Consider the following 138,209-nt stretch of genomic DNA (forward strand, 5'->3'; position numbering starts at 1 on the left):
CGCTGGGTCTAGCGTTTGAAGATTTCAAGACCCCAAAACGCTTAGCAAATATCCCTCAGCAATACCTCAGCAATGGATCGTTAGTAGTATGTGCAGCTAGAGTAATGTTTTTTTGTGGTAGTGTTGGTATGGCAACCTTACTAATGGTGTGCAACTGGATGGTGATCACCAGCGCATGCCCAGTGCTGCCAAGAGGAAAAGGATAGGGATATGTGTATTGAAAGCATAATACCACCTACTCCACTGCTCCTTTGGTCATCGTTGTTTCGTGCACAATTTACGCTTCGAGCGTTTCTTCCAAATGTCATTGCACCATCCGAAACGTCTTTGCCCGGGTTAGGGTTGTTAGGGGAAGTTTTCGGTTACAGCTTTCGGGCGGTTTGGCACATACACACACCCACAGGGGCGCGCGGGCGCGCTGGGACACGCTAGGGGTAAATGTAGATTACGCAAAATAAAAGCGGTACGCAGATTATGAATATTAATATCCGGTCATGGGACGCGACGAGCCTTGCGGCGTGTGGCAGGTGGTGCGACACAAACGCGATTCGTTTAGCGTGATGACATCTTGATGGATGTAATACGAAACGGTTGTTGGTTGCTCTCGTGTACAACTGTAGAGGGGAGGGAAGGGAAACACGATTGACATACACTCACACGGTTTGGAAGCTAATGACGTTGGGGCGAACAAGTTTGGGGGCGCTTGAGATGTTCGGATGTTTGGAGGCGCTGTACACACACATGATCTTCAGTTGTAGCCACTTGAAATATTTTCAGTTTTATTTCAAATACGCTCACGTAAGTGAACTGCTGCTTAGTTTTTGTTTTGTTTTTTTTTTTTACAGACAGTGTTAATACACGGAATCGGAAGCCGCTTCTGCTAACTTCTACTACACAGCTACACACACACATGGGAAAGGCGGCAGACGGCAAACGGCTTTGAGCCGTGCCCTCGGGCGCCTCGACTCCCACTGCGCACGATTATCAAACGGTTATCTTCTGCTTAGTGTAGATTAGTATTTACATAAAATAAAACCGTGAGAGATAATAGGGTTTTAATCGTCGGCTTCACTTCCTTTTGCTTGGCCCACTATCGCTATTGCTTCACCCTCGCCCGAGTTTGTACGCTGTGCAATGCGTATGCTTTGCGCTGTGTGTTCGTTATTTGATTGTTTTTTTTTTTTGGAATTCACCCGTTTGCTTGGTTTGTGTTGGAATTAGTTCACTTTTGTGTTTTTTTTTCTTTTGCGCTTCTACCTATCGGAATCAGTTTGGTAATGGGTGAGTTGCTGGGAAAACACATCTAGCTGAGGATGATTGCGGCATCTAATTTAAACGACGATTTAAAGCTAATTATGTTGCAAATCGTTGTGTTTTTTATTTATTTTGAGTAGCAGCAGCTCGTATATAGCGACCATGCGAATGTGTGGTGATGCTTTGGAGGAGTGTGCATTCAGATGCATTATGGAATGTGAGTTTCAACCTTATTTAGAACATTTTACGATAAAAACTGTACTCAAATCTCAAGCCCCGCTTTACTGTAAGACCTTAAGACGCATCAGCTTTCTCGGAGCGCTATTTCAATGTGTGTGTCACAACTGCTGCGTGAGAAGAGTTGTCACACTTTTACAACCTCATCAAACAATCTGTCCTCTCGATTCTACTTTCGATGGCTTCCGATTTTATGACAACGGACAAATGACTTTGGGTTGGAAACGGTCTCAAGACACAATGCTGCCACATTAAGGGCAGTAGATCACACACGCACATAAATTGCCCAATCCCAGCGTATGCGCATTTCCAATAATTGGGTGATCGATCAATCGCTGTGCTTCGCTGTTTGCGTTACGGTGTATTCGGTGAACCTGGTTCCATTTCACAATGCCCGTTGGTTGTTCATCGTGGACCGCGCGATGCGCTCGAAATGGTTCGGTTGGAGTAGTTCACCGTTTTTCCAGCCATGCATGCATTCCCAATAAAAAAAAATATCGATCGTCAGTTTCCTGTTATCTTTAATTGATCTAATTGTTCGCCTCGCGTAGCGCCTTGCGAGCGGGAAGTGCTCGAGTTTTGCTCCAGTCGCAAGATTTCTGTGTCTTATCTCGATCTGGTTGTGCAAAATTGTTGTCCTACTAACTTTGCCTAGCCCGTGTGCCGACTAGATGCTGCTGGTTGCGGTGCATTGGTTGGTGCGTTTTATTTGGACTAATTGTACGCAAGCGCTTCGCTTGCTAAACCAACGCAAAGATGTCGAATAGTTTGATGGCTTTTGGCTGGAGATTGTTTTTTGTGTGTAACAAAAAAAAACTGTTCATTTACACGAAGAAGGTATCTCATATCTTTCACGATGTAAAAACGAGAAAAGAAAACACACACACACACACATCAACATGAGCCAGTGTAACGGCTACGATTTACAACGTTTGCCATAGATTAGATCACTACCCAAGTGCCGCTTGCCTGCTCGCAATCTCAGCTAATTTTATGCCTTTACTTTTTCGTCGATTGTTTCATTGGTTCAGTTTTTTGTTGCTGTTGCTGTTGTTGTTGGTGCTACACTACATTCTTCACCGCCGAACAGTATGTTGAAGATTAGCTGCAGACTGGGACAAATTAGGAAGAAAAAAGGTCTACGGGGCAACCGAGAGAAGCTCGGTAAGAGGAGAGTAGTGGAATAAAAAAACAACACATCACAAATTGCTACACAAGTGGCGCGAAACGCGATCGAACGATCGATTGCACCGTGTAACCTGCTGCTGATAGTGCCATGCAGCGAGCCAGTCCGGTCTGAAAGGGTACGCTGCCCGTCTAGGTTAGCGCGTGATGTAACGCGTCGGTCCCGAAGGAGCCAAACATGCGCGGCACGCATCTACCGCGATCGATTTGCGATCGAGTTAGGTGCAGACTTTGCGCTGGTGTTCTCTGGCCTGTTTCACTACCAGCCACATCACGCTTACTAATAGCAAAACGTCAAACACACGTAGGATGTGTGAGAGTATGTTAGAGGAGGCAAAAACAACAAAAAAAAAACAGTCTTTTCGTCACTACGCACAGGATGCATGTCCATCTAGTCCAACTCTCACACACAGAGCGTTTGGCTATACATCTTTTGGTTTTTTTTTTTCATTTCGTTGTGTGGTCTGCGGGCTGCGGGTCGGTTTTTGGGGGTGCAGAATAACGAAACTATTTCCATGGTGCGCTGGCACACTGCGGTAGAAATAGTTGATATTCCGTTCTGTGGGTTGTTTCGGGCCGAGTCCTCGGGATGAGATACGCCAGTGCTGGTGCCGGATGACGGTGACGATGATGTGCTGGAGTGTGTGTGTGTGCTGATCCGGGGCGGATGTCCCCTTGTCTTGCTCCCTTCCCTTCGCGCCTCCGCGTGTCCTCTCAAACAACCTGCACGGTTGCAAAAGCACTGAATGTGACTTTTTTCGGGAACTCGGTACTGTTGGAGCCGCGCGTCTTGATGACCGGTTTCAGCGGTGGCCGCGGTTTGGCAGTGAGCAAACCGGCCGAGGTCGCCAGGTCGCGCAGCTTCTGCGATATGCCGGTGCTGGTGGATTTGTTCGATGGTGCAATCACCTGCGGCAGCGTCGTCGGAGTGATGTATCTGCGTTGTGAAGGGAGGGGAAGAAAACAAAAGCAAACAGATTAGAAACCGGTGACATTGGGTTTGGGTGGGTTTGGGAAAGTAGTTTGGCCGTTGGCTGACGCGATTAGGCTAACAGGTAAATGCAGCCAGGATAACAAGAAAGGAAAACAATCGCTGATGTGTTACAAGGAAAACAACCAGGAAGGTCGATTAAAACAGGAATTAGTAGATAAACTTCAAAAAACAAAAATAAACATAAAACTTGTTCGCATAAGTCCCTTTTTTATATGCTTCAACTCCCTATTTCTATACTTCGAATCAGTTTTAAAATTGACATTTAAAAAAATCTTGATCATTTGATCGTTTTGTACGCCATTGATTCATGAGCCGGAGTTTCCCATTAACCGGAACACATGTGGATGTGTTTCTGGGCAGCCGATCGGTCCGCGAAGGGTTTGACCCCCGACAGTGTGAACTTTATTCATCGTGGCCCAACCATTTAATGTGGCTTGTGCACTCTGGCTGGCCCGCGGGATGTTAATCGAACGGTCACGCTAGATCGCTACCCCACCAGGCAAGAGCAGCAATGTGCGTCGATGAGCGTCTAAATATTTGATCATTAGACGAATGGCGTAGCTAGCGTGTAAATGCTAACTCTGTCGTCTTCATTACGGTGGGGCTGCTTTGTGTGTGTGTGTGTGTGTTGTTTGTTGTTGTGTCCCAATGGCGATGATCATGTCGAACGCGTAATCTTGCTGACGCGGATGCGCCGACACGCGGAGGGGAGTGTGGATTCAAGGAGCCGTTTTTTCTTCTACCACCGCTGCTCCGAAGGCAATTTAGTCGAGCACGATTCTCATGTTCATCTATTGACTGCGCTGATCGACATGAGCGTACACACAGTCAATTGCTAGACATATCCGCTCGAAGATATCATCCTTCATGTTCGCCCGGAGGGGAATGTTGAACGTGAGCATCCCATTGTTGTTTTAATTAAGAAATTATCCTTTCCCTCCTTACCGCAACCGCACGGATGGAAGATTTCGATTGGATTTTGCGTGCTCCCTGTGAAGGTTTCAAAACCATCACCCGGCACAGGTACACTCAAGCGCGGACCTTGGGAAGAATGTCAAAGCGTGATTTGTTTGTGGCGAGCAAGCACGGAAAAGGTTGATCGGTAATATTGCATTGACAAATTGCGCACAACCGACGCAACTGGAGGAGCAGCCGGAGCGGGTCCGCGTGCAAAGGATGCGTTTGGGGAGTGAAAAGTTTGCGGTTGCCAACGTTGTTTGCAGCTGAACGACATTGAACGGCGACGATGACCATCGCTGGTAACGATGACAAAAGCCTCCATCCATCTGACGGACGGGTGATTATTTTTCGTACTTTCTGACCGGTTGCTGAAAATATTCGGGTGTTCGCCCTGGGGCGGTACAGGTGTATGATTCATCGCAATCCCTTGAAACATAAGCTGATTGCATCTGAAGGTTTGTTTAAGAGACGAGAGAGAGAGAGAGAGAGAGAGAGAGAGAGAGAGAGAAAGAGAAAAAACACCTCCCAACAGTAAAATGATTGTTGCAAAAGCTGAAACCCGACACACGAAACCGATGTCATTGGGTAGGACCTTTTGTATGCAGGCGAGTTGTGTTTTTTTTTTAATATTATTTGCAAGCAAAGCCACAACACAACAACGAGCCCGAAACATTCGAAACAGAGAGATTTGCTCTTTGCGATTTGTGAGATTAGATTATTTTCTTACAAAGTCGTCGGCTGGTTGGGAATCAATTACACAGACACACACTGCGCAACGTAGCTGTCTACCGTCTTTGTTGGTTTGTACAAAAGAAAGAGTTATTTTAGCCACGTGAAGGGAAAACTGAATCACTGTCTGACTGGCCAGCTTGATCGGTTGTTAAAGATTTTAGCTCCAATGACACTGAACGCTGTCAAAAAAATGGTTGATAAATGGATGTGCCAAGTGAAGGACAGCAAAGTGCAAAAGGAAAGCATGCACGGCATGCGTTGTATTTTTATTTGCTCAAACTCTTCTTGTGCAGTGTTAAGAAATTGGCTCATGGTTAATTAAACCACGCCGTACAGAGCGGCCTAGGTAGAACCGAACAACAGCCACCTTCTGCTGATCAGTTATACAGTTTGCCGATTTTGTTTGTACCGCACAAAAATAAGTCATTATTAATTTCCGTAGCGCGTGAGCGTGAAAGTGAATTGTGACATCGAATGGCACCGCGTCCTACAGCCCCGGGCGTAAACCTTTTCGATCTGGATGCTGATCGCCAAGTGGCGTGTGACGGACTGGATCTCGAGCGACGGAACACGGACCCGTTTGGGGGGAGGGTTGAACAGCTACCACTTGTCGCGATGCGGTGGTAATACTACTGCCCCATACACCACACCACGAGTGGCTGCCGAAGGGTCACTTGGCGCTTCGGATAATGGCTAATTGACTGTCGCGCCTACTACGCCAAAGCTACCTCAGAGAGCATTTGGGTGGGTGGAACTGTGTAACATAGTGTACGGCCATCGATCGCAATTGGCTGCATTTATCGAGCGGTTATGGGCTTCTTCAAACCTGTGCTTCAAATCAAACCGTTCGCTCGCCCAACACTAGACTAGACGTCCAACGGTCTTCGGCAAACTTTTCATGGACGGACCATGAACCCCAGCAGCAGCAGCAGTCGGACCACGCGAAGGAAAGTGGTTCGAAACTGCTCATTGCGGACGGTTAATGAGTGCGGGCAGGGGGCCCCGTTGAGGTGTCGCGTAACCGTCTAATCGCGTGAGGAAAACTGCTCACGTGGTGGCGTCCGTCCAGCGCGAGACTACCTGTTCCGACCGGCCGACGTGACCTGCAGGGTAGGTGGCAGTGTGCGAAGAAGGTGGCTATTGCATGCTCAGCCTCACGCCAGGTATGCAAATTACCGATCACACTAGCCGAGTGAGCGGCACAGGACGGCGGCACCAGGGGGACGGACGGGCGTCACGAACTGAGCTGACTAATCCATCGACAGCTTTTTACAACATCGCGTTGCGTTTCGTGGCAGCGCCACTCTTACCGCCATCACTGCGTCCTCCGGCTCAAGGCAGCTAGACTAGACACGGGAGTCAGTGCTTTCCTTTCGCGCTGGGAGGCTGGCTGCTGATCGAACGATTTGGCATGTTGCAGCTGCTGCAGGCCGCATGATTGACGGTTTGCATAATCAGTGCAGTTTACCGACCGGGGGGGCGAGTCTCTTCTCCCCTCGCTCTTGCTCTCTACCTCCGCACATGCTGCTTTGTGCCACGCCACGGGCTGCAGTTACGGTGGCAGAGGTCGTTTGGTTAGCGAGTAACATCGGAAGTAGCATTAGCCAGTAGCCAATCCGTTGCGTCTGAGGTTGAGATCGGGTATGCTGTTGTTTATTTTCCAAACTTGCAAACTAATACATACACTACTTTAACCGGGATTGTAAAAGGCTTTAAGGCAGCGGAAAGAAAAACCCCTACCCCGAGCATGAGCAAACACGGCAATTGGAAACAAAATTGGAAACATTTTCGCTTTTCGTCCGCCTTTTGGCAGCCGGGGCGGGCGAGCGTGGTGTTGAAAAGTAAAGCTCATTAGCCTCAGACCGAAAAATGAAACCGATTCGCACAAAATGGCACCCCACACTACGAAGCGTCCCGTGCATAAGTCGGTGAGCCGGTGCGATTGACCCAGTGGCTTCGTTCTGGCCCAATTTCTTCGCCACGCGGGGAGCGACGATTAGCCGTCCCCACTGTTTCACACTTTCTCGGCACGGCTCCGCGCGTAAGCCGGCTTAACTACGGCAGTGGTGGAGCTGCGCGCCCTAAGGTTAGTGATGTGGCCGTCGCTAACGGTGTCGTTTTCGCCTTCCGCAGCATTCAGCCGTAACGGCCACGGCCACGGATGGCAGGTGACAAACTGCGTGACATTTTCGCTTACAGACGACGCCGCCGAGACGCCGACAGTGCCGCACTACGTCACAGTTCGCATCGAATGCAAATTAGGAGCATTGAACTTGCGGGGCGACGCGGGGGCTGGAGGGTGCAGGTCACCGTGACCAAACTGGTACCCCCGTTTTCGGGATGGTTTCGCGCCGTGACATCGGCGCAATTTAGTGAAGATGAAAAGTGAAAAGTGCTGCCGGGGACGTAATTGAATTTGAACACCATTCGGCCGGTCGGGCCAGATGGCAGATTAGTGACGTTTTGAATCACTTTTAACGTATCGGGGTGAATTTGAAACTAATTGGGCGGCAGAATTGAAGAGCTTTATCGTCGTGTTTTCGAGACTCGATTGACGATTGACCAATGTAAAAAAAGGTGAATAAAAGTTGTATGTTTTAAGCGTGCACACGGTTACTTAAGCGGCACTTTCAGCGTACATCGTTGCATCTGCGCCATCCAATTGCATAACCTGATGGTGAAAGGAAGCGGACAGGAAGCGTTTACCTTCTGCCAAGGTGATAGCTAACACCAATGGTCAGACCAATAGCACGGGACGTTAATTAGCTCTATGACGCACACTTTACGCTCGATAAGCGCCCACAGACAAACGTGGATTGATAAGTCGACTGGCCCGTCGGGATGTCGAGCCGCCCATCAATTGTCCGGTGCAATGGAAACCCCACACTTAACAGTACAACTACACGCCTGCGCCGTTTATCGAGCGATCAATCGAACGAGCGAAAAGATTTGAACAATCATCGCAAGTTACCTGGTCCAGCTGCACATCACCAGCCGTGTGTGTGTGTCTGTGTCTTCCCGGTGGCTGTAATAATCCAGCTCCGAGGTGCTTCTTCCTTCATGCGATAATTGCGGCGGCATAATAGGCCCGGCCACGGGGGAACGGTGGGACCCCCAAGTGGACCCATGATTTATTGCCCGACCAGTTGCTAATGAGCAGCTCTGGAGCGGGCGAGAGCGCGCGTTTCTGTTTGCGAAGATGCGTCCTCCGGCACACGTGGTGTACCAGCGTAACGGCGGCGGTGCGAATGATCGAGCGGCCGTCCCTCCGGCGGTCAACGGCTCATTGACTTGCGTGAGGTAATGCAAGTCCGTCCGCTTGGTCTGCCAACTTACCGCGGCGAGGTGCCACGATTAGCTGCTGGGAAGCTGGGCGTGCAGACCGGTGTCAGAAAGTAAAAGTCGTTTTCAAGGAGGACAACCGTACCGGGAGAAGAAGCGCCTGGTTATCGAGCCAGGCGGAGGCACAGCACTATCAGGCACTTGTGCCATGTGCCGTGAAGGTGACGTGCCGAGCACATAATGGCACGATGAAATCAGAAGCTCGCCGCATGAGGAGCCGCGCGGCCTGACAGCCGGACGGTACGTGAGCACGCTGGAGCTCAAACAATGGAGCTTTCGCGCTGAAGATCGCGGCAAGGTGTCAAAAAATGGGAGACCCCACCAGCGACCCGCAAACCAGGGACTGACCAGCGGGGCCAGAGTGATGAGTAATGTTGGAAATAAATGATGATGAATTAGTGTTTGACCGGTAGGTGCTAAAATGGTGTTTGTTTTGCTGTCGTACCAGTTTAGTATTAGCCGTGCGCCGTTTGACCACTTGGGAATGGAGGCTGCCATCACCAGGGTTGCAATTATATCACCAAAGAGGATGAGGCAGGCACAAAAAAGAAGGGGGCAAAAGCTAAAAACGAGGCTAAACTTATTTTTGTGTACGATGCATATTTATAGCTCCTGTTGCTTTATCCGCCAGCTTGTAAGCGAACCGAGAGGATTGCCCAATGCTACAAAATCTCACACAAAAAAAGGTGCCACATTGAGGAACCAAATGTTATACCCCTGTTTGGTGTGCGATAGTGACGCGCAGAAGAAATGACTTCTTTAAACCTATAAAAGGGATATTGGCATGCTGATCAGCATCGGTTGTATCTACACATTTACGATTGCTCCATCTACCAGCTACATTCCAGAGCACCGTCTTCTACAGGTGCCGTTTGCATTTACAACCACCCCAATCTTTTACACACATTCTGCCACACCAATCTCGCTAACTGTAGATTGTCAAAATGGTTCATTAAGTACCCATTCGTATCAGTTTTATAGGCATAACTGTACCGGGCAGCCCAAATGGAACTGGTCCGAGAATGGCTCTTGTGGATGTCTATAAATCCAGCGCCAGGGTTTGGGATGTGGCGACGATGATTCTGAAATGATATCGATATTGCCGTGCCGATGGTGTGTCTGCGCGAATAAGATTATGCAAATCGGCACCCTAGAGCACCCATTTATTAAACAATCAACGTGGCGTGTTGTGGTGTGTTGGTGCTGTGGAACAAGAAGCGCGCCGAATACGACAAACATTGATTGGTTCTGGCGCGTTGTCACACAACACGGGGACGGTTTGGATTGCAGTCCAAACACTTCAATTTATTGCAGCTTATAAAGCGATGGCACCAGCAACAAGCGAAACAAGTTTATGCTACGCGGATGGTTCTTTCCTTCCCGGCATCCAACGTTAGCATACCAGCACGGTGGATAAGTTGCTGAATACATTATGCCAGTTGTTAGCACACAAAGTATTTAGCGATTGAATAGAATCGGTCACCCGGCTGGGGGTAATATGATCCTTTTGGTTCCAAAGCTAAGCAACGGTGAGAGCGAGGGTAATTGTAAATTCTTGTTTAATCATTTTCGCCTGTTTACACAGCCTTCTCCCGCGTGACGCTTGTCGTAAGGCGTGCGATACTCTAAGCCACCAATCGTAGCCTTGGAACAGGTGTCGGTACTGGCGAGAAGGAACGCGGGCACACGCGTTGAAACCTTCCCTCGGCCTCTCTGGGACTGAATCTAGGCGAAGACGAAATAAAAACAGGAACAACCGTAATTTGCTTACGGTAAGTGCAGCTCGCATTACCTACTTTTCGGGCTGAGCTATTCGATTCGGGGCCACAGACGCTCCCCAATCAAGGTGTATCGGCCGTGCTAGACACGGCTGGGACAGACACGGGTTGGATAGTCGGTGGAGTGTGCCTAAACTGTTGATGACATACTGGCTCGTGCACTCGCTCTGTGCGAATTGTCCATCAAGCGAGCGAGGAAAATGAAAGTGTGCAAAACTGTTGTGCAAGTCTGAGAAAAGCAGCTCACACTGCCCGCTTGTACGGAAAACTTTAAAGAAGCCATTTCATCGATGGAAATTCAGCTTAAAAGCGAACACAAAGTGTGCGCACACATTTACATCTCCGTTTCCCATGGCCATTAATTGTGGCAGTTGAAAGAGAGAAATGGAAACTGACCGGAATGCAGCGGAATGGCAGCCACACCTTTAAATTACCACTTTTTTAATCGTTCTTTTCCCCCCGCACGCTGATTGCATTAGCCACCGAGCGGAGAGCAAATCGTGCAGCTAAGTGCATGGGTGTAATCGGCGGTGGAAAATCGATTTTTCAATCGCGATAGTAAATGGAGAAAGAAGAAAAAAAAAAGACTCACAAAACCATTCCTCCCCAATCTGCCCGGATCGGTAGCAATTAGGTTTAATGTCTTTTGCATTTTAATTCTGGTTTCTCGAAATGCTTCTTTGCGCAAGCTTTCGGCGCAAGCTGGCAGCGCGTTTAAAGGTGTCTAAGCTAGCACGCGTACGAATTGGAACTAGCTCTAGTCGGCGGGAAAGAGCACTTGAGCACACACGGCCCCAGAAAGCAGGTCAAAGCAACGCAAATGCTCCTACAGCCACTGTTACCGTCCGTACCGTACTGGTGTGGCGTCGATTGTACTAGCCAATCGTCAGATCGTCGACCTACCGCAACGGGGCTGGTACCGAGCAACACCAGCAGATGGTGTACACGCCGTGCGGAAGGGCCCCGGACACGGTCTTTCTCCGATGTGTGTGTAGCGCTTACTCCATCCACCGATGGGGTTTGGGAGGGAAAATCCGCCGAGCATACAGCATACCCCGGGGTCGGTGCGAAACAATCGACACGTGGTTGATAAATCATACACGCGCCTTACATGCTTCACTTTCGATCGAACCCTCGATCGATCGCTTTCGGCCCAGGCGTGCTAGCTGGTGTCGATCGACATCGACTTCCAATCGGTTGCGATGGTAACACACGTTTCGCACTCGCTGTCTGTCAGGGCATGCAATCGGGAGCTGGCACATGTTTTGTTGCTTTATCGCTTTAATACCCCGGGTTTGGTGCAAGAATGTGAGTGCAATCGCTCTCTTTCAAGTCCATCGCTGGTACGATGAACTGGTGGTAAAGGAAGGAAGAAAAGAAAAAAAAACAACAGCCACCACTTGTAAGGGCGCCTTTCACGCGAGTGAGAAGCCGAAACACATGATCGGTTTGGTTGAGGACTGCGCTACCGCTTGGCCGGCTGAACAATGCTTCGTTTCATAGCGCACTAGTTGGCAGGGGAGCTCGAAACATGGGTGTAACCCTCCTTGCGCCCTTGGTGGCTCATGCAGTACACGACCGACAGTGTGTCCGGCATTGTACGAGCGCAGGGCAGGAAATCCTTTCTCCCCGAAATGTTGAACATTTTATCGTCATCTCGTAATTGTAAATGAAGTTTTGCTATTTTTTTCCTCAGCTTATTTTTTATTTTGGCGCATTTTGGATAATTCAAGACAGTGAAAAAATCACGGCAATAGTGACAGAATTGAGCCAAATCATTGAACCAGCTCAAAAAAGTGTTTAATTCTGGTCGACAAATGGCGCACCCGAAACATTAAACACAAAACTAGCGCAAAAAGCGGTACACCTTGCCGGATAAACACCTTGGCTACGTGCCATGGATGGAAAGTGAACAAAAGCCAACTAGATCCCTGCCGGGCGGCAAACAAACCCGACAGAATGGGCTTTCACTTTCACAGATGCTGCTCGAGGGCGATTCGGCTGGCCGTCGTTAAGCCGTGGGGCTTAAACTCTTTCCGTCCGATGTTGCACCCGTTGCTTTGTTTAGTATGGTTGTTTTGTTTCCCGTGCCTTTAGCGTGTGCGCCGGTACCGTTTTGCTACCACCACGTTGGGATGGAAAAGATCGGCCATTCTTTGTACGGGTACGGTTGACTGCGTACTGCAGGTACGGGTGCAGTTGCACTTCTGTTGCACTATTATCACCGTTTTCGGGGAATGTTAAATGGTGCCGGGGAGGCCTGTTGCCTCTTGATTGTTTGCAATTTATTTAATACACACACACACACACACACACACACATGGGGAAGGGAGGTAGCTGGGAGAGATTTCGGCTAGCTCAAAGAGATTCTTCCCTTGCCCTTGGGGGATGGCGAAGAAGCTCGGGCGTAGCGTGCGAAAGCAAAACGTAATAACCTAAACGGTTCAGCCTCTCTTCCTGATTGGGAGGCCGTTCGATGGGCGGTTTGGTAAAGCGATAAATCAATCGCACCCATTCCGAGCGGTGCATGTTATCAGCGACAAGGGTGGAGGGGAGGGGACTGAGTTATCGGGGCTCTCGGACACCCGGTGGCAATCGATCGATCGTCCGCGAAATGCTGCGTGCGGCGCGCCTCCGATCGGTTGCAAAGGCTTAATTGAAGATTCGCATCGGTCGGATATCTTCGATCATGCGATCTAACGCGATACGTAATACACACCGTGCTTTTACCCTGTTCCCTGCGTGAGCCTCTTTCCTTCTCCGCGTGTCTTCATCTCGATGACGATCGCTTGCACCTAATTATAGCGTACGTACAATTGCGCGTTCGCGTCTACGCGTCTTACGCGCCTCGCGCTGCCCGTGGGGCAGTGGCCGCGGCAGCAGCAGGCCCAGGAAACGCGCCACAAGCGGGCTGCCGGGTATAGCTTCGGCGCCGCAATTGGTGCAATGTAAGCGGCCGTGTGCGGTCTTCCGCCACGGCCTAATGCCGCACCTTTCGTGCAGTGGTGGGAAGGGAGGGGGGGGGGAGGAGCAGGGGGACGCAACTCACCCGTGTAATCCAGTGCGCCAGCAGTACCGGTGGCGATTATGAAAGTGACAGTTTGTGCTGTGCTCCTTTCTTTTTCCCTTTTTTATCTGTTTTAGGTTGAATTATGTGCTTCCCGTTGCTTGCCTTTCAGCTCGCCTCTGTCATCTTGTATCGATCGGTAAGAAGAAATGCGTTGCGTAAGGTCTACCCCTCCCACCGAGCGTTTTTTGCGTCACACGCACTTCAATCATTTTTATCAACACCTGGGAAACGTTCCAGCGCTTATGTCCTCCCGGCGTTCTCCGAGCGTTTGGCTCGGGCTGGCCGGTGGTGTCTCCGGCATGCCCCCGGCACAAATTGCTCCAAACTTTCTTCGCACTTCGTGCTCGGCGCGCATTTTGTTTTTGTCTTAGGGTCGATCTTTTATATCCCGAAATAAAGACAAACTTTACTGGACTGGCAAGGGGGGTGGGGGGGGGGGACATCACGGTAATAGCAAAACGCTGAACCACCAAAATAAAAGTTAAATCCGTTCACTTTCTCACGGGCTGGCGTCTAAAGGGGAATTATGTCGCGCTGCTTTTTTTTTGTTGCTGTTGTTATTGTGTCGCTGACTATTCTTGTGTACGAAATATCATCCCCCTCGACAGTAGCCAAACAGGAGGAAAAGGAAAAGAAAAAGCAACCATTCGGCAGCACTAACACACACACACACACACACAAACACACACACACACACACACACACACACACACACACACACATACACACACACACACACACACACAACAAAGTACTGCCAGACAAATGCGATGTAATTTAGACGACAGCAAATGAAACCATTAGTCATGCAGAGCCGGTCAAACGCGGGCGCGTGTGGAGTCATTTTTCACCCTTCAATTTGGAGACATATTGTTTTGATGGTGGTGCTGAGGACTGTGGGGCTGCTTTTTGCTGTTGTAGTTGCTGTTCTGCCCCATCGGTAGCCAAATGGCGGTGAGGCAGTGCGATAACAGGCGATCATTGCCGGTGGGCATGATTTTTGGTGAAGTGATGTTTTAGGAGATTGAGCTAGATAACAGAAATTAGCCGGCGCTGTATCAATTGCAGTGGGGTATAGGCCGTTTTGGGTGGGATTTTTGCACAGGCTTTAGTTGAATAACGGTGCAACGGGAGTCCGGTTCGGAAGATTGTGAGTGCCCACTGGCGGGCATCGTAATAAACGATCGTAATGGAAAAATCAGCGCGAGACGGTTAGAAAAACCGATGCAATGCCGGCGATGGTGGCTACGGCCAGAAAAACTGTATAATCGGGTAACCATCGCACTGCTACTTAACATCAGGAGGTTCAAAAGAACTAATTGCTTTTAAAGTGCTTTTCATTGATATTTTGCTGTTTGAAAATGTCTTATCGTAAGCTAAGTGGTAAATTCCCTCAACTTAAGCTAGTAGCTTAATTACACATTTGTTTAAGCTTTCTCAGAGCTTTAACTAGATTTGTTCAAGTATTGAAGTGAATCTCAATTAGGATTTATGTATATCAAGTTTAAGATTGAAAACTTATCGAATGAAGAACTAATTAAAGAGAGACCTTATAAAAAACCTTATAAAAAAGTGAAAATAAATAGACTTTACACATTTTGCTCTTACTGCTTCTAAATGTATATCAAGTTTCCTTATTTCGCTTGTTATTATGAGGAATTATTTCTTCTAATATGTTACATTTTTTCCATATTTAATGTTTGCCACATGTAGTTGAGTTAAGAAGAACTTTTGAAAGATCGTATGGCATAGGCAAGAGCTCTCCTCATTCTTTAACGATGTACTTTGAAAGCTTATTTGATTTCCATAACAGATTCCAAAATGTCACATATATAATACGGGAGTCATGGGTTCAAGCCTCATATGGACCAACCCCAGGAGCGAGGACTCCGTGGTTTTTAATATAAGCCTTTATAGACCGGCATGACCACAATGGTCGTTATTCCAAATAGAAGAAAACGATTAAAGTGCATTGATTCTTGGAGCAAGGAGAGTTAAAAAACAACTTCAACCAAAAAACGTATTTGCTGGTGGTGCTTTATGCTTTAACTTTAAAAATCCCAATCTCATCCGTGATGTCCGAGCAGTGTCTGGAATGTTGTGTTAATTTTGTCCCATTTTGTCCCTGGAATTTTCTCACAAGTACCACGGGGTGCAACCCAAAAGCATACCACACAAAACGTCTACCATGACCATTTAGTTGCGAGGCAAACACTGCAAAACTGGGCTCCCAAACCGCTCCGGCACCACACGATCGCCATTCAGGGGCCGGGATGCCGGTTTGCGTTACGGGAAGAAGTAGGACAGTTCTGGCCCGTTGCCATCGGGCGTGAATCGTGCAGAAAGCTCAATCGTCAGCTAATCCACGCCGTTGAAGCGGGATGTGCAAGTGCAACCGGCACCGGTCGGTGGTCGGGAACCGTTACGAAACGGTCAGCTGAGTTACACCTGACACAGTTTCGTGTGGAAAGGATTCTCACCCGGCTCTCCCGCTCGCGTCACTCCTGTGATTCCACACTTCCCTTTCAGCACCAGCATATAACTCGTTTGCTAGCGAGCCCAGAATCGTACTGCGAGATCTCTTGCCCCTGATGGGCCGCAGGGGATCTGGGCTGTCTTCTCGCTCGTGTGTTTGGGGTCGGTCGTCGCCGCATGGAAGTGGGTTATGTAACCGTCTGCCCGAATCTGCAGCCTAGATGTAGCCTAGAACCGGACCGGTCAGTGTTAATGGTAGTTTGGGATTTGTTTGCCTGCTTCCCTTCCCCCTTTCCGATGCTTTTCTAGTGCCGGCGTAGCCAGGTTTTAGTTTTTGTTCAGAGAACGATCCAGATAAGCTTTCCGGAGCGGTAGGTGACGGAGCGTGTGCCAGGGGAATCGGATTGAAAATTGGCATAAATATTCAAACCTCGGAATGGGCTGATACCCATCGATTTCCCGTACATCTAGCGAGGCTCACGCGAAGCATTCGGGTAGGTGAGTGGGAGTGTCTGGCAACAGCCGAGGGGCGAAAGAAGAAAAAAAGCCCATGGAGATATTTCAAACCGCCCGCGTGAGACCGCCTAGGATGTCTGCATTCTGCGCGACCAAAGCGATGCCTTTCGGGGGATTGACAGAGCCCGTTACCGAATTGTACGGCGAGCCGCAGGGCTTACCGGGTGAGACGGGCAGCTTGCCGGACGAACATATTCGGCGGGTTGGCGGCGGTCGATGGATGCCGCTGGAACCAGAAGCTAACCGTCCGACGTCCGACTGACATAACGATTGCTTCGGAATAAATCATGCCAAGATGCAATGGGGAAGATAGCAGCACGGCTACCTCTTCTGACACCTGCGACGGACCTGTGGCGGTCCGACATACCAAACCAGGACCTGGTGGCTTTGGCCGTCCGATGACGTTGAGTCACTTCGCGAGTTGCCGTTGGGCCACTTTCTAGAAGTCGAGTGGAGTAGAATTTAGAGCACACGAGTTCCCGAGTGCTGAGAAGTGTATAGTAGCTGCGAGCACCGGCACTGGCGGAGCAGCAGCTCAATGGTGGATGAGCTCGATGCACCACGGCGCTTGCTGTAGGAATGGAAGTTTTAATGATGGCTATAAATCGTATCCATCGACAGCTCAACGGTCGATTTAGCCGGCACGCTCTCTAGCATCGAAGCGATGGTTAGGCGTAGCGAACCGTTCTAGCAAACATTCGGTTTGGCAAACGCTCTATCGCATCGCGTAAACTAGCGATCTAGTGACATGCGGAATGCTGATTGGGGTTGCGGTGCGGCCTTCCAAAACGCGAGCCTGCCCTGAGGGGGAGGCATCCTTCAAATGCGGGAGGCGGGGTTTATGACTTCCCTATTACCGCGCGAAGTGCGCTAAGTAATTCGCGGTCACGGTGGCTAATGTCGGCACGGTGCTGGGTGAATTTCGCGAACTGTCGACGTAGTCGCATATCATCAAGGCAGAATGGCGTTCGTTTGACGTAAAAGGCGCAATATGTTTTGGCAAAAATGTTCACCAAAAATGGTGGAACCGGTTTGATGTTGTATCCTGCATATATGCCAAGCGATAACACTTTTCTAGCTATCTCACCTTTTACCCTCAGGAATGAAATTGAGAGTTAGATCCGCTAAAGGTTAAAAGCACTCGCACGCTCGCTCCCTCATTGCGTGCTGCTGTGTTTGTGCATATTTATTTGATGTAAATTAGAAGCAGCCGCAGGAGATGAAATTCTCCGGCAGTAAGGAATGTCCAGCACGAGCATGGCGTAGACGACGACCATCCCAGCGCTGGCGTCGAGATGCGAAAGCCTAAACAAGCCTGTTAGTGAAAGTTTTTCGTTATTTTCAGTGTTTAGCGCATTAATATATCCGGCATGCGAATGTGTGAGGATATGAAACGAAAACGTAGCGTGTTGTGGCTCCATCCACCGCCGTCCCCATGCTTCCCTTCAACAGCTATAAAGCTGCGTGTTGGTATAGATGCAAAGCAGGGCTCGTAAATCGGAAGTATAAATCTGTCCGAAAAAAAAGAAATAGAAACCGGAAAGCAAGAATGGTGTAAAACTTTATGCAGCTGTCGGAAAAAATCTGTCTGTAGGTGCAGGTTCGTTAAAACCAAAATGCATTCATCTTGGTGTGTTGAACCGCTCGCGAACGAAACACGATACTGCAGTATCGCTCGAGGGCGTTGCGCAATGCGACACAAAATCACACATCTGGTTGACGCGTTTCTCAGCGGCAACTTTGAAGGCTTCGACCTTCGGGCGAGGCTAGCCTAAACTCGGACGACGGTGAGTCATGGCCAATGGAAGGGTCAAACAGTAACTTTCGCTAACCGGATACTTATCGCCGGTGGTAATGTGGTGCACGGTGGTTGTAAAGCGTTTTGATGGACTATCGGATGTGTGCTTAGGGTTGTATAAACGGGGCGGGCCTTGATGTGAAACGAGAGAAACATTGGTAGCGAAGAAAACAAAACCAAAAGGTTTCTTTTATTTACACTGAAAGGTCAGTTCATGGAGACTGCGTGAGACGACTGCGTTCAAAGTTACGTTGGGGACGGTATTGAGCTGATATTAGTAGCCCTTCAAATATAGAGCCTCTGTTGTTTAAGACCTTGGCGGGGGCTTTAATAAATGTTTTGTATGATCTACTTTTCCGGAATATTATTTTGTTCTCAAGAGAAAATAATGGCCGAATTGGAAATGGTGAAATAAAAATGTTCTTGTAAGCTATGATAATCTTTTTTAGCATTTTTTTTTGCAGCAAATTACCACATTATCTAAGGATGATAATTGCTGCATTGCAGTGTTATGTAGTCTGCTCTAGTATATATAACATGTTGATACTTTGAGCATCCTCCACAAGTACTGTACTGAACTATGCACATTCAAATCATTCTGCATAAACTTTGAAAGAGAGGACGTTATGTCCTTTTTTCCGAAAAGATTTTACAATTAAATGGAAATGAACCATGTTCACTGAGTCTATGATAACTCTTATTGGTTCTCATGTTCCAGAATCAGGTGTTAGATTCACCCTTCATACAGTTTTGATGTAATATACAACAATGTTCTACATTTTCTCATCAACCGAACTCTCTAACTACACACATTCATTACTCAGCGTGATGTTCGCAGAATTTACGATTAATTTAGATATTTTTTGGACTTTCCTTAAATACAACCTACTAGTAATGTTTTTGTACAAGTATGTAGGTATGCAAATGACATTCCTGTTGTGAAGCAATTTGACTGTTGATAAGACATGTTCCACAGCAAGTTTATGTAAACAGCATCAAGGACCATTATCAAACATGCACTGCCACTTAGCCAATCATCGAATTACTCAATGGTCCAGAATATGCTTCAATTTTGTTATTCCATGTCATCCAGTATAGATACATTTCAAACTTTGGAGCAAAATCGATAATCTAAACTGCATTTTCATCTTTCATCGCATAATTAAGCGGCTGGAAGCAAAAACTTCATCGCTTCCGTTTCCTTATCAATCGTGCAGCTTTTCACAGTTTGAGTACAACGGAAAGACAGTCGAACAATGGACAAGTTGCCTGCATTTCGCCCCCAATTTGTAGCTTTGCAAAACAGCTCCCGTTTGTTAACAGCTTCCCCAATCACATCCGAGCGCTTAATTGCAGGCGGCTAACGAGCTAGCGAACGGGTGAACTCGGGTGAGATGAGCTCGGTGAAATCGCATAGAAATTGAAACATCCTAAACCGGGCAGCTGGAAGCCATTCCAGCGCTAGACGAATTGCCGCACGTTTCAGCGTATGTGCAGGGTTCTCCTGCACAGCACGAGTGCATCCCCAAAAGTTGTGCGTGATTCCGCACGCTAGAGATTATCGCGCTCGGGGTCGGTACGTGTTGAGGGTGGCGTTGAAGAAGAAAAAAAAAGCAAGCACATAAATAGAGCGCTATGCATCGCTCCGTATCTATGCAGGTGAAACTGTATCAAAATCGTGGGAAATCACAAAGTTGCATTAATGCGCTTCCATACAATTCATCATTAGAGCATCTCGTTGGCGCGTTGGTGGTTTTCCTTTTTAAAACTATTATCATTTCCTACGCCGGGTGGGGTTCAGCGCAGCGGAGCGACAACCGAGCAGGGACAACAACCGTGAGCTATAGGGAGGGCGGGGAACAGTAGCAACGTTTTCTAACCGGTCGGAGTTTATAGCTAAGCGCGCATAAATCTTCTCCCCTTCGCCCTTTCGGGGTGAAATTGCGAATAAACCGCACCGCTGTCTGTGACCACGCTGTCAACGGTGTGTGTGTGTGTTTGAGCGAGTAGCGCATCGCGTCAATGTACTCCCGCGTCCACATTGTCAGCGTTGAAACGCATACGCGGGTTTTCGTCGTCTTCATTGTCACCATTGCCATCGTTGAGCATCGGCAGCAGGCCCTCAGTGGGGCCAGACAATAATGAGAATTTTATGAGAAGCCGACGGTACCACCAGCGAACACAATTGTTAGAATGCAGCCGAGAGTGGTGAGGCTAGCACCGTGCCCAGCTTTCCCGCTGTGTCGACGACTGGCTGATGATGGGTTGACGATTGCCATTGCTACTAATTTGGTGGCTATAACTTTCGACCATTTCGTGCTGAGGAGGATGGCTGGGCAAAGAAAGCTGCACCGGGTTTTATGTATATGTATCACCTTTATTTTTCATGCCGTAGCGCTGTACCGGCGAGCACGATCGTGCACCAGCGCACCCGGGAGAGAAAGAGCGAGAGAGAGAGATGTGGGAAAATGTTTCAAAAACTTTCACTGACACTGGGACGCCCGGTGTTGACGGGGTCATACCGTGTACTGTGGCCTACCCCTTAACGAGAACTGTGAGATCACGCACCCGGCGTATATTTTTGTTTTCGGGGCTGGACGAAAAGAATGGTGCGAATTGAAAATTATACGATCGTCACGGCACGTCGCAGGGAGGAGTCTCGAGTTTTAATGGTCCCAGACCATCGTCGAGCTGTTGTTACCGTGGAGGTATGTTTTTGGCGTATTGTTTTTGCACAACAGCGAAGGTGATCGTAATCAATTAACCGTTCGCTAAATGATGATCGAGGTTGTTAAAACGCAGCGTGAACATTGGTTGGCATTAAACACGGCGTTGTTCTTGGATCGTTTGCGAGTAAAAGTGGGTACCAGACGTGAAGCTATTTTAATTAAACACAGTGATTAACAAGTCAATCCACTGACCTGTTTGCGCTGTATTCGGAATTGGAAGGGTTCGAAGGGTCATTATTGGGGAAAGGTCACTACGTGATCTCAGTGAACTTGAGTCCCCAAGCTGTACAAAGTTATGCGAATAACGCTACCATCAATCATGTATAGCATGTAGCAAAAAAAAAAGCCTCGCAACCGGTGGACCATCATCCATTATAATATTGCACAGTTAAACATGGGTCAATTAGATTGAAGGTCACATTTTTTTTGGAGGTGTAAATTTGACATTGAAATAGCACGAAACACTTACCTGTTTATGGGACGAGTTGGGCAGAGCGTGCAAGTAAAAGTGGAAGAAAAAGAACAAAAAAGGCATTGCATTAGTTAATTAAAAGTGACAGCGGTTACAGCAAAAAAAAAAAAAAAAGATAGACATACACACGAGACAAGAGTGAGTAAAAAATAATCCCAACCACTACTGTATTGGCTGTTGTTTTGGGAGTTCGCTACATCATTTAGGCGCAACAAATCGTTAACCACGTACGTTAGCAGCGAAACCCCCAAAGCGTAGATCGATTGCATGTCGCTCGTTTTATGTTCGGTTAGCAGTTTCGGTAAACTAAAATAAAATTAAGAAAATGTTGTGCGCTGATGATCGGAGCACCGGTGGACACGGCGATGCAAGGTTGCCATTGCCCGGCTGCACCAACCGTTGAGCTTAATGTTGTACCGGGCTTTTGCAACACATTCGGCCAACACGGCTCTGAAGGTTTTGTCTGCGCTTCTGAACACACGTGGGAAAGTATGCTGCCCCCAGTGGGCATCGTAAAACTACCATTCTCCATCGACTCCTCTCCCTGGAACAGATCGAAACCTCGACAGCCGGATTTGTCTGTATGTGATCGGATCTTTCGGAGTTGCCGCTTGTAAAGGGATGTTGTCGTACGCATCGAGAAGGGTCGCACTGAGCACGGCGAGCGAAGATGTCCACTATGGGCGGGGTGGACGGTGTGTGGCGGCGCAGGGTTGCATCATACGTCCGCTGGCGCATGGGAAATCAAAACATATCTAATTACGTTTACAAAGCAAACGGGCGCCCTGGGTTTGGGGTCGCGGCTGTCCGTGCAACTAAATGCCCGCTTGGCGTGGATTGGATTCGTTGAGTAATCGAAGATGTACGAATGTGCGTGTGTATGGGATGCAATTTTGGCAACAGAACTAATTGTTAATGATGATTGTTGGCGTAGCGCAAACGCTGCAAACAGTGCGTGCTGTACCGGTACGAAAAGTTGAAGACTGGGTTGCGACACCTGCGCTGAGTGATCAGTGCTGGGCGGGAGTCGTTGCAATACAGTTCAGTTCCCATTCCGGCAGAGAGAAATGCGGATGGAATCTGGCAAACGTCAAAACTGTTTTGCCTTCATGTAGCCTTTGTAATTGATTTCTCTATTTGACCGGAAAACGGTCGACTTTGAACGGAGTCGAGCGGACCAGTAAGTACATTTGCTTTTGCAAGTGCCCAGGTGCCCAACCGCACAACGTGAATGTGAACGATCGCAAAACATCGGCCTGATCCGGATATTGAACTAGCGCTGGCGCCAAGAATGAGGAAGCGAGCAATTGGCGATGGCGTTGCAAATTGAAAGTGTTTTTGTTTGACCGTGCCCGTGTGCTTGTTTGGTGTTCGGGGCCTTGGGTTTGTTTTGCTGACAGGCCGTTTACGCTGAACTCCGATGGCATATCGTGGGACGCACCAGCCCCAAACCTACCGGAACAACAGTCGATCGAAATCGCCAGCTCAGGCAACTGCTGGAGAAGTCGGGTCGGAAGGCTTAGACCCTTTTAGCGTGCACGGAAGGGGAGTTTTTGGGCTTTGGCTTTTGGACGATGGTGGCCACTTGTTGGGTGTTCGCCATGGTGGATTGATTTTCGAGTGGACGGAGCGCCAATCGGAGCTACTTTGGGGCGTCGGGAATGGCGTCGCCATGGGATCGTGTTTCCAGCGCAGGCGCTCGCGTGGATCTTCTGGACGCTGCCAAACGGATCGCACACGTCAAACCGCGGGTTCAATGATCCGGCAAATCTGTCGATTCGATGACTGTTCGTTGAGCGCTGGCAAGAGCTTGGGCACAGGCACACCGCGGCTTAGGAACCGCGTGTTAAGCGTCGTGTGCGTAAGAACGGTTTCTTCGAATGATATTTGTCTCTTTGTCGTGTACAAAAGGAACAACCGTAACCATCTCCTTCCCGCGCACATTCCGTACGGGGAAATGCCCCGACCGGGAGGGAAATCAGCACGAGATATGTTGAACCACACCAGCACCAGAGTACGCTGACGCCGTGTTTACCCGATGCCCTTGAGAGGGCGAGGTCGTGCGTCTTAGCGAAAATGGCTGAAAATCAGATTAATTTCACAGTGGATTATTTTATCTTCTCTCTTTACGCTCTCTTTCTCTCTCTCTCTCTCCTTGGGTGCTGGTGAGCATCTTCGCAGCAGGTTCAGCGACTGCGGGCGCGTTCCAGAGTCACGGGAATCATGGGTGTTCCGCCGATGGTCTCTGCTGGATGAGATTCTAATGAGTGTGATACTGCGACGTAATTTGCTGTGGGTTCGGTCGGTTGGTGGGTCGGTCGAAAGGGAATGACTGTTTTCGTCGTTAGCTCCCCCACCATCCTTCAAACTGACTAAAGTTCATTAAATACCATCCGAGAGGAGTGGAAGAAACACTTCCTTCCAAGCTTGCGTTCAGATTCGATCGAAAAGACGCAGAGTAATCAGAACAACAAAGCATTAATTTCTAACCTAATATAAGGTTCACACTGCTAACATTAACATGAAGCCAGAGGAATGATGAAATGGTTTATAATGTTAGACAAACCGCGTCAACCAGCTTAATGAGCATTTCCCTTGCCCGATAGATTCGAGCCGTTCCTGCATCCGGATAGTGCGAACACTCTTCTCTCTTTTGTATTCATTAAGGATTGTGAGTTCTAGCAACACACAAAAAAGTGAGACAATCGTCTAGACTCACGACCATTGTAATTGATTTATAGCCAAGCTCAATTGGCTCGTTCTCGAGAGGTTGTTGCGTTTGGAGATGAAAATCGCTACGAAATGGTACGATTATTTTCATACCAAACACAGAAACAACCCCGTACCAGCTGGACACCACTTTCCTGGAACGCTTTGGGAAGATGACAAATATGCCCACTCAGCGACGAAACCGGGACTTTTGCCGGCTCATTGATTGGGAGGAAGCGTGCCGACGATCGAAAATACTGATGATGGAACTAAAGACAATGTCACAAGAACGTCTAATGTATAATCAAGCCGCGGGATAGTTTATGTGCGGAAATTGTATTGATTTTGTGAATGCTGCTCCCACACACGACCCAAGCGAAATGGCCCGGTTCGCTTTCCGAGAGAAGACACGATGTTAGGATAATTATCTTACCACCCTTTTGTCGCCGGCAACGTTCGCTTCAAAAATTGTACGGGTTTGGGGTCGTTAGCAAAATGGAACGGTACTGGCAGTTTTCTAATCCGCCAGCCGCCGAACACAACCACCGAACGTTCGAGCGAAATAGAATGATAAAATTATTGAATTATTTTAATGAACAGTGATTTATATGCAGCTGAGAGGTTGTATCGCTTTTCAGAGTGTGTTGGTTGACAGTGAAGAAGCGGCGAGTGGCTGTCGTGAGCTCTATTCTAGTATTTGTGTGAAGAAGAACTGCTTAGATGTCTAGATAGCTGTATCTCACCACTTTAAGAACATATTAAGAATTCGATTAATGAGAGGAGGGCTGGGTTGTCAGCATCAACTTGGTGGGCTTTCGCTGGAGCTGTGAACGCCAGCGACACAATGAAGGTTATGTTTGTTTGGCGAGCAGGAGAAATGAAATAAATGAGACTACTTTTCATTATCGAAGCAAATAAATCAACAGAAGCGGTTGTTTTTAAACCATAAATCCCTTCAAGGTGAAGATAAGATCTTTTTTAAATGATTAGCAGTACCTTTTATGGGTACACTCAATGGCTCCGAACATCGAATTTCAGTGCAGAGCGCTTCAATCTTACTTCTGGAGATAGTTTTATCTGCCTCTTTTTTAAGATCCAATGATTAGATATTGCATCCGACATGTGTGCAGGTAATCAATTTGTATTTTAGCAGCCAAAACAACCCCAACCCCCCTCTGGCGTGACTGTACAGAGTTCCGATCGTCCACTCTTTTAGGTTTGCCACAGGTAAATTAGTGCCATACCCCACGGTCATGTGACCTCCGGGGATATAACCGAGCCTCGGTAGCACGTTGGCGCACGGTAAAAGCTAACGGTATCTAGAATAAATTTATTGCCCATATACTACCACCTCCATGGGGTGGGCCTCTCGCCCAGCTTTGTTGTCCGCTTGCTAGCGAAAAAAAAACCCCAGCATGTTCTACACTTTCTTCACATGCATATCGGCACCGGTGCCGCATGTCGCACGAGTGGGAAATAAATTGTCGTGATTCCGTAACCGCTTGTAATTAAATTTTATCCTCGCAGCCCCGCTCCGCTGACTGCTTCCGATCGTTGACGAATATAATGAACAGCGGGATTCGCTACCTCCCCTCTTTAACATTATGATTATTATGCCTGTGGCCGGGATTGTCCCGTGGTTGTGCTAGTCGGTACGGTCAGCCACTTTCAGCGCCAGCTATCTGGTAACGCTGGCAGATAGTTGGTACCTTCTGTTACGCCAATGGTGGTGGCCCAGATTGCATCGTTTGCCTGTTTGCAGCCTGTTTTACCATTGGGCTAAGTGATCTCATTTTGTGTTCGTTATCCGCCACTTCTCGGTGTCATCGTCATCGAGGACCGCCAGGCAGATTCCCGGTTCGATTCGGTTCGATTCGATACGGTTCCCGATGCTGCAGCTCTGCCGCGAAGCAAGATCACAGCGCATGGCAACTGTTGCTTAACGAAATGGGTTCTCCTTACTACTGCTTCCCAGTCCCAATCCGCCTGATCCTCTCGAGTGCATTCCTGTTCCGTTAGCGTGCTCGGAACGGTTTCGGTACCACTTGATGACTTCGTGCGGTGCACCGGTATGGCGTGTCTCATCAGCTGTGGCCCAATTGTAGCTGCCACTAGAGTGGGGGAAAAGGTACAGCAGAGACGGCGAAAGCTCAGCGAGCCAGGCCTGGGCAGATCATTCTCGGGACCAATCCGCGCCGCCCCGCAGGTTCGTGTTTGTTCTACGTCCCCGAGATCCTCGATGGGACTGGGTCAATTGAAAACCGTTTGCCCGATAATTGCTCATTTGGACATCTCACTTAAGCGACGCAACATTGTTGTATGCTGTTTGTTTCGGTATAGCCGTCTCGTGAGCATACCCGCACCGTGCCGGGGACGTCAGCTCATTGGCCCATTGCCGGCAGCTTTGGCGGACAGCAATGCCCATTTTCGTCGTCGTCGCCGGGGTTGCCGTGTGCGAGCGAGCGCGAGATGCAGCACAGGATCATGGTTTCTCACGCCACGCTGCCAAGGCGCCCGCGCGGATAGGCTCATCTTGCTTCCGCCCGCCACACGGAAAGGTAGTAGCAGTAAGCAACAGTCTTGCGGGACGGGGCAAAGTGTACGGTTGAATTCTAGCGGTGTTTTAACGAGCCCGGTACACGAGAGATGAAGCATAGATTCGGGAGACATCTTAAAGGTAATTGGTAGAGTATGTTGTTTCGGGTTCGACACAGTGCCGGGACTGCGACTGCGGGAGGAAGATGGATGGCACACGCGAGCAGACGTTCGGGGTTGGGGTGGTTCAGTTGGGCTTTTTGGTTGGACGATTGCTCTTCCGCTGATTAAACGGGCGATTATCTCACCACCGGTGTCGGTGTACGGTCAGACCGAGTGGACATTTGGAACAATTTGATGAGCGGAATTTGAAGATCGTCCCGGAACCAAATAATTGGGGGTTTCTAACAGTAGAGCAACTTTTAAATATTGCATTACGAGTACGTAACGGGAATTCTAAACGGGAATTCTTCCTTGCAGATAAAAGTGATCGTATCGTAAATTTTGCAATGTTGAATTGTAGGAAGTTTATATTGCAAGAATTATAAAAGAAAATAACACATAAGCTGAGCGGGGTTATCTTAATAAGCAAGAAATATCATACACATCTTCAGCCTTTATTTATTCCCTAAAGTTCCTCAAGGATTATTATCCTAATATGGAACAGGATAAAATTAAGTAATGCTAATTTAAACCAGGGGCGTTTTTCAGTATGTATGACTTTAGACCTTCAGATACATCGAGAGATAGTAAGTATCGACGACCCAGGCCGTACAGTCTTTTTAGGCCGTCCGCAAGGACAGAGGAGACGTGGTAGGCTCAAATTGAGGTTGCAAGATGGCGTGGAGGCGTCGTCATTAAGGCCGGGATAACGGACTAGCAGACGAAGGCGCGAGACGGCGAGCGGTTTCGGACACTCTTGAGGCAGGCCAAGACCGCAAAGCGGTTGTAGCGCCGGATAAGTAAAGTAAGTAAAGTAAGTAATTTCAACCAATTGTTGAACTTGATTACTTATTTCCTATTCAATGTACCATTCTCTGACGATCAAGCCACTATTTATGATATCTCGAGGGAGTAGTTTGTTTCGATACAGAGCTGCAAAGAAACAGCCCCACGCTGAGGTGTAAATTTCGACTACAATCCAACACACAGCTAGGTTACGCTTCAAAGCCCACAATAGCAGCGCTCGATGTATACACACATCGTGATCACAAAACGTGCCAAAATCAACCAACTATGCCAACCATCTCTTTCGTCACCGCGTAAGAATATTTAACGCGCACAGTTTCAACTGGAGCATACGCACCGGAGCACACTGACGCCCCGTCAAGAATTGCTGTGAATTGAAGAAGGTCCAATCCGCACAAACACACACACACACACACACACACACACACACACATACACACACACCACCAGAAGAGCACATTATTAGCGCAATAAACGAGGAAGAAGCAGTATGCACAAATTATGATTGCACGCTGTTATAAAAGGCATAAAACAAGCGAAAGCCACGACATTTCGTTTTTTGTCGATGTTGTTGTTGGTGCGGTGGGTATGTGTATATAGTTTCGTGCATCCAGTTAATGCGGACGCCTTTCTCTTCGTTACATCATCCGAAGCATCGTCCGGGCGATGGGTACGGGAAGAGTGCAAAATAATCATCTTCGTCACCTTTCCTGTTCTGTAATCGGCCGGTTTGGTGATGGTGGTGGTCGTGGTGAATGTCCATTTGGCGCGGATATGCTTCGCTGTGCTTGGAGAGCGCTTTTGATGAAAGGTTTCATCGTTCCGTGTATCCATGTCGGCGCTAACCGATCTCTACCCCCAACAAGCAGCACGCACTCCCTTGCATCCCCACAGCATCGAGATGCGATGTAGTGTACCCTGGATAAGATGGGCTAGCCTCAAAATTGGATCATCACAAAACATTGTCCACAAAACTGCTTGTATGCTGGCGCAGAGTACGTCCGATCGTTTGCTTTTGGGTAATTGTTGCCCCGGTGCCTTTCTCCCATCGCTGGCGGCTTTTATGTTTCCTCCAATCTGAAGAGACACTTTTGCAGAGCTTGCAAAAACCCCCAGCCGGGAACCGAATTTGCGAGATTAAGACGACGCGCAAGATTGCATGAGCCCGACCCGAGCTGAAAGATGATCGCGATACTAATTAACATTTCGTTGTAGCAAAAACTCTCCCGGAAGGCGAACAAAAAAAAAAAAAAAAACCACAACCCACAGACGACTGAATGCGGCCCAAAACAAAACTGCAACGGAAAGCCACAACAAAAAAGGGGAAGTGAGTCCGCGCAGACAGGTGGTGGGTAAAACGCGATCGCAAATTGTAACGAAACCGCCCTGTGTTTGGGGTGATGCGTTCGCGAGCAGGCCCCCGATGGTTCGGATTCGATAAACAATGCGGAACAGGGCGAACCATTAGTAGGTAGATTGAATCAAGCCTTTTATACTTTTACTCTATTCCTGTAGCTTGTGTGTGTATGTGTGTGAGTGCGCGCGTTTGTGGGTGTGTAAGAAAGTGCCAACAAGCGTTGCCGGTGCTGTAGGGTGCACGCTGAGAGCGTTTACATCATCAATAGTAAGTAGGATAAGGGTCGCGTCGTAACTGTGGCTGTGGCTGGTTATGCATTTAATGTAGTGCTGCACCGGATTTGCACAGCACTTGATGCGGGCCAGGAGGGCGATGAGGGCAGCTGAAGCACATGACTGGCAATTTAAACAATGTCGCGGCAGTCGCTGCCCGATCTGTTTGTACTTTCAGCCTTTCCACTTATACAAATGAGCTAAAACAAGCATTGTTGAGTATTGTCATTGCGTTTGGTTTTTTGTATTTTTAGGCAAATCTAAGAACGGATACTTCTAGTTCTTTTGTACCCAGGATGATTCTCGACTAACAACCTCACACATTTGTATCAGCCTAAGTTAACAATTGTCAATGGTCAATGTCTCAAGGTATCGGACTTGAGCCGGTTCTCTTGTTTGTTTCAATGTTTCAACCCAATTTCGTACGTAAAAGTTATAATTGTCCCAAACTTTACAATACATACCACATTAAACTGACAACGGCGAAAAAAAAACTAAACAAAATCGGTTTTCGCTGCCCTACTTCTTTCCTTCCCAAGCCGCAGTTCCTTGAAGTCGTAGCAGTGGAAAAGATTAGCCGCTCTTAAGCTGTTGTCCCACAGAGCAGGCACCATTTAAAGTGCAAGGGCATTAAAAAACGCACACAGAAACATACAGAGAGAGCGAAAGAGAGAGAGAGAGCAACAGAGCGCACGAGGGCAGCCAATAAAATTGTTTCATTGAATGCTACGGTCGAACGATTCCAAACGCGCACACTAGATGACACCAGGACCTGGTGGGAGAGAATGGTGAATGGAATGCTAATTAAAATAGCTAAGATCGCGTGTCTAGAATGGGCGAATGGGCGCACGGTTCTGAAAGTGCATCACGGTGAGGCAGAAGGATGATCCTCACCACAGCTCGAACCAGCGGGTTCGTAGAGTCAGCGCTCCCCAAAAGAAAAACTCATCCTCCCGCTCATCCTCGGTTTGCCCTCAGCAGTTTTGTTGTTGGCTTTCGTTTCTGTGTCGCTCCCTTGCATTGCAAGAAATCGACCATCGGGTGAAAGAATTCCAAATCACGCACACACACACACCTCTTGACTTCGCTGAGTCGTTGGTGCAACCAAACGCAGGCAATTAATTAGCCGGTACGATATCACTTTATCTGCAGCTAAAGCGTAATGATGCGTAATTTTCGTATAGGTTTTGCGAGTTTATGTAAAGCCCGGGTGAAAAATCTTCCCCCACGCACCCTTCCCCCACTGCTGTCGTTGCGTTCGGAATAAGATTATAATTAACGGAACGTTGCGACTCACCAGCCCGAGCGGCCCGTGGGAACCGACGGAAGGTGGCAGAGGTCGGTCGGTCCGTGTTTAATTACGTGAAATGCAACGGGGCTTTTTTATATGGTTTTATTGTCGTTCAGTGCGCTAGCGGCCAGGGGCGGACACGTAACACGAATCATTTACATGGCCGTCATTGCGTGTTGTGTCGTCCGGGCAGCAGCAAACAACAATTAGCCACGATAACCATCGCGGGGTTAGATCGGTTAGATTAGAACGAAATGCAAATAATAATTATGTTGCGGTCGACGGCTAACGATGGGTAACGTTGGCGTTGGTAACGAAAGCGCTAATAGAATTAGGAAAAATTAACATTTACAGTGCAGTGATTTAAATGTCAATGGTGCATGGTAGCAAAAGCACAGCGCAACCAACGCGAAGCGGCATCATTTTCGCTAACGCTTTGGCCAACACTAGAGGGCGATCTTCCCAAATCGGCCGGCGTTCCATAATGCAACAAACCGTTACCGGTGGAGCGGCCGTGAACCGGTTTCGGGGCAAAAGTTGCTTCCGATTTCAGCTCGCAAACAAAAACATCCTAAAAACTTCCGTCCAAAACCTTCGGCTCCGCACACTTTCGCTGCACGAAACCTGCTTGCGCGAGTCCAAAAATTCCTTACTTCCTTGCGCTGGCACACCGCAGCATATAAAACAAAAAACCGGAATCCTATCCACCCAGCAGCCACGGATGGTGGTGTTTGGCCCGTCGTCCGTAGTGCAGTGGTAACTCGCCCGAACGGGACGTTATGCAACAGGGAAGACAGTTCTATTCCTGCCCGGACGGTAGCGCAAATTTGAAGAAAGCTCCAGAGAAAAATGAACATTTCCACTCACGATTGTAACACTTTTCTTGCGTGTTGAAAGTTTGATGGAAAATCCACACATTCACATCTTTACGGCGTGCAGCCTCAACGCACCAATGTGTGTGTGTGTCTGAGTGGTGCATGTCGTGATGCTGGTGGTGGTGGCACGTTGAGAAACTTTTACTTTCAGGTTTCCTTTGGGACTTGGGGATGTGTTGTTTTTTTGTTTGGTTCAGCTGGTTTGGTTATTTTTTGCTTTAAACACATTTATTATACCATGTTTTCGGGACGAATCTTTGGCTCGCTGCAAGGATGGGTGAAGGCAGTGAAGCTTCAACCTGTTTGCGATCTCCTTCTTCCGCACCGTCTTGGTCGCCCCGAAGTGGCTGAGGCTAGCGTATAGCCTAAACAGTGCAATTATTTGACGTACACCAGCCGGTAATGCTGGTTGAGGAAGCACGTTTGCATACCGGTTGCTCTTCCGAGGAAACGATATTGTACTGGTCGTTTGTTGTGCTTTCCTGCACTCTGTACATGTGCATCGCTGGGAGTGATGGTGCTAGTGTTTGAACTGAACGAACCTGCAAAAACAACGTGCATCGTTGGACGGGACAAACGATTGCCAAAGACACCCCGACTCCGGCTGGTGAGCGGCGCGTATGCATATGCCGTCGTGACTTACATGACGGCGGCTGACGCGGCTGCACGTCTTATCCAACCGGTTAATAAGCGCGGAAAGAGGAAACTGCTCAATGCACATCGGGCTCTCCCTGCCGCGCGCGCGTTGCGCCGAGACCGGAAATCAGCCAGCGGCATGCATGCGGGGAGGGAAGCGATTGTGTCTGCGACCACCCCGGCGCGCCGTAAGTGGCCAAGCCGTATCGCGGAAGGATCAAACGCTACACCCAGAATCAGGTTGGTTTACTTTTACTTTACCGCCCGGGGGTGAACTGTTGTGTATGTTTTTGTTTTGTTTGGTGTGTGTGCGGAATTTAGTGTCTGCAAATGAAGCGCTGAATGCGTGGCCGATGCGTTGTGCGCACCCGATTTTATGATCACGTTTTTCTAATTGCACTCTTGTTGGGCGGAAGCAGTGGGCAACAACAATCTGCAATAAAAGCACAGCATCTTCACAGGTTCAACGGAGCTACAAACACCACCTCCGTACGCTGAAGGTGAAAAGCCTAGTTTAATCGTCATTTTTACCATGTTTTACGGCCACAGTAATGGTGGCCGTGTGATGGGGCGCATAAAATGGGAATCTTATTTTTAAAACCCCCTCCCCGAAATTGGATTTTGGCGGAAACGGGTGGAGAAGTTTCCGCGTGTTCGTTTTCTTGTTTTCGGTTGCCTGCCCTTAAACGAAATCGAAAGCAAGGCGGCAATCAACTTCCGTCGGCGCTGCCCGCCTGCGGGAGGAGGACGGTTCAGCTGGTGGTGGCTAATTTCACTTTTTTTCCTCATTAATTTATACAAAATTTCCCCCCGTGCACATTTTCGCACCCGAATCGAGCGGTGCCATCGCGAACTGTTCGAAAAACTGTCTGTAATGGGGTGTTTTTTTCAAAGGAGAGTTTGCCCGATTGGTTGGCCGCAAAGATGGTTGGCGCAGCATCGGCAGCGGGCGGCGTGTCGGCCCGGCAGTGTCGATTGTGTGTAAATTTTTCCAAGCGCATCTTTCGGTTCGTCATCGTTCCGGCCACATCCACCCCAACCCCCCCCCCCCCTTACTCCGGTCTAATTATCACTCGATTGCGCTTGTTCATTGCGCTCGGTCTCGTGTTTGGTGCAATTTGAGCGCAGCGGTAGGGAGGATGAAAGGGAAATGAAGTAAAAAAAAAAAACGAGCGAAAAGCGAAAATGGCCCGCCCGGCCGTGCTAACCCAGAGAGTGTAGCGTGCGTAGGCAAAATCGAATAATTCGTACACTTGATCGAGTTTTGGTCCGGTGCGTCTGTATTTTTTGTTTTCGGAATGGAAATGCGTGTTTTATACCTCCCTCCCTTCGCTCCCCTCGCTGGTGATGTTTTGGTTGACTGAATGATGGGTGTTGGCCATTTTAACCACCTTGGCCGATCTCACTTCTTTTCCACTCCCAGCCATCCCTTTGGCCGATGGTGAGCCACACGCGTGCGAGCCGGTGAAATTCAGGTTATGGTTGTAAATTAAACAATTGGGCAGCAACTATCTCCGATGGGCGCGCGAAACGGCAGCAAAAACAAAACAAAACAACAAAAGTACTAACCCTTACCGAGCGTGGTACATTATAAGAAATGATCAGCGCGAATCGGTGCGATCGCAGGTCGGCTTTTGATGCAAGCATGACTGGCGGCCGAGCAAACATTTCACCTGTCCCACTGCAGATGGAGCGGTGGGGGAAGGGGAAGCAGCCCACCAGAGCCATTAGCATGTTGTTGCTGGTCAGTGAGCCATTGCAGAACCGTATGACTGATGTGATGTGATGTTGGAGTTGCTGTACAGTTTTCACTCCCATCTGTTTCTTCGATCGTATGTATATATGTGTTTGTGTGCGTGTGTGTATGTTTATGCGCGCAAAACGCTTCCATAAAGGGAAAGAGAAGGCCTGAAGAGATCGATTGGATCGGATGCTTTGGGCCGTGAAAGTAAAAGTTGTTTGCTTTTGGGCACATTCGTCTGCCTTGCCCTGAGTGCACTGAGCGCTGGGCAAGCTCGCGGAGGGTTCGTCGCTTGCTGTACGGTGTCCCCCCTCCCCCCGAGAGCGAGATTCCGATCCGATTGGGGAGTGAATTGTTTTCCGATTGGATGGGATGGTGTTTCTTCTGCCGCTTTGTTGCTGCCTGTCGTACATTATTGAGTGTGCCCGCAAGGGATGAACGATGGTAATTATCGGTCCGACTCTCGACACCGGGTAGAAGCTGCCCTTGACAGAACGTTCGCAGGGGCAGGAGTGTAGGAAGGGTGAGATTAACGATGGCAGGACAGGAACACAACCATTACAGGGTGGTCCGCGTGGTGGTCAAATAAGCATATCGTTTGGGGCTCCGATTTTCACACCAAATCGCCCGATCGGAAGTGGCCGCCAAAATTCGTGGGAATTTGTGCTAGCCGGTGGATACGTGTGTGAGTGTGCTAAGGGCAAGCAAAGGGCTTTGCGTGCGTGGGATGTTCAGAATGGAGCTAGCAAACTTAAAGAGGCAATTCGAATGGGACGATTATTTATTTTGAAGATTGATGGTTGAAATTTGGAAAGAACCAGTTTAACGATTGTTGTTCATCCCTCAATTACCCACAAAAAAGTGGTAAATCGTTTAATAACGTGTAATAAAATGTTTACTATTATGTACTGTGCCGTACTTTATCCGTAAGATAATGTAAACATTGATAAAGTGTGTAACAAGCACAAATACATAAAAATTACACTGCACGGTACGGTTCATAATTTAACCTTTACAGAAAGCAAATCAACATATTTGCTACCACTTCATCAGACTTCGATTGGCATTTTCATGAGCAAAACCGAAAGCAAAACAACAACAACAAAAGCACTAAACATGAGAAGCCTCATCGCAACTTACGACTCTTCCCAAAATGTCATCAGCAAATAGACACACACACGCACACACGCACGCAAGCACTCAGGGAATAGTCACGATGGCCTAATGTTGATTCCCGCATATACGGACTTCAGATGACAGGTTCGTCGCTTGATGTCACCGTGGAATCTTTCGTACCGTATCGATTTGCGTACAACGCTTTGCGGACGCACTACGACGGTTTCAGCGATGGCGGACGGCAGCGCACAAGTGGTCACGTTTGCATAGATCAAAGGCAAAGAGAGCCATGCGCGCGGCTATAGCAAAAACGCAAACCATGCCTGTTACGCCGGTTTGTGAACATAATTTACGGTTTTATTGACCAACGACGTGCCATAAGCATTTGGTAAAAAAAAAACTAGAGAGAACGATGTGAGGGAGCAATCGCTTTCGCAGCGCTTCATGTAGCCTGGTGGATTGCTTAAGAGCAGTGTGACTTAGAACGAGTAGTGTGGTTTCTAGCGATAGCATTCAAAGATGAGTATCTCCGAATTATCGACCTTCCCCCGGGTTGGAATGCAAGTTGCGCGAATGACGGCTAATGAACAGATAATGGGTATTTTTATGGCTTAGGTCGCTATTTGGCTTAAAATTTGCCATCCGTCCGGTAGTTTCGTGCCTGTTTGCTATCTTTCCACCGGTGCTGTGCTCATTGCCACCATTGGAGGATGAGCCTATTGACAACCGCTTGACAATTGCGCGCACTCCCAAAGTGGCAACAGGACGGCACATCGAGCTGCCGCGTTCAGTTGTGAACAGGAACACAATAGAACGGATCATTCGTTTTATGAACGCGAGTTGCTAAGTGAACGATAAGTGTTTAGCTGTTTTCTGTGAAGATGCTATTTACGGCGACCGAGAAACATCCGTTTGACGTAGCGCACTCAGTGGACAACGACTACCAAGAACATCAATAATGCAAGCCTTATTGTTCAGCTTGTGTGTGTGTGTGTGTGTGCAGTAAAGTCTAGAGTCAATCCAGGACACTTATACATCATTAAACAAGCACTGAAAATGGGGTTATAATTCGATTCGTCCGATAAAGTGAAAGAGATTGAAAGCAGTTTGCCCTTGCGCGCCGTGCTAATCACACACTCACGACTGCACCGGGGGATGGGGCCCAGCAAACAAACAAAAATCCCTCGCTGCCAGCAAACGGCTCCTGTTTCACATGTTAGATACTGTACGCCAGCGCTTTATCAACGCGCTTTATCGTGGCTCACTTAGCTGGCGGCTCACGAAATTTGGGTTAGGTGGTGTACGCGCACGGCATAAGCAGAGGCCACAGGCATACAGGTTGGAACTTTTCCGGCTATCGGTGGCCACTCTTTAGCGGGTAATTTGTGTGTGTGTGTGGTCGACAGTGCACTACAAATAGGGTTAAAAAGCAACCGAATCGGCTACACTCGCGGCGGACTAGCCCTAGTTCGGTACGTGGTTCCTGAAATCAGATCGCAAACGAGCGCGCGAGCGAGTTCGTTTGTATGCATCCCATGCATGCCGTGCTCGAAACGAAATGGAATGAAACCGGCAATGTCAAGTGCGTGTGCGACTTAGTGGCGCAATGTGTACGCTCCCTCTTCCCCTCCCCCAGTCGTGCGAGCGCGGACCCAGAGCGGTATGAGAACTTTGTGCGGAACTTTCCGCCGTGCGCTTACCTTCGCGTTTGTCTGGGTATGGATTGAGTCCAGCAAACTGGAACATGATTGAAATGTTGATAATTCCGGACCGCCGAGCCGGCCGCAGGACCGACGCCCGACATCGCGACGGATCCGGTTGCGCCCGGCTGCGGATGGGACGGCGCGATCGGTGACGGTGCGATCGAGGAGGCCGCCGCAGCAGCAGCAGCAGCGGTGGACTGATTCAGCCCAGAACCCATCCCGGCCGCGCCTAATCCGTACTGGGGTGGTAATGAGTATAAATTGTTGCGATTGCTGCCACCGCTGCCGACCGCGCCGCCGCCCGATGCAACCGAGGTCGGTATGTAGCTGAGATGGTGGTGCCCATGGTGCATGCTGGTGTGTTGCTGCAGCTGCTGCTGCTGCTGGTGCTGCGTCTGGTGATGGTGATGATGCAAGGGATGATGATGGTGATGATGGGACAGCGGATGCAGCGGATGATGCGGGAGGGGTTGCTGCTGTTGCTGCTGCTGGTGCAGATGATGGTAGTGGCCGGTCATTGGCGCCGGTGCGTGACAATATTTGTAGATGTTGTTCGTCGAAAGCGATGCCAGCCGGTACTGGTTCAGCGAGGCGGGTGGCTGATGGTGGCGCGCATCGACGGTGACGCGCACGAACCGGCCGGCCAGGACGTCGTGCCCCGTCTGGGTGCCGGGTGGCCCTACGCTCACCGGGCCCGACGCCAGATCGAGGTGCAGGTTCGCCGTGCTGCCCGGTTCGAGACTAAGATTGTACAGGCTGCTGGGGCCGTGGTGGGCACCGCCCGCCCGGTTCACACTGTCAACCGATGCCGAACGCTTCTGGTAGTAGTAGGAACCGATTGGGGGCGGTGGCGCGCGCGTCTTTATTCGCCGGTACCGCAGCTGCTGTCCACCGGTGGCGGTGTTCGGCTTCGGCAGTCCGGTCGGCGGCCGGCCGAGGGTCGTTTTCTCGAGCTTGGTGCGAAGTTCCTTTTCGATTTCACCCTCCAGGCAGAGGATACTTTCTGGGCCACTGTCCTTCGAGCCCTGCGAGTCCTGCGTGGTGGTGGGCGAGGTGCGCCGTGCGATCTGCGTGTGCTGCACCCCATCGCGATCGGTACGCTGCAGCACATCGAAGGCCGGCGTCGTTTGGGCCGTCGCCAGTTCCGAGTCGGTCGAGATGCGGTCCGGGTCGCTCTCGAAGCCTTCGTCCAGCGAGCGCGTCGGACTCAGGATCGGCTTCGAGCGGACCTCGGCCTTGGAGTCCATGGTGATGCCGCTGCGATCCCGGGGATGCGCTGAACGTACAAGCTATGAAACTTTTCGAACGTCGAGCTAGAAATCGATCACTCGCGGCTGCCCGTGTCACCACCGGTACTTGACATGATCATCGTTAAATTTAGGTTTACACTAGCACGCACACACACAAGACAAATAGCAGGACGACACTGCAGACGCTCACACCGTTCACACCGTTCACAATATCGTCACTCTGTGTGGCGAAAAATGAGATTTCACTGTTTGCTGCTAAACTTTTGAAAGCTTCCGCGATCAATCCACTATCATGAAAGCACTAGGGCGCACTTCTGCACAAAACGACACAGTTTCGAAACGTTAGCCAAATCTGAACTGAACTTTGCGCAAACAGCACGCAACACACTCACTCCCCTGCACTAGCATGCATTCTTCAGCGCTCGTTTGCGTGATACGCACGGGCCAACACCATGGGAGCCCAATTTGCACATATTTGATTGCGCCGTCACTTTCCTAAACGCATCACTTTCACACAGCGTCTGGTGCGAGAGAAGAGTGAACAGAAAAAAACAAAACTACAACAAACACACAAACCGAACGCGAATCAGCCGCGGAAGGCGAAGGTAAGTTCGTTCCCGCGTGGAGAGCACGAGATTCGTTTGCGAAACGTCGAAACGACGGCGAAAAATCACGTACAGGCGTAGTGCCGACTGTAGCCACGACCGCCGAGGCACACCTGAAGGCTGCTGGAAGAAAACTAGCTGGCGCGTGAATCCACTTGACGCAGTGCTGCGATCCGTTGCATGCGCTCCGAGGCTTTCCTCCCCCTGCCGAGAGAGCGTCTACGCCAAACGGGTTGACCGGGTTGCTCCGAGAGCGTCGAGAGCGTTTGGGTTTTCGGAGAGACCTCCGCCGAGCGTGTATCGCGAGGTTTTGGAATTTTTCAATTGGAGAAAGGGCAGTACTCAATCCAGCTTGGATGGTTGTCAATAGAGAGATACTGAGAGAGAGAGAGAGAGAGAGAGAGAGAGAGAGACAGAGAGAGAGAGAGACAGAGAGAGAGAGAGAGAGTAAGGTAAGCGGGAGAGAAGAGAAAAGGTTACATTATAGGCGGAAAAGAATGTTTATCACGTAGGGCAAAACCAATGGAGAGTTACGCAGGGGGAAGCGAAGTGGGGTGTGATCGCGATGTTAGGCACAGATAGAAAGCAGTCGGTTGAAAACCAGAAAGCTAAAGTGTAAAAAAACCCGGGAGATAAGTATGAATGGGCATCCCTGGCTCGCACGGGACCTATCGCGGCGATCGTTCGGGCCTGAAAGGGCATGAATGGGTCGTACGAAGAATAGGTGATCCTGGTGGAATGTTGCCGATCAGTCGGAGTATTATGAAATACATTTTCTTTTAGACAACAGTCGAGAGTAAAAAAAAGTTCTGATTGACTATAATGAAACCTTTTTAAGTATTATTTTGACTCAATTGAGAATGGTCGACTTTGAGCTGGTTAGCACATTTTACCTGTTAAATTGCATTTTCTATTTTTACAGACCAATCTCCATTTTTGGTTTTATATTTACTTTGGCTTAGTTTTGTACAAAATTTGATCTGTTTGTTATGTATGTCTTGCATATTCTTTTGTTCTTGGTAGTTTTCGATTTTAGTTCTTTTTACTTTACATTACTTTATTTTGTAATATTTCAACAAAGATAAACAATTTTATCAAACAATGTTCTTGCTATCATACTGTTAATTATTTATTTCATTTTTTTATATACCATATTTGTAACATATGTATTTATATATTTCTTTATTTATGTTTTGTTTTTCTAAGTATTGTACGTTACATTGTTTCTCAGAGTTTAGTTTACAGCTTTACCATTTGTATTTCAACTATTCGTTAATTACTTAACGACTTTGCCATGCTTTTAAATTAAAGCAATTTTGAGAATGAAATGGATCGAATCTACTAGACAAAAGCTTCTACGAAATTCGTAACAAATGAAGCTATGTTGTTCAACCATACTGAATTCCTTCGGTTACTTTCAGATAGCTGAGCATGGATTTGTTGTTGTAGCAACACCGTTCAATAGCTAGCGGAACTTGGGGCAAGTGTGCCACCTTAAGCATTTCAAGTTATAACTCACTAAAACGTGTTTTTCAAAAGCCGATTTAAATCTCATAACCATTTTACATCTATTTCCTCACTTATAAATGAGTTTCGCTTGAAAAAAGTGCAATCAAAACAGTTTTTGAAGCGTTTTAAAAAGGGTCCAAAAAGACGTTGTTTTTGGGCTATGGGGCAAGAGTGCCACTCATATGGGGCAAGACGGCCACCTGGTTAAAATAACCGTGTTTCTTAGATAATTGGAAATTATTACGTTTATACCACTAGTATATGTATTCCTACATGTATTTAGTCCTCAATGAACCCTTTTTGACCACCAACTGTACCACAATATGGTTTGTTACTGTTCTGTTTTTCCGGGGTGGAATCCGTTCACAATAGCGCACCATTCTGCAGCACGCTACAACAATGTTTACATTTTTGACAGCTCGCGCCTATGAAAGATGGTGGCACACTTGCCCCAAACAGAGATGGCACACTTGCCCCAAAAGTTGTAACTTTTTTGAAATTGAATTTTTCAGTGACAAAAAGAAAATTTTTTTCAACTAACCCCACAAAAAATTTCACGTTTTCTCAGCTATACGGTGGTGTAAATATTTTCTCGGTTGATTGTTCGCACGATTTTTGAGAGCTTATTTGGTTGGATTAAAAAATTATAATATTCTGCTCACTTTTGAAACTCAATATAAATCAGTTTAAAACAATGGGAAATGGGAAAGAATGTTTATCACGTAGGGCAAAACCAATGGAGAGTTACGCAGGGGGAAGCGAAGTGGGGTGTGATCGCGATGTTAGGCACAGATAGAAAGCAGTCGGTTGAAAACCAGAAAGCTAAAGTGTAAAAAAACCCGGGAGATAAGTATGAATGGGCATCCCTGGCTCGCACGGGACCTATCGCGGCGATCGTTCGGGCCTGAAAGGGCATGAATGGGTCGTACGAAGAATAGGTGATCCTGGTGGAATGTTGCCGATCAGTCGGAGTATTATGAAATACATTTTCTTTTAGACAACAGTCTAGAGTAAAAAAAAGTTCTGATTGACTATAATGAAACCTTTTTAAGTATTATTTTGACTCAATTGAGAATGGTCGACTTTGAGCTGGTTAGCACATTTTACCTGTTAAATTGCATTTTCTATTTTTACAGACCAATCTCCATTTTTGGTTTTATATTTACTTTGGCTTAGTTTTGTACAAAATTTGATCTGTTTGTTATGTATGTCTTGCATATTCTTTTGTTCTTGGTAGTTTTCGATTTTAGTTCTTTTTACTTTACATTACTTTATTTTGTAATATTTCAACAAAGATAAACAATTTTATCAAACAATGTTCTTGCTATCATACTGTTAATTATTTATTTCATTTTTTTATATACCATATTTGTAACATATGTATTTATATATTTCTTTATTTATGTTTTGTTTTTCTAAGTATTGTACGTTACATTGTTTCTCAGAGTTTAGTTTACAGCTTTACCATTTGTATTTCAACTATTCGTTAATTACTTAACGACTTTGCCATGCTTTTAAATTAAAGCAATTTTGAGAATGAAATGGATCGAATCTACTAGACAAAAGCTTCTACGAAATTCGTAACAAATGAAGCTATGTTGTTCAACCATACTGAATTCCTTCGGTTACTTTCAGATAGCTGAGCATGGATTTGTTGTTGTAGCAACACCGTTCAATAGCTAGCGGAACTTGGGGCAAGTGTGCCACCTTAAGCATTTCAAGTTATAACTCACTAAAACGTGTTTTTCAAAAGCCGATTTAAATCTCATAACCATTTTACATCTATTTCCTCACTTATAAATGAGTTTCGCTTGAAAAAAGTGCAATCAAAACAGTTTTTGAAGCGTTTTAAAAAGGGTCCAAAAAGACGTTGTTTTTGGGCTATGGGGCAAGAGTGCCACTCATATGGGGCAAGACGGCCACCTGGTTAAAATAACCGTGTTTCTTAGATAATTGGAAATTATTACGTTTATACCACTAGTATATGTATTCCTACATGTATTTAGTCCTCAATGAACCCTTTTTGACCACCAACTGTACCACAATATGGTTTGTTACTGTTCTGTTTTTCCGGGGTGGAATCCGTTCACAATAGCGCACCATTCTGCAGCACGCTACAACAATGTTTACATTTTTGACAGCTCGCGCCTATGAAAGATGGTGGCACACTTGCCCCAAACAGAGATGGCACACTTGCCCCAAAAGTTGTAACTTTTTTGAAATTGAATTTTTCAGTGACAAAAAGAAAATTTTTTTCAACTAACCCCACAAAAAATTTCACGTTTTCTCAGCTATACGGTGGTGTAAATATTTTCTCGGTTGATTGTTCGCACGATTTTTGAGAGCTTATTTGGTTGGATTAAAAAATTATAATATTCTGCTCACTTTTGAAACTCAATATAAATCAGTTTAAAACAATGGGAAATGGGAAAGAATGTTTATCACGTAGGGCAAAACCAATGGAGAGTTACGCAGGGGGAAGCGAAGTGGGGTGTGATCGCGATGTTAGGCACAGATAGAAAGCAGTCGGTTGAAAACCAGAAAGCTAAAGTGTAAAAAAACCCGGGAGATAAGTATGAATGGGCATCCCTGGCTCGCACGGGACCTATCGCGGCGATCGTTCGGGCCTGAAAGGGCATGAATGGGTCGTACGAAGAATAGGTGATCCTGGTGGAATGTTGCCGATCAGTCGGAGTATTATGAAATACATTTTCTTTTAGACAACAGTCTAGAGTAAAAAAAAGTTCTGATTGACTATAATGAAACCTTTTTAAGTATTATTTTGACTCAATTGAGAATGGTCGACTTTGAGCTGGTTAGCACATTTTACCTGTTAAATTGCATTTTCTATTTTTACAGACCAATCTCCATTTTTGGTTTTATATTTACTTTGGCTTAGTTTTGTACAAAATTTGATCTGTTTGTTATGTATGTCTTGCATATTCTTTTGTTCTTGGTAGTTTTCGATTTTAGTTCTTTTTACTTTACATTACTTTATTTTGTAATATTTCAACAAAGATAAACAATTTTATCAAACAATGTTCTTGCTATCATACTGTTAATTATTTATTTCATTTTTTTATATACCATATTTGTAACATATGTATTTATATATTTCTTTATTTATGTTTTGTTTTTCTAAGTATTGTACGTTACATTGTTTCTCAGAGTTTAGTTTACAGCTTTACCATTTGTATTTCAACTATTCGTTAATTACTTAACGACTTTGCCATGCTTTTAAATTAAAGCAATTTTGAGAATGAAATGGATCGAATCTACTAGACAAAAGCTTCTACGAAATTCGTAACAAATGAAGCTATGTTGTTCAACCATACTGAATTCCTTCGGTTACTTTCAGATAGCTGAGCATGGATTTGTTGTTGTAGCAACACCGTTCAATAGCTAGCGGAACTTGGGGCAAGTGTGCCACCTTAAGCATTTCAAGTTATAACTCACTAAAACGTGTTTTTCAAAAGCCGATTTAAATCTCATAACCATTTTACATCTATTTCCTCACTTATAAATGAGTTTCGCTTGAAAAAAGTGCAATCAAAACAGTTTTTGAAGCGTTTTAAAAAGGGTCCAAAAAGACGTTGTTTTGGGCTATGGGGCAAGAGTGCCACTCATATGGGGCAAGACGGCCACCTGGTTAAAATAACCGTGTTTCTTAGATAATTGGAAATTATTACGTTTATACCACTAGTATATGTATTCCTACATGTATTTAGTCCTCAATGAACCCTTTTTGACCACCAACTGTACCACAATATGGTTTGTTACTGTTCTGTTTTTCCGGGGTGGAATCCGTTCACAATAGCGCACCATTCTGCAGCACGCTACAACAATGTTTACATTTTTGACAGCTCGCGCCTATGAAAGATGGTGGCACACTTGCCCCAAACAGAGATGGCACACTTGCCCCAAAAGTTGTAACTTTTTTGAAATTGAATTTTTCAGTGACAAAAAGAAAATTTTTTTCAACTAACCCCATAAAAAATTTCACGTTTTCTCAGCTATACGGTGGTGTAAATATTTTCTCGGTTGATTGTTCGCACGATTTTTGAGAGCTTATTTGGTTGGATTAAAAAATTATAATATTCTGCTCACTTTTGAAACTCAATATAAATCAGTTTAAAACAATGGGAAATATCGATTGGTCTATATGAAATTAGGCTCAGAATACCTAGTTATTGGAAAGCAACCAACTGTATACACAATTGATCATTAAATTAAATTTTTTAAGGAAAAATGCTTGGTGGCACTCTTGCCCCGTATGGCACACTTGCCCCAAATTCCGCTACAGCTAATCGTCTGTCCTAACAGTGAGGGTGTAGTGTGCGGATGAGCTAGATTTTCGCGCAGCCGGATCCTAATCAATGATGCAGCATCGACGAGACGCTCGAGTGAGCCATGGTGAGCATTGAAACAAGGAAAAAGCCACACTCACCGTTTCCGAATTTGAATATTCATACCGGTGCGGGTGCGGTTCAAAAACAGCCGCTGCAAACCGGGGACTTGGGTTGACTCTGTTTGACATTGGGTGACATTTTAGACGGGCGTAATGCAGATACAGCCGGGTTGGCAGGGAGCGGTAGACCTTGAATGAAATCACCCCGCTCTCTCCCCGGTGCTGGTGTGATGAGGAGGAAGTGTCGAGCATTTTCGGTGCACAAACACCGAAAGGAAATAACATTTAAATACTAACCATACGCCACACCGTGAGCGGAACTTTGGTACAAATGGACGACGATTCCTTGAAAACATCAAAATTGAACACAAAAAAAAAACAGACAGGAACAAAAAAGAAATTGAAAATCATTCCACCCTTTGGTGTGCGCTTTCGGGTGATGATGACTTTCGATTAACCATGTGTTTGTGTGTGTGTCCCATCACAACCGACACGATCGATCGCAGGTGAGGTTTTAAAGTGTGAGGAAATTGATTTTTTCGCCTCACTCACTACGGGGCATTCGGGGGTGTCGCGCTCCAGCGCTGCTAGAGGGTGTTGAAGCGACACGTGGGAAAAGTGAAAAGACAAATTAAAAAAAGATCGTCCATCACGGAAATGGGTGTTGGCGGGAACGGTTCCTTTTTGGAAAGGAAAAGTGATTGAAAATTGAAAGTGCATCTTACTGGCTGGCTGGATGTATCAAGCGTTCTCGTGGCGGTGACGGAAATCGGATGTCGTTTGAGATGAGTCAGAGTTTCTGCTCTCGTGGCTTTGATGCTAGAATTTATGATACGCCGGCACAAATCCACCACAATCACAGCGTCACTTTCACCGCGTACGATTGGTTGGCTGGGCTTAATTTTATGATAGGAGGTCGAATTTTTCCTATCTCCAACTCATAACAACAAACGAAACACACCTTCAACCCGTGCCGGAGCAACAGTGAAAAACTTTTCACTCACTAATCACCGAAAATGTGCGCCCGGTGACCCTGAGAGCCCGGGCTGGCTGGCAGTGGGTCTAATTTTTCGCTGGTTCTAATTAAAAGCCCTCTGTTGGGCGTGAAATTCAATAAAGCATCTGTTAGTGGCTGCAGTTTCTCTTTCGTTCAAGTTAAAGCTTTACAGCAGTGTTGTATCTCTTTTGCGTGAGCGAATGATGATAACCTCAAATTGAAAGTTGATCCAGCTGAACCACGGGGAAACTCTCCGTACTGACCAATGTTATTTATTTATTTTTTTTTTTGGTAGGTACATTTGTTACTAGAGGTTCAGAGCAAAGGAGGGGGCAAATTGTTTGATTTCCATCGAATTTTCTCACACTAAATATTCCCCCCCCCCACTCCCCTGGCGCCGCGTGATCGTGTGCCGTTCCAGCCAGCTGGCCAGTCGGCTGGACAATCAATTAGGCAAGCTGTTTACAGAGCCCTGTGGTTGTCGTTAATAAATCATGCAAACAATATGATAGCTTCGTGCGGAGGGGGTTATAACTTTCTTCTTCCGACACCGTTTGGTTTGCTCCCCTGTCTGCGTGCCTAAAGTGGGGTTTACTTTTCTATTACCGACTGTGCCGTGGGGGGGCATTGCATTTCCCAGCCCAGCAGTGCGCATGCATTCCACAATGGATAATTGAATTCTGAACTCCCCCCCTTGGTGTATGCATGTTTGTCGCCGAAGTCTGCGGGACGCGTCAGTGTGCTTGTTGCACTTCCCTGCTGCTGCGGTATGCTCTATGCTGCGAGCGATCGATCGTGCATCAATAACGGTTAACTGGAGGCTTTGTGATGTGCAAGAGACACCTGTTCCGCAGGCAATTTGTGCGGAATTTGCGACACATCAAACGCAATCAAACTCTCGCTTTCAGCGTAACGGCAGGATGCATCCACTAAGATTGTGCAAGTTTACCTTTTCTCCCCCCTTTCAGACGAAAATCCCAAAGTCCCGAAAGAGAAAAGGAAAGACGAAGCCGGTCGGTGAGCGAGACACCTGGCCGCGTGTGCTATCAGCGTGGCGCGCGTTTGCCGCGATGAGTAATGAGGGAAACGACTTTTAATGGCATACGTTCGGACGTTTTTGCGTCGGCCACGATCGGCGAAACTTTCTTCGTGTGTATGCTGGAACCTTTGCTTTTTGTTTGTGTTTTGTACTTCTCCCGTCCATCCGCGATCCTCGTTTTGCGAGTTCGTCTTCAAATTTCGCCACTCCACTGGAGTCCGGCTGGAGCACGATCGTGGCAAGCGGCGGGATGAAATGTCAAGCCGATCTTCATAAACACAAAACACGACGCGGTTGGGTTCAGCTGGCCCAATGGCGGCTAAGGGTTTCGGTAGGAAGTGACATTTACCGACTGATGCCTGCGGGGCAAGTGGATGGAGGCGGAACGGAAACGGGATGAGTCCTGGCGGAAGCACGATAGGAAGCACGGCGCCGGGACGTTACAATGGGATGGGAGTTTGGAGGCAGCATGGCATATAGATGTGTTTCCTTTTTTATTGTTAACCACGAGGCACGTTCGTCATTGACGAACCCGTCTGCCTCGTAACCTGTGCGATGGAAGGTTAAGATTTTATTTCTAAATTCCAGCGCGATGGCTGGCTTCAATTATGGTTCCGATCGTCGGACGGTGCGATGCACTTTCTCCCAAAATCAAAGGCGCTGAAGCAACTTTCGTTAAGATGTGTGTTTATACATGCAGAAACGCGCCGCTTTATTTTAAACTCACTACCCACTGTCAATGATATTGTTTAGGAAGAAGCTTCTCAACCTCAGTTCGTTAATGTATGTGTGGCAGCCAAAAGAGACACACCGACCTAGGGGTGGCTTATGAATGTTTCATACTGGAATGAAGCGTCACAGCGCATCTGCGAGACCGTGGACGGAGCTGTTTTCAGAAACGTTCCCGCCACATTTACCGATCAGCAAACAATAGTTGGAAAGTAGCAAAGCATTGGGATGGATTGAATTAAGTCAAACGTGCGGACATGGCGGGTATGGCAAACGGTTTCACCTGCGTTCTGTCAACAGTGGGACTGGGCCTGGGAAGGCTTTCGAAAGCTGAAAGTGTCGATGTGGAGATTTGAAACTGTTCTTCGCCTAGCTCGGCAAACGTTACAGAATGACAAAAGGCGGTAATGGTAAGCGATTCATCCCTTTGCCCCGGGCCGTGAATGCTGTTTGCAACCAGTCGCGCTTATCGTTTCGCGCTTATTAAGCAGCAGTTGATAACAGTTTGGTGATTACAGAGCAAAATACATGCTACGGGGCTGCGTTCAGGAAGTCCGTAAATGGAAAGAATCGGTCTGCTACTAGCCGGTTTTGTTTTCTGCTCGTTCCGTATATTGGCCTTGCATGTGCTGTTCCCTATATCACCAACTGGATTGCATCGTGACGGAGCATATCAGGCAAACGCAACGCAATGTCCTTGAAGTCGTATGCGTGGTGATCAACCTTTCTGCAGAACGAGCGACTAGTTGAACTTGTCCTGGGACATGCACATTGGGAGCACAGTTTGTTGTTGGTGCTGGTGCTATTTTTTCTGCGTTCGTTGCAATGTCCTGCAGCGCTCGGGGGCCATGTCGAGTGGCACCCAGTGCGTTGTGTTGCTGCCTCGTTTGGAACTCACGAAAAAGTGGTCCAGTAAGCGGTTCAGGCGAGAATCAACGCCACATAAAGGAAGAGTTTCGAGGCCGCTGGTTGGTTCGAGAACGTAACGTTGCCAACCGGGTACCAAGACACATGATTATCGATGATCGTTGACGCACGACCGATAAGTAGTGAGGGAATAGATGTTTATAATAGAAATTAATTACCCGTGCAAAAAGAAGCTCAGACGCATAAATTAACTTGCCGCAGACTTTCGTAGACAACGAGCTAAACAAGGAGTAATTGATATTTATTATTAGCTGTTAGCAACAAATGCATCAGCATCGCATCTTGCATTACGAAAAAGTTACTTACCCATGTTTCATTGGGAGAGTACTATATCGCTATGTTGATGTGATATCTGACAAGTGCTTCGTAAAAACTGTTTACAAAAGGATCGTGATTTTAGGCATTGACTGGTGTGATTTTCAAAAGCTTAATGTACATTACCCATGGTATTAATATGTATATTAAAGCTTAGATTCTGGATTGTGATAAATATGACTCTCCTAATACATAGTACTACCTACCTAAATAGGAAAAACTATATAATTTAAGGACTCTGCAAACCTAGGAAATTAAGAAGATATGGAATATCTTTTATAAAAAAGCTCCCTTAAATGTGTGTGTTTAAACAACTCACATTCCTTTCAAGCATTCGACCGCTTACTATGTACCCACTATTCCATTCACCTTCAAGCTCACGATAACATGATATGTTTTAGCACTCCCTCCTTACGATGCTTACGGTGCTAACGGGCCACTTTGGTAGTTGCTAAATGGGCCATAACTCTCCGCCTGATGGCCATTAGCCCTCGTTCGTACCTTCCGCGGTGGGCGATCAGCGAACCCGCCCCACCAGCTGCACCCTTTCCCCTAAAAGGTTTTGGGACATATTTAGTCACAACAAATTATTAGCCGATATGTATGGCTGAGATGAGTTTCCGTGATAGCTATCACCGCTAGCCCTATGCGCCCTCGCACCATCGCACCCCTCAACGGTGCTTGTTCTGGGGGGGGGGGGCACATTACCGAGAACCTTTGCGCAAACGGCCGCGGTGAAGTGAAATTTTGTGTCCGCCGGCTGTGTGTCGGTGTGCCACAAAGCCAGACCGGGTGGGTTTCTTCCGGCCGGCCGTTTGGGTGGCTTTTGGAGAAGAATTTGCCTTTCGGCTGGCGAGGCGGAAGTAGAATCCAAAGAATGGCAACCAACCAACCAAGATGGAAGAAACGCTTTCGTCGGAGAAACGGTCGCTTGGTGGGAGGATGAAACCCGACCCCGGGTGGACACTGGGCAAAGCAATAAACCAAAAGCTAAGTGAAGCTAATGGGACCCAATTAAGGGGTTTCGGAGGGGTGCTTTCGAAGCGGATCATCATCAGCCGTACGATAGTGGTCTGTGACTTCGGATGAAGCGATCATTCCGGACATTCTGGGCAGCCGCCTGCGCTCAGTAGGGCTGTAGAACATGGTTTTGCTTTATATTTGATCACTGTGATGCTGCGGGCGGCTGTCGATGGGGTTCGTTGTGGTTGTTGTTTTGCCTAAAACAAAAAAAAAAACAAAACATGGCCCAATCCTAACGGGATCAATCTAGGGATGATCCGCAATGAGTGCTAGAGGTCAACGTAGCGAACGGGAAAATGTCGAAAGTAACCGTCCGACTTGTGAGCGGACTCGGTTCGTGGAAGGCAGAGCAGCATTGCCTGGACATCATGGGCAGTGACTCTCGCAGTCGGCAGGGGCTAACATTCCTTGGATCAATTTCCATGTTCATGTTTGCCATTTCAGCTCCCATCTAACCCGATATCTATACCCTTTGCGCATCAGTTGAAAGCCACCGTGCCACAGCGTGTCTTTGTGCTAAAGGGTCTCGATCTGCGGTCGCGCTGGAGAGTGATCGAAATTCGATTCGAGTGATTAGTGACAGCGAAGGTTGATGGGGGTTGTAACGATACACGACCTACCGTAAGGTTGACACCGCAATGGATGGATCGGTTCGGTTATGGGCTTTCAGGTGGCGCTGTGCTTGATTGTTTCGTCAGCCGTAACATCACGGATGCGCCCTCCTCTCCCTGAAGTGTCAGGTGACGGCTGGGCCTGGTGACGACAATGGCAGGGTGTCTGTGTCTCCCCCGCTTGCGATTGCGGTAATTTACATACCGATGATCAGTGGATGACCTATCGTTTCACTTTCATTTTGCAGCCAAGACGCCCGACCGATTGCTTCACGTCTGTTGATAGTGTAACAAAGCAACACAATTATTCATGTGAGACTGTAAAAGCTGTATTAAGAACGCTAGAAATAGCGAACAATTGAAGTGAGTTAGATGATTGGGTACAGTTTTCGTATCTTTTAAGGTAGTAGACCATTACCATTTAAACGAAATCGTAGGAATCAAAACTTTGGTCCTTCGAACCGGATTCAAACGTTGGTGTCGGTGCAGCAAACAGTCGACTAGCAAAACATAATTTCTAGCATTTTCCATTAATATAAACAGCTATTAGAGGCATTCTTTGAAAACACATGTACAGTTTAAATGCTGCTCCATCGTTAGCTTACCGGGTAGGATAAAGGACAACCTTAAAAAGCCCCGCTCAATAGTACCAGCTAAGCAGGAAAGATAATTCAAATAAATTTCGCCCATGATAATGCCACACTAATGCACTTTTGGCTCGCTGGCCGTAGTAATGATGCGGCAGCGAGACGAGAGAGGGGGTCGTAATATATTCTACCGGTGCGTTTTTGTTCCTCCTAGAATGAGCACACCATCGCAGTGCCGGGTGCGGTGGCAAATGGATGAAAAGAGGCGCAAAGCGACTAGGCCGCAGCCTAATGATGGGCAGCAGCAGGGCAAAGAAATGGGCATATGTAGGTAGAACGGTACCGATTGCGGTACACCGGTATGGTGCAAGCGATAAGCGGGCGCGAATAAAAAACACAAAAAAAAGGATAGCTTATCTTACTACCAAGGCGGGCGGAGACGGAGTACTGCAAAGTGGCATTACCAGCGACTCAAGCCCGGTACCAAACTGCAACCGAAACGGTGCACTTTTAGTGTGTGTGTGTTGGCGTCGGGGAGGTGGTTCTATGATGCGCCGATGCTATTAAAAGTGAAAATTGGCAAAGGTGAGATTTTCTTTCGTAGTTTTTTTTTTTATTTTGCCATTCGTGTCTCCATTCTCATGGTGGGCTGGCGGCACAAAAAAAAACAAGGGTGTTGAGCCGTTTGTCAGCGGTCAGTACCGCGATTGCGGTACCGTTGGTTTTGCGCAGCACTAGGGTTTCGCAGAAGGGATCGCCGGGATCGATCTCGTTCTCTCCCGCATTCTCGAATCTTCTCCGGGCGGAGGGTGGTGTTGGGGCCCTTTTTTCACGCCTCGTGATCGCGTCGATACGTGAATGGGGAAGCGAGCGGCTTCATTCTTTCTCTTACGCCGGCACGGCCGCAACGCCGGGTACACCGTGATGTCGGCAGGCCCCCGTTGTATGATAAATGTGGAAGCATTAATAATTCACCACTTCCTTGGGTGCTTTCTTTATGCCGCAATGGTGGCGGCGCATAATCATACTCTCCCGGGGGCCGAGGTCAATCGTCCGGCCGGGGGATACCGCTGCGGCAGTGGGCACTGGGGGGCCGCTGCATGCCCGGGTGAAATTCCAATCCATTCCACCGCGCAGGGTGCACACTCTGATATGGCCGGTCGGCCGGCCGGTTCGATCGTGTGAACGCTTGCGAGTGGGCCAAACCCGGCCGAACGGCTTCGGCGGAAAGGTGCAAATGCAACTAGCATGCGATGCTGCACCTAATTCAATCAAGATCTCATTTGTTTGCTGCCTGCTGCTGCCAGCCCACTGGTGCGCACTGCCGGTGCGGTGCGGCTGAGAATCGGAATCGGGGCTGGAGGGAATCCGGGCATCGGAAGCGTTGCAGCCGACCGAAACGCAATTCAGGTCAGCCGCGGTCGGAATCGCCCTCGGTCAGAACCGGGCCAAACCTTCGCTTCTCGGTGTTTGTGCCGACATGCCGACCAAGGGGGGGGGGGGAGGAGGTGGCTGCTGTCTCTGGCTGTTGGCTCTTGCCAAACGCGGGCAAACGCACGTTCTCTGGCACTTACATAATGCGGCACTCTTCCATGGCACTTCCACGGCAAACCCGGAACACGGGTGGCCTCCTTCTGGAACGTGTACTGCTGGTGTGCTGGCTGCCTGTCCGGTCCGCTAGCTTGCTTGCTTTGTGTGGCTGGCTGTGGTGCCCTTTTGCAGTCCAGCAAAATGCTTTCCTTGGGCTTGGGTCGGTGCATATTCCCCGTCTAGTTTTGTGTAGCGATGGTGAGTGGCTTGAGTGACCTGATAAACCGTATCATTGCGTATTGGAATGCTGGTTGTTGTACAGGTTTAATCTTGCATGGAAAATAGAAATAACTTTATCTCAACACAGCACCTGACTTGTACTCTACCTTTTATATTGATTGATGTTTATGTTTAATACATATACAATAACATAAAATAGTTTTCGAGACACATTCTGCTCCACTTCATTTGCTGAAGTCATTGTGAACTGAGGCAAGACGAAAGAACAACGCAATTGCAGAGATACTTTTGTTGAGGCGGTTCAGATTGGTGTTACGAGTGAAGCCTTAGATACATTCTGAGTAACTTTTCAGTTATATCTTTAAATTCGCGTGGAAAGCATGTGTGCGTGTTGGTAATAATTCCTATGCATTGAAGATATTTTGTATGATTTTCTAAAATCAAAAGACATGAAAAATCCAGGTTGATCATAACAGCAATTTATTCAATTTTCGATACTCGTTTAATATTTCCTCGATACTTCGATTCCATTTCAGTACTTGAGATTTTCAACCTGTCTGCTTCTTTTTGTTTGTCTCCCCCTCAAGTGCTGTCCGAAGCGGTTAATGAAACGTATCATTACTCTAGTAAAACAAACGTGAGGTAAACATGAAACCTTTCGTCAAACACAGACGCTCCCACCGTCCTTTCTCCATCAATCCGGCGCACATGCTCTTAATTAGTTTGACCCCTCCAGCACAGACCAGCATTATGCAACAGCATCATTAACCACGCGGCCCAAGCGCATCCACTGCGCAAAAACCGCACACAGGAGCACACAGGTGCGTCCTGACCATTTCCAATAGCCTTTATCCACATCAACACACACATTAGTTGATTTCGTTTTTGCTACTCCCGTCCAATGTTTGCACTTTAGTTGCATTTCGATTAATCGTGTTGCTTTTTTCCACCACGAAACACTCATCAAAGTTTATCGATCACCGGTTTGGCAAGTCTCGGACGATGACTAGCCGTTTGATTGGTGTTTTTCGTATTAGCAAATCCTGTAGTTCGCTTAGTAGTGCGGGGGGCAGCATGTCCGAGCTTTTCTCAACATTTTGTTACATCTTTTTCGACGTGTATTTGTTTGTTCTCTGCGCCTCATTCCATACCGGTACGCATCGAGGCAACGAAAGCTTTCCTCCCCATCAGTGCGGGCTATTTTGTGTGCTTTGGGTCGAGTTTTGTATTCGGGTTTCTTTTTTTACCACTCAGTTTTTTTTACTTCTCCTAACCTGTGTAGATACATCTCTGGTGTTGCTGTTTTGCTATTTCACTTTCATTTCTTCATCAGCGGTTCACCCCCCCCCCCCTTCTCCTCCTTTTCTTGGTTCACTTCTTGTTTCTCCACGCAACTGCTGCACCGGCAGGTGCCTAGGATGAGGAGCCATCGGCAACGGTTAATTGCACATTGTTGATGCATATGTTAGCGCTGGGTGTCGGTGGGGATTTACGGATTCCGCACGGATAGTTCGCAGCAAGAAAGTGGAAAAAATCGAGCATCGCCGGGGCGTTGGAACGTGTCTGGAATCGGGGCGGTTTGGTAAACATGTAAATAGTTGGCTGAAAATGAAATCGAATGGTTAGCTGCGAGTTTCGTTACCGTTCTGCTGAGCTTTTATGAAACTCTATTTCGATAGTGGTTTCTTAAAACCTGTTAAAAAATTAGCATCGTTTAGGTGGGGGGGGGGGGGGGAAACAGACCTCGCTTGGCCTGCCCATGCAGCCGTTCGGCGGAGTCGTCAGATGATATATATGTGGCCAAAATGTGTGTCAAATCGGTAGCAGCATCAGACCGACCTGTATACGTGTGCATGTATGTGTGCTGGTCGCGCAGTGGCTTGCAATTGCAGCTGCATCCGCATGCTAACACGTCTGTCACCGATTTTCCCATGACCTTACCTGCGCGACATGACGCAGTAAATTGCATTGTTTGCTGCGTCTGAGCAGTTTTTCATCCGATGCATGCTTTCTTTTCGAGCCAGCGGTAGAAGTGTGCCGGAGGCAGTGCGTATATTGTTGGCGGTGGCTTATTTTGTGGCTGGCAGCAAAGTGCACACAGGTGGTGGCGTGGTTGAACGGAGATACACGTGCTAGTGTGTGGCTGGCTGGTTTGCTGGCCTGACAGATCTGATCGTGGTTGGATTCGGTGAAAGAGAATCTAGATCACACTGACAAAATGGGCACTTGTGCAATGCAATACAGATGATTATCAGATTAGGTTAACATGGTTGGCGTTGCTGTGCTAAAATTTAACCTATTTGCAATTGGATCCGACGAATGAAGTCATTCTCGAAAATACCTTTGGGTTCTGCATGGATCTTTTCGTTACGAATACGCTTTCACATATAATTTGGCAATGGTAATGTAAAATGAGAAATTTAGTAAACGGATGCATAAATGTAATCATCATATACTTAATCAACTGCACATTAACACTCGAACTCTCCGAACAATGAAGAGGACATACAAAAAATAAACAGTTCAAGGACGACATTAAGTGTAGAGAACAACGCTGTAGAGGGTTGACTTGTAATTACTTAGTCCACGTGCGGTCTACTCTTATTCCATTGTCAAAGATACTTAATAGATTGTGACGAAACACAATATTTGCTGCTATATTAAGAACTTTTATAACTTTCTGGTACTATTCCTGCTACAGCAGTGTTTTGAAACATATTTAAAAGCTAAATATAAAAATTGCATTTAATTTGTACAAGTAAATCGATTGAAAATCCATCAAAAAAAAGCAGGAAATAACAATCGCCTTATTAATGCCAACGATTTTTATTTATTTAGTTACTTTCATGCCAGTGTTTAAATTGTTTAAAATATTCTCATCGATTGCCCTCCACTGCAGCCATGTTTGCTGAACAAATGCTGAATGTAATGCGGATTGACTAGCAACAGGCGCATACGGTTTATGGCAAGCAGTGCAAGTAAATGAAAATGGAAACGAGCATGAGATGTGTGTGATTGCATTTACCAATTTCTTTGTTTGTTTCCACTAAGCAGTGATTCATGTGAGCAATATTTCTTTATTTTCATTTATTTTTATCATCTATCGTTGGTCCAAGTGACATTTCACCATTTACATTCATCGTATGTCTTTATTTAGAAGATCATTATTAAGTTATTCATTATTATTCATTTTTTACTTTTACGTAACTGATATTTCCCACTTCTTGTAGTATTGATTGTGTTTAAATTTTTAAAATAATATTGTACTCCGCAATACTGCTTGTTTTGTTGTGTTTAGCATAAAATTCACATCAGTAGTTGTTCCGTATCTATTTCACCTTCCGCTAGCTCACTGTACGACATTTGCTCTACGCTTTACGCATATGCTGTGGCCCGTACCAACCTTGAGCGTTACCGCGAAGGACAGTCTCAATGAATCGCTTGGCGTGAGCGGTGTGGACAGTTGGTATTTGCGAAGTACCTGCGTTACCATAATTTTCATGGCAAACATCCCGTACCTGTAGCCGATGCAGTTTCGAGGACCTCCACCGAACGGAATGTAGCTGAAGGGATGTTGCTTCTTGGCATCGTATTGTGCAGAATCGAATCGATCCGGATCGAACACATGCGCCCGCTCACCCCACAGCTCCTTGTTGCGATGCACGGTAAGGATGTTGATGAGCAGCGTTACCCCGGGTGGGACGATCACATCTCCCAGCTTTACCGTCTCGATCGTTTCCCGTCCGATGAGTGGAGCCACAGGATACACTCGCATCGTTTCTTTGATAACCTGCTCGAGATACGTTTGTGCCGAAATGGTTTCGTACGAAAGGTCCGAAGCAGTACTACCGTAGATGGAGATGATTTCGTCGTGGACCCGATGTTGGACCTCGGGATGCATTGCGAGCATCAGCAGAATGAATGCGACCTGGTTGGCTGTCGTTTCACTGCCCTGCACAATCAATGTGATGATAACGATAAAAATGAAAACAAAGATTGATTCGCATGTACATTAACTATAGCTTACCGCTCCAATAATTGTGTAAAGATGGTTTTCAATCTCCTGCATTTCCAGGTCTTGGCCACCTCGCTGCATGTGCAGCAACTGGTCAAGAAAAACCATTGGCTTCCGGTAATGCTCCTCATCCTCTGAGTATCCGTTTTCCAATCGTTGCTTGGAAAGTCCCTCGCGTTTTCCGTATAAAATCTGCAACGATAGCGTTCAAATAATACAAAAACTGCGTTGCCAACCCTCGAATGTCATCAAAACTACACTCACCGGATTTACAACATGTTCCAGCTTAACCCTCACCTTCTGCATCTCGCGGTACCTTTGCGTTAACGTAAACAGCAGGTCACTGTAAAGCAGTACGTTAAATAGACGGCTGCTCATAATGGCGCACATCTTCTCGATGGCTCCGCAAGCCTCGCGCGCTTGCGGATCGTCCGTAATGTCGCTCTTGAGGGAGCTAGCGCACACCATCTCGAGTGTGCACTGAGCGGTGTAATGAAGCACATCGAACGGTTGTCTACGATCTGCCTCCTTCGCCATGCGTGCTACCATCATCTCTGAGCATCGATTAAAGATCGATATGAAACTGATAAGGATGCGTTGGTTAAAGGCAGGATTAAGCGACTTCCGGTATAGCTTCCAATCGGTATCTGGAGGAATTAGCGGCACAACGATTGTGTGTTTTAGAATATTTCACTTGCAATCACTTCGTAACACACTCACTCACACACACACACACACACACACACACACACACACACACACACACACACACACACACACTTGAGAGCGAAACTTACAGCGAGACGAAATCAATCCATAGTCGAGCTCGAGAAAGCGGTAGAAAAACGCTTTATCCTGACAGGCGCTCGATGTGAGCGCTTGTTGAATGAGATCCGGATCAGACAGACACAGGACCGTCTTGGGGCCAAGACATAGTTTGAAAAGGTGACCGTACTTGCGAAACAGCTCGTTCACCACACTGAAGGTTCGCTCGTCCGAACCCAGGAACAGATGAGCCGAACCGATGAGCGGATAAGACCGGGGACCGGGAATATCTTTGGCGAACAACTGGGCACTGGTTTTGTGGGAGAGCTTGCTCCAATAGAGTACAAGCCCGAGCAACAGGATGAGTGCAGGTATGAAGAACATTTTCGCTCCTTCTCGTCCGACCGACAGCCACAAACTAATTTCGGATGAGACACCGTTGAATCTCCTAAAGCCTAAAGTGTTCGGTAATGTTATTATTTTTTGTTAATTGAGTTAACATTCAAACTTCCAACAGACAACAAAATGGTTAGACATTGGTCGTCTGTTTTAAGCAGTCTACCGCACTGGATGTCCCATTCCATTGCTGTTGGATTTAGTAGACATTCCGCTGAATCATAAAAGACTGGTCGAGTTAAAGCGCTGCCACAAAAAAAAGAAACATTTATGGCGGCAGGTTTAATAGTTCACTGTGAGGTTATTCTTTCTGATGTTGTTTTTTCCATCTTAAGATTGATGCTGAAGGTTTCTGTTTATTTTTGGGTAAAACCATACCACCAGACTTTGTCGTCAAATATGTTCTGTTCGCGAAAACTTTCTTATTTATTCTAATATTTTTTGCTACTCCCAGGGCTGACACCGAGCTTGCGTCAGGGTTAGCAGAATAATCATGATAATGAAATGAGTACAGCGGTACAAAAGTGGTAGGGTAGTAACGAGCTTGTAAAATCTACGGTAATGGACATCGAATGACGCTGAGGGCAAAGTTCTGACGACCGATGTTGTTTGGGCACGAAACGTTCCACGTCATGAGAACAACGATACAAAAAAAAACAATCCGTCTGAAGACGAGTTCAAAATGTAACCTAATTCCACTTCCGATTAAAGACGTAATTTGGTTCCGCTTGGTAAACAGCTTGTACTGAATAGATATAAGGCTTTGCAATCATTTACTCGTCGCTCAGTAGTGGTACGTGTGCGAGTGCCGTCATAAGAAAAGTGTGATCATGCAGCTATTTCTGGTGACGCTTGTCGTTATCTTCGGTGCAGTTTTGTACCGGAAGCATCAGAAAATGTTTAAATTTGCGGAACAGATAGAGATGCTTCACTCCTACGTGCCAGTGTTTGGCCACTCATTGCTGCTGCTGGGTAAATTGCCCGAAAAAGTGTTCCAGATATTTAAAAGCGCTTACCTGCAACATGATCGTCTGTTTCAATTGCGGCTGGGACTGATGCTGTTCGTGTGTTCGTCTCATCCGGATATAATGCATGCGGTGCTGGACAATCCAAAGTCGATGAACAAACCGATGCTGTACGATTTTTTCAAACTCGACCAGGGATTGTTTGCCACACCCTGTAAGTGAACGAATTCCAATAGCAAAAAAGAGGAGAAAAATGATAATTCGATATCAAAATAATCTAATGTGTGTATGTGTGTGTATTTTAAAGATGGTTTATGGAAGCATCAGCGCAAAACGCTCAACACGTCCTTTAACAAACGAATTTTGGATAGCTTTCTTCCGCTATTTGACAAGTGTGCACGGAAAATGGTCACCGCAATCAAGCAGGAGGCCGATCTGTCCCGAGTGGATGTGATGAAGCACTGTAGCCGCTGCACGCTGGACATGGTGTGTGGCTCAACGTTTGGCTCGAACATTCTGGACGACCCGGAAGCGAACAAATTTGTTCCTATGATAGATAAGTGTGTACAAGCGACGACACATTCAAGATTCGTCAGGAATTCATCATAGTAATTTGGATAATTTGCAGAGCATTTGAAATAATCGCAAGGCGCGTTGTGACTGTATCGAAGTATCCCGAGTTTATATACAAGCTCACTTCCGACTACAAAGAAGAAATGTACCTACGATCGACGTTTTATGAATACGTGTACTCGGTAAGTGCTGTAATGTAGAGTGCCTTTCTAGTACCATGAAACAATTACACCGTGACTCGATTTGTTGTAGATTATCAACAGAAAAAGAGCCTCCTTGACAGACGAAAATACTGACAAGCGCAACGAAGCCGAGGATGACGTCGAGTATCGTAAACCACAGATATTTGTCGAACATTTGGTAAAGGGAAAGCGTGCGGGTGAACCATTTCCAGATCTCGAAATACTGCACCACGCTGTTACAATAATTGTGGGGGTAAGCATTTGATAACTTTTACGGTGTGAAGTTTGTTTTTATTCTCGCACTTTATACAACCTTATCGTTCGTAGGGCAATGACACGTCGGCATTAGCTCTTTGCAATCACCTTACACTGCTGGCAATGCACCCAAAGGTACAGGAGAAAGCACGTGAGGAAATTATGGGCGTTTTTCCTGCCGGAGTGGAGGTAGAGACGACACCGGAAGCGTTAAGCCAGCTACCGTACCTGGAGCGATGCATTCTGGAGGCGTTGCGGTTGTGTCCTTCTGGGCCACTACTAGGTCGGGTCTGCAGCGAAGACATCGAGGTGGATGGTAATGTTATTCCGCGCGGGACGAACTTTCTGTTTAGCATTTTTGCGCTGCACCGAAGAGCGGACGTGTGGGGACCGGATGCGGAACGCTTCGATCCGGATCGGTTTCTGCCCGAACGGTCGCAAGGTCGCCACCCGCATGCGTACGCACCGTTCAGTATGGGATCGAGAGATTGCATCGGCAAGCGGTATGCAATACAAGGGATGAAGCTTGTGTTGGTCCATCTGTTGCGCAGTTTTCGGTTTTATACCGACCTGGAGTACGAGCAGGTGGAGTACAAGTTTGATATCACGCTGAAGCTATCGCAGGGATATAAATTTAAGATCCAACCAATTGATGTTTGAGTTTGATGATTGAAGTGGTGACTTTCAGTATGGAGGTATGGAAGGAATACTTCTTAGATTGTACTGATTTTGAAATAGTGGTTGCTAAACATGTAATTAGGTATACAATTTAAATGTTAATGCCTGCCAGTTCACGTTCTTGAAGCAAATAGCAAGAACAAATGAATGAATAAAACCCATTGGGATTATTGAATATAATAATTGAAAAATCTTTCATAGATCTGACAGCTTCGTCTATATAAGTTATAATATGTTACTTTTTAGTTGAATTTTAAGTGAGGTGTTTCACAACTAAACGACCACAATAAACACTAATACATGCCACCATGAGAGAGAAGTGCATCGTACTACGAAATTATTGTTTGAGCCAGACTTTCTTCAACTAAGAAGTAAAAATTTATTCTAGTCTTGAGAATAGCGCTGTTAAAGTTAAATATGTTTCTCATCACGATTTGTTCAAGGGCTGATGAAAAGTTGGCACACATGCCGGCTGCAGTGATGTTTTTCGCTGATGCCACCGAGGTGAACAGCATCAGTTTACCAAGAGTTACACAATTTTGTCTTTCACATTTTTGCTCTGTACAATCAGAACAAGAACTGATATAAGGGAAGATGATACGGAACAGATTCGGGTTCCTGTCCGAACTCAAAGTCAACCTCAAGGTCGCCAAGTTTGATGTCCCGCCAAAGCTATCGTGGGGACGTCCGAGTCATTGTTACTGAGTAAAAATTGAGAATAAAATAATGCGCTTTTTGAGATATAATTGTTTTTAATATTTTATTTTTCTTATCCTGATCGAACACAAACATAACAAATACAAACAGAAACATTAACATAACAATACATGCGTTGTAAGTTTTCCTTGGTTAAAAGCTAAAGTACAACATTTGCTCTACGCTTTACGCATATGCTGTGGCCCGTACCAACCTTGAGCGTTACCGCGAAGGACAGTCTCAATGAATCGCTTGGCGTGAGCGGTGTGGACAGTTGGTATTTGCGAAGTACCTGCGTTACCATAATTTTCATGGCAAACATCCCGTACCGATAGCCGATGCAGTTTCGAGGACCTCCACCGAACGGAATGTAGCTGAAGGGATGTTGCTTCTTGGTATCGTATTGTGCAGAATCGAATCGATCCGGATCGAACACATGCGCCCGCTCACCCCACAGCTCCTTGTTGCGATGCACGGTAAGGATGTTGATGAGCAGCGTTACCCCGGGTGGAACGATCACATCTCCCAGCTTTATCGTCTCGATCGTTTCCCGTCCGATAAGTGGAGCCACAGGATACACTCGCATCGTTTCTTTGATCACCTGCCCGAGATACGTTTGTGCCGAAATGGTTTCGTACGAAAGGTCCGAGTCAGCACTACCGTAGATGGAGACGATTTCTTCGTAGACTCGATCTTGGACCTCGGGATGCATTGCGAGCATCAGCAGAATGAATGCGACCTGGTTGGCTGTCGTTTCACTGCCCTGCACAATCAATGGACATATGTGCACAATGAAGTTGAATTAAATAATATTATATCATGTACATTAACTAAAGCATACCGCTCCAATAATGGTGTTAAGATGGTTTTCAATCTCCTGGATTTCCAAGTCTTGACCGCCTCGCTGCATGTGCAGCAACTGGTCAAGAAAAACCATCGGCTTCCGGTAATGCTCCTCGTCCTCTGACTGTGCGATTTCCGATTGATGTTTGGATATTTTTTCTCGTCTGTCGTACAAAATCTGCATCGGTAGCGTTCAAACTATATTACAATTGCAAATCCTTGAGCGTTATCAAAGTTACACTCACCGGATTTACCACTCGTCCCAACGTAGCCCTCACTTTCTGCATCTCGCGGTACCTTTGCGTTAACGTAAACAGCAGGTCACTGTAAAGCAGCACATTGAACAGACGGCTGCTCATAATGGCGCACATCTTCTCGATGGCTCCGCAAGCCTCGCGCGCTTGCGGATCGTCCGTAATGTCGCTCTTGAGGGAGCTAGCGCACACCATCTCCAGCGTGCATTGGGCGGTGTAATGAAGCACATCGAACGGTTGCCTACGATCTGCCTCCTTCGCCATGCGTGCTACCATTACTTCCGAGCATCGATTAAAGATCGATATGAAACTGATAAGGATGCGTTGGTTAAAGGCAGGATTAAGCGACTTCCGGTACAGCTTCCAATCGGTATCTGGAGGAATTAGCGGCACAACGATTGTGTGTTTTAGAATATTTCACTTGCAATCACTTCGTAACACACACACACTTGAGAGCGAAACTTACAGCGAGACGAAACTAATCCATAGTCGAGCTCCATAAAACGGTAGAAAAACGCTTTATCCTGACAGGCGCTCGATGTGAGCGCTTGTTGAATAAGATCCGGATCGGACAGACACAGGAACGTTTTGGGGCCGAGCAATAGTTTGAAAAAGCTTCCGTATTTGTGGAACAGCTCGTTTATTACACTGAAGGTTCGCTCGTCCGAACCCAGGAACAGATGAGCCGAACCGATGAGCGGATAAGACCGGGGACCGGGAATATCTTTGGCGAACAAGTGGGCACTGGTTTTGTGCGAGAGCTTGCTCCAATAGAGTACAAGCCCGAGCAGCAGGATGAGTGCAGGTATGAAGAACATTTTCGCTCCTTCTCGTCCGACCAACAGCTACAAACTAAATGCGGTCGAGATTGGACAGTGTCTTGAAGTGTTCTGTAACGTTTCTGTAAAGCACGACCGCAGCATCCCATAGCAGAATGCAGACATGGGAACAGGCCTTTCTAAAATGCGGAGAAGTCCTTCCGCAAGGAGTGTGATTTGCAACAAGTAAAGGGAGAGAGATGATAAATTGAGATGAAAGAGAACGGAAGCAGAGAAATCGAACGGACAGGTCAAAAAAATAGAAATAAAAAAAAAAATAGTATGTGATCAATAGAAGTCGATGCATTTATGCGCTTATGCATAGTCTTATGAGCATGTAAAATAGGGTTTGTAAAAAAAAGATCTTGTGAACTCTAACTTTTGAATAAATTATATTTGGTCACATAGCTTTTACATGACTATCTAGCTTTCGTTATGGTATTTGAATTTTAGCTTTAGTGTTACCATCGTGGGAGAGAAGTGCATCGTATTACAAACTTGTTGATTGCACCAGAATGTCTTCAAATAAGAGGTAAAAATTGATTCGAGTCCTGAGAACAGTACTGTTAAGTTTAAATTTATTTCACGATTTTTTCGAGGGCTGATGAAAAGTTAGCACCACACATACAGGCTGCAGTGCACTATAGGGCGGGCTCGAACAAACCGCGGTCATAAGTCATTATTGTAAGCGTTGGATCTTAAGCGTTGGAAATCCAAATTGCGCCACTGTACAGTGTTTTTACAGGTTTTTTTTTACATGTAAGAAATTTTTTGGCACACAATATATAGACATTCGACCCAATAACAAGACTGAGCAAGGGGGTCATTGCGTCATACTCTAGGTGTTGGTCTTCAAACTCCAGAGAAAGTCTTTATATTGGGTGCCAAATTCTTCCTAATTAGTAAAAAACCTGTATCCCTTTGCTGTACATCGCCCCAGACACATATTTCAATCGGTGAATACAATCGTCGTCAGCATAGTCATCAACATAGTGTTATATTTGAGAATCATTGTATTGATTTTAATATTAAAACGCACAAAATAACCAACACAAAATTTCAAACATTCATAAACCAAGTAATTAAAAATAAATAGGTATCATCAATTTTACAATTACTCATAGCACCCTACATAAGACAATTAGTTATTTAAAATTAAAAGAAAATAATGATTTGAGCAACTACTTTATCTCGGTCAACATTTTTAAAGAAAACAAAATATTTCTAATAAATTTTTTTATCCAATATTGTCAATTCTCTATGATCTAAGGTTATAGTTCCGCTTAGCAGCTTTTAAGTCGTATAGTTCATTGAATATATCATCGTCAATACCGCTGAAACCTCCCGCGTTAGATACAAAACATGTTTTACGGTTTCTGGATATGTTGTTACAAAATGTCATGTATATAAAAAATACTGCGGATTTTCAGAAAGTATTAAAATCTCAAACACGCTGCAGCGCCAAGTATAGGGCGTTCTATCGTTTGTGCGGTAGTGCAGGTGAATGATTTTTGTATTGCGCACCGTGCAACAGCGCGCGCTCCAGACATGTTTGAATGCATTTTTTCCACAATTGAGGTTAAATGATAAGTCTGAATTTTAGACAGCATGTTGACCACAAGTAAAATGAGGTTTGGAGAAAAATTGAAGATATACAAAAGTATACATTTTTAATTCATTACCAAAGTTGAAAAATGTTGTTTTTAGTACGACTTTTTCTGTTTGTAATAAAAAAGATGCTAGAACAAGAATAGAACATTGTTGTTTTATTTTAGAATAAAAGCAAATAATATTTTCGACCGCTCTTTCCCCACTGTGCAGTGGTGTTTATCGCTGATGCCACTGAGGTGAACAGCATCAGTTTACCAAAAGCAACAAAACTTTACATTCACTTTTTTGCACTGTACAACCAGAACAAGAGCAGATGTGTGGGAAGCGAATGAGGATCAAATTCGGGTTCCAGTCCGAACTCAATGTCAATCTCAAGGTCGGCAAGCTATCGTGGGGATGAAAATGTTGAAATCGATCCGTTAACTGATTGATACTTAATGGTAAATTTTACAAGTTTTGATTAAATAGTACTGTGCTTGTACTCATACACCTAATCGACATGGTTTATCGTTGAAGGACTATATCCATTTTTAGATAGATTAAAAAAATAAAAGAAACCAACCCATAAATATTGCATTAACTCCAACACTCATCCTTTGCGTTCTAGGATTAAAATGACGCAGTCATCATATCATTCAAAACGGCTGAGCCATTGTTACTGAGTGAAAATTAAGAATAAAATAATGTGCTGTTTGAGATATAATTTGATTTTTATTGTTTTATTTTTCTTATCCTTATTTTGATGCAACACAAACATAACAAATACAAACACAAACATTAACATGAACATATATGCGGTGCATGTTGTTCTTGATTAAAAGCTAAAGTACAACATTTGCTCTACGCTTTACGCATATGCTGTGACCCGTACCAACCTTCAATGTTATCGCGAAGAACGGTCTTAGTGAATCGCTTGGCGTGAGCGGTGTAGACAGTTGGTATTTGCGAAGTACCTGCGTTACCATAATTTTCATGGCAAACATCCCGTACCGATAGCCGATGCAGTTTCGAGGACCTCCACCGAACGGAATGTAGCTGAAGGGATGTTGCTTCTTGGCATCGTATTGTGCAGGATCGAATCGATCCGGATCGAACACATGCGCCCGCTCACCCCACAGCTCCTTGTTGCGATGCACGGAAAGGATGTTGATGAGCAGAGTTACCCCGGGTGGGACGATCACATCTCCCAGCTTTACCGTCTCGATCGTTTGTCGCCCGATGATTGGGCCCACAGGATACATTCGCATCGTTTCTTTGATCACCTGCTCGAGATACGTTTGTGCCGAAATGGTTTCGTACGCAAGGTCCGAGTCAGCACTACCGTAGATGGAGATGATTTCTTCGTGGACCCGATCTTGGACCTCGGGATGCATTGCGAGCATCAGTAGAATAAATGCGACTTGGCTGGCTGTCGTATCACTGCCCTGCACAATCAATGTAAACATGTTTATGATGAAAATGAAAGAAACAATGGCATAATTGCATGTACACAAACAATAGCTCACCGCTGCAATGATGTTGTTAAGATGGTTTTCAATCTCCTGGATTTCCAGGTCTTGACCGCCTCGCTGCATGTGCAGCAACTTGTCAAGAAAAACCATCGGCTTCCGGTAATGCTCCTCGTCCTCTGACTGTGCGATTTCCAATCGCTGCTTGGAAAGTCTCTCTCGTCTTTCGTATAAAATCTGCATCGATAGCATTCAAAGAACATTAAAATTGCAAACCCTTGAGCGTTATCAAAGTTACACTCACCGGATTTACCACTCGTTCCACTTTGACCTTGAACTTTTGCAGCTGATGGTACTTATGCGTTAACGTAAACAGCAGGTCACTGTAAAGCAGTACGTTAAACATACGGCTGCTCATGATGCTGCACATATTTTGGATGGCTTCGCAAGCCTCGTGCAGCTGCGCATCGTCCGTAATGTCGCTCTTGAGGGAGCTAGCGAATATCATCTCCAGCGCGCACTGGGCGGTGTAATGAAGCACGTCGAACGGTTGTCTACGATCTGCCTCCTTCGACATGCGTGCTACCATTACTTCCGAGCATCGATTAAAGATCGATATGAAACTGATAAGGATGCGTTGGTTAAAGGCAGGATTAAGCGACTTTCGGTACAGCTTCCAATCGGTATCTGGAGGAATAAGCGGCACAACGATTGTGTGTTTTAGAATATTTCACTTGCAATCACTTCGTAACACACACACACATACACACACACACACACACACACACACACACACACACACACACACACACACACACACACACACACACACTTGAGAGCGAAACTTACAGCGAGACGAAATCAATCCATAGTCGAGCTCCATAAAACGGTAGAAAAACGCTTTATCCTGACAGGCGCTCGATGTGAGCGCTTGTTGAATAAGATCCGGATCGGACAGACACAGGAACGTTTTGGGGCCGAGCGATAGTTTGAAAAAGCTTCCGTATTTGTGGAACAGCTCGTTTATTACACTGAAGGTTCGCTCGTCCGAACCCAGGAACAGATGAGCCGAACCGATGAGCGGATAAGACCGGGGACCGGGAATATCTTTGGCGAACAACTGGACACTGGTTTGGTGGGAGAGCTTGCTCCAATAGAGTACAAGCCCGAGCAGCAGGATGAGTGCAGGTATGAAGAACATTTTCGCTCCTTCTCGTCCGACCGACAGTCACAAACTAAATGCGGCCGAGATTCAACGGTGTCTTGAAGTGTTCAGTAACGTTTCTGTAAAGCACGACCGCAGCATCCGATAGCAGAATGCAGACATGGGAGCAGGCCTTTCTAAAAAGCGGAGAAGTCCTTCTGCAAGGAGTGTGATTTGCCACAAATAAAGAGAGATGATAAATAGAGAGAGAGAGAGAGAGAGAGAGAGAGAGAGAGAGAGAGAGAGAGAGAGAGGGGGGGGGGGGGGGGGGGGGTAAGCAAGCAGAGAAGTTAAAAGAGCAGGTTAACTCAGAGAAATAATAGCTTGTTTTGTATGTTATTAATAGAAGTCGATGCATTTATGCGCTTATTTATGCGCTCTGACTTTTTAATAAATCCTATTTGGCCACGCAGCTTCTACATGACTATGTAGTTGTCGTTATGTTATTTAAATTGTAGCTAAAGTGTTACATGATACTATCGTTGGAGAAGTGCATCGTTGATAGCGTCAGACTATCTTCAAATGAGAAGCAAACATTAATTCTAGTATTGAGAGCAGCACTATTATGTGTAAATTTAAATTGTCATCAAGATTTGTTCGCTGTGAAAAGTCTGAGGTTGCAGTGGTGTTTTTCACTGATGCAACTGAGGTGAACAGCATCAGTTTACCAAATGGTACAACATTTTACGTTTACTTTTTTGCACTGTACAATCAGAGCAAGAACAGATGTGAGGGGTGCTGATGCGGAACAGATTCGGGTTCCTGCTCGAACTCAAAGTCAACCTCAAGGTCGCCAAGTTTCCAAGGTCACGCTAAAACTGATTGATACTCAATTTTACAAGTTTTAATTAAATAGTAAAACTGTGCCTGACTTGTATCATTACATGGTTTATCGGTTTTAAATTTTAGAAATCGTTCTGTTTAGAAATCTGTTTTAGAAAAACAGAAATATTCTTTTCTGTTCTGTTGTTTATATTCGATAATTGTATCATCTAAGGAAGGTTCAAAATTTGTAGTAGCTGGTGGCAAAAATGTTTGTAGCTAGTCAAAATAGTACAAAAGCCTTGACGGCTGAAACATTATTGAGACATACCTACAATATGCTACTATGAAGTAATGTCAAATCAGTCAAATTGCAGATTCCTTATGAAAAAGCTTTTTGACAATCGTTGTAAAAAGCAACAGTATATAATCGTGGTAGTCGTAAAACTAACAATCCGATGTAAGGTTTGTTTTGTGTTGTGTTTTGTGTGGGAAGTGTTCAACGCCCAAGGAACATTTTAAATCTTATCATAGTTTGAAAGATGTTGTTTTGCTTACTTAATTGAGTCTTCCTTTTTCATAAGATCATTCATGTATTGTTTGATCTAATAAGACTATAATAAAATCCACTTAAGACTGAAAGGGCCCATCTACAGAACTCTGTTCAGATTACTTGTTATAACCATTTAATCAACCATAACGTAGACCTCTAGGATGTGAAGCGCAAATAAAATACCAAAATTGTTGCCTATTTTTAAAGATATGTTCTTGGAACGGTAATGAAGTCATGATAATGAAGTTATAATAATGTTTCTAATTTATTTGCTAAATGTCGACTGGATATTTGTTTGCTGCCATCACTCGTCTATGACATAAAATATAATGTAGAAATATAGAAATATATGACATGAAAATTTCACTGTTGAAACACTGAAAGCGCGCGCTGTCGAGATCAGTTTTTTCTTCTTGGTCGGTTACAAGCATAATAATTATTGCAGTTTATTCCCGCAATGATGACCGAGCTCGTTCTACAGTCGTCAACTCGTACGACTTAACAATATGCCCGTCATGGGTTCAAGCCCCAAATGTAACATGCCCCCCATACGTAGGATTGACTATCCTGCTATGGGTAAATCAATAAGTTACTGAAAGCCAAGCTCACTAGTGGTGTACAGGCCTTGACCGACAACGGTTGTTGTGCCACCCAATATAACCCAATACAAAAAAAAATCACCCAATACAAGTAAAACGAAATGAAAATAAAATATCTTAAAGCAAGAAACAAGGAAGTACAACTTACGCTGAAATTAGAAATTCTCGGTTTCTCCACATTTTGCGTTAATAGCGTATCTCGGGTACAGCTTGTATAGCCTGTTCCGAGTTCGTTTCATCGTTCGTTTCAATACTTAATTTACATTTCATAAGATCAGTTGATATTGATGCCTTTCTATCAAATAAAACAAATCTTAAGCATGCTTAAGAACACGGTTGCAAGTTGATTAAAGCCAGCCATCAAAACCTTAATTTTAGTTTTAACAGATAGTCTCATACGCATCTTCAGAATGTTTTAAAGGTTTTACAACTTTAAAGACTGTTTAGCAACTTCAAAAGACGTGTTTAACTATGTGGCTTAGTACGCTCATAATAGAGCTTTTTTAGACATGTTTAAGAGTAAAAGGGTGCAGGAAATGTTTCTTGGGTGGTATGAAATTTCATACTAAAAGATGTTCATTTAATTTGCAGTGCCCCAAAAGTTCATTTAATTTGCAAAGATGAAAATGCATTCAGTGTCGGCATTGTGCCTGCACTGTTTTATCGCCGAGAACCAGACGCACAATGCTATTCAACTTTGGTGCGACAGTGCGACGTTCGCTCGTAATACTATTAGAACCCATTGGAACTGGCTGCGTCCAGATAGATGGGGAATATATATTCCCACTAGCGCCCTGTTTACATGCCAGTCAGTGCAAAGCAATGCAAGTGTAAGGATCAACAAGATGTGGTGGCTTTGGTTGGTGGCTTTGGTGCTAGCAGCCTTCGGATTGTGGCATTGGTGGATCGTACAGCGCCATCGGTTTGCATCCCACCTGCCGGTGATGCAGCCGTACTATCCCATCATATGAAATGCGCAGCTTTTTATCGGAAAATCACGCGTTGATCTGTTCAATCAGTTACTGCAGCCGTTCCGGCAATATGATGGATGGTTTAAAATATGGCTCGGTCCAAAGCTGGTGCTGGCTACCTCGCATCCGGACATCATAAATGCAGTACTTAGCCATCCCGATTGTCTGGAGAAACCGTTTTTCTACGACTTTGTGAAGCTGGAGCACGGAATCTTTGCGGGACACTGTAGGGACAGAGCGTGATTAGGAGTGGCAGTGGGAGCGTTGGTGAAAAGGAAAATAAAAGTGATGCGTGTGTTTATTTTCCGTTCCTTCATAGATCATCCGTGGAAAACGCAACGGAAAGCGCTCAATCCGACCTTCAACACGCGCATACTGAACAGCTTTATTCCGGTGTTTGTGCAGTGCGCCAGGCAGATGGTGCAGCAAATGGAGCAAAGTGTGGGTGACGTCGGCCGATCGATATCCATCTTCCCTTTCATAAGCAAATGTACGCTGGAAATGGTGTGCGGAACGACGATCGGCTGCGATGTGATGGAGCAGCCAGGCAAGGAAACGTTCATTGAGAATGTCGACCGGTAAGCGATGCGAATGGTCCGCAACCTGTTCTCCTGTTTGCTATTTTAAGATTTTGTTTCTTGATGCTGTCCTGTTTGTTTAACCAGAATCCATATTCCTTTGTTTCCCTGTGTGCTATTTTTTACATTTCGGTTCCTGTTGCTCTCGTTTACTCATTTACTGTTTACTCGCAACCCGTTTTCCTTTGTTTCTCTGTTTGCCGTCTCGACGCTATGTGCGAGCTTTTTCAGATTGTTCGAGCTCGTCGCGAAACGTATGGTCAGTATCCATCATTACATCGAGCTGCTCTATCGGTTCTCGCGGGACTGCATTGAGGAGTCTGAGCTTCGCACATCTTGCTATCGTTTCTTCGAAACAGTGAGGCCTATTAACGATTGCGGCGAAATTGACGCTCACAGAAATAATCACAACGGACTGTATGCTTTATTGAATAGGTAATTGAAAAGGCAAAGGCTCGCATAAACGCTACCGCTATTGAGGATGAGTGTGAGGACTACAAAAAGCCACTCATATTTGCCGACCAGCTGTTGGCGGCCCAGCACAACGGAAATCCCTTTACCGACATCGAAGTTACGCACAACATTTACTCGATGATAGCGGCGGTAAGTGTGGAGAATCGATGTTACAAAGCTTTTGTTATCCACAACAGCTCAACAATGGTTTCCACCGTAGGGCAATGACACTACCGCACTGCAGGTGACACACACCTGTCTGTTCCTTGCCATGCACCCAGCGATACAGGAGCGCGTGTACCGCGAGGTGATGGACGTGTTTCCCGATCCCGATCAGGACATTGAGGTGGAGGATCTCAAGAAGCTGACCTACATGGAGCGCGTAATCAAGGAGAGCCTTCGGCTAGCCCCGTCCGGACCGAACATTGCACGTCAAACGATGAAGGACATTGAGATAGCTGGTGTACACATACCCCGTGACAGTTTGATAGTGATGAGCATATTTTCAATGCACCGTCGTAAGGATATTTGGGGCCCGGACGCGGAAGTTTTTGACCCAGATCGGTTTCTGCCGGAGCGAAGCGAAGGCAGAAGCGCGAACGTGTTCATACCGTTCAGTGCCGGTTCGCGCAACTGTATCGGCGGACGGTACGCCATGCTCAGTATGAAGGTGATGCTGTCCAGCATACTGCGCCGGTTGCGGCTTCGGTCGGATCTGCAAATGAACGATCTGCAGTTCCGGTTTGATCTGACGCTGAAGCTTGAGTCAGAATATTTTGTACAGGTAGAGAAGCGGATGTAGGTGCAGTGTGTTTATGTGTATGAATATAAGAGAGAGAGATAGAGGGAGAGATAGAGAGAAAGAGAAAGAGAGAGAGAGAGAGAGAGAGAGAGAGATACTAAACAGCAACCATAACGTGAGTGAATGTTGGACATTAGACATTAGATTCTAGTTGAACATTTGATTAAATCTCAGTTCCGTGAATATTCTCAGCAGTGCGCTAGCGTACGCATTCTAATAAAGAGATAAATCATGATCTATTCACACGCACTGCATCGGTACATGCACGCACACACATGCATGCGCTTGTTATCCTTAACCCACTAGTAGCATCTACAGCGCATACAGCAGCGCAACTACTACGATTCAGTTGCATTCGAACCGTCAACTTGAACAGAATGTTTGCAATAGCACTGTTTCTCATCGCCGCGTGTGTCTGCTATTACTACACCTGTGTCGTGCGCGCTCGGTTTGCACAGGACGTGCCCTGTGCTCAGCCTTGCTATCCACTAATAGGGAACGGCCTATCGTTCCTGGAAAAGTCACCGGTCAAACTGTTCCAGAATGTGGTGCAACCGTTCAATCAGTTCGATCGGTGGTTCAAAGTTTGGCTCGGACCTCAGCTGATGCTGTGCACCTCGCATCCAGTGCTGGCCGAGTCGGTGTTGAGCCATCCAAAGTGCTTGGATAAGCCATTTTTCTACAGCTTTGTGCAGCTTGAGCAGGGAATTTTGACTCGCAAATGTATGTGATTGTCGCTGAGGAAGATGCATAGCGGGGTGGTGTTAGACGATTTTATTCGATTGTTTTAGATCAAAACTGGAAGCGGTACCGAAAAGTGATGAGCCCTGCCTTCAGCACGAGCAAGGTGGCCAATGCGCTACCGTTGTTCGTAATGTGTGCGGAAAATTTGATGTCCAAGCTAGAGGCAATGGTGGCGAATGATTCAACAGTTTCGTTGGCTCCGGTTTTGAGCGAGTGTTTGCTTAATGTGATATTTTCCACTACCCTGGGAGCAAATGTAGTAGAAGAGCGGGAGGCGAAGCATATTTTAAACAATCTAGACATGTGAGTACGCATGCGGATGCATCAGCACACTTGCATCGATATTTTTTTCCATAGATTATTTCAGATGATATCTGCTCGAGCGATAAATGCACTGCACCACATCGACTGGGTCTACAAGCATACAAACAATTGCAAAATAGAATCCGCTTCCAGGGCGGCGTGTTATAGCGTAGTAGATAAGGTAGGTGGTATGCTTTAATTCCTTAGTTTAGTTTAAGTATTAGAGAAAAATGTCTAACGAAATATTTGGTTTGCAAAGGTTGTTGCGTCCCGGAGAAGCGCCTTGGAAAATGAGTTCTACGAAGCGAACGATTCGCCGGCCATGTTGGATCGATTGCTTTCGGTAAATGAGGACGGTCCACTGTCGGATACAGAAATCGTACAAAACATCTACTCCATCGTCGGTGCTGTATGTAGCAGGCGTAAGAGATGTGTATTCCTATAATTTCTAATGATTGACACCTTTCCTTTCAAGGGTAATGATACGACGGCACATTCGCTCGGTCACACGTGCCTATTCCTTGCGATGCATCCTGCAGTACAGAGAAAGCTGTACCAGGAGCTGCGCGATGTGTTCTACAGTGCCGATGAGCCCATTACCGAGGAAAAGCTGAAACAGCTAAGCTACATGGAGTGTGTGATCAAGGAAAGCTTACGGCTAGCTCCTCCGGGCGCAACGGTGGCACGCGAAGCCCAAGAAGACCTAACAGTCGAGGGACAGTTGATTCCGCGCGGTACAACGGTAGTCGTGAGCTTATTTGCACTGCATCGTAGAAAGGATTTCTGGGGTGCCGATGCGGAGAGGTTCGATCCCGATCGATTTCTGCCCGAACGGTGCAAGAATAGAATGGGCTGTGCCTTTATGCCGTTCAACACAGGGAGTCGCAATTGTATTGGCTCACGGTACGCCATGCAGATTATGAAGATTATTTTGTGCAAGATCGTTCGGAGGTATGAGCTTCACACCGAGTTAACTATGGAGCAGATGCAGTTTCGATTCGATATAGCTCTAAAGCAGGAACAGGGATATTCAATACGGTTCGAGCGTAGAGTTGAAAGTGATTAAAGGAATTACAAACATGTTCCATCAGTTATTCCTTAGAACTCTATTTGGCCTTCTTCGTTACACCTTCGATAGCGCTGGTTGACCTCGGACACGTCCAACATCATCTCTCTCGCCCGATAGTAAACGCACGATTCCATTTTAAGCTCGTTAAAGTACATTGAAAGCTCAACATGAAAGTAAATCTCATCCATCTTCGAGTCAACATACTCCTGCATTGCTTCTAGAATCGGTTTGGACTGAAAAGAGTTCAAATTGGTGTTAAAATTGTTCAGTTGTGCTGATTTGGCTCAGCGACGAAATATGCATGCTCACCATTTCGTAGCAGCTTGCCATCTCATCATAAACCTTCGCATCGTAACCGACGCGCAAGGTGCTCTGATGGCACTCCAAAATCTCTTCCAAAGTGAGCTGAATGTCCCTGTCCGCTAAGCTGAGTAATTGTTTCGCCATGTCAAACGGGCGCTCGGTGTCGTTACCAATGTGGAAGCACTGCAGAATTCGATCCAATCCAATCCACATTTTCTCCACAGCGTTTTTGTTGTTGTACTCCGCCAAACATTTGAGTGAGCTTTCCTGCCTCAGAAACGCTTCGATAGGAGCTTCCATTAGCGTTTGCGGTATGGCAGACACTTCTTCCGCTACGATGTTAATCAAGTTCGTCGTTTCATTGAACCAATCGTCCAGCTGTTCGGCTAGATCCTCCGACAAAATACCGGTTTCGTTCGCCAAAAACGTCATAAAGCTCTCAACAATCACAAACATATCGTTACTCCCCTCGGATGTGGGAAGAATCATGTCACTGATAGCGTATTGCCTATCGAGCAAGCTGACTGTCGCACTTGCAATCAAACTACGGATTGTTGCATTTACCTGTTCCATTTGATCGTACAGCGCATTTAGCTGTAATGGGGCTGAGAACGTTCCCATAATGTGATCCAGCTCGTCCAACACAACCTGCATGCTGTGTTTCGTCTCATCCAACCGGGATCGGTAATGGGTGGCCGCCTGTTCTACCGCCTCCAACGACGACTCTATCTGGGCAAAGTCCTCCAAGGTTATCTGCTGACAGAGCTGTTCCACCAGCAGCAGCAGCGGTGCCTCATGCTGAATCACAGCGGCCCCAGGACGGCCAAGTCAAGGCTGCTGGCGTATGTGGCAGAATCGGTGTTGCGGTATGCTGCTCCCGTCTGGGCGGAGGCAACTCGGGTGCGTGAGTGCCGACGGATGCTGCAACGAGTACAGCGAAAAGCCGCCATCAGGGTGGCACGGGCATTCCGTACCGTCAGGTATGAGACGGCCACCCTGCTCGCTGGACTCGTACCGATATGCCACCTCATCAACGAGGATGCCCGGGTCCATCAACAGCTCCTTGCTCCAGACCGTGCTGCAACGAGGGAGGACATCCGGGCGACTGAGCGGCAGTTTACCATCGACTGCTGGCAGGAGGAATGGGATGCCGACGCACTGCAACAGGATGCTAGCCGGCACACGCGGTGGACGCACCGTGTAATTCCATCGGTCGGCGACTGGCAGTCTAGGAAACATGGAGATATGACTTTCCATCTGGCACAGGTTTTGTCCGGACACGGATTTTTCCGTGACTACTTGTGCCACAATGGATTCACGTCGTCCCCAGACTGCCAGTTGTGCGTCGGCGTCCCAGAGACGGCGGAGCACGCCTTCTTCGAGTGCCCACGCTTTGCGGCAGTTCGACAGGAGCTACTCGGCGAGGGAGGTCCAGACCCTGTCTGTCCGGACACCCTCCAGCGGCACCTGTTGCGCGACGCCGATAGCTGGAGTCGTATTTGCGAAGCCGCGAAGCGAATAACGGCCCAACTGCAGCGAGCGTGGGACGAGGAGCGGGCAGCATTGGCTGCTAACGTCATCGAGCGTCAGGACGAAGACGCAGCAGAGCTGGAGGCCCAACGCGCGGAAGTGCGGCGGGCTCGTAACGAGCGACGCAACGCCAACCGGCGAGCAGCAACAGCACGCCGGCGGGAAGAACGTCGAGCTGGACTTCCCCCAACCCCACCAGCTTCACCACGGACCGCTCAGCGACGTGCAGCGCTTCGTGAGCGTCAAGCGCGGTTCAGGGAGAGGAGACGAAACCGTCGTCTTCTCGGGATGTCCGGCCGGGCGATAAACAATGACGATGACGGCCGAGAACGCGCGGATTTCGCAGCCGGACCATCTGGCATGCGCAACCGCGCAATCGACGAGGAGGACGAGGCCACGGACGGTGGCCTGAACGCCGCGGAAGAAGCCGCCGCGGTCGAGGCAGAAGTTGCCTCCCGCTAGGCGTGGTATGCACGTAAAAACAGCGACGCATCGAGCGTGAAAAAGCGCCCTATTTAGGGGAATGAGTGAATTTTTCGGCTGAATTTAGAAATAGAAATAAAACATGGAAGGTGCTTTTCGCACGGACAAAAGGTTGGCCATTAAGCCATGAAACCCCCTGCAGGGTAAGCCCTCGCGGGTAAAATGTAGGGGAGCGGGAGGGTTTAATTTTGAAACAAAATAAAAAACCCGTTTTAACAAAAAAAAAAAAAAGCAGCAGCAGCGGTCGGGTAACGTCGCGAAACAAAACATTCTCACTGTAGAGCGACGGAAGTTGGAACACTTTTTCACAGTCCTGAATGGTGTTCTCCAGCGTATGATCGATCAGTGCCAGCACCCTCAAAATCGCGGTAATACTTTCCTGATTTTGACGTTCGAATTCGTGAAAGGTTCTTCGGAGACGACTAATCGCACTTCCATCGGAGGATGATTCGGCGTGCAACGGACCCGTAAGCAGTGCGTTACGTTCCAGTGTCTGTAGCTCGCTGGAGAGCACTTGCTGCAGGGCGATGACCTTGGGAGATATGGTACCGTATGCCGGTAGCTAAAATTGGAAGGAATTATGGCACCTTATTCATTGAAGAATTGTAAAATTGCAACTTGTCAACTTACACTGCCATGTAGCAGCAGCACTAGCAATACGGAGAATGGCTTATGGTGATCCATTGCGGCTGGTGCTCTGCTCAACCGTAAAGTGGGCCGGTTTGTCACCAGTGAATCAAGTTTTGATGGAACGGTAGTGACTTCCGGGAACGAATGCTGCATCGACATCATGCAATCAGGGGTGGTTGATAATATCATAGGAGCGCGTTGCTAGAAATTACTTGCACATTTCGAAACGAAAGTGTGAGTGGTGCAAACGTGAGCTATTGCGGTTTGGGATGTACTTAATGCGAAGCTCATCATGAGCAATTGTCATTCTTCAGTGAGTGTTTCTGGTGGAGCATCAGTGAGGTTTATATGTATGTACAGTGATTGCTTTATTTCACAATTTGCATAATAAATTGATACGAAATATTGCGAATGGATAAGAAAAGATAACACAATGCAACACAAGTTTTCTTAGGTAAACGCAACCTCTGCTGCACAAAAGTTTGGAATAGAAGGTGAATCTTGTAGCAGACACCTTGTTGTCATGGTTGGATAATTTGTAAACGTTGCTTAATAACCGTCCAGTGAATTGTGTAAAAGCACACCATCTTCATTATGCTAGCGCGTTCAAACACTTCAATAAAAGTTGCACACGTGTGTGTGATCGTTGTTGCTAATATTGATACAACGCCCGGTGACCATAGTTTAACCTATTTGACTTGCAAATGAGCATGTCTGTGATTTTCGCTATCGGGGCGGAGTTTACCAACAATTAGCTGAATCCAATAAGCGAAAGAAGCTTCAAATCATACATTTGCGGTGTAAAAGTAAAAGTGAACGCGGCAAAGTAACAAAATTGTTTGGGTATGGTTTTATGATGTATTTTTAAAATATATTTTTATTGATTCTGTATAAAGATAGGTACAGTTTCGTTTGTTTTCCAATATATTCACTCTACATTTCGACCAAAACAAGGTGAACGAGCTTTTTTTGCAAAAAATAATATCACAATCATCACAAGGAAGTCGCATCTCATTATCTTATTATCGGAAGTACACGCAACCCAAACATTGAAATCTGTTGCTCCGACTTATTTCCGATTTTGATAACGAATCTGTTCCGTTTTTGTAAACACAGAATGCTCAATCATAGAATGATCTAATCCATTTGGGTCCGGTTGTGTGAGTTGAAGCCGCATTCTGTTGCGTGTTGCTCACACTTACACAAATGAAGATTGTAACAGAAAAAAGCATTGAACAATAAACACAACGCACGTTCGCGCCTTCCATCTGGGTGTATAATTTTCATTCGACTGCATTGAAAGCGCATGTACTGCTAGGGGGAAGTTATACGAACACCCACTCACTACATGGCGTTTCGTTGCAACTATAACATGATTATGCTCGTCTAGGTTGATTGTTTCGCCGCGGTATCGTCTGTTCGAGAAGCGTCAAAACGGTATTATTCGATTTTACGCATTTATCAAGCATAAAGTTTTACTAAGGCGCACACACACACACGAGTGTCATGGTCGAGTGCGAGTCTAAAGTGATGATCGAATTCTAAGGGTGTTTGGCACGACAGATGGACGGCACGGAAGGACAAATGTATCCAAACTAGTGATGTGCTCCCTGGAGCGTACTGACGACTCTGATCCGACTCCGACTATTGTTAGTTCGATTCTGACACAGGCAAAAAGGTAACCACTAGTTCCTTCCGAAGTCGGAGTCGTCCGGAGTCGTCACGAGTTACCAGGAGTCGCCCGGAATTGGAGTCATGCGGAGTAGTGATGGGTTATCGGAATCACACCCACGGCTCCAAATCGCTTCCGAGCATTGCTACCCTATTTCAGATTCATGGCTAAATAAAACCGAGAATTCCGCTCAGAGCCGTCCAGAGCTGTCAGAGCCGTCCAGAGACGACCGGACACGTTGGAGCCAACCGGACCCGTTGCTCATCAACTCCCATTTTTTCATTAGACTATCATGTCTATCATATTGCGTTTGGCATTCAAGAAAATTCACTCGACAGATTATTTTCATTTGATGAATTGCATTTCCGCCGGCAGTTTCGAGTTGATGAAGCTTAAATTGGTATCATATATCTCGTTCGAGGCAGATTCAAGTAATTTTCTGTAAAGATCAAGTTGTTGCAAATTCAACCATTAGATGAATTGTGAGTGCAGTCTACATTTGTAATTATACTCAACACATATCCAATAACACTTTGATGTCTCACATTTAACCCATTTGTAATCAAAATATGGAAATTATTGATTTAAAAGAAGTGCTGAATTAGTGTATTTACTCCTACGTCGTCCGCCGGTTGCTTTGCCTAACTGGCAAAATGTGACAAGAACAAAAAAGTAGACGAAACCTATATCGGCTAGAACGGCGAATATGATACCAAATATTCTCCCGTTCGATTCTGGAACTTTCGACGGACTTGACAGTCGTTCGACATATATGATAGGCCTGTTTATCTCAAGACCATGGGACGCCTTCCCGACTTCGGCTGTCAAAATAGATACCAGCGAGCTTTATGACTTTAGAACTAATATCTCTAGTTTTATAACGCTCAAGGAGGAAATTGATTTTTTTCATGTTTTCTGTTTGAACGACTTAAACGCTTGCTCACACGTTGAAACTATGTTCGAACATAACAACAAATCGCCATGATTAATAGATGATAAACTATAGTTAGTGTGTGGAGTGGAGTGTGCAAAAGAGAAAACGATAGGATAGCTATAAAAAAGGGAAACAAGGGCGGAGCGATCAAGCACGATCGGAAGTTGTTGTGAAGATCATACCGAAAAAAGAACCGTAAAAAACTTAATAAATTGTAAAAAAAAAAACTTTTGAAATGTTCCGATCACTTAAGCTTCCATTTGCTAGTCGGATTGTTCTGCTGCAACGCAAAACAGTTCGATTGCATTTTTGTTGTACTGCTCACTATTACCGCATCGAAAGCAAAACAACAACACAAGACTAATACTACACCGGTTCAGAGCTATGCATTACAGTTACATATTCTAATGGGTTGTGCCTTACATTTCACACCCAGTGCGATGCCTCCTCGCTGGAAAGAGTTTGCACTCGATTTGCAAATGTAAATAGCGATATCCGGTATTCAGAATCATAATTCAACTTTATCGTAAGCCAACTGCCTGGTTACACTGAGCTACTGGAATGAATTCCGAGTTGTTTCCTCTCGCCTACATTTCCTCGCCAAACGCGGCGGAATGCACCGCTGCCATATGTCCTTCGGGTGTTACAATAAAGCAAGCAGGTTGATAAGCTAAAGGCGGAGAACACATTCGATTGTGAAAACTAATAATGAATAATTCGGTGCCCAATTCGAACGAGATTGAGTAGGGGAATGCACTAAAACTTGTTCTGTGTTGGTACACACCTTGACCGGCTATTGTATTGCAATCAACAATTCTCCTTTCGTCAAGTGCACGCTACTGCTGATGCTGCTGCCTAGATGCAGCAGCACAGCACACACTCTCTCCACGCTCTGCCTTCAACTGTTGATCCCTTGGTTTGCATCATTGCAGCGATGTTCTTACCCTGATCCCTACTGTCAACCAACATTAGCGGAAGTTCATAAGGGTTGATGGTCTATTTAATTTGCAGCCCTCCCATCTCTCCCCGCGTAGGTTGAGCGCGTCTCAGAAAGATGCAAATGCATTCAGTGTCGGCATTGTGCCTGCACAGTTTTGTCGCCGAGAACCAGACGCACAATGCTATTCAACTTTGGTGCGACAGTGCGACGTTCGCTCGTGGTACTATTAGAACCCGTGGAACTGGCTGCGGCCAGATAGATGGGGAATATATATTCCCACTAGCGCCCTGTTTACATGCCAGTCAGTGCAAAGCAGTGCAAGTGTAAGGATCAGCAAAATGTGGTGGCTTTGGTTGGTGGCTTTGGTGCTAGCAGCCTTCGGATTGTGGCATTGGTGGATCGTACAGCGCCATCGGTTTGCATCCCACCTGCCGGTGATGCAGCCGTACTATCCCATCATAGGAAATGCGCAGCTTTTCATCGGAAAGTCACGCGTTGATCTGTTCAATCAGTTACTGCAGCCGTTCCGGCAGTATGATGGATGGTTTAAAATATGGCTCGGTCCAAAGCTGGTGCTGGCTACCTCGCATCCGCACATCATGAATGCAGTACTTAGCCATCCCGATTGTCTGGAGAAACCGTTTTTCTACGACTTTGTGAAGCTGGAGCACGGAATCTTTGCGGGACACTGTAGGGACATAGCGTGATGAGGATTGGCAGTGGGAGCGTTGGTGAAAAGGAAAATAAAAGTGATGCGTGTGTTTATTTTCCGTTCCTTCATAGATCATCCGTGGAAAACGCAACGGAAAGCGCTCAATCCGACCTTCAACACGCGCATACTGAACAGCTTTATTCCGGTGTTTGTGCAGTGCGCCAGGCAGATGGTGCAGCAAATGGAGCAAAGTGTGGGTGACGTCGGCCGGTCGATATCCATCTTCCCTTTCATTAGCAAATGTACGCTGGAAATGGTGTGCGGAACGACGATCGGCTGCGATGTGATGGAGCAGCCAGGCAAGGAAACGTTCATTGAAAATGTCGACCGGTAAGCGATTCGAGGGATTTTTTATTACTTTTTTTATAGTGACTGTGAGCCAATTCTTCTCATTCGTCCCTTTTAAGCAGTAATTTGATTAAAATCTTCTTTTTTGGATGGCACTTTTGTTGATGCTGGAGTAGATTCCACAGCCAGTGGAACCGTTTTGTACTGATCCGTCAGTGTAGATTAGATATTGGTTATGGTATTTTTGCAGAACAAGTTCAGCCAAATGACAGTTGACAGTGAGACTATTGCAACCAGCTCGAAGCTGATTAGATTTGTGGGGAGCGGTAGTACCACAGATGACTATCAATTTGGATGAGTTTGGTGACTGAGGGAAGTATTTGTGATGTTCGCGTGGTGAAATCAGCGTTTGCTCTTTGGATGAGGGCAACGGCCTTGATATTTTCTCCATAATTCATCCAGCAGCTGTTACTATCTTGTCGGTTATGATGTGGAGGAGAGTTTGAAGTTGACATTTGAAGAGAATTCTTTCACATAGAAGTTATGCTATGGGGCTTGTGACGAAAGCCCTAGTAGCTTAACGAATGGCGGTATGGTAGAGTAGTGCTATTAGCTTTTGGAAATTTTCCCGTTGCGTGGAAACTATTTGCAATGCCGTAGAGTAGTTAATAAGCCAGTAGTTGGTTAGTAGTTAGTTAATAAGCCAGTCATTGATGATTTGAAGTTGTGTTTGACGGGAGGCACGATGTCGACCGGCACTACGGTAATACGATCAATACGATTCTTCGCTTCTGTTTTAACACGTACAGTGTGTGATTTAAATGTTAAGAGGCGATCAAAAGTCATTTCTAAGATATCAGCGGTGCGTGTGTTTGGTTTTGCTGAGTTACGAGTATGTGTACGGGTTTTAAAATATGATATTACCTCTTGTAGATTTCAAGTATTTTGGATTTGGAGTGTGAAATTGTGTAACCTATCCAATGTAACCATTTTTGTACTACATCAACTCCTTCCTGTAAAATTGTGCGTAATTCAGTTCTATTGTTAGACGCAGAGACAAGTACAATATCATCAGCATAAATACACATTTAATGTTACTAGGCATGAGTTGCAAGAGACTAATACACTTATACACTAACACACTAATCAGAAAAAGAGTGGGAGAGAGAATTCACCCTTAGGTAACACCATTCTCTTGGACATGCAAGAATGGTTAGAAGATAGAGTTCCAAAGAAATCTGTATATGTGCGATCACGACACCAAATATTAATTATTTTATATCTGAAGGAGGGCTGTTTTGGACCAGTATGAGATATTTTGAAGCATTGGATAACCAATGTTGTCCGGGCCTGAAGACAAGCCACGGTATTTATTAGGAACCCAACTAAGCTCATAAAAAATGCCGTTAAAGATAAATCTACCATTTAACCACAATCCGTTTTCCTATGTTTCACTATAAGCTTTTTTTTTTTAATTTTTCAATTTACATTACTTCATTTACATATACTTTACGACTCCTGTTGCTGTTGTTTGGCTGCGTCGTCCGCTACCTATTTTCCTTTGCTTTCCTGTTTCCTGTTCCGGCATTTTGAGCGAGCTTTTTTAGATGCTTCGAGCTGGTGGCAAAACGTATGCTCAACATTCATCATTACATCGAGCTGCTGTATCGGTTCTCGCGGGACTGCATTGAGGAGTCTGAGCTTCGCACATCTTGCTATCGTTTCTTCGAAACAGTGAGGCCTATTCATGATTGCGGCGAAATTGACGCTCACAGAAATAATCACAACGGACTGTATGCTTTATTGAATAGGTAATTGAAAAGGCAAAGGCTCGCATAAACGCTACCGCTATTGAGGATGAGTGTGAGGACTACAAAAAGCCACTCATATTTGCCGACCAGCTGTTGGTGGCCCAGCACAACGGAAATCCCTTTACCGACATCGAAGTTACGCACAACATTTACTCGATGATAGCGGCGGTAAGTGTGGAGAATCGATGTTACAAAGCATTCGTTATCCACAACAGCTCAACAATGGTTCCACCGTAGGGCAATGACACTACCGCACTGCAGGTGACACACACCTGTCTGTTCCTTGCCATGCACCCAGCGATACAGGAGCGCGTGTACCGCGAGGTGATGGACGTGTTTCCCGATCCCGATCAGGACATTGAGGTGGAGGATCTCAAGAAGCTGACCTACATGGAGCGCGTAATCAAGGAGAGCCTTCGGCTAGCCCCGTCCGGACCGAACATTGCACGTCAAACGATGAAGGACATTGAGATAGCTGGTGTACACATACCCCGTGACAGTTTGATAGTGATGAGCATATTTTCAATGCACCGTCGTAAGGATATTTGGGGCCCGGACGCGGAAGTTTTTGACCCAGATCGGTTTCTGCCGGAGCGAAGCGAAGGCAGAAGCGCGAACGTGTTCATACCGTTCAGTGCCGGTTCGCGCAACTGTATCGGCGGACGGTACGCCATGCTCAGTATGAAGGTGATGCTGTCCAGCATACTGCGCCGGTTGCGGCTTCGGTCGGATCTGCAAATGAACGATCTGCAGTTCCGGTTCGATCTGACGCTGAAGCTTGAGTCAGAATATTTTGTACAGGTAGAGAAGCGGATGTAGGTGCAGTGTGTTTATGTGTATGAATATAAGAGAGAGAGATAGAGGGAGAGATAGAGAGAGAGAGAAAGAGAGAGAGAGAGAGAGAGAGAGATACTAAACAGCAACCATAACGTGAGTGAATGTTGGACATTAGACATTAGATTCTAGTTGAACATTTGATTAAATCTCAGTTCCGTGAATATTCTCAGCAGTGCGCTAGCGTACGCATTCTAATAAAGAGATAAATCATGATCTATTCACACGCACTGCATCGGTACATGCACGCACACACATGCATGCGCTTGTTATCCTTAACCCACTAGTAGCATCTACAGCGCATACAGCAGCGCAACTACTACGATTCAGTTGCATTCGAACCGTCAACTTGAACAGAATGTTTGCAATAGCACTGTTTCTCATCGCCGCGTGTGTCTGCTATTACTACACCTGTGTCGTGCGCGCTCGGTTTGCACAGGACGTGCCCTGTGCTCAGCCTTGCTATCCACTAATAGGGAACGGCCTATCGTTCCTGGAAAAGTCACCGGTCAAACTGTTCCAGAATGTGGTGCAACCGTTCAATCAGTTCGATCGGTGGTTCAAAGTTTGGCTCGGACCTCAGCTGATGCTGTGCACCTCGCATCCAGTGCTGGCCGAGTCGGTGTTGAGCCATCCAAAGTGCTTGGATAAGCCATTTTTCTACAGCTTTGTGCAGCTTGAGCAGGGAATTTTGACTCGCAAATGTATGTGATTGTCGCTGAGGAAGATGCATAGCGGGGTGGTGTTAGACGATTTTATTCGATTGTTTTAGATCAAAACTGGAAGCGGTACCGAAAAGTGATGAGCCCTGCCTTCAGCACGAGCAAGGTGGCCAATGCGCTACCGTTGTTCGTAATGTGTGCGGAAAATTTGATGTCCAAGCTAGAGGCAATGGTGGCGAATGATTCAACAGTTTCGTTGGCTCCGGTTTTGAGCGAGTGTTTGCTTAATGTGATATTTTCCACTACCCTGGGAGCAAATGTAGTAGAAGAGCGGGAGGCGAAGCATATTTTAAACAATCTAGACATGTGAGTACGCATGCGGATGCATCAGCACACTTGCATCGATATTTTTTTCCATAGATTATTTCAGATGATATCTGCTCGAGCGATAAATGCACTGCACCACATCGACTGGGTCTACAAGCATACAAACAATTGCAAAATAGAATCCGCTTCCAGGGCGGCGTGTTATAGCGTAGTAGATAAGGTAGGTGGTATGCTTTAATTCCTTAGTTTAGTTTAAGTATTAGAGAAAAATGTCTAACGAAATATTTGGTTTGCAAAGGTTGTTGCGTCCCGGAGAAGCGCCTTGGAAAATGAGTTCTACGAAGCGAACGATTCGCCGGCCATGTTGGATCGATTGCTTTCGGTAAATGAGGACGGTCCACTGTCGGATACAGAAATCGTACAAAACATCTACTCCATCGTCGGTGCTGTATGTAGCAGGCGTAAGAGATGTGTATTCCTATAATTTCTAATGATTGACACCTTTCCTTTCAAGGGTAATGATACGACGGCACATTCGCTCGGTCACACGTGCCTATTCCTTGCGATGCATCCTGCAGTACAGAGAAAGCTGTACCAGGAGCTGCGCGATGTGTTCTACAGTGCCGATGAGCCCATTACCGAGGAAAAGCTGAAACAGCTAAGCTACATGGAGTGTGTGATCAAGGAAAGCTTACGGCTAGCTCCTCCGGGCGCAACGGTGGCACGCGAAGCCCAAGAAGACCTAACAGTCGAGGGACAGTTGATTCCGCGCGGTACAACGGTAGTCGTGAGCTTATTTGCACTGCATCGTAGAAAGGATTTCTGGGGTGCCGATGCGGAGAGGTTCGATCCCGATCGATTTCTGCCCGAACGGTGCAAGAATAGAATGGGCTGTGCCTTTATGCCGTTCAACACAGGGAGTCGCAATTGTATTGGCTCACGGTACGCCATGCAGATTATGAAGATTATTTTGTGCAAGATCGTTCGGAGGTATGAGCTTCACACCGAGTTAACTATGGAGCAGATGCAGTTTCGATTCGATATAGCTCTAAAGCAGGAACAGGGATATTCAATACGGTTCGAGCGTAGAGTTGAAAGTGATTAAAGGAATTACAAACATGTTCCATCAGTTATTCCTTAGAACTCTATTTGGCCTTCTTCGTTACACCTTCGATAGCGCTGGTTGACCTCGGACACGTCCAACATCATCTCTCTCGCCCGATAGTAAACGCACGATTCCATTTTAAGCTCGTTAAAGTACATTGAAAGCTCAACATGAAAGTAAATCTCATCCATCTTCGAGTCAACATACTCCTGCATTGCTTCTAGAATCGGTTTGGACTGAAAAGAGTTCAAATTGGTGTTAAAATTGTTCAGTTGTGCTGATTTGGCTCAGCGACGAAATATGCATGCTCACCATTTCGTAGCAGCTTGCCATCTCATCATAAACCTTCGCATCGTAACCGACGCGCAAGGTGCTCTGATGGCACTCCAAAATCTCTTCCAAAGTGAGCTGAATGTCCCTGTCCGCTAAGCTGAGTAATTGTTTCGCCATGTCAAACGGGCGCTCGGTGTCGTTACCAATGTGGAAGCACTGCAGAATTCGATCCAATCCAATCCACATTTTCTCCACAGCGTTTTTGTTGTTGTACTCCGCCAAACATTTGAGTGAGCTTTCCTGCCTCAGAAACGCTTCGATAGGAGCTTCCATTAGCGTTTGCGGTATGGCAGACACTTCTTCCGCTACGATGTTAATCAAGTTCGTCGTTTCATTGAACCAATCGTCCAGCTGTTCGGCTAGATCCTCCGACAAAATACCGGTTTCGTTCGCCAAAAACGTCATAAAGCTCTCAACAATCACAAACATATCGTTACTCCCCTCGGATGTGGGAAGAATCATGTCACTGATAGCGTATTGCCTATCGAGCAAGCTGACTGTCGCACTTGCAATCAAACTACGGATTGTTGCATTTACCTGTTCCATTTGATCGTACAGCGCATTTAGCTGTAATGGGGCTGAGAACGTTCCCATAATGTGATCCAGCTCGTTGAACACAACCTGCATGCTGCGTTTCGTCTCATCCAACCGGGATCGGTAATGGGTGGCCGCCAGTTCTACCGCCTCCAACGACGACTCTATATGGGCAAAGTCCTTCAAGGTAACCTGCTGACAGAGCTGTTCCACCAGCAGCAGCAGCGGTCGGGTAACGTCGCGAAACAATACATTCTCACTGTAGAGCGACGGAAGTTGGAACACTTTTTCACAGTCCTGAATGGTGTTCTCCAGCGTATGATCGATCAGTGCCAGCACCCTCAAAATCGCGGTAATACTTTCCTGATTTTGACGTTCGAATTCGTGAAACGTTCTTCGGAGACGACTAATCGCACTTCCATCGGAGGATGATTCGACGTGCAACGGACCCGTAAGCAGTGCGTTACGTTCCAGTGTCTGTAGCTCGCTGGAGAGCACTTGCTGCAGGGCGATGACCTTGGGAGATATGGTACCGTATGCCGGTAGCTAAAATTGGAAGGAATTATGGCACTCTATTCGTTGAAGAATAGTAAAATTGCGACTTGACAACTTACACTTCCATATAGCAGCAGCACTAGCAATACGCAGAATGGCTTATGGTGATCCATTGCGGCTGGTGCTCTGCTCAACCGTAAAGTGGGCCGGTTTGTCACCAGTGAATCAAGTTTTGATGGAACGGTAGTGACTTCCGGAAACGAATGCTGCATCGACATCATGCAATCAGGGGTGGTTGATAATATCATAGGAGCGCGTTGCTAGAAATTACTTGCACATTTCGAAACGAAAGTGCAACGATGAGTGGTACGAACGTGAGCTATTGCGGTTTGGGATGTACTTAATGCGAAGCTCATCATGAGCAATTGTCATTCTTTAGTGAGTGTTTCTGGTGGAGCATCAGTGAGGTTTATATGTATGTACAGTGATTGCTTTATTTCACAATTTGCATAATAAATTGATACGAAGTATTGGGAATGAATAAGATCTTAGGTAAACGCAACCTCTGCTGCACACAAGTTTGGAATAGAAGGTGAATCTTGTACCAGACACCTTGTCGTCATGGTTGGATAATTTGTAAACGCTGCTTAATAACCGTCCAGTGAATTGTGTAAAAGCACACCATCTCCATTATGCTAGCACGTTCAAACACTTCAATAAAAGTTGCACACGTGTGTGTGATCGTTGTAGCTAATATTGATACAACGCCCGTTGGCCAGAGTTTAACCTATTTGACTTGCAAATGAGCATGTCTGTGATTTTCACTATCGGGGCGGAGTTTACCAACAATTAGCTGAATCCAATAAGCGAAAGAAGCTTCAAATCATACATTTGCGGTGTAAAAGTAAAAGTGAACGCGGCAAAGTAACAAAATTGTTTGGGTATGGTTTTATGATGTATTTTTAAAATATATTTTTATTGATTCTGTATAAAGATAGGTACAGTTTCGTTTGTTTTCCAATATATTCACTCTACATTTCGACCAAAACAAGGTGAACGAGCTTTTTTTGCAAAAAATAATATCACAATCATCACAAGGAAGTCGCATCTCATTATCTTATTATCGGAAGTACACGCAACCCAAACATTGAAATCTGTTGCTCCGACTTATTTCCGATTTTGATAACGAATCTGTTCCGTTTTTGTAAACACAGAATGCTCAATCATAGAATGATCTAATCCATTTGGGTCCGGTTGTGTGAGTTGAAGCCGCATTCTGTTGCGTGTTGCTCACACTTACACAAATGAAGATTGTAACAGAAAAAAGCATTGAACAATAAACACAACGCACGTTCGCGCCTTCCATCTGGGTGTATAATTTTCATTCGACTGCATTGAAAGCGCATGTACTGCTAGGGGGAAGTTATACGAACACCCACTCACTACATGGCGTTTCGTTGCAACTATAACATGATTATGCTCGTCTAGGTTGATTGTTTCGCCGCGGTATCGTCTGTTCCAGAAGCGTCAAAACAGTATTATTCGATTTTACGCATTTATCAAGCATAAAGTTTCACTAAGGCACACACACACACGAGTGTCATGGTCGAGTGCGAGTCGAAAGTGATGAGCAAATTCTTAGAATGGTTGGCACGACCCTAGAAACACTACTAGACCCGCGGTTCCAGCCTGACCAAATGCTCGAAGGACAGATGCATCGAGACCTTGAACTTAAAGTCCATCTTTTCGTACGGTATGTCGGTGGTGAGCCGATAGTTTTTCAGTATCTGCGACAGTATAATCTTCAGGCTCATCATTGCGTAGCGGCTACCTATGCAGCCGCGTGGACCGCCACTGAACGGCAGGTATGCGTACGGATGGCGTGCCTTGACGCGCTCCGGCAGGAAGTGGTCCGGATCGAACTTGTCCGCGTTCGGGCCCCAGAACTCTTTCTGACGGTGCAGCGCAAACACGTTCAGCAGCAGGATGAATCCTTTCGGGATGACGTACTCATCCAGCTGGATTGTGCCGATCGTTTTGCGCCCGTACACGGCCGCCACCGGGCAGAGCCGCTGTGATTCCTTGATCACGCGCTCCAGATATTCCATCTGCTTCAGTGTTTCGTGCGTGTACTCGACGTCATCGGCCAGCAGCTCGCGAATCTCGGCCGCCGCTCGGTCCTGTATCTCGGGATGCATGGCCAGTAGCAGGCAGGCATGAGCTGCCTGGGTGGCGGATGTTTCATTGCCCTGCAAAATCGACAAAAAAAAACGAAAAGTAGCCAAACACAACCATTAGACACAGGGTCAACACAAATGGGAAAACACTTTGTCTTACTGCTGCAATCATGGTGTAGATGTGATCGGTAATTTCCTCGTGCGTAAACGGTTTACCATCGTTCGGTATGGTTAGCAGCTGGTCGACAAAGATCTGGGGCTTCTTGTAGCTCAGCATATCGTCTTCTTCGTCGGCGAAGACGACGTTGCCATTTTCGTCGGCCGTCGTGCTGTTGTTATTGCTGTCGACCGCGTTGCGCAGCTTCTCCTCAAACTTGGCACGCTTCTCGCGAATTACCTGTGGGAGTTTTGCATGGTAGTGATTCACAATACTTATTATGAGCATTTTTTCTAGATCAATCGAGGGAGGAAACAATCGCTGGCGAGTTTTACCTTGTCCGTAAAAGCGTAGCATATCTTGCGGGCGTCCATTTCCGCTTTGTAGAAGCGGGTGTTCCTGTACACAATGTCGGGGTAGAGATTTGCGTTGAACATACGAAGGCCTACATTGTGAAGGATACTGCGGAGAGAAAACCGGATGCCAACGAGAACTGGTGAGTTGATTGAACTGGGGTAAGGTTGATAGAAAACAGCAAACACCATGTGTTTGTTTCTTATATCAAGTTTAGTTCTATTCTACTTTACTATATTCACTTCAGCATTCATGTACCTAACTGTTTCTGGACGGTTCTCGAAACTACAACACATATGTTAAGATATAACGAATACGTTGCTAAAAATAATATATTTATATCAAAACAGACTTTGCTATAAATACACAATAAAACGAATGATATAAATAAATAGCGAGCTAATCTTTGACTCATCGCTGCGATGTGCTGAACAGTGCTTGTTAGCGAACAACTGTTGCAATGCAACTGTTAAAAATCAAAATCATATTCAATAGATCAACTAGATTCAACGATAGTGAATTAATCTTACCTGGCACTAGTCGCTTTGATTGCGTAGAATTGCTTCTAAAACTCACTGCTGTGTGGTATAACACTAATGCTAATAGGACGGTCATAAATCATTTCAATTCAAACTGTATCGAGATCGCTATCATCACCGAAACAATGGTACTTGCATCCATTCCCTTTCACTAAATATTTTAGCTTTTCAATGCACCTCGAGGTGTTGTTTGAAGTGGTATATTAAACAAACGTAAACTAACTGTGTTCACTTACATTTCCAGCCCTTCGATAAACTCTTGCTTGCCTTCCCGTTCCAGCACCTTCCCGCCGAGTGAAGTGCGACAGATCATTTCCAGCGTACAGGGCGAGGTGAACTCGAGCACATTGATCGGTTTTTCGTCCCCAGCGTGCTTCTCCATGTTGGCGATCATTTTCGCCACACAGTCGGTGAAGATCGGTATGAAGCTGTTCAGGATGCGCGTGTTGAACGTTGGATTCAGTGCCTTCCGATGCACGCGCCATTCGTCATCTGTTGGGGGAATGGTTTTAGAGTTGTGTTAATGGTGAAGGATTGCAATAATCATCCAAAAGTAGCCGTGAAGCAACACTTTATCACACGCCAACTGTCATAAAATGTTTTACTGCAAATGAAAATCCAGTCCAGCGATGCAGTTTTCCTTGCAAGAGCTCTATCAAACGACGGTGAATTACGGTTAACGCAGTTGGTGTAGCAATAAAATCAATAGCCAAATGCAGCTAGCCTTCATTTCCTTTCACAAATCTATACAAACTAGTTGGGTGAGATAAGCTGTTGTAGCAGTTTTCTACTATGAGCTATTGGTAAAGGAAGATTATGCTTGATTTGTACGTCACTAAATGTGGTTCAATGTGTAGCAATACGCTGCACATTTAGTTGATTCTACGTATTTGGCGCAACAAGACCGTAGTCGGACGAAGGTCACCGAAGTCAGCTATTGTTGGACATGGGAAGCTATCAGATATTGGTTTTACTCATGGTAGGATAGTTATTTTTACGCTCGGTCCATTCAAGATTTGAACTTATAATGAGCGTATTAGTAATTCGTTCTACTTGACGCCTGTACCACCGAGTCGGCTCATAAAGTTGATTAAAATAGTTTATTAGCCTCCATGTCATCCAAGAGGACGTTAGCATCAGGCTAAGAAAGCAATATAAAGTTAAACACTTGTGAAAACTTGTTTTTGACGAGCATTGACGGATTCGATAAATGGTGCAAACCTCTGCAATTCTCTACGTACGTAACAGCGGTGCGTAAGTGCTCCTTGATAGCGTTGATAATCCATGTCAGAAACTGGATTTCAGCTATTTTTCAGAGATGGGCAGTATGCTCGTGGATTGTGTAAAAAACTGGATTGATTTCCTTAGCACTGTTTTATGGTAGTCTATGGTGACAGTATACTCTTTATAGTATCGCTGAAGTTTTGTTTTTGTTTTTTATGTAGTAGAATTGTTCTTCGAAATGAGTAAGATACAAAAGCGACAAATGAATATATGATGCTGATGATAAGTCCCAACTCTTACCCCAACACAAGTTTGAGAAGGACGGAAGTATTTTTACGATAATATTACTCTAAGGTAGCTTTAGAATAAAATACAAATTTACGATCAAGTGGTGGCATTGAAAGTCTTTCAAAAGAATCCACCGGGTCATACACACACATGCATATGGGACATGCATATGGCCAGTTCCACTGGTGCCAACATCGGCTCCAGGGCACTACCTTCCGAAGCAGGAGAATCTTATGTGTCTGGAATTGGCTATCATCAATGAGTGAATCTCGCTGTGACCTCCCAGACTGCATGCAGACAGCAAACTCTTCAAAAATAAATCCGATTGTCCAGTTGAACGCGCGCGTGTTTCAAACTTATGTTGTCTCTTTCTTATATATTTCTTGTAATTTATTTTCATACATCAAGAAAAATCTTATCATCATCGTAATGCTCATGATGACAAGTGCAGTTGTACAAAACATAGTGACATACGACTTCTACACAAATATGACATTACACAGTTTGTTTAACATATGCCGCACACCTACGTTTGAAGTCTGGCAAGTTACTCGAATTCTTGATTTTTCCGGGCAATCTGTTGTACCATAAAAAACAAAGAGTTTCTGTCACCATGTGAAATTAAGTTGGGAACCTTCGGCTCACTTGCTCTGTGTGTACAGTGCCGATGAGCATCAGATCCTCCAACAATGCGTTCCCCCAAATACCCTGGCAAAAGGCTCCCCAAAAGTTTCAATATGAATATCATGGTCACGATCGTCTGCTCTACCGACATCCATTGAAGAATATCTAGCATAACAACAGACGGCGTACGTCGGCCACACCCCAAAGCTAATCGCATAATACGATTTTTCAATCTGAAGCCTTTTAATTTGTCCTTTATTGCCAAGAAATAGAATCGACAAGCAAAAATCAAAGTGTGGTGAAATCAGCGATTTGAAGTGGTTAAATATAAAAAAAAAAATCGATGTCTTTTCCCAGCCTACTAATAACCCCACAATTTGATGCCTTTTTAGCGATGACCCAGTCTATGTGAGTGTTGAACTTCAATCTGTCGTCTAAAATAACCCCCAGATATTTAACCTGACGGGCTTTTTCGATCCGTTCCGTTTTTATCACGATGGATGGGGGACTGTCTAATACACCAGCAGTAATTACCATCCAACTAGACTTCTATCTATATCGTTTGCCGAAGTTTAAACAAATATACAGAGCTGTAACAAGTTTCCTCACATTATTTGATTAAGAGCAAACACGGTGGTTGATTAATAATAAATTTAGATATAATTTGTTTTAATTTTCTTTAATGAAGAGTATGTACATGAGATGATTAGTTTTATTTTCTTTAATAAAATTTACTTACGAACTTTTTGAACCGTTCCTCTTGAATAAAATAAAATCGCTTAATCAGTCTTGACTGCCATTCTTCATTACGACCCGTTACGGCCCATTTTCATATAATCATTTCTGTGCTAGGTCGTTCAATGTGAGTACTTACACGCGACTAAACAGATCGATTTGTTTCCAAGAAATAATAATTGATTGAAATACTCAAATGAAATAATTAAGAGATCACTTTAAACATCTTATAGATAAGTATTTTAACCATGCAGCAAATCAGCATTTTTTCACCATAAAATTCCAGAAAAGTACTTTACAATTGTGACTGTTTTTACATTGGAACGTTTGAGCTTGAAGCAACCAAAATCAACTCCGTCTTATCGAACAGAATGCTAATTGTTCCAAACGCTTTTCTACCTTCCAATTACCCTTTTGGGCTTTCACAACCCTTACACAGCTTAACACACCTAACGAAACAGCACGAGAACTTTCCATCTACTGCGTGACCCGAAGGAAAACCCCACACACAAACACACGTCTTTCAAAACTTACACTGCGCCGTTAGCAATCCGTGGTCCACGCGCATAAAGTCGTACACGAACGGTTTGTCCATGCTCGCCTGCTCGGTCATAATTTTCTGTATCAGATCCGGATGCGTCGGGCAGATGACCGGGATCGGTCCGAAGCACAGCTTGAAGATGCGCTTATTATCCTTGTAGGCACGCGTGAGACTTTTGAAAATTTCGTACGAATTTTTCTGCGCAAACTCCAGCCCATTGCCGAAAATCGGATGCAGCGGCTCGACGCACGGAATCTTTTCCGCAAACTTAAACTTGATCTTGCAGTACAGGTACAGCGACAGGGCGCCAAAACCCAGCAACAGAAGCGTTATCATCGCTGCTCCGAAAACTGCACGCACGCAACTAACCGGCCAACACCGACCTGCACTCGACGGGATTGCAAGGAAAACTGATGCGCGGAAAGCGTATTTCCAACCGTTCAGAGCGAGCCCCCAGAATAAATCGAACGTAACGCGGCAATCGTCCGTTCGCAGAAGGGAAGGGTGATTTTCCCAACCCTTTGCACCCGACGGAGCTGCCTGCAAGTGCAATTCAAGGCAGCAGAGAAGAATGAGAAAGAAAAAAAAAATGCCCCGCACTGACCCAACGGTGCCGGCACGCGGTGCAAGCGGTCCTTACTGCGTTTCATGCAATTGTACAAATCGGTGCGGAGTGAGGCAGGCAGAAAACTGTTAGTGCGTGTACCGCAAACGATAAAGAAGAGGCGTACGCGCCACAAGCCAGACCAGAGTTTCCCCACTCGAGGAAAACCAGCGACGGTGAACGGTTCGGTGCACGTTCGGTGCCGCGCAGCTTGTCCTGCGGCGACGCCCTCCGTTTCGTTCGGTACGAAATCGAAGCGCTCTGCGTGGTTTGACATGTGTCGCGCATTATGTAAAGCGATCGATTGAGCTACTTATGGGTAAGTGATGTACGTGTGTGCGATCAAACATTAGCACTAAGCGTTGCTTAGTGGAGGCGATCAGCTGCATCGATGCTCAAACGCTAATTGTGGAAAAAGTCTCTGATTAATATGTCACCTAGGAAAGTAATGATACGTGGCATGGTTTGGATTAATATGAGGGTTTGTTTGTTATGTGGAATATGATGAGAATTTAGATATGAAAGAAATTTATTCATCTATTCAGCAATTAGGGAGATATATTGATGTATTTGAGCAATGTTTGTAAAGTTATTTAATATTCCCTTTGCCGATCATGAAATGAACTCTGCATAATTCATTAGAAGTTATCAATATACAAAATATACATACTTACCGTAGTGCTTCGGACGGCTCAAAGTTCTATGATTTCCTCTTGAATGAAGCTCAATATAATACCAAAAGAATGTAAACTAAAAAAAAAAAAACAGTGATGAATTAAACATTAAATTGAATAATCTTTGGTCTTTGCTTTCGAATGGAACTAATAGTTTTATTTGAATCAAACTAAACAAAAAAAAAGATTTAAAATGCTTTCGAAATTGTTGTAGAATATAAAATTGAAAAATACAAATACAAAATACAAAAATACAATACAACACAACGGCAAGCCAACAAGTCTGCTCCGAGGGGTAGGAATCTTACACATTCAAATGTTGATTGCACATTCGAAAACATGCAGCCACCATGTTCGAACCGTCGCCCATGCTTCGGGTTAACATCGGTTTAATTCGGTGTCTGAAGTCAGTCTCCCAATTGTACCGTAGGTTTTTATCGTACTGCTTCACACCTAGACTATGGGCAAATTATGTCGAACGTAAAGGAAATCTTTTTAACGTCCGCTGAAATTTTAGAGTTTTAATTAAGTAAACTAAGATTTATACAGACTCTTATTACGCTTTGCTCTATCATGCACCGTTTTATCGAATAAAATGTCTAACAAACTATTTGAATTCTATTCATAACAATTATATTCGACATATATTTTTAACAAACGTCATTCCTATCAGCCTTAAATATAAGAGTTGGTTGGTTTTGGCGGTTTTGCTATGCATACATACGATGTTTAAAGAATATGTTGACTTGTTTGTTCGAACTTGTTAATAATGTCAAAAAACATGCTTTTTATGATATGAATTGAATAAATTTTTAACATATCATTTTACATTCTGAACATATAATAAATAATAGTTCAACATCTATATTGTTTAAAACTACTGAATTACAAAAAAAATAAGTAAATTGTTTATTTTTAGCCATAGCATAAAGTGACTCGTCGGTTCACCCCTTGAAAGTATTTCCGACGGTGAGCCGAACGCAAACCACCCAGCGAAGCCGCCAGGTAAAACCATCACAGCCACGTCATTTTTCTGTGAGCCTTTGCCGTGGCAACACACGGTCCGCGCGTGCTGCGTGTGTTGTCCAGAGTGAACCTAGAAAGTAGTGGAGCCTCCCGGGTGCTGAGCCCTGTGGCTGAGGGGAAACCAATACACTTCAAAATATCACAAGGTGATTTGTGAGGGAAGGTGGAAAACACAACCGAGCTTTGCCAGTGCCTGTTGAAAGTGAATATTTTGGTCAGAAAACGAACAAAAAACTTGCTAACGTGCTAACATTGGGTGCAAAATCTGAAGCAAACTTTTTGTTTTAATTGTTACCCTAAAGTGGAATGAGCTACAGCACAAGACAGGCAATAAAATGTCATCTTGATTTATGCAGCTGGCTAATGCTTGCTGACGTGGTGTGCCATTCGTCTTGAAACTGCTAGCGACCGTCTTGCGCGCCCGTAGAATGGTCTGGAAATCAAAAGATTTCAATGCCTCCAGAAGCGAGGAAACGCAAGCGGCCAGCTATCTTGAGACGGAACCAGAAGTAACTGGAATGCGGTGCTGGTGATAAATGGTGCGGTGCAGAAGGGTGTGTGTGTGTGTGCGCGCTTTCGTGTGAGTGTGAATGTGAGAGTAGTAAGATCTTGCCCGCTTAAGTGTGGTCGTGACAGAGGGAAGAAAACGGTCTAGAGATTTCAGCGTATGCTTGAAGACTCGGTCATAAGCTGGGAGAGAGAATGTCCTATAACCAAGCCCTAGTTTGGCTTTGTTGTTCGTTTTTGTTGCACTTATTTTCTTACCTTAAATAATACAGGTGGCATGCTTGGGTGTGTTAAATATAAGCGTGCTATGAGTGTGCGTGAATGGTGTGTTTGTGTGTCGGGGAATAATTCGTTTCTATTCATTTTCTAGAGCAAACATCCAGATTGTGCAGGCGTAAACCCCTCGAAACGGAGAATGCGTTCTGTGTAGTTCTGTAGCCGTTGAACGTGTAAAGTGCATCTGCAGTGTGCCGTGTACCTTTGCATCTGTTTGTGTGCGTGTGAGTGGAACTGCGGTGGTGAAGGTGCGCAACAGGTGACCAGTCTCTTGGGATCGCACGGTTCTTAAGCCAGCGACGGGGTTTGCTTTGCCAAGCAACCTTCCGCGACACACCAACACACCGACAGTCTCGTGCGTGCGATCATATGAAGGACACGACAAACGCGATGGGAGAGTCGACACCGATCTGCCGCTGCCGGGTACTGTACCTGGGCAGTGCCGTGCCCCGCCAGAGCAAGGACGGGCTGCAGGGCATACAGGAGCCGCTGCGCAGCCTGTACCCGTCCGAGGGTGCGATCGGGGCGAAGGGCATCGACTCGTGGCTGAGCGTCTGGTCCAACGGCATACTGCTGGAGAACGTGGACGAGAACCGCAAGCAGGTGACGCGCTTCTTCCCGATCGAGTCCCTGCACTACTGTGCCGCCGTCCGGCAGGTGCTGATCCCGGAGCGGGGCAACAGCAATCCCGAGCCGAAGTTTCTGCCGCTCGATTCGCCGTTCGCGCGCACCCCGCGCGCCCAGCATCCGCCCATCTTTGCCGCGATCCTGCGCCGGACGACCGGCATCAAGGTGCTCGAGTGCCACACGTTCATCTGCAAGCGGGAGGCGGCCGCCAATGCGCTGGTCCGCTGCTGCTTCCACGCTTACGCAGACAACTCGTACGCCCGGCAGCTCGAGGGCGGTGGCGGCTCCGGAAGTGGCAGCTCGAACAGCGTGTACGGCACGATCGGTGGCAAATCGAACGGTACCGGCGAGGGGTGGCGATCACGTGCCGGCAGCACGACCACGCTCAACAGTGTCGGTGTCAGCAGGCAGGCAATTAATGGCGTCGGCGATGCGTACACGGTGAAAAATCGTAAGTATCGGCCTTGTGCATGGGGGGGGGGGGAGGAGCGCGATGGAAGGGGGGGTTGAAGTTGAATGTCTCAATACGCGACCGTCGTGGGTTGGTTGGGTGCTAGCGAAATTTATTAGCGAAATTAGGCTAACTATGAAAGTTGTGTGGGTCGACCGTTCTGCATCGACCCCTTGAAACGAAACGGTTTGCCGCATGGTAATCGAATTCCAACACGTTCCGAAGCTTGTATCAGCACCCAAATGGCACAGTATTGACCGAAAAAAAAACGAAACACCAAATTATGGAGCGCATTAAAATGCATCGCTGCACGAGCTAGCTCCGCCACGGTCCGCAAGTGGTTTGCAAACGCTGCCCAACTGGGTAAGGGTGTGTGTGTGTGTTACGGGCTATGCTCTTTTTTGTGCAAACTTCCAACTACATGACCTTCCGTCGTCATTGGAAGTGGAATTTACAGTGTGAAAAAAATAAATAAACCAGAAACAATCCGAATCTTGCCGATTGCATGCAGAACAAACTACGAAAAGGTTTCTCTCTTTGAGTTTTTTGTTGTTTCAGACCGATTTTTTTTCGAGACCTTTTTCTCGCTGATCAACAAGTGCGTCAACGGGTGGTGGACAGTGAAACCAGCACATACACAGACACACACACACACACATAGACTTACTTTGTCAGCAGCCGGTTGGGCCAGAGTTTGTATCGAAAACAAAACCGGTTTCCCGCGGTCTGTGAGGGCTGACGGCGTGATGAACGCACCGCTTTTACCGCTCCCTCGTTGACACGCTGTTTCTGGCAACGTGTATTTTTCGTACGAAGATGAGGAAGGGGCATGTGATGATCACCGAAGATGCCAGATGAGAAACGAAGATGTTCCGCCGGCGAGGTTTTCATTCGTGATCGACAAATTGTACCGGTGGTACCAATTGATGCGAATTGAATTTCAAAAGTCACACAGTCAGCGAATGATGGCGGTTGCGTGCGATCGGTGATCTTTAGCAGCATCGTGAACCGTTCTGTTCAAAGTGGCGTCTTTTGAGCACGGCAGCATCTTGCAGCAGCGACCGGTTGCGCTACCCCGTGCCGAAAAGGTTAAAATCGTACCGCTGTGAAGGCCAGCCACACGATTCGTGCAATCGGTGGGTACGCTTAGTACGTTTAGCGGTTTGCTACACTAAGCGAAGGAAGCGTTTTGGTTCCGAACCGTGCGAACGACAAGAGTTTAAATGCCGTACGCAAAATTTAGCCTTGACCCTTGCGCCGCACTACTAACTGCGACTTTCCATCTCCATCGCTGGTGTGTTGATTTTCGTTGTTTTAGCCGCCGATTAGCTACCGCAACACGACTAATTTCGCTTTGTAAGCAACCGGCAGCAAACCTTCATTCGGAATCGTTGATCGAAATGCACGACCGTGAAATCGAGACGGGGCAACCGAGGGTTTTGTTTTGGGGCTGTCTGCAAATTTCATAACTCGCTTGCCAAGTGCGGGCGAGTCCTTCACCCATCGCTGAACAGCGCACAACATCGATCAAACTGAAGACGTTCCGCGGATAGTGTGTGTGTGTGTGTGCATGAGGCTACGTTTGAAGGTACCAGCTCCAGCCCATGCCCAGAAAACCGAACTGAACGTGTTGCATAGGGAATCGCTCGAAACGGGTTGCCATAAAACACAAATCGGACATTTATAAGCTTTCCAAGCGACCGAACATCGAGCCGACAACGGTCCTAAGGGGCCACAGTGATGGTGGCACAGGAAGCGAAACACAGAAACGTTGTGTTGTGGGAGTGTAAGTAGAGGAGATGGACACGCAAATACGAACATCGTAAATTGTTTCCAATCGGCACGTTGGGATGCTTTTTTTTGTTGCTCACCCCTCGTCACGAGTTCGCCGTGTCCCCTACCGTAGCACGTGGCCTGTGCAGGGGTGCAGGGGTGCAGCCAATATGTGTACAGGTTGTCTTAGGCTGCCTTCCAGCCGTTTGCAACACTTGGGTACATAGTGACAACAGCAACAGCTATTGCATCGATTCGAAAGGGACAAACAATTAGCACATTTCTACACATTGCGCGCTAATGGACGGTGGAACGTGTTGAGTGGCTTGCGGTGCTACAGTGCTACAAATAATGTACACAGTTTGTGCAATAAAGCACAACACACCATTAATTGACAATATTGCTTCCTATTTTTAAAGTGTTTCGCTGCAGCATCGCCCATAGGTAATGTTTAACCAGCCTGGTTTGGTTCAACTGTCTCCCTATGGTTGCCGAACCTTATTTGTGGCTGCGCGTATGATGCAAGCTCCCTTACGTCAAGCCAGCTATCGCAGCGTGCTTGAGCAATGCGAGAATGTGCTTTACATATTAAATCGCCTCCAAAGTAATGGCGTGGTGTGAAATCAAAAATGAATTTAAAGTACATGAATCGATCGGTATATGATTCGCATTCGTCAGCGAAATTGTGTCACGCAGCGCCCTCGCGTTTGCGCGTGTTTTAATTAAAGCATAAGTCATGTTTACAAAAGTTGGACAGTTTCCCACTCAGGAGTTTGCTTTCCACCTTAGTCTATTGTTTTGTGCAATGTAGATTAACTTAAAATAGCATCGAACATGTACTTCCCCCTACTCTTTTTGGCATGACAAACTAATGTAATTGTAGAAACGTCCAATCTATTGAGCTAATAATTTCCGCTCCATCAAGCGCTGGGGCTGGTAAAATGTAGGCTCCACTGGCTTCACCGTCGTACACGCCTAAATCAAACCCGAACCAGATCCAATCTGGTGGCAAGCCGGGGAAGAAGAAAAGATAACACGGCAAAGTGAAACTGTGAAGTGAAAAATCCAACATGACGTGACCAATTTCGTAACAGGAGCAAACGTCCAGGGAAGGGCGGAAGGAATAAGGGTGTGGTGCGCGTTTTGCTCCCCCATCTGCTGTCCCCGATTGACAGCGTCTTGTGCACCGAAGCCAGGGGAACAACGGCGAGTACCTTCCCCTTGAGCGTATGTATCATTTGCCTGCGAGTGGGAATCATGCTGACCTTGTTGCGATCGCAACCAGTCCCCCCGGGACCGTCGTCGCAAAGCAAACGGAGGTCGAGACAGAATCGAGCACTTTGGGGCGGCACTGGAGGCCCCGGGCGGTGCTGCGGGGCACAACAAGTGGCTGCGGAAGTGGAACGCCGAACACCGGGTCGAGCGACTGCGCTTTTGCTGACGTTGTTCATTAAGAGGGGGGAAACAACACACGCGCACGGCACTGCGCGATGAGTCTTGAGTTTTGTGATCTAGATTCGTTCGCTCAGCTCTATTTTTGCTTTGTTGGTGTCCCGCTTTGCGCTGTGGCAGTGTGCGACTGTTCGTGTGGTGTGGCGGCCGCCTGCTAGCTTCCCATCTCGTGCGGATTCGTCAGTGCGCCTCAAGTTCATGCACTTGACGCCCGGGGTCCGGGGGAAAATGCATGGGAAAAATTGGGTTTAACGACAGCGTGGAATGCACTCGGGGCGGGCAGCGCGGTGAAGCAACCGCTCATCACTCAATTGTTGTCGAGCGCGACCCCCCTCCCGTGTGCTCCCGATTGCCGTAATGATGGCCAATTGTTGCATGGGGATTGCTTTCAAACAACAATAGATGTGTGTGTATGTATGTGTGTGTGTGCAAAAAGGCAAAATTGCAAGCGGGAAAGGATGCATCTAAATACCGCCGGTTCGGAATGCACTGTGCAGCGGTTACAATCGATCGTGATCGATTCGCTATGGTGCCACGAGACGTGGGAATCAGTCAACCGTCAGTCACAAAGCCATATTTTGAAGGTAAAAATTCCCTGAAGTTTAAAGGAAAAATCATTTTAACCCAAATTACATCGAATTTCACTACTCAGAGCGGCAGCTTCCAGATGCTGACAGCGATTGTCGAGATGACATTCGCCCGAAACCGTGGGCTGGAGGGAAGAAAGTTTCGTCTGATATTGCCGACACAACCATGCCTCGGGGCAGGCTGGCGCAGGCTCGCACAAAGGTCCGATCGCAAGCGCTTTCTTTTGCTTCGGAATCGGATATTTTTTTTGCATCCCACTGCGATGGAGAGTTACGTGTGTGTGTACACGTACTTAACACCTTTCGAATGGTTTTTTTTTTTGCGAGGCCCTGGCTTCTTTCATAAGCTCACACACACGCACACACAAACCATACCGACCGGTGAAATTGGCCACCTGAGAGGCCGAATTCGATCGAGCTCGAGGGTTGAATTTCCGGTTGAATTTTCCCTTTTTTGCGCCGGATGGTTGGGCAATTGGGGATTGAAAGTTTGGGCATGTTTTTTGTTGTTGTTGTTGGTTCGTTTCAGTGGAAGTTTCGGGCAGATGAAAGTGGATTACGAGATGTAATAGGGAAATTGAAAAGAACTCATTTTCAGTTTCAATATCGGCTGCAGTGATTAATGTACCCCTATCGTGTGAGCTTTTTTTACACTACAATTAGCCACTACCCCACGTATACTGTGTAGAGTGGCATAATGGGCAGAGTCGTTGGGTGTTCTCAAGGACCTATTGGATGCAATAGAGTATTTCTATCAACTGCTTAATATTATAAAAGTATTTGACTAAAAATTGGATTCTTATTCTTCGCTTTTTTCTCTTTTTCTCCCTTTTCTCTCTCTCTCTCTCTTTCTCTCTCTCTCAATTTGATTTCCAAACCGCTAAACAGTTTATGCTAGCAGCGCAGACCTCGAGGTGGTGGACGACGGTGAGAGCTCACTGTACAATGGCGACGAAAATCACAAAGTGTGGAACGGTTCCACCGATCAGATCGATGGCATCGGCTTTGGTAACGATGGTCACTACGATATCTACTCCGGCCCCGGTGGGCTCGGTGGCAGCACTGGCGGTGGCGGCGGTGGCGGCGGTTCCACGCTGGGCCGCCCTGCCCGCGTGCGCCAGATAAGTGCGCCGGTGCCGGTACCACCGCCACCGAAAGAAGAACCGAAAAAGTCGAAAAAAGACAAGAAAGCGGCCAAGAGCTCCCCGCAGCAACAGCAGCAGCAGGTAGGCAGTCAAAGTTTATCCGGTACGCTTATAAGACCACGTCCCATGCACATGAATCCACTAGGTCGGCCGGCTGCCGGTCCAGCCTCAGCCAACTCTGCCGCAGCAATGGCCGCCGCGGCAGCCGCACATCACGGCATGATGATGTACCACCATCCGCACCACCCGATGGCGGGCCATCCCGGGCCGGGCGGTCCGCCCCCGGTCCCGGGCCGCCAGTTTCACACGATCGGTCACCGCAGCATGAACGGCAGTGCGGCGGCGGCCATGGCCGCCGGTCTACCTCCCCATCCCATGCTCCATCCCCACCACGCCCAGATGCATCCAGCGATGGGTCTCCCGCATCCCGGTATGCATCCGCACGCCGGCATGACGCTGCCGGCGATGATGATGGCACCCCAGTACGCGACCCTGCAGCATCCGCGCACCAGCAAAAAGAAGAAGGACAAGGGCAAAACGTTTAACGGCAGCAACGGCAGCATCCCGATCGGGGTGCCGGTCGTGCCGCCGATGTTTGCCTACCCGCCGCAGTCGAACGGGAGCTTGGGCGGGCCGCCGCCCGGCTCGCTGGCCGACAGCCGGCCGCTGTCGATGAGCAGCCGGAAGCTGGCCCAGTCGGCGGCGGGCGGGCTCGACGAGCTGTCGGGCAACTCGGGCGCCGAGTCGCCGGGCGGCACCGGCATCTACCGGCGCAAGGGCCACCTGAACGAGCGGGCGTTCAGCTACTCGATCCGGCAGGAGCACCGCAGCCGCAGCCACGGTTCGCTCGCCAGTCTGCAGTTCAATCCGCCCGACCTGAAGAAGGAGCGCGAGATCGCCCAGATGGTGGCGGGGCTCGAGCTGAGCGACGATTCGACGCTGCGGCGCCGGTCCGAGGTGGCCGGCTCGTCCGGCACGTTCGGCAAGCCGAGACGATGAGGTGCGCGTGACGCGCACTCCGGTCAGGTTCGGCGCTGAAGGGTGCGTTGAAGTCCCACTGCACGCGAAGCAGCGCGCAGCGCACATACACAGGCAGGCGAGTAAATACAAAACCGATTAATTTGCGAACGATTAATGGGATTGGGGGAAGGGTAGGTGAAGCAGATGTAGAATTTTATCGCACAACGAAGTACATATTATACGTCTAGATGTGCGTGTGTGTGTGTGGTTTTAATCGATAGGGTTGTAAAATAGGTGTCAGATCAAGGTGGACGACAAAGAGCATCACAGCAAAATGGCATTAGATGATACATGGGTAGCAGGCGACAGTTGAACAGACAGAAGTAGAGCGAAATTAGCAGACGGTTTCCTCTATTACCAAAACGAACCCATTCTCACATTGTCGTCATGGTGGTAGAGCATCAATGAATTTAACAGTTACAGCGAGAAAAAGAGCAAGAGAAAGAGAGAAAGAAACTATTCACTTCTGTTCGCCGCTCTGAAGAGGTGAAAACGTTTGTTTAGCGTTTATCGTTTTAATTGGTTTTATGTTAACACGTGTCTTGAGATTTAGTTGTACGTACGCAAACCGCATAACAGTAACCAACACATGCACCCCCATTCCCCCCATCCCCCCAAACGCACACATGCCGAAGAGCGAGCGGGTTTGTTGCACCAGCACCCCTGTAAAGAGTATTGCAAGGAACGGAAGGAAGCAGCAGATGAATGCAATTACAAGAAGAAATGAATGTGCCTTATTAGGTAATTAGATAATTTAATTATAATCAAGCCCTTGGCAGGTAAGCTCCCTCCCTGTCGGTGCCAAGTGAACCCTAGCCAGCAAGCGCGAGGAAAGTGAAACTGTGGCGCTGCACTAATAGGAGGATGTTGCTCCACCCGAAACAAAAAACTTTCTCGGTGTTTTTTTTTGGGAGCCCTGAAATAGACACCCGGATGGGGAAGCGGGCGAAATAGTGATGGTGTAGCCTTTCTTTGCTGTAATTTACAAGTCTACTTTAATGGCGATTTTTTTTTTTTTGCACAATCGCATGGAGAGCAATTTATGTTTGAAAATTGTTATCATTACCGAGTGCGATAACCCCGAGAACGTTGTGACGAATAAGTGCCCCCGGTGTGGCAACATCTGATAAGAGCTTTTGTTACACGCGGAAAACAAAAGTGCGGCACGTGTAGCAAGGTTTGAGGGTGAAAAGTGTTCGCGGTGGGTGGGTACGCTTCTGCCATTAGCCGAAAGTGCGCTTGGAAAGTGAAAACGGAAGAAAATAAAGCTAAAAGGCAAAAAAAAAACACCTTCATCACCCATTGGTGAGAGGAAAAGTGAGTGTGAGTGTGTGTGTGTGTGTGTGTAGGTAAGGAGATGAGGAGCAGGCACATACAGGGAGCGTCAATAGAGTCGCGATCATCAATCAATCGCGAAAGATGAAGGCAATCGAAAATACTCGCATAGTCGCATGGTTCGAAAGAGAAATGTTGAATGCCGCGCCAAAGCAACAGGAGAAGAAGGAAAAACAATCCTCAGAAATGGTGGAAAGACAAAACAAGTGTAGTGTGTTTGATAAAGACACACACACACACACACATAGACAGGCGGAGAAGGTGGAGAAGGTAGTAGAAAATTTCTCCACCAAGCCAATTTGGGAGTTGCGAGATGCTGAAAAGTAGCAGCGACGAAACAACAACAAAAAAACTCCTCAGTTCGCCATTTCAAACGCCAACACGACACATTTCTTGTGTGTGTGTTTTTTTTCGCATCGCGTTTCTTCTTCTTCTAGGTGCGATAGGGAGGTAACAGCCACACAAACACACCACGCGGCACACTCCAGTCGAGCTACTTTTGATTTGACGTTCTTCACATTCGAAACGCGACGAACTTTAATGGCGGTACAGCAGTAGAGAGGGAGAGAGAGAGAGAGAGAGAGAGAGAGAGAGAGAGAGAGATGTTTTAGAGTGAAACTAGTACCATACAAAAGACAGTAACAGCAACGGTAGAAGCAGCACTAGCAGCACACTATTGCGCAGGGTGGAGCGAACCTAAGGGCGACATCTATCGCTAGACAGATAAGCGGCAGTTTGCCAAATCTTCTTTTTTATTATTATCATTAAACAACCTAAACCGTACGGCAGAGCAGGAAACCTACATACGAATTGTTATCCAATCATTTTAATGTCATGAAAATACAAAAATACTCCAATACAACGAATAAATGGCTGTGTTGTGTTTTGTTTTTCGTTAAGTTAACTGAAATGTAGAAGGCTGGTTTATGATTGTTGATTTGAAATAGGTTTCAGTAATTGCTCTTCATCGCACCGTCGCAGCACTTGACGAAGGCAACGAAGCACACCTGTGCTGCGTTCCCATCCACTTTTTCGGGTCGTTTCTCTTCCAAAGCTTGACATCGACGGTTTGTTCTCATGCACCGCTTCGCCACCTTGCACCTTGCTACGCATGGCAATTTGTTACGCCAAATGAACTCTCCGCTACCAGCCGGGTACGTTTCGCATCCCTGCCCACAAAAGCGACCGACACGGACACGGATTCAGCGACTGGATGATGAGCAACCGTGCCCGATCCGATCCGGAAGCCCCACAGCTGATAAAACGGTGAAGGAAATTCCGCATAAAGTGCAATCGGCATTAGCGGTGTGCCGGTGTGAGCAATTTGCATCCGAACCGGTGGATGGTTACCCGTACACTCGCAGCTGTTCGGCGTGCAGGGGTGCCGTATTTGTTTTCCGCCTAGCGTACGCGCACGCTGCAGCCTGTGGGGTAGGTATGATAATGCATTTCACTTTCCAGGCGCTACGTTTCCGGCCATGAGTGGGCAATTTGTTTATCGGTGGCGTTCGGGGTAAGTGCACTCGACACTCGATTAATAATTTCATCTTCAACGGCATGCGAACGGTTCAGATTGACAGCGCTGCGTCGTGGCATCATGGGATTTTAGGATTTGGCGAACAATTTTGAGAATGTTTAATTATTTTTTTTTTCAAATTTTGACAAAACATAAAATAAAATTGTATGAGCATTAAACGTCAATTTCTTTCAAATTTTACGATCTCGTTGCAGTTTTCCGAATTCACTCTGATTGGATGGAAACATTCAAAAGCAAGAATGTGTTTACATCTACTTCACTCAATACATTTGCCTTCTGCCTCCTAATCCTCAAAGTGATGAAAGCCCTCAACGCTCCCAGAAGTGCTTTTAGAACGTTCTCTTGCAGTGTTTACGCGAATTGCTATTTTCAATTGCCTCCAAAAAGTGGTGTTTTGGTTGTGTTACGCGATCTCTTCATCGTCGATTGTAGAGATACGCTCTCGTGAGAGAAAGTATGCTATTTTACTACCCCTTAGTTAAGCGTTTCTTGTTCAAAAACACTGCCCGATGGGGCCGAACCTGAAACCTTACTTTCAACCGTCCAGCCCATTCACATCGCTCGGCAGAAGTAAAATGACCCTTCAATACCCCACAAGCATTCCTGTTCCCGTGACATTGTTTTCCCATTCCCCCTTTTCTCCCACGATTGGCCACCGGAGCATATCGCACCGTGCGCGCAAACCCTTTTTGGTCATGGTCAGCGTCCGTCCGTCAGAGTGTTTGTCACTTAACACCATTTTCACCCGCCGGATACTTTCTTACCGCCCGATTCACTCTGACCCGATCTGAGACGACAAAACACCAACCGGTGGTCGGGATGGAGCAGCGACGGCACGGCAGGGAGTGGCATCATTTTCCCTGTGCCGTATCGGCCGTTCGGAAAGTTGTGAATGAACCGTCCGGCAAGCCGTGGTGACAAAACAGGGGGGGGAGCCGTGCGGAATGTATGCTGTGATTAATTGCGGGGACGTAAACGCTACCTTTCCTTTCTTGCACTTGCACACACACACACACGCTTAAGCTTCTCAGAAGAAACCTTTCTTCAAGCACTCGGTCTCGCTTTCGTACACATCGCCCGCTTCTTTTTCTCTTTGGCCAGCCCCTCTAACCGGCACCGGACAAATGCGGCTGGTGAAATCGTCAACAAATCGTTCAACAGGTGGCCATCGATCGACGATCGACCTCGAATCGATGCGTACAGTTTTCGGGCGGCCGATGACGGTTGGACTATCTGCTTCAATACCCCCCTACCCCGGCAAAGGTCCGCACGGTAAGAATTTGAGTTTGTTTGAAGAGTGGCCAAAGAAATTGGAAAGTGTCGAGGTTTGTTCGAGCCGATCGGCCGGTCGGTGCGCATTCGATTCGCTCGCCGTTGTCACATGTTGTCGCCCCGAATGGATTTTCCCGCCGTTGTCGGTGCTGAGCACGCGGGGCAAACCGGGCCGCTGTATCTCCGGTGTGTGCGTGTGTTTGCACCTTTCTCTTTCTGGCAGGAAATCGGCAACGAAGGGAAAACGCTTTCTTTTTCTGTGCATTCCGTTCAGACCCGTGGGCAAAAGGCACTGGTGCTTTTTGTGTGTGTGTGTGTGTTTTTTTTTTGTAGGATCTCCAAAAATGTTGGACAGCGACGGGGATCAAGTCATTCATATCAGTGTGAGTCGTATATGCGGGCTATTATAGTAGAGGTAAAACTAGAAAAAATAATTGTGAATAATTTTGTTCGAAGATTCTTCAAATTGTTATTTTGAGCAATCATGTGAACAGACATGTGATACCTGATAGATATGTTGACGTCCAAGATGAGAACCTGCACTCAACAGGCACTCAATAATGCTCTAAAATTCTATTAGCTGAGTTGAGTGACTTTTGGAATGTCTAGTTGAATTAAAGCAAATGATCTTTCAAACATATCACCCCAACAAAACCTCATATCCTGCAAATACTCTTGCCGAAAATGAACACCGCTCAAGCGATAAAGAATTAGTTGCTAGCTCTTCAACTATTGGGTGTGAATCTTTTTTTATAAGAAGTAATTTTCATAAGAAGTAATAAAAAAACTCTATTCCCAATGGCCTATGAACCTGTTGCTTCCCAACCTTGTCGTCTGTCAACAATTAAAAGGCTTCGGGGATTTGTAAAAATATTGTAAAAAGAGGGAGAATGTCATGAGGTTTAAAGATAAACAGAGAGAGAAAGGGAAAGAAGGAGAGAGACAGTGAGATAGCAACATTGAGTGGGCAAGCAATAGAAAGAGTTCGGTAGACTGTAACCAAGCGACCAACCTGTGGAATGTGGAACCTGTTCATCTTCCCCGCCCCCCGGACTGGCTCTGCCACCCGACAAGCCTAACACTTTGCACATTTTGAAGGCTTCTCACCTCGCGGCTCCGGGCTGCGGGTCCGCAAGCGTCTCGCTTCGGCACAGCGTTGGGGTCACACACGCTATGGCGCACCCGCCCGACGGGAGAAAAGCCCGCAAAACTGTTTTAGCGTGCCCTAAGCGTGCGACATTCGTACCATCACGGTACGATGATCGTCATCCCCATCCCCCTAGGAACGATGTGCCACCCATCGGGGGGAGTTTGGGAAGATCTGGTGTCTGGTGCGTCGTTCGAAATGCTTGGTGTTCGAAAACTGAAGGACGCAACACTTCGAGCTCGGGAGCGGGGGGGGGGGGGGTGTATACACCGTCAAAACGGAAAACATACCAAACGACATTCCACGATCCCAAAGATCCCGTGAGAGCTGTGCGCAGAGATCTGTGAGGTGTGTCAGTGTGTACGTGTGTGTGAGTGTGTGTGTGTGTGTGTGTGTGTGTGTGTCAGTGTATGTGTGTACGTTAGTCTCGCCTTTTTGAACCTGTCCTCTCCGCTCTGCACTGTGCCCGTACCTCCCCCTGTGCCCTCGAGCCGTACGGGAGAGTGAGGAACGCCACGGCATACCGGTTTAGCAGCGTGCTAGCCGCCCGGCCATGTTGTCGGTGGCAGGGCAGGGTTCGCGGGCAGCCGTTACCCGTTGGCTTACTTTTCTGCAATGGCAGTGGGCTTTTCTCTCGCTGGTGGTAAGATTTTACTCCCTCTTCTGCTTCTTCTTCTTCTTCTTGTGTACTTCGCTGCTGCTTTGTGCAAAAACATACGCTCACCATGACGTGGCGAAACCGGCGGGCTAAAGTCTGCATACGTTCGGTACGGTTGAACGTGGCAAGAGTATGTGGTGACCGCAGACGAGCGTCTGCGTGTGTGTGTGTGTGTGTGTGTGTAGGGCTTGCGATTATTAAGTTGTATGCTGGGCAGCACAGATAAGCGAAGGTGCCAGAAGACGTCGTTATGCCACGGGAACCTGCACTGCATTATCTTGCAGATGTAGTTTGAATGGAGGGAAAGATAGCATTTTGGTCAAGTAGATATGCAAACTGTATTGATATTGTATTGAGAGTGTGCTTTATTGCATACGACCATCAGCACACAGAATTGGCCAGTGACTTTCGTAAACGACCTGCGATGAATATGTAGCGCTTTACAGACAGCAGTAAACTTTAGAGACATACACACATCGGCACGGTGTGAGACAGTTGCTTACAGAGTGCCACTTTCCCTTTCGTTGACCACCGCTACAACAGGTGTGCATTGTAGCTTAGCTTCTATTAACCGTACTCGTTCCTTTAGACACCACGTGGCCCTTTTTGTTAATTGTTCCCGCGCATCAAAAGCGATCCGTGCCGGGGTAAAATCGAAACGCGGCCACACGTGTTGGACCGCACACGGAAGGGAAATTTAAAACACTCCTTCCAATCGAAAGAAATAGGCCCAAACAAGCTGCTGTGGCTCAAAGAGCAGGCTGGGGAGAACAGTGCACACAGTGGAGCTTTAATTAGGGTGGTCTGAGCATGTGTGTGTGCTTCCTGTCACTCGAGCCACTACGCGAGCGACTAGTTTCAGATCGCTGGTTTGAGGAAAACCGAAATCTTTCCTTCAACCAAAGAAGCTTCCGCCGAGACCGGTACGGGGAAGGCCACCGGCGGTCGAGCCCGAAAGCAATTAATAGCTCCAAAATTAGGAACCGCTTACGGCAGCTTTCTACTGGCCCGATCTGTCTGGTGCGTTTGTTTGGCGAACGTGCAGCTATGTGCGAACGCGTTCCTTCGGTACATCGCAACGGTACCGAACGGCCCCTCCCCAAAAGGGTAGCCACCTTGCGCCGAACGCCGCTTACGGTTCAGTTTGTAAATAGCTAGCTTTGCTATTTTGTTTACGCCGCTACTGTTGAGCGAAGTTGAAGTGTTTACAGGTTGGATTCGATCACGAACCTCTTTGCAAATTGTAATCGTGCAGGTGCGCTTGTACATTGGCTTGCAGAGGTAGAATTTGCCTGGCGGAAAGATTGCTGTGCATCGGACCAATCAAGGGCAGCACTATCAATTTGGCGATCAACAATTAGCCCACTTTTTGTGGGATCTTTATCTGAAAAAATAAAAAAAATAAAAAGATCTATATCAACAAAACAACTGTAACAGTTTCAACGGGAACTTAAAACAGCATATCATGAATAAACAACCAAACTTCCACAGTTAAGTTAGCTGCAGTAGTTCCAATTCCAAGCGGTCAGCGTTTTAATTAGCAGCAACATTCTTTGCCCCAATGAAACGAACAAAACTGCGATCCGTATGTGCAAACAGTGCGGCCTTTTTTTTTACTTGTAGCGCTCCAATTTATCAACAAACCTTTCCGCCGAAGGGCTTGCGCAAACCGCACCTTCTACGTCATTGGCACGCTTGTCCGATAATCGAATACATAATAAATCCAAATGGTACTCAATCATAACATTGCTGCGGTTGGTCTGCGGTACCATAGAGCGTTCATAAAAAAAAAAACATAGCACAAAAAAAGCATCACCCCATCCAAGCACAGCATAGGCCCGGATCGTCTGGTTGGATCGTTGGAACGAAGAAGCACCGACCGCGGATCGAAACGAAGCTGGCCGGACTTAGAGCAGAGAGAGAGGGGAGGAAAAAAGATACATTGAAGTGTAATGATCCGGGCTGGGCGAGGTGATCGGGAGGATTATAGCAGCAAGCCCATCCGAGTGGACGAGAACGAGACAACCACTCGTGTCTATTTGCAGTGGCGGTTTTTTGTTTTGTTCGCTTCTTGTACTTCATTGCACAATTCCCTTCCGGTGATGCGTTTGCTTGTCCTACAAGTGGTTGATGATAAGTGGCGTGGCGGTTAATTGAAACATATTCAATGCGTGCGCATAGGAAGGGTTCGGTGAGGCAATGTTTTAACCTAACAGCTTACCATCAGTTGCCTCCAAGAGGTCAGATTTTAGCATGCAAGATTGTCGTTTTCTTAAAGTAACTGAAAAGCTGAGCTTGAAGTAACTAGTAAGTATGGCAAATATTTATGAATTCCTAATAGTTGAGCCCGAAAATGTTGGATGCAAATTTAATATCACATTCGAATAACTTCTTATGCAACGAAGAATGTTACAAAATTGACTACATAATCCATAAAAATATTCCAAAGGCTTTCAGTTTACTTTAAACAGGATTTAGTACATTATTGAAAACAATAAAAATTCATGAAAACGTTAGTATTTCCTTCTCCAACTATCAAGAAACACATTTGATGTATCATTGTATGATTTAAAATGATTATGCATGCCAAAAAATCTAACAACAAAACAAACAGGAAAAGAAAAACAGAACAAGGATGTTTAATCACGGATTGTCGTACATTGTTGCTTAATTCTAGCGATCTATCATCTCGTTCTCCTCAAGCTCACCAGGCACCAGGGGCAACGGAAACTGAACTACTGCTCTCTGCAAAACACGCAGCTCGACTTACTTAAAAACAAAAATCACAAGATCATCCCCATCTTTCAGCCAAGCAGCTCCCATGCTTTAGATAGTTTCGATTCAATTCTAATCGTGACCCCGGCGCAGACCATTCTCACGAGTTTGTTGGACTGACCGGTCAACGGGCGGACCCACCCGACACGGATCGGTGCTCAAGTGAATGTTGAGATTTTTCCACCCGTCACCCGGAACACTGCCAGCATGGGCGCACCCATGAACTCGCGCGCTTGATTGCAGCACCTGCGTGGAAGATATCACAACCCCCCCCCCCCTCCCCACGGTCCCCCACTGGCTCACACCCGGCAGTGCAGAAAGACGTGGTAAATGTGTTTATATACATTTTTTGAGTCTCATTTTTTTAAAGTTAATTGAACCATAAAAACCACCCAGCAGGAAGAACCTTGACCGTTCGGAAAACAAGCATTCAAGAGCATTGCCAGCTTGTGCTTGTCTTGTGGCTACCGCGCTGCTGGGAAGCTCGACTCGCCGAAACGCATTTGTCTGGCTGCATTCGAGTCGGGGCGGGAGGGTGCCGGCTGCAATTCATAAACCTTTCCGGGCTCGTAAACGTGGCAGTGGAAACACTGCCCCAGTCCTCACTGGCCGGCTTTTGAGGAAGCTGATTGACCATCACTCATCTAACCGATCGGTAGTGTTTTGCAGGAGGAAGATTCCGTACTTTCTATCGTCGCTTTTATTGGCAGAAAGTTTTGCTTTACGATCAAAGCACCTTATTAATCAGCTGCTTAGGTTGGGCGGTGCTACAATGCAGAAAGAGAAGAGTCTTTTATTGGCCGCATCGGTGTCTGCGAAAGTATTAGTTATTTTTATATGGTTTATTTGAGCGACGGTACCGTAAGACGGAAGCATCCTTTTCTTAAAAATTAACTTTCACTGTCTTTCTTGGGATGAAATGTCGCACTAAACTGATCAAGATGACATAGCCTTGAGATAAACTACCCTTTAGTACATTGAACTGCTTTCATTTGAGGAACTTCAGTATATTTTTACAGCTAAGCTATTACATCTTATCGAATTATTTGTATTTGTAGATGATATCAAAAATAAAGATAATCAAATTTAAATCAGCGTTTTGGTTTGTTTCTTCTCCTTTATATTTCTATAGATCATTTAATAAGAAAGAAAGAAAAATCAAACTTCTACCTCCAAGACATGCAAATCAAACCGATTGAAAGAAGCAATGGCATTGATTTGAATATTCATGTCAATATGCTGCCCTTGCTCAACTTCTCCATCAGCCCACCGTACGGAGTTTGAGAACATTTTTGTTCTAATTTTCATCCCACTGTCGGTTGCTTGGGTATAATTATCGGCGTCGAGCTTACAATTTACGACTGGCCAAGCCCATGTCCCAGGCCGGGCAGGTCTTTGAGGGCCGCAACATAGTCTTCCCCAATGCGTCGATGATGATTGGGCTGCTGCTGTCGATGATGACGATGGTAATGATGATGGGGTTGATGATGAAACTGATGATTACTATTTTTATTATTTTAATCATGATATCATGCCGACTCGACTGCGACCGGTCACAATCGTCGTCGTTGCTGTCGCAGAGACGTTCAGCTGAAAGAGTTCAGAAGGATGAACAAAATAACAAAAAAAAAAAAACGATTTCGAAAACAAGTTTTCAAACAGGTCGGTTCGATGCGTCTTCTTGTGTGTTGACATCAAATTATATGTAAACGTGCCCTGTGCCGAAGAAAACACACGCACACACAAAGCCCAAAAAAGGGGGACATCAAAGCGGTAAAGAGAACCAGGAGTGTATGGAATGTGTTTGTGTTCGATTGGAAGCTGCATATTTTTGAGATTAGATCATTTGTTGATTTCCTCTGCTTGCTGTGTGCGTGTGTGTGTGTGTGTGTGTGTGTGTGTGTGGCAGGTGTGGTTCTTTCTTTTTGTAAAAATAGAATGTAAAACCAGCACAATATTTGCCTGGCTGGAAAGTGCCACCATTGGCAGAAGGATTGGCTCAATTAAATCATTGATCGTGGTTTACCGGTTCGCCGCTTGCTCCGGCGACACAAGCCAACATTCCGTTTCGAACCCAACCTTTAACGTTCTGAAGGCACTCCTCCGTGCCGTGCGGGTGCAACAGTTTAACCTTAATCGTTGTCTTGAAAGTGAAACAATGCAGATCAGTCGGAAAGATCGGTTGCGCTGGTGGTTGGGCAATAAATGCAATCGAGCAGTAATCACTCACTCGGTGATGTTTTCGTCAGCACGCCACAATTCTTTCATGCGATTGATTTGATTTCGAGCGCATCGAAACGATAGCTGAAATGTTTTCGATTATCATTGGACGAATCGGCATCAGAAATTAGATAACAAATTTCGAAAAAAAAAAACAGAATCCCCTGAGCAGTGCAGCACTCCATCGTGATCCAATTATTCGGTGCACCAGCTACGCTGGGCGCGACGGCCAACTGCAGTCGGTTTGTGCAGTGCTTCCATGCAGGAATGTTCTGTGCGCGCGGTCGCGTGTCGTTGCTTGTATTGGTTTACTCGGAACGGCATTCCGAGTCGCCGCTTTCGTGCACCGGCCCGCAGGCCTGAGACGATGAGGCCCAGCAGGCAAGATGTTGGTCAGTTGAGCAGTTTGAAATTAGCAGAACAGTTAAGCAAGCCGCGGTGGGGATGAAAACTGGCTCAAAGAAATTATGTCACCTGTCGCCGTGAAAGGGGCATCGTGGCCACCGTGCGCGAGGTAAGAACGGCAGCATTAGTCTGTAATTAACACCCCACCGTCAAAATGTTGCTTTGGGCGATGGCAAACAAGATCGCTGTTTGTGTGGCGTGTGGCAAGAAGCCATGGGGATGTTTTGATTTTGCTGTACTTTTGAAAAAAACATTAAAAAAATAAATAAATAGAAAGGCACTGAAGGATGGACATCATTCAATAAGTTGTCAGAAGAATAACTTCGAATCATGAAATAAGATCATTACAGTAAATTTTTCAAACCGACTGCTGGATCAGCATAGAGAAATTCGACTTAATAATTTAAACTAGATGACACAAGTGTCTAAGATATTGATGAATTTGCTTCTGCGAAATTGCCAGAGCTAGGAGAGTGTTCCGACCGGATACACGTGAGTAATACACATTCAATCAAGAATTCCCTACCGAAGTGATACCGTCATTCTACGTAAAGAACAGTTTTGGGAAGGTCTAGTGCATTACTATCTCTATTTGAAGTAGTTTGTAAGTCGCACGTGCACCGGGAAAGCAGAGATTGAATACCACCAGCTTGATAATGATGAGAATTTTCTTCGAGGATGATAAGCGCTTCGTTACATAAATAAGAATATGAATATTAACAAAAATTGAAGAAAAAAAGGAAATTGTTCAAAATGGTTTTGATGTACAAACTGAAAAACACTTTTATTTTTAAATAATTCAAACATCTTATCTCTTGTTTTCTTTAAACTTGCATAGAGTGAATGACACAACCGCCTCCCGTTGTGCTACATTGCGTGTGTTACAGATAGTATACCTTTGGGCGTATTGGTTTTAGAACAACAATAAACGTAGAAACATCGACTTTGATCGTTATACACAGTGGTCGATTTTGGGATATTTGTTATAATATCTGTATGCGTTTATTTTTAATCTATTCCCTACATTTCATTTTAAATGAATAATTAATTATGTATTCTAAGCCACATGGATTTGTGTAATAATTTGTATAAATAAGATTGCAGACTACAGCGATAAACGTGTACTGCGGATTGCATCTGCACACCACGTAAAACGGAACGCTGTCAAGAGTGGCAAACTTAAAAAAAAAATGTTTAAAATTAAAAACAAATCTTTGTAAACTGCAATTAAACCTTCAGAAACTTGTGTATTAATGGAATAAAAAAAAAACTATTAAAGATGTAACCAAGTTGATTCTCATTCTCATTAAATAGCATTAAGCATAAAGCGCGTTCTGATTATCTGACAATTAATGTACAAGCTACACGTTGCTTGTTATTGATGTCTCAAATTGCGATACGTTAAACGAGAAACGTCTTAACTGACCGTCTCCAGATTTTAGAAAACGCACAAACCCATAATGAAAAGTGACAAATAGTTAATATAAGAAGAAGAAGAATAATAATTTTGGCTCATACTGCAAACCGTTGGCTTACGCAAAAGCTGGTGTGCAAAATGTGTCATTATCCTTCTTTTGTCTCCCCGAATCGCACTCGGGCAAAACATTGAACGGATTTAAAAAAAACACATTGAAGTAAACTCTAATACATTTTGCACGTCACTGAAAGTCTTTCTCGAACGCGTTCGCAATACAAAAGACTTGGCGCAATCTTTTAAGCGACGAACCCCTTACATGTAAACTATCAAATAAACCGTGTCATATGGACTTCTTTAATTTTCCTTATATTGCTCATATTTTCCTAATCAAACATTAAACATGCCAACAAAATGCCACAGTTCCAATCAACCCAACAAGCTCCTCACCAATTACGGCACGGCAATGCTTACGAGCGAGCGAGCAAAACTGTGGGTCGCATCTCCTAAAATAAATCAGCAAACCTATCGGCAAATCCGCTACCCCGCGGGCAACTGCATTGCATCGATGGAGCTACTGCTTGCCCTTACCACGATTGATGCTTCCGCTCTCGCTGCTACACATTCCTTCCTGCAGGCCACAAACACTGCTCGCTCGATAGCGAGAGGGGTCGCCACCGTACGCCGGCCCAGCTAAGCAATCATATTGTTTGACGAAGTGCAGCGTTGTTTACGTTTCTTTATTTTCCTCCCCGAAGAAGCACCCGAAGCGGGAAGCCTCCAGCAGTGCAGCGTTTGGCGTTTTCTTCCTCATTTACTGTCAGCGCTCGGTCTTTCTCACACCGCCCTTGATTGAGGGGAGCTGGGGGGGGGGAGGGGATTTGTTTCGTTCGATTCCCACTAGATTTCAGCTCTGAGTAAAACGCTAGAGGAGGAAACGAAAACGATCGCTGCAGAGTGAAAATGCAATCATAGTGAGCGGGGCACCCCAACTTGGCACCTCTTTACGGCGCTCTAACGGGAATCGTTCGTGTGATGTACCGATAGCTTGATTCTGGTCAATCAATCGTGCGTTGGGCAGGAGAAAATCTCTCGTTGAAGCAATTGGGTTTTCGGGAAATGATTCCCTCTGTTTTCACATAGAAAAAAAAGAAAAGAAAAACCCCAAACACTCACAAACCAGCGTGAACATTGCTTAATGGTATTGTTAAGGCGTGTTTAGCGCGATAGCCTAAATTGTGCCTATTTGTTTTTTTATTAATCATTTTCCATCGATCGATTTTCTTTCTTCTCCATTCCAGCTGTGCCATCCCGTGAATAGATCTGAATAAGAGCGTTTGTTTATGCGGCACAAGCTCTTTTTTTGTTAACACGTTTTATGGCTTTTGTAAGCAGCGCGGCTCCATTATGCGATTAACAAATGAGATCTTGATGCAGCGGTATGCGGTACAATGTACATTCTTGCTAATTTAGTGATATTTTAAGCAGCATTTGGTCCCCATTACTGATCATAGAGTGCAAGAGAAAAAGCAAGATTAAACACTGGAACATGAATTTCCCATAAACCATCGCATCGCATTTGTAATCCCGAAATGGCTTGCATGTGCGATTATACGTGATAATGTGTCCCGTAATGCTCGCTATCTTTAGCATTATCCACGTTCCAGCGTAGCCTAGTTCCGAAAAGATGACACAGTACCGGTTCCTCCCAACTCTCCAACTCTTATTGTAAAACAACCAAATGCTAATTGCACCCCATTCTACCAGTGTTTGCGCCACCGGTGCGCCCACATCAGCCTTAAATCTTCGGACCCGCCGAGGCGTAATCGTCTGTACCGTTGATTGCGGCCACGGGTGTAATGGGTGTGCCCCGAACGAACCAGGAAGAAGCTTTTATTTCTGCACGTTCTTATCGCACCGGACGGTTCATTTTCACCTGCCACGGGGGCAGTGCAGGGGAGGGCAGCAAACTATATCTGATTATAACAGTATCGCACCGTGGCTCCCCAGTCGAGCAGTGCCCGGGTTTTTTGGCGAATGAAGGAAGAACCCCATTAGCCGATACGATTTGGTGAAAGAATTTTGTTTTTTTCTCTCTCTCTCTCAAATCAACAGAACCCCGTGTTGAAAAACAAACAAAAATGAAGAAATTAGAGTTAGAAGTTAGGCCATTAATTGAAAACTCATGTCCGATACCGTTCGCTGTACCGCCGGATTCGGATTGACACATGTTGGTGGTTTCTAATTATCGCCCGCGCTAATTGTGTATTACCTGAAAAAAAAGACCGTTCTGGGACCGTAGCTAACCGTGGACATTAATGAGCATCGAAGCGACCGAACGGTTTCATTCGGGAGCGACGGAACTAGCGTTTTCCATTAGGGAATTGTTTTAATTTTCTATCCCAATGACTCACACGAGTGACTCAGAACGCACCTAAACGTAAATGTTTGGTGAAGCGCAAAGATGACTCCATTTTGATGCAAGCAGGTGGAAACGCTAACGTGGGTGCCAATCCAAACCCCGGAAAATGGTTGAAACTTTGAGATTGAGCAAGGTTAACAAATTATATAACTCCACCAAAAACAAAACTCTCCCCAACAGCAGAGTGTGAATTAAATTAGCCTTAAGCGTGTTAGAAAATTTGTCAACCAATTGGGCAATGCTCGTGGCCCAACATGTTTACTGCGTTTTTCCTTTTCTTGCCCGGGACAAAGTTATGGTTTTCCGCCCCAAAATAAATCACCACCACTGGGTATGCCCATATGCCCAAGCCGACCGGCAGCCGTTGCTGCCTTTTCCTTCTCCTTTCGCGCCCAGCTATTATGTGATTGCAATGCGCGAAGCCGTGTGGTTGGGTGCCGTTCGCACACCGTTACGGTGTGGTAAGTAAGGCAGACGGAGGGGTTGGCCAAACAATGAGGCAACCCTTGCGATTGGGGGGGGGGGGGGGGCGAGTCCCCGTTGCTGTCGTAATACGTACCGCGCGCGCTGCCGCAGTGCAGTTGCAGTGAAATGTGTCAAGGTCCATGGGATGCGCACACGGATTGCGCGCGAGCTGCGATCGATCGTTTCCGTGCTCGATGGGCCGCTAGGTCCCGTTCCATTGCACCTGTTGATTCTTTCGCCCCCCTCGCAACAGCAACAACAGCACAACAAACAAAAAAACGGTACTCTTCCAACCAACTTCCAACGGTTGGCCTAAACACTTTGACAGGCACACAGTGACACCGCACGAAAAGGTGGAATGTAATGGGAATGGAGGACCCGATGCGGACATTACCGCCAGTACGGTGGCCAGAAGCGCAATGACAAACTCGCGGTGCGACCGCGCGAGAGAAAGATCCGAACATCGGGGAAGTTATGCAGCCCTTCCGACAGGCCCGCTGATCGATGTAAACAACAGCACATACTTAGTTTCAACGAGCAAGCGCCAACGAACTGGTACAATTTTCCCTACCAAGCGCACAGGCAGGGGGAACAGTGACAGCGGCGGTGGCGTTGAAATGGCGAGTGCAACCCTGCCGCGCATCAAGTATGTTGATGAGGATTGAGTAATTGGTATCATTACCCCAGGCCCCGGGACAGCCTGTTAAACGTCGCGCTCAAACCGGACCGTAGTGGAAAGCGTCCCCCGGGCAGTATGATTGCCGGACGAAAAGGTTACTCCACACCCAAGCCGACCAATGCCGAACGATATCGATCCGATCGTTTTCCACCAGCCCAAAGCCCCACGTCAGTTCGTTCACAGCGTCCCGAAAGCATCCCGGTTTTGTGTAAGACCATTATCGCCCAGACAGGCAGGTTGGAAAGCCGAACCGCGGTATCCGTTCGTTCGGGACGGGCCAAATTTCCCGAGAAATAATTATGCTCAGCTCGTCCGCCGGCTCTTCCCGTGCGCAAGGTTACCGGTAATCGGATTGGTTACTTGCACCGAAAAACTAAAGCAGGTCAATATACTACCGCCCGTGCGGTCGGTTAAGGCCGGCAAGGAAATTACACTCAGCAGCAGCAGCTGCAGCAGCACCGGGGAATCGATCGATTGCTTTAAAGCAAAACCGTGCGCCCCCCCCCCCCCCCAAAGTTGGGAGGAAATAAGTTTGTCGAATTGTAATTCCCCCGAGATAAAAGACAATAAAGACAGTGAACAGGCATTATGCTTTTATTACTTTTTTGGACCATTTTTACGCTCGACTATCACACCGCTAAAGTGGTTGAGAGGGGACGGCTCCATCTCGCTACGACAGCGGACACCAGTTTGCTGGTCCAAAACAACACGTCTCGGTGATCATTTTCTTACATCAGGCATAAGACGCGCACAAACAAACAAAAAAACGGCCAAAATATCAACATGCGTCTCCCTCCGACGACGGTGCATTTCAGCTCACTCATCTCACGCTCCCCGGCTCACCATACTGAGCGCGCACGCATTACCTAAACTCACAGGCTGCCACTCGCCCGAACTTCGCGGTGGTTTTGCTGTGGTGGTGAACCGTCTCTCACACACCGACGGGGGAAACTTTCTTCGCGCTTGCTGCCGGCTCGCTCAGCTTACGGGGTTGCGTCAGTCTTCCTCGAACACGTCTCGCGATCGGTCTGCACGGTCGGAACGGGTGCGCCTCAGTTCGTACGGTGACGGTAGAGCTTTGTTTAGCTTTGAAGGGACGGATCGTAGAGTTTTTTCTTCTCGTTGTTGCTGCTTTGCTGCATCAAACGACTACGACAATCCCGTTCGGGTCGAGCGTGGTGATCCGTTGCGCTCATGCCAGTGTATCCGGTTGCAGCAGGAAAGTGGCGGGCTGTGATGATCAAGTGAGAGCATACACAACAAACAAAACCTAGGTTCGCCCTGGGCAGCTAGATCAAGTTTTTTTTTTAATTATATTTACCTCGATTATAGCGTCCCGTTTGCGTGTCTGTGACAGTGTGTATTTGCATTATGCATCGTGCTTCCTAGTGTACGGGAACAGGAACTCACACGTCGCCTTTCGTCGCCCCGAGTGTCCTTCCGAGTGCGATTTGTGTGTGTGTGTGTGTGCTTGTGTGTTGTAGTGGGGGGGAAAAAACATGTCGTTAGTGAAGGGCTTTCTTTTATAGAAATTTCATGCCGACAGAGCAGTGAAAAACGAGTGTAAAATTTAGTGCTCCGTAATCTCCAAAAAGCATCGGCGATCCATCAAAGCATCCGTGTGACGAACGTGTAGCAAAAACAAACGCAAAAACAAGCTGCTGCTACAGCTTGCAAACATCATTGTAAGTGTTGGTTAGTATGAGAAACGCTTTGCTCAATGGTTGCGTGCATCCTTTAACCTACTTTCTCCCGCTAGAACGCCTTCCGCAGACCCTTGCGCCAGTGCGTGTTTCAGCTCCACTAACCTTGTGTTTCGTGTTCGATCTTCGATCGGAATGTTCGGTTTATTGGGCGGCATTAAACACCACCAGCAAAGCCAGTGAGGCTTGAAAATGGCCATCCATGTCACCTGCACTGCACTGGCCGAGAAAAACAGAAATAAAAAAACACACACTACCTTGTATTCTATAAAGTTTTACAGCCAATAGCTGGTCGAAAGTTTCGTTGTCAACCATCCGGGACGATGTGCGGCACGGGACGGAACCGTACCGGCAAGATCCAGCCCAGCGCACCGTCCGCCAATTGAATTGCAGATCGTTGGACAAACGTTGCGAGTACGAATGATACGGTGTTGTGCGCCGCTTTGCCTACTCTGTTATAGGGCCTGGCCATCGTAGCCGCTAATCTGCCCGATCGAGCTGGTTTTGCAAATCTCGCCTGCCGGGGCAGGCATTTCGCTTTCGTTTCCCCTCGCCCCTCGCACTGTTACGATCTGATTCCGGCGTTCCAGGGCGAGCTTGGTTCATGTTTATCGGTTCATCAGCGGTGGCGGCGCGCATTCGGTCGATAAATTTGCAGCTACTCCCGGCCGGAAACGCCCTCCCCCCTGGCGCTGGCGGGTATGGTATGACGTTTTCCGCGCGAATGGGAAGGTTCGAGCCAGTTTCACTCCACGGTAGGACCACGGTGTGCGTGTGTGTGTGCACACGCGCGTGGGGTTCTGCTCTGGAAGCTTTCGGGCGTGCCACGGCCGGTTTTGGCACGTCGTGACGATAGAAGGAGAAACCAAAACAAGGGTGAAGCAAAAGCAGTAACAAAAAAAAACAAAAAACGAACCAAACCGAAGATCGCTTCGATTGGTGCTTCTCGGTGCCCGTCAAACCGTTTTCAAACTGACAGCTCCGCGAGCGCGTGGTTGTGGCCGTGTGGCCTAGGCGCTAGGCGCTTTCACGAAATTTAACCGCCCCGTTTTCCGGGTCCAGGCGGCGGCGAACGGGTTTCGGTGCGGTCGGAACGGGTTGGTGAGCTCGTGGCTCGTCTGGTCTGGTGGTCGCGCAATTAGCGACGGCCGTTTCCAAAAACACTCCAAAAACACATAGAAAATTGGTTCGATAGGAAAGTGTCGAAATTCTTAGCCGCACACAAACACACACCGTCACAAAGCGCCCGGGCTAATAATTTCACTTTGTGCCGCACGTAACCGGAAACGATTCGTTGCGCCTGTCAACGTGATCGAATTTTGGGAGGGCGAACTATACCGGACCCCGTGTTACTGTGCTGCGCGGGTCGGTGGAAATCACTTTTCCGGCAAACATTTTAATTTTTGGGCAGCTGTTTTTTTGTTGTGTGTGCGCTTTTCTAGGTTTTGCAAGCGAAAAACTTTTCGGACAAGCGATGTAAAGGAAAGAGTGTAAATAGTTTAGAGTTTTTGTGTTTTAATTTTGGTCTTCATAGTACGGATAGGGCAGAAAATGATGTTTAAAACGATACATTGCAACTGGATTGATAGGCACGCTCAGAAGGTAAACGGCGTGTGTAAGAAAAGGCCCTGGCTGTTGCAGTACAACATGTTTGTTTGTCATCTACAAATGAAAGTTATTTCCACAGCCCATTAACTGAGAAGATGGCTTAGGTGAAGGTGTGAATCTCACACGGTACCTAAGCAATTTCACAACTTTCTGACCTTCATCAGGCGCCCGAACTCCGACAAACACCTGTCGAGTCTGTACACATGCTAAAGCCGGAGAACTATAAAAAGAAAACTACACGAACCAAAGGCAATCAAATGCCTTCTCCGAAAGGTCAAATTCTCGGTGCGTCCGTTGCTCTAAGCTAATTTACCTTTCGGATGGTATCAGCAGGTCAAAGGCAAATGTGTGTGTGTTCCCAGCAACTTGCAGTGGAAACTTCACGATTATTTACACAACCACTTCCTCGCCATTACCCAAAAGTGCCGTGCTAGATTTGTGTGGTTCTCCTCCACCCAACGCGGATCCAGCGGAGGCTCCATTACCGCTAACTTCAATCAACTAGCCTGCCCGGAGGCCCGGAAGCGGGTTCGGAAACTTTAATCGTTGAGCATAATCAATTTCCCCACAATCGATGAAAGGCGTCGAAAACAGAAGATTCATTACCGCTTTTTGGGGTGTGAATATTGATTTTTCCTTGCACTGGGTGTGTGTGAATAGCACCTAGAATAACTATGTGGTAGAGGTAGAGCGCAAGGGTGGGGGGAAAGAAAACCTCCAACCACACAGGATGGGAAAATAATCAAGCTCGGTGCAAGAATTTCGGTGCGCACCCCTTCGCGGGCATTTTTTTTTCCTCCCCAGCCTGCTCAATCGACACCGGGTGAAGTTTGTAGGGGTGGTATACAGCAAACAGATCGCCGAGAGTTCATTATCGATGAGCCAAGGATGTAACGGATTAGGCAGTGCCGGGAGGAAGCTGCTGAATGGGGCAAGAATTTTGTTTATAGTTGGGGGAGAAAACAAAATTAGAAAAAAAACCCCGGCAGCTGCACAAAATTATAGTTAATGGGTTTGGTGCTTTGGTTTTGCGATGGTTCTGCTAAGCTGCTGACCCCATTACCGGCGACAGGAGATAATACATGAGCTCTTTTGTGAAAGTAAAGTTTAGGTCTATGTACGCTGGACCATTTTGTCTTACACGTGCATTGCTAGTGACTTAATAAAGCATTCATGCTGGTACGCGAGCGGTATCGTGCTGTAAGCATGGCGTTGTCCTTATGCATTGTTTCGTTCACCCGCACCCCCAAGAAAAAAGGGGAGAACTCACTTGTGTGGCACAGGAATTGCCTATTGAATTGGGCACGGTACATTACCCCGGACCGCCCGTTTGTTTGCGGGCGGAAAGCAGCAGATAGCGATCACTGCAGCGTGACACTGTTGCAGCCGGTTAACAGTATTAAAACACTAATTCGCACACTGGGTGCCGCTGGGCGCTGTGATCGATCTTGCTCACGGTTTGCTAACACCCGCCGATTACACGTTTTTTAACACCAATCGGACAAGATTTGGTCCGTTAAGCTACAAGCTCAAAGTGGGAGATGGAAGTGTTTGCTTCAGGAATGCTTTGGAAAGATGTTCCTGTTTGCCATTGTTTCAAAAAAGTGTTGTCAGCCAATGTCTGTTGGGCATGAAGCGGGATTGAAAGAGAGTATGAAACATTGTCGCTTCAATTTAATACCAACACGTGGCGCGACTGAGGATGAGAAAGTTTGCTGTAAGCCGATCGTTTACATCCAAACACATCCTGGAGTTGATCAAGCCACCGCTGGGCGTCAAAATTAAGCAACGGGTTACACGTGCTAGCCGGAACCTAGCCGAGCGGTCAACGACACTCGCACTCCCAAATTGAACCCCGCAACAGACGTCACAACAATGTGGGTCTCGCAACGAAAGGCGATGCGAGCCGGGACAAGAAATCGGAGATTTACTTTTACTCCCCTCGAAACTATGATTGATTTGGCTCGGAATTCGGTTGATCTGGATTCGGATGACTAATGCACGATCCGAAATCGCGATACGCGGCCGCAGCGCACTTGCGTACACGATAAGGCGAGTGGAAAGGCCAGCTTCAGTCCTAGGCATTTGATTGCCTCATCTCGACGTTCCGATACTAATCGGTGCTTATCGGTGCGAGCGAAGGTTACGAAACATCTCCCCCGGCCGAAACGCATCAATCATCCTCATGTGCACCGGCGCCGTCGGGCTTATCATATTCATGAAAATCTGTGCCGAAATGAAACGAAAATAATGGTGATTCATTTTGCAAAGGTAGTAAACGCCGTTGGCACTGTTGTCCAGCGGGGGGTCCAGCGGGGTACCTGAAGCGATGTAATTATTGTAGGGAAAAAGAGGCTTTTTAACGACGATTAAGCAGCCTCCCTACGGCTGATGCGCAAGATAATGGCTTAGATCAAATATTTTAACGGGATGCTGACACCTTTTAGTAAACGCCACCGAGCGTACCTATTTGCTCAGCGCACCTGTGGCGAGCGTTTTGTTTTTTTAGCAAATTTTGTTCCCGCTGGAAGTTTAATCAACACAATTTGTTTTCCCTCCTCGATAACGGTACACCCTTTCCGCGATCCATGTGCTTCTCCCGGTGTGTTTGCAGGGGAAATAATCTTTTTTGATTAATGTGTGCCGAGAAGGGCATTGCAACTCTGTAGGCAGATGGGCCCGTGATACTGCGGGCGAATCTTGAAAAGTAATCAAAAGTGATAATTTAGGGGAAACACGGTAAGCTTTGCATGGTGATTTGACAAAGATGAGTTATTAATGCAATAGATTATATGGAAAACTGGTGTAAAATGGAAGAATGGAAGGGTTAATTTTTGACACATAATTTCTCAATCAAAGTAATGGAGCGTGTCTCAGGGATGTGTTTATTGCAAAATCCTGAAAATGATTACTAATGGCTGCCTTATTTTGCTTTATTACTTGAAACACGCTGGTTATAGGTACACGATTAAACATAGGAATATGAAACACTTACATGACAATGTAACGTCTACTGTACGCACTTATGTTATTATTATTTTAATAACTGAATTGTGTTCATATAAAGAGGAAAAGTGTTGCTGCCTAAGTGCAGTTAATTAATCATACAACTTCGAGAAACTATTAGCTTAACAGTTCCAGGTGCAATGCACCACGAAGAAGTGAAAAATTCCCCCTAAACAGCTTCCTCCCAAATAGGCGCCATAATTGAGCCCACTTGTTGTAAATTTGGGACGCAATTCTCTCTACAAATCCCCCCTATGCAAATCGTTCGTTTATCCCGTTTATCGATAATGGCCTCCCCCAGAAAATGGCAGCGCAATCGATGGAGGCTGATTTTCCTAAACGGATCAATTTGCCCTTGGGCTACATTCTTCCCGCAGCAACAGGTGAAAGGATTTGGGTGATTTGAATTTTATTCCCCAATATACTGTGGCACGCTACACAATCAAACCCGCTTCTTCGACGGATTATGATTTTTCATTCTTGCGATGGTAGGTTGCCCCATCGAAAAAAATTACAAAAAAAACATGTTCACCAGAATTGATGCTCGCTGGTGAGCCAACGGGTCTGAAGCAGCGTTAGCTTTTTGTTGGCCAAAGGAAAAAAAAATGGAACAACCCGCAGTCCCTCTTCGCTGCCGCCTCACTTCGTTCCTGCGCGCCATCGAACAGCAAATCATCCCGAACAAATGATGAGTTTTCTCCCAGCTTGTGATCACACATATGGATCCCTCCTCCCATGCTCGAGAGTAGCAGCAGCCAGATTGGGTGCCGAATTTCGGGAACATGCAGAGGCACCGTTTCAGGTGTATGTGATTTCTTCTTCTTTTCCAGTGTATCATACCAGCTTTCTAGGTGCTCCAAACAATGAAGCATCCCGGATTGGGAATAGCTCTTACCAATAGCGGTTCGATGATAGTTGATGAACCGGCCCCAGAAGTGGTCAGAAAAGCGGGCTTTTCGACTGCTTCCCTTCTCAAGATGCGTGTGAGCTATGTAGTGATGGTATTCCCCTCCCCCCTCTTTTCTTGTATTTTGTGTTAGTTTTTGATTGTCTGATCGAACCGGCAGCCACGGATGATCCATGTAATCCATGCAATCGATGGCGCATCTTCGGAGGGAAGTGGGTCAAACGATTTATTTTCATCCGATCTCCCAACGGGCGGCCACTCGAGCCAACGGGCGTTCACATGCTGACGCTTCGTAAACCATCGCGCGATGGGATGCTGCGAGCGGGGAGTTGGTTGAGGGTTGGTTTCTATTTGCTGTTGGTCGATGATTGCACCCCGTACGCGTACGCTGCCGGCCGAGCCACACGTCGGGGTCGTAGCGGGAACGTCGAAAGTTAATGAAGATATTGAACGCAAAACGCGCACATAGCGTTGCTGTGCGAAAAACAGCACTTCCTTTTTGTGGCACCTCTCGTCCCGGGTTGTGCCGGGAAGTGTTTTGTGGTGAAATTTGGCCAAATCTGTGAGCAAACCAAAGGCAACAAAACGGTACGGCTTGGTACCGGTGCGCGGTGTATGCATATTGTTGCTACATTTTGCTCACTCTCGTCACTCGCGACCGTGCCAGGGGGGCTGCTTGATCGTGCAAACCGCCCTGATAACAGAGGATGAGCCCGCAGAAGGGGGTTTTGGGGTACGTTAATTAAATTTCTTTCACCTACTTCCGCTGCCGCTGGCGTAATCGCTTCGCACCACCACCACCAGCAGCGCCCAACAGCTGCATAAGCGCGATCGAAACGCACGATGCGTAAACTAGTTTTAATTTACCTTTATCAAGGGTGATAACGATGGCGATGGGAGGGATTTTTAGCTGCTTTCGAGGAAGAGAAGTGGAGGGTGGGGGAAAGCGGAGGTGAAATAAGCGGGCTGTTCGATACGGAATGGTGGGGCTGCTTGAGATGGTAGAAAGAAGAAATAAATTTAAATAGAAACGGGCTCATTGTCAGGGAAAGCTGTTACCTCATCATGTGGATTCAACATACAGCAGATGCTGTAAAAATAAACAAATTTTGTTGATGCTTTTTTAAACTATACACACAATAGAGAATTTGTATGTAGTTATGTAGTAAAAAATGTAGTAAATGTAGTAAAACTAGAAGATAATGGGGGCCTTCACGATTCTAGCTAGTTTTTTGTATGGAGTTTGACACTTGGAGGCTGAAATCATGTAAACACTCCATTTGATTTGATATTTCTTTCGAGTACCTGCTCGAAAACACGGTGTTGTTTACATTTACCCCAAGGTGCATTAAAGAGATCACGTGGTGGAATCTAGAATCAAAGTGTATGTAGTCCAGGTGGTCTCATATCATTTTTTATAACCAATTTTGAAAATCGCTTTTTGACAGAACGAGTGAAAACTTTTGCTCCAAAGAGCTTTCTGGAGGCTTGACGAGTACTCAAAACAGAAGCAGAAGCGATAAAAATAAGCCTTCTAAATTCATACACCTTAGGATAAGCCCACCTGTATATTACACTCACTTAGACAGCTGCTCGAAAACTGCTATACAATGCAAACAGCTGACAGGCTGAAATTTCAGCCTACGAACTGCAAACGGAAAGGGCCCCTATATTAAATTAAATGTTGAACAAAATTACTATTTATCCTTTTGATCAAGATGCCCCGAAACTCTGCTTTGTTCTGACAAATTGACCCCGCGAGTGATGTTTAATTCTCCTGCACCACTGCTCTAACCATGGCAACCTTATACGAACTTACCTGATACAGTATCATCTTGTACCCAAACAAACTAAAAACAAATTGACAAATTTCTAACGACTAAAGATAATAATAAAATTGTTTTATAATTCTTTCGATTGCTATCACAAAAATCAGTAGTTCATCAATATTCTTTGCAATTTAGGCCCATCCTATGACCGTAACAAAAACTTTTGTTGTTTGTTTGTGTTTTTTTTCCAAGCTATGAAATGCAGTGAGATAAAAACTGCAAAGATCACGCTTTCGGCTGTTTGCTTAATCCGCTGACTGATGGCAGTGAAACTATTGCGCTAAACTTGATCGTGATTAGTGTAATTACGTTATCGCCCAGACACATACATCACTGTCGGCGATTATCGAACCGCCTGCCTCCCCCCTCCCCCCCCCCCTTGCACGACGAGCGCCTGCTTTGGCACGATTTCATCGCTAATCAGGTGTGCTGCGCCACTAATTTGCCCGCGGAGAAATGCAACCGTCTTCCTTTTGGTGGGCTTAGATGCGGGCACGCACGACTTAAAGAGCCGGAAGGTACCCAACTACACTCGGCTGTGCTTATGTGAGTGTGTGTGTGTGTCGATGATGGCATGCTGTTATTTGGGCTTTTGTAAATGTGTTGATTTGCACGTGTAGCATATTCGGAGCATTCAAAGTGCCTCCCGCGCCGAGGCCGTTATCAGCTGTTTTGCGGTAACGATGTGCGGAGATTCCCTCCCAAGGTGGAGGCAACTGTGCCTAGGGTGTATACTTAAGGCTCAATGAAACCATCACAGTAGATGGAGCGTATGTAAATCGAGTGGCTAATAGCTTCCTTATGGTGAAACCTGCTAACCGCTAGGCGCTGGGATTGAGGGTAAGCATGAGTGCGGCTACTTCCGAGCCGACACAGATCGGTGGAAAGAATCACCATTTGTTTACTGTGCGATCAATACACCCACACCGGGCGCATCCACCAATGCCAAGCGAGGGCAGGACCGAAACGTTGCTTTTCTTTAGCCACTTTGCTTTAAATACTAGAAAAAACTACCATCCACTCCAGCGTTAGGCCACGGTTAGGTGGCCATGGGACGGGCCGCCACACGAGTGCGGGCGACAATTAATCAGCGTCAGTTGGTTGTTGCTTTCTTTACCCTGCGTTTTCCGCACCCTTTTTGCACAACAATCGCACGCGCTTGTTGCAAGTCCGATGCACTTTCGTTGCCTCATATCCGACGGAATGCATCTGCCGTGCGAACAATAGAACCGTGGTGTGCAATTTCCTCCGGAGCTGTGCAGCGGCTGCATTAGCATCCCCGTCGTTCATCGCGATCGGCTACGTTTTTGGCGCGCATTGATGCATGCCCCTTTCACTGGCCATTTCTCACTTGCGCTTTTCCTGCAGTTGCCGCCGCACAAGCATTGAATTCCCCTTTGCGCTTGTGATCATTGTGATTAGGATGCGCGTGTCGGGTATGTGTGGATCTGGTTATTTGTTTTTTTTTTTTTTTTGCAGCAAACAGCACCCCACCGCGCAAACGATGTCACGGGCAGCTGTACAAGCTTTACAATCTAGTTTGCTCTTTTGTTGTTCGATGGCATTCGCTTCTTCGGTAAATAATAGCATTTCTCAGCGAAACGCCATCGAGCAGGATTTTGTTTTCACCGCTGCTTGTGCTTTGATAAGTCCCACGGTAAGAACCTGTCCGTTCAACTCTGCCTGCTTGTGGAACCAGTTCCATCGGCATGCATGCAATATCTTGTGCTGTTCCTGGCCAGATTTTATGACACTGGTTCTTGGTGGCTGGTGAAAGGCGATAGTGATGATACCTACCTGGTTGTTAAAATTAGCTCAATCGGTCAACGGTGCGATTATGCAGTTTATTAGATCATGGAAGAGGACACAGAGGACGAAGACGGTTAGGACTTGTTTGCTGGGAAAAAAAAGTATGCAAATGGAAATCTGATGAAGATGCTTTCTCGTATGGAACCTGAAGTGGGAAGAACAGGATTACGAATCGAACGGGTCTATACGATAACTCAGAAGGCCAAAGAACCGCTAAAGCACCAGGTTACAAGAGGATTTAAAGCGTGTTCAAAATTGATACAATGTACTCAAAGTCTGTTGTTGCCAATGTCTGAAAGTTGTCATTTGTGAGATATGGAGGTTATTTTTAAATGATTTATTGAAATTTCTCAACTCGATACTGAGTAATCGATGTAATCAAAGAAAGTGTATGGTCTCCAAACACGACCCCATCTACAATTCCAGCACCAAATTTAAACAAAAGCGCGTTAGTTTGATAAAGCTTACAGCTCTTAAATAAAACACGCACCATTGTTGTGATACGCAGAAAGCTCCAATCCAAACGTGGAAGTGTTTGCCCCGATAATAGCCAAGAGTGTGGCCACCGTGCGTGGTATGCCGCATTGCATAACGTGCGCCGTCACGCTTCTTTTTTTTTGTGTGACAAGCTCACTCGGCAATCGTGCGCGCGCAAAAAAAACAAACCTGACCATTTCACTTTGACGCCACAACACGCCAGCGTTTCACGATCTCCACAGAGAGCGGTGTGCGTTTGCAGGCAGGTTGCAACATGAAGTGGACAAGCCGCAACGCGTACAGTTCCGACAGTTTGCCCGCTCGAACCCTTCTTGGCCATATCCAGGCATTGAAGTGGCACACATACGCTCTGCCGTCTGATGCAATTTCGAGTAATGCGAACTATGCAAGCGTAGCCACAGCAGCACCCACCTCCCCATACTTACAGGGAAAGCCGTGGTCGGTGAATTATGCATGAGCCCTCAGCCCTCCAGTCGGCCAGTGATACCTGCAGGCTTCTGAGTTGCACATCAACTACTAACCTACTATCAGTGGCATCCGGCGCACGCTGCCTTTAATCGGCTCGGCAGCCGTTCGAAAGTCAAGAACGGTTCAACCCACAACCCGACCCATGCGCGATGTTTACGTCTTCACAATTCTGACCGGCAAACGGTTTCAGCCCACCGCGAGCTAGTCATAAATGGTGGTGCCGTATAAATAGCTAATTAGTACTGAAGACGCACACGCAGGCCAGGTGCTGCTGAGCGGGTCCCGCTATGGCAAACCTCGGCCACTGCCGGCCAGCGGTACGATATGGTTCGCGGGCTGCACCGATTGCTCCATCAGCGGCTTCGCGTTCCAGCTGAGAGGTTCGGTCCGCGCATCTTGATCATCTTGCACGATGGCGAAGCCCCGTTGGCTATATATAGGGGTCATTTCTAACATGCTCGTTACCCCGCGATCGGTGATGATGGTGAACTATGCCGTAATAAGCACCCTTTCGGGCCAGGCCCGTTCCTGACCTTGCGGGTGGTATGGCTTGTCCGGGACGTGGTACCGAGAAGGAATTTCTGGAGATTTACCTTCAAGAGAATACGAGGCTTCATTTCGTAGTGTTCAAGCTTGCGCAGCGTAGCTTCAATTTGGACAGAAATGTCCACATTACGCAAAGACTTTCTTTTTTTTCCTTCCCCCGTCGTTCGAGAGTGTTGCTACAAGAGCATTATACCGCTGGCAACTGATCGGACTACCTTGCTGCTGGGGTAGTAAATATTTTTATTACGCCTGCAGGGCTCCGCAGCGAGCTGGTGAATACAATTTTCAGCTTCTCTGGCTTCGTCACATCGGTCGATTACACAAATTGTATTCAGCTGATAGCCGTAGAAATCCAAATTTCCTTCGGCCAAATGTTTGGTAATAGTAATGAACGCACAGCGTCGCTTTGGACCTATTTTCCCAACTCTTTGGATGGAAAAACTTGCTTAGAGGAAAAAATAAGAAGGAGAGACAGAGAGAAAGAGATAGACCTCTAAACCACCGAGAAGACATTATTGTCGCCCTGGACCAGGCTGGTGCTTTGAAAGGAAATGGAGGGGAAATAAAAAAAAGGGCTTGATTGTTTTCCGACTGTTGACGCCCGCGTCACCCTCCGGTTAGCTCATTAGTCGACGGAATGCATGCATGCTCCGATATTGGTGCTTTGAGAGAAAGCAGCGGACAATCGGCATCTCGACAGCACCAGGCAAAAAGGTGCATCAGATATTGTCTCGCAGCCTAGCGCGTCTCCATCATGTGAAGAGTACACCACAGGGCCTGGCAGGCCTGACTAGTTAAACGATCAACTCCTACTCCGAGGGAAATATAATGACGCTTTCAATCACACTACGAAAGCTTTCTCTGGAGAAGAAGAAAAAAAGGGCGTAATGTGATGCGCAGTCAGTGCGATTCCATGTGTCACCCCGTAGAAGTTGGGCTCGCGTAGGTGGGTGGTGGAAATACAATGTCAAACACCATTTAGCCTCCCACCGTGTTTATGTGAAGCGTGTGTGAATGAAAAAAGCTGCTCAATGCTTCGGAGGATGGGAGGGAAGGCCGACCGATATTAAACAATGATAGGAGTGCGAATAGTCAGACAAGCAAAGGGCAAACACGATGCCGAGCACAAAAGTGAGTCTTGCAGATTTCCATTTCTCCTAGCGCAATGTTCCTGTCTGTGTTTCGGAACTTTCGTTTTCTTCTTACCGCTTGTCAAACGCAACCACTCCCAACCACTCGATCGGTCTATCGATACAGATGCTGGCCTATTTTCCCCCGATTGGGTTCTACATACCGGGGATCGCCACGTGAATTCTTCCCTGCGGCGCAACAAACAGGTTCTTTGCGCACCGAACGCAAGTTGCGCCATAAAAATCAAAACCAGGCTAAAACGGTACTTACGGCAAACGGGGGAATGATCATCGCTCCGGCCAGCGTGAAACTCGTTCCCGTGACGTAGGACAGTGGCCGTGGTCATCTGGGAGGGAAATGGGTAAAGGTGTGTCGCTGTATTTGTGTAAGCGTGAACACGCGAGCCTGGTGCGGATAGCTGCGAGGGACGCAACCTACATACCCGGTTTCAAAGTCAACGCGGCGGGATTTCGTTTCGTTTGAATGAGAACGAAGGAAACCGGCGAACTAAAATGGAGAGTAGGAGGCCATTCAATCGATGGCTTTCGTTGCAATGCAACATTAATAGAATGGCAGCGTTCTGTCAAGCAACTCTAGGCTTTACTGAAGAACTAACGTTACCATTTCAGCCTTGCATTCCCTTTTAGCAAGCGGTTGACTATCAAATTACTTAGTTCAATACATTGTGGTAGGTAGCTAAAACTTAGTAGTTAGTATCGGTTTAGTTGGAATTTCGCTATTTGATAGAGGAACCTTTAGTATCGGTTACAACACTGCCAGGAATTGAATATTGAGTGGAATTTCTGAAACATAATTAAGCATACAAACTTAGTACAATCTGATCTGGAGAATGCGTCTGATATGTACGAAACATAAACCCAACATATTCTACGAAAATCATAATATCACAACCAATTGTCTGCTGTTGTTTGCAGTCTTTTAAATCTTTTGAATCTTTTTAAATCGCAATTTGAGGAGGAAAATAGTTCAGAAGAATTGCATGATGACTCACTATTTATCACAAACACAAGAGTAAACTAATGGAATCATGTTGAAGAACCTTCTTTAAAAATATTCTTGTTTAAATCGTGATCAAGAAAAACAAATTTGTTTGAAACGAGTCGATTGTATTTTATTATTGCTCAATAATTGTCTAACGTTCATGTTTAAGGTCACTATCCAAACTTTCATTTGGCTATGCAATAGTGCTTTACTTTGGTGAAAATGTTATTGATCTGAAATGTTCAAAATAATCAAAAAACATTCAACATCCACCATCGTATTAAATCAATATTTAATGAATTTCCTTTTAATTGAAGGCCAGGAAAACAATTACGTGCCTAGTTCACAGCGCTGGACCAGAGATCGGAACTATCCGCTAACTAATGAACGCTACACGCGTTGGGCAATGTAGCCTACAAATTTCACCTCGCCGTGTTTACTTGCCCAGCCACCAATTCTAGAAAGCCGCCTAATTCATTACCCAGCGCGTGTTGATGTTTTAATCGACCGCCGCTCACTTCCGAGCTGACTGACATTGAGCAGGTTAGGCGGTGAGAGAAGGCACCATCACGTTCAAAACTTCCGACGGCTCGCTGGGGCGCCATGGTCAGCGTGTGCCATTTCTTCTTCCATCGCTTGATTCCATACAATTTTCTCTGCTGCCACGACTTACCCACTGAGCAGCAAACCCAAACAAGCCATCCCACACGCCGGGGGCAAACACAAATTACGCGAAGACACACAAAAACCGACTCCGATCGGCTCGTGGCGTGCACATCCGTGGCACCCGGACAGACGTAACGCAATAGTAACCTTCTTCCTCTTTCTTACCATTTTCTCCTTTCCATCAATCAAGCGGAGGCCTTCAGCGTCGCCATCATCGACAGCGCCATCAGCCGTTTGCGTCATTGAACTTGAAACAAGAGCGCGTCCACGATCAGTACCGAAAATTATGCCCGTGCGCTTCTCGGCGGCTCATCGCCTTCGCGCGTGTTTTGAGCATCACCCAATCGCCCCGCAATTGGATGCGGCCGGCTCTTCAACCGCTTCGTTCATCGCGGAGCATTGAAATAACCACACCGAGCAGTTGCAACCGCAAGGGCGTAAGAAAGACGGGAAACACCGGAGCCCTACGGCGAGCATCGGCGAGCATCGGCGACACACTAAACCCGTTCCCGTTACGGGGTAACACGGTCCGGAACCTCTGAACAGTGCCCATTTGGGAAAGCACAAGTGGATTGTACTGTGGAGAAAAAAAAAGCAAAAAACAAAACAAAACTCGCGCAATCGTACTCGTACTCGCGGTGCTGACCAGCATGTTCGACTGATAGTGCGACCTCATCGCGATCAAGCATTGATTACCGATCGAAGCGTGCGCTGCTTGCCGGGCTGAGAAGCAGACGAACAAACAATAGGAACGAATAGGAAAAAAACTTGCAAGCAAATGGGGAAACTAAATGGGTCAAGTGTGCGGTGGTTCGGTGTGCGTTAACTAACGTGTCAAACGCGCTAATCGATTACCTTTGACCGAGCAGCTGTTTCGTGTTCCGAAGGCGAAAAAATAAGGGTGTGAAAGTGGTACTATTACTTACGGAAAATTATCGCACAAAGCGGTGTGTGTAATTAGATTTAAACTGAAGTGAGTACAACAAAATTTGGAGAGAAGTGTTGGAAGTGCATGACATGATTACATTTCAAGTCGTTCCCAAAGAATACTGTTCACGAGAAAAGTGTTGATTGAAGCGCTGTGGTGGCTAAAGTTGTAAGCGTTACTGACCACCGAACCCCAAACAGGGCCTCACAGTCATGTGTGTGCGTGAATGAGTGCATTGGTTTCCCACGCCCTGGATGAAAGCGATGGTCACGTACAATATGGACGGTTCGCAAAGAATGAGCCGCCCGCGGCGCGGTTCCAGTGTCTCGTCCGGCTTCCGGCTGATGGATGCGGACCAGCTGGACACCACGTCCACCGTGAGCCGCAACAGCATCTACAAGCTGCGGATAGACGCAATGTTCGACGACACGAGGTGAGTGGGAACCATTGGCACGCTGCCGGTGGTATGTGGTTGTGGTGCGTTTATTTTGTGGGGGTGTTTGGTGGTACTTTTTCTAGCACTTATCGTAACACGGGTAACCATACACTAACCTAATCATGCTAAACGAACGTGCTGCGTGCGCTGCCTGTCCTGTGCTTCCGTCAGCTCGGCCGTCAACCGTCTCACAGTCCGCTCGAGCTCCCGCACCGTGTTGATGAAACGCCTTTCCAGCAGTTCCTTCTCATCGACCAGCGTGCGATACTTCTGCTCCAGCACGATGCACGCTCTGCCCGGCTGTCCGTCCCGGTGGGCTTGGTCCCGCGTCTGCAGATAACTTTCCACACGTGCGTACGTCTTCCGCAACTGTCCCCTTTCATCGTAACCATCCGCCCCGCGCTCCAAATCACCGTCCAGCTCGGTAAACGGCTGTAGACCCTCGTAACAGCATAGCCCTCCATCTTGCGCCTCCGGACACGCATGCTCTGCACCGTGCACCTGGATTCGGTTGGCCCAAATCAATTCCCGCACCTGGGCCACCCACTCGCACGCCCAGTAGTTCTCCACCAGCCGTACCCGGCGCAGGGCCGGTGCAAAGCGGGGGAAAAACTCAATCCGCCGCAGCTGGTTGTGGTCGGTCCAGAAGTTTTCCAGCCGCACCAGCCGCAGGGACGCGCGTACGTCGAGCCGTGTGATCCGATTGGCCGAAAGGTCGAGCACCAGCAGGCCGTCCATCGGTTCGAACCAGCCGAGCTGCACGTGCTGCAGCCGATTGTTGGACAGGTCGAGCATGGACAGCCCGGTCAGGTAGCGTACGGTGGGTGGAATGACCGACAGCGGGTTGCCGGTGATGATGAGCGTGTTGAGGCGTCGATTGACGAGCGGAGCGACGGCAAACTCCCGCAGCTCGGTG

General features: G+C 46.6%; 16 protein-coding genes across 18 annotated transcripts in view; 7 read left to right on the forward strand and 9 right to left on the reverse strand.

Annotated features, from left to right (window-relative positions):
- Positions 1-747: 747 nt before the first annotated feature.
- On the reverse strand, positions 748-38,822 carry LOC121588779 (atrophin-1). The gene is made up of 2 exons (XM_041907106.1): positions 36,744-38,822; positions 748-3,613 (listed from the first exon to the last, which is right to left on the reverse strand). The coding sequence occupies exons 1-2, from the start codon at positions 37,991-37,993 to the stop codon at positions 3,391-3,393; spliced, it is 1,473 nt and encodes a 490-aa protein (XP_041763040.1). The 5' UTR covers positions 37,994-38,822; the 3' UTR covers positions 748-3,390.
- Positions 38,823-55,626: 16,804 nt separating this feature from the next.
- LOC121588242 (probable cytochrome P450 313a4) lies at positions 55,627-57,696 on the reverse strand. Its single transcript, XM_041905969.1, has 4 exons — positions 57,329-57,696; positions 56,796-57,178; positions 56,544-56,723; positions 55,627-56,468 (listed from the first exon to the last, which is right to left on the reverse strand). The coding sequence occupies exons 1-4, from the start codon at positions 57,678-57,680 to the stop codon at positions 55,866-55,868; spliced, it is 1,518 nt and encodes a 505-aa protein (XP_041761903.1). The 5' UTR covers positions 57,681-57,696; the 3' UTR covers positions 55,627-55,865.
- A 714-nt stretch (positions 57,697-58,410) lies between these two features.
- Positions 58,411-60,649, forward strand: LOC121588244 (cytochrome P450 4c21-like). Its single transcript, XM_041905970.1, has 5 exons — positions 58,411-58,871; positions 58,965-59,217; positions 59,286-59,412; positions 59,483-59,665; positions 59,740-60,649. The coding sequence occupies exons 1-5, from the start codon at positions 58,523-58,525 to the stop codon at positions 60,325-60,327; spliced, it is 1,500 nt and encodes a 499-aa protein (XP_041761904.1). The 5' UTR covers positions 58,411-58,522; the 3' UTR covers positions 60,328-60,649.
- A 552-nt stretch (positions 60,650-61,201) lies between these two features.
- LOC121590376 (probable cytochrome P450 313a4) lies at positions 61,202-62,956 on the reverse strand. Its single transcript, XM_041909998.1, has 4 exons — positions 62,605-62,956; positions 62,130-62,512; positions 61,883-62,062; positions 61,202-61,804 (listed from the first exon to the last, which is right to left on the reverse strand). Exons 1-4 carry the CDS (start codon positions 62,954-62,956, stop codon positions 61,202-61,204), a joined length of 1,518 nt encoding a protein of 505 aa, XP_041765932.1.
- Positions 62,957-64,659: 1,703 nt separating this feature from the next.
- On the reverse strand, positions 64,660-67,216 carry LOC121590391 (cytochrome P450 4c21-like). Its single transcript, XM_041910042.1, has 5 exons — positions 66,865-67,216; positions 66,320-66,702; positions 66,073-66,252; positions 65,419-65,991; positions 64,660-64,674 (listed from the first exon to the last, which is right to left on the reverse strand). The coding sequence occupies exons 1-5, from the start codon at positions 67,214-67,216 to the stop codon at positions 64,660-64,662; spliced, it is 1,503 nt and encodes a 500-aa protein (XP_041765976.1).
- A 2,601-nt stretch (positions 67,217-69,817) lies between these two features.
- On the forward strand, positions 69,818-72,155 carry LOC121590396 (cytochrome P450 4C1-like). Its single transcript, XM_041910049.1, has 6 exons — positions 69,818-69,841; positions 70,153-70,330; positions 70,424-70,682; positions 70,914-71,040; positions 71,118-71,285; positions 71,356-72,155. Exons 1-6 carry the CDS (start codon positions 69,818-69,820, stop codon positions 71,935-71,937), a joined length of 1,338 nt encoding a protein of 445 aa, XP_041765983.1. The 3' UTR covers positions 71,938-72,155.
- A 144-nt stretch (positions 72,156-72,299) lies between these two features.
- LOC121588247 (cytochrome P450 4V2-like) lies at positions 72,300-74,069 on the forward strand. The gene is made up of 5 exons (XM_041905974.1): positions 72,300-72,660; positions 72,729-72,984; positions 73,039-73,165; positions 73,244-73,393; positions 73,460-74,069. Exons 1-5 carry the CDS (start codon positions 72,315-72,317, stop codon positions 74,048-74,050), a joined length of 1,470 nt encoding a protein of 489 aa, XP_041761908.1. The 5' UTR covers positions 72,300-72,314; the 3' UTR covers positions 74,051-74,069.
- Positions 74,070-74,082: 13 nt separating this feature from the next.
- Positions 74,083-74,984, reverse strand: LOC121588251. Its single transcript, XM_041905979.1, has 2 exons — positions 74,363-74,984; positions 74,083-74,286 (listed from the first exon to the last, which is right to left on the reverse strand). The coding sequence occupies exons 1-2, from the start codon at positions 74,975-74,977 to the stop codon at positions 74,083-74,085; spliced, it is 819 nt and encodes a 272-aa protein (XP_041761913.1). The 5' UTR covers positions 74,978-74,984.
- On the reverse strand, positions 74,981-77,053 carry LOC121590402 (the record flags this gene model as incomplete). Its single annotated transcript, XM_041910058.1, has 3 exons — positions 77,000-77,053; positions 76,503-76,931; positions 74,981-75,154 (listed from the first exon to the last, which is right to left on the reverse strand). Coding segments are annotated over exons 1-3 (657 nt in total), but the record flags the coding sequence as incomplete, so codon positions are not given.
- Positions 77,054-80,866: 3,813 nt separating this feature from the next.
- On the forward strand, positions 80,867-84,389 carry LOC121588245 (cytochrome P450 4C1-like). The gene is made up of 5 exons (XM_041905971.1): positions 80,867-81,235; positions 81,329-81,587; positions 83,153-83,279; positions 83,357-83,524; positions 83,594-84,389. Exons 1-5 carry the CDS (start codon positions 80,884-80,886, stop codon positions 84,173-84,175), a joined length of 1,488 nt encoding a protein of 495 aa, XP_041761905.1. The 5' UTR covers positions 80,867-80,883; the 3' UTR covers positions 84,176-84,389.
- Positions 84,390-84,533: 144 nt separating this feature from the next.
- Positions 84,534-86,284, forward strand: LOC121588246 (cytochrome P450 4V2-like). The gene is made up of 5 exons (XM_041905972.1): positions 84,534-84,894; positions 84,963-85,218; positions 85,273-85,399; positions 85,478-85,627; positions 85,694-86,284. Exons 1-5 carry the CDS (start codon positions 84,549-84,551, stop codon positions 86,282-86,284), a joined length of 1,470 nt encoding a protein of 489 aa, XP_041761906.1. The 5' UTR covers positions 84,534-84,548.
- Positions 86,285-86,316: 32 nt separating this feature from the next.
- On the reverse strand, positions 86,317-87,828 carry LOC121588248. Its single transcript, XM_041905975.1, has 3 exons — positions 87,766-87,828; positions 86,597-87,697; positions 86,317-86,520 (listed from the first exon to the last, which is right to left on the reverse strand). The coding sequence occupies exons 1-3, from the start codon at positions 87,817-87,819 to the stop codon at positions 86,317-86,319; spliced, it is 1,359 nt and encodes a 452-aa protein (XP_041761909.1). The 5' UTR covers positions 87,820-87,828.
- A 770-nt stretch (positions 87,829-88,598) lies between these two features.
- LOC121588241 (cytochrome P450 4c21-like) lies at positions 88,599-94,673 on the reverse strand. The gene is made up of 5 exons (XM_041905968.1): positions 94,279-94,673; positions 91,110-91,365; positions 90,316-90,442; positions 89,984-90,220; positions 88,599-89,895 (listed from the first exon to the last, which is right to left on the reverse strand). Exons 1-5 carry the CDS (start codon positions 94,619-94,621, stop codon positions 89,317-89,319), a joined length of 1,542 nt encoding a protein of 513 aa, XP_041761902.1. The 5' UTR covers positions 94,622-94,673; the 3' UTR covers positions 88,599-89,316.
- Positions 94,674-96,597: 1,924 nt separating this feature from the next.
- LOC121588240 (AT-rich interactive domain-containing protein 1B) lies at positions 96,598-106,393 on the forward strand. The gene is made up of 3 exons (XM_041905967.1): positions 96,598-96,735; positions 97,467-98,450; positions 103,151-106,393. Exons 2-3 carry the CDS (start codon positions 97,742-97,744, stop codon positions 104,404-104,406), a joined length of 1,965 nt encoding a protein of 654 aa, XP_041761901.1. The 5' UTR covers positions 96,598-96,735; positions 97,467-97,741; the 3' UTR covers positions 104,407-106,393.
- Positions 106,394-121,643: 15,250 nt separating this feature from the next.
- The window catches only part of LOC121588238, a 37,453-nt gene continuing 20,887 nt past the window's right edge, over positions 121,644-138,209 (forward strand). Inside the window, exons 1-3 of one of the 3 annotated variants that reach the window (XR_006004164.1) lie at positions 121,644-122,000; positions 122,089-122,441; positions 136,120-137,290. Coding sequence is in view for 1 of the 3 variants with exons in the window: in XM_041905959.1 (XP_041761893.1) it covers positions 137,112-137,290 (179 nt within the window). In the remaining 2 variants the exon portion in view is untranslated. Of the gene's footprint in view, positions 122,442-136,119; positions 137,291-138,209 lie in introns of all 3 variants that reach the window. The other 2 variants (XR_006004165.1, XM_041905959.1) reach the window with 2 other exon arrangements.
- Positions 137,299-138,209, reverse strand: part of LOC121588249 — a 2,659-nt gene continuing 1,748 nt past the window's right edge. Inside the window, exon 2 of the mRNA XM_041905976.1 lies at positions 137,299-138,209. This exon is cut by the window's right edge and continues 303 nt beyond it. Within this exon, the coding sequence (XP_041761910.1) occupies positions 137,414-138,209 (796 nt within the window). The 3' untranslated portion in view covers positions 137,299-137,413.

Source organism: Anopheles merus, chromosome 2R (genome assembly GCF_017562075.2).
Source record: "Anopheles merus strain MAF chromosome 2R, AmerM5.1, whole genome shotgun sequence".
Lineage (NCBI taxonomy): Eukaryota > Metazoa > Arthropoda > Insecta > Diptera > Culicidae > Anopheles > Anopheles merus.

What these genes read in the sequence shown, in the direction of transcription:
- LOC121588240 (XM_041905967.1), top strand. Translation starts at nt 97,742, where the DNA reads ATGAAGGACACGACAAACGCGATGGGAGAGTCGACACCGATCTGCCGC. An exon ending in TGCGTACACGGTGAAAAATC is followed by an intron (nt 98,451 to 103,150) that starts GTAAGTATCGGC and finishes ACCGCTAAACAG; the next exon opens with TTTATGCTAGCAGCGCAGAC.
- LOC121588779 (XM_041907106.1), bottom strand. Translation starts at nt 37,993, where the DNA reads ATGGACTCCAAGGCCGAGGTCCGCTCGAAGCCGATCCTGAGTCCGACG. An exon ending in ATACCCAGACAAACGCGAAG is followed by an intron (nt 3,614 to 36,743) that starts GTAAGCGCACGG and finishes TTCACAACGCAG; the next exon opens with ATACATCACTCCGACGACGC.
- LOC121588246 (XM_041905972.1), top strand. Translation starts at nt 84,549, where the DNA reads ATGTTTGCAATAGCACTGTTTCTCATCGCCGCGTGTGTCTGCTATTAC. An exon ending in GGGAATTTTGACTCGCAAAT is followed by an intron (nt 84,895 to 84,962) that starts GTATGTGATTGT and finishes CGATTGTTTTAG; the next exon opens with ATCAAAACTGGAAGCGGTAC. An exon ending in ATTTTAAACAATCTAGACAT is followed by an intron (nt 85,219 to 85,272) that starts GTGAGTACGCAT and finishes TTTTTTCCATAG; the next exon opens with ATTATTTCAGATGATATCTG.
- LOC121588242 (XM_041905969.1), bottom strand. Translation starts at nt 57,680, where the DNA reads ATGTTCTTCATACCTGCACTCATCCTGTTGCTCGGGCTTGTACTCTAT. An exon ending in TGGATTGATTTCGTCTCGCT is followed by an intron (nt 57,179 to 57,328) that starts GTAAGTTTCGCT and finishes TAATTCCTCCAG; the next exon opens with ATACCGATTGGAAGCTATAC. An exon ending in TGGAACATGTTGTAAATCCG is followed by an intron (nt 56,724 to 56,795) that starts GTGAGTGTAGTT and finishes CTATCGTTGCAG; the next exon opens with ATTTTATACGGAAAACGCGA.
- LOC121588244 (XM_041905970.1), top strand. Translation starts at nt 58,523, where the DNA reads ATGCAGCTATTTCTGGTGACGCTTGTCGTTATCTTCGGTGCAGTTTTG. An exon ending in TTTATGAATACGTGTACTCG is followed by an intron (nt 59,413 to 59,482) that starts GTAAGTGCTGTA and finishes GATTTGTTGTAG; the next exon opens with ATTATCAACAGAAAAAGAGC. An exon ending in CTGTTACAATAATTGTGGGG is followed by an intron (nt 59,666 to 59,739) that starts GTAAGCATTTGA and finishes TATCGTTCGTAG; the next exon opens with GGCAATGACACGTCGGCATT.
- LOC121588251 (XM_041905979.1), bottom strand. Translation starts at nt 74,977, where the DNA reads ATGGGAACGTTCTCAGCCCCATTACAGCTAAATGCGCTGTACGATCAA. An exon ending in TGGCAAGCTGCTACGAAATG is followed by an intron (nt 74,287 to 74,362) that starts GTGAGCATGCAT and finishes AACTCTTTTCAG; the next exon opens with TCCAAACCGATTCTAGAAGC.
- LOC121588248 (XM_041905975.1), bottom strand. Translation starts at nt 87,819, where the DNA reads ATGGATCACCATAAGCCATTCTGCGTATTGCTAGTGCTGCTGCTATAT. An exon ending in TGCTGCTGCTATATGGAAGT is followed by an intron (nt 87,698 to 87,765) that starts GTAAGTTGTCAA and finishes TTCCAATTTTAG; the next exon opens with CTACCGGCATACGGTACCAT. An exon ending in TGGCAAGCTGCTACGAAATG is followed by an intron (nt 86,521 to 86,596) that starts GTGAGCATGCAT and finishes AACTCTTTTCAG; the next exon opens with TCCAAACCGATTCTAGAAGC.
- LOC121588247 (XM_041905974.1), top strand. Translation starts at nt 72,315, where the DNA reads ATGTTTGCAATAGCACTGTTTCTCATCGCCGCGTGTGTCTGCTATTAC. An exon ending in GGGAATTTTGACTCGCAAAT is followed by an intron (nt 72,661 to 72,728) that starts GTATGTGATTGT and finishes CGATTGTTTTAG; the next exon opens with ATCAAAACTGGAAGCGGTAC. An exon ending in GTTATAGCGTAGTAGATAAG is followed by an intron (nt 73,166 to 73,243) that starts GTAGGTGGTATG and finishes TGGTTTGCAAAG; the next exon opens with GTTGTTGCGTCCCGGAGAAG.
- LOC121588241 (XM_041905968.1), bottom strand. Translation starts at nt 94,621, where the DNA reads ATGATAACGCTTCTGTTGCTGGGTTTTGGCGCCCTGTCGCTGTACCTG. An exon ending in CGGATTGCTAACGGCGCAGT is followed by an intron (nt 91,366 to 94,278) that starts GTAAGTTTTGAA and finishes TTCCCCCAACAG; the next exon opens with ATGACGAATGGCGCGTGCAT. An exon ending in TCTACACCATGATTGCAGCA is followed by an intron (nt 89,896 to 89,983) that starts GTAAGACAAAGT and finishes TCGATTTTGCAG; the next exon opens with GGCAATGAAACATCCGCCAC.
- LOC121590391 (XM_041910042.1), bottom strand. Translation starts at nt 67,216, where the DNA reads ATGTTCTTCATACCTGCACTCATCCTGCTGCTCGGGCTTGTACTCTAT. An exon ending in TGGAACGAGTGGTAAATCCG is followed by an intron (nt 66,253 to 66,319) that starts GTGAGTGTAACT and finishes CTATCGATGCAG; the next exon opens with ATTTTATACGAAAGACGAGA. An exon ending in TTAACAACATCATTGCAGCG is followed by an intron (nt 65,992 to 66,072) that starts GTGAGCTATTGT and finishes TTGATTGTGCAG; the next exon opens with GGCAGTGATACGACAGCCAG.
- LOC121588245 (XM_041905971.1), top strand. Translation starts at nt 80,884, where the DNA reads ATGTGGTGGCTTTGGTTGGTGGCTTTGGTGCTAGCAGCCTTCGGATTG. An exon ending in CGGAATCTTTGCGGGACACT is followed by an intron (nt 81,236 to 81,328) that starts GTAGGGACATAG and finishes GTTCCTTCATAG; the next exon opens with ATCATCCGTGGAAAACGCAA. An exon ending in TTTACTCGATGATAGCGGCG is followed by an intron (nt 83,525 to 83,593) that starts GTAAGTGTGGAG and finishes GTTCCACCGTAG; the next exon opens with GGCAATGACACTACCGCACT.
- LOC121590396 (XM_041910049.1), top strand. Translation starts at nt 69,818, where the DNA reads ATGCTATTCAACTTTGGTGCGACA. An exon ending in TATTCAACTTTGGTGCGACA is followed by an intron (nt 69,842 to 70,152) that starts GTGCGACGTTCG and finishes CTGTTCAATCAG; the next exon opens with TTACTGCAGCCGTTCCGGCA. An exon ending in TTCATTGAGAATGTCGACCG is followed by an intron (nt 70,683 to 70,913) that starts GTAAGCGATGCG and finishes GAGCTTTTTCAG; the next exon opens with ATTGTTCGAGCTCGTCGCGA.
- LOC121590376 (XM_041909998.1), bottom strand. Translation starts at nt 62,956, where the DNA reads ATGTTCTTCATACCTGCACTCATCCTGCTGCTCGGGCTTGTACTCTAT. An exon ending in TGGATTAGTTTCGTCTCGCT is followed by an intron (nt 62,513 to 62,604) that starts GTAAGTTTCGCT and finishes TAATTCCTCCAG; the next exon opens with ATACCGATTGGAAGCTGTAC. An exon ending in TTAACACCATTATTGGAGCG is followed by an intron (nt 61,805 to 61,882) that starts GTATGCTTTAGT and finishes TTGATTGTGCAG; the next exon opens with GGCAGTGAAACGACAGCCAA.